Source organism: Trichosurus vulpecula, chromosome 8 (assembly GCF_011100635.1).
Source record: "Trichosurus vulpecula isolate mTriVul1 chromosome 8, mTriVul1.pri, whole genome shotgun sequence".
Classification (NCBI taxonomy): Eukaryota; Metazoa; Chordata; class Mammalia; order Diprotodontia; family Phalangeridae; genus Trichosurus; species Trichosurus vulpecula.
Genome location: NC_050580.1, coordinates 200119669 through 200263847, shown reverse-complemented (window position 1 = coordinate 200263847; position 144179 = coordinate 200119669). Strand labels below are relative to the sequence as shown.

General features: G+C 40.4%; 2 protein-coding genes across 2 annotated transcripts; both read left to right on the top strand.

Moving 5' to 3' along the window:
* The first annotated feature begins 40848 nt into the window (after positions 1–40848).
* Positions 40849–80693, top strand: SLC30A4 (solute carrier family 30 member 4). Its single transcript, XM_036734851.1, has 8 exons — positions 40849–41519; positions 42037–42556; positions 47550–47696; positions 61012–61165; positions 62225–62438; positions 64109–64214; positions 68688–68822; positions 75904–80693. Exons 2-8 carry the CDS (start codon positions 42169–42171, stop codon positions 76056–76058), a joined length of 1299 nt encoding a protein of 432 aa, XP_036590746.1. The 5' UTR covers positions 40849–41519; positions 42037–42168; the 3' UTR covers positions 76059–80693.
* Positions 80694–117518: 36825 nt separating this feature from the next.
* Positions 117519–118898, top strand: LOC118859163 (elongation factor 1-gamma-like). Its single transcript, XM_036769621.1, has one exon. It carries the CDS (start codon positions 117519–117521, stop codon positions 118833–118835), a length of 1317 nt encoding a protein of 438 aa, XP_036625516.1. The 3' UTR covers positions 118836–118898.
* Positions 118899–144179: the final 25281 nt, after the last annotated feature.

Here is a 144179-nt window from a genome sequence, read left to right as displayed (position 1 = left end):
TCTGGAAGCAAAAGTAACATATAATACCTTGCTTTCCTATGACCTCTGTCCTGTAACCCCTTGGATCAAAGGAAAATTTATAAAACACACCTCCCAAATTGGATCTTTCCTGTACAAAAAGGGGAAGCTAAGAAGCCATCTTTGTTGCTGGCCTCCCCTTCTTCACTGGCAATCCTGTGAGCTGATCTGCAAACCCAAGCAGTTACCCAGACAGCTAATGGATACCAGCCTTTGGACATAGACCTGAAAACTGGCAGCATCACCCATTTTCATTCCTCTTGATGTCTCAATTGACTGTAAAGAATATCCTTTCATAAATCTGACTTTGTTCGTAGACTTTACTTTTCCTTTCCTAGCATTGGCACTGATTTGTCACAAACCACTCATTTAAAAAGACATTCGCTGTTAACAGTAGGAAGTAAATGAGTAGGAAAACTTAATTCTCCTTTTCATTTTGAAAAAAATCCTAGAGACAGAGAAAACAGCACTAATTAATCATCTCTTTTTGAGGTCCTATTCTCTTTTGATGTAATATGAGGGCTTTGGATGAAGTGGTCTCTAAGGTCTCTTTCATCTCTAACATTTCATATTCTATTATTACATATTGGGCAGAAAAATTACAAAATTGAGTTGGATAAGCCAAGGGCTCGTGTTTCTATTTTGATGATCAATGCTACTCTGGAAATATTATCAAGGATCAGTAAATTTCACATTAATAGGTTCCCAAAATGAGGAGTTTCAAGAGCATGTTTATTTTTCCTTTCCATGGAGAAAGAGGAAGAGATTTAGGCCTGGAGACTGGAAATGAATAAGTGACTAATAACATAAATCAACAAAGTAGATTGAAGAAAGTATGGATTTTTGTTTGAAGGATTAAGGGACTGGGAGCTAACTGTCAAGTAATTTAATGATAATTTTACTCATGTTTCAATATACAGATCGGGTCTCCCTACTTGATATTTTGTAGTATAGCTGAAAAAGCAGTAATATATTGGAAGTCCTTGGTTTGAATACTACCTTTGCTATTTATTATTTATTGAACTTTCTAAATATCTCTGGGTCTCAGGTTCTTTATCTGTAAGATGAAATGATTGGACTAGATAATCTCGAAGGCCTCTTCCAACTCTAAATCCTATGAAAGCACTCCATTGGCAAAAACATCAAGATCAGAAACAGCAAATATTGGAGAACCTGTAGGAAGATAGAATCAGTAACATGCTGTTGGAAGAGCTGAGAATTGGTTCTGTCATCTTGGGGGGGGGGGTGCAGGGAGGGGGTAGAGATGGAGCATGTCCATCAATTAGGGAATGCCTGAATAAATTTTGGCATATGAATATAATATAATATTGGGCTATGAGAAATAACAAGGAATGGTTTCAGAGAAACCTGGGAAGACTTGTATGAACTAATGCAATGTGAAGTAAGCAGAACCAGGAGAATAATTTATACAATAACAATAACATAGGAACGACTTTGAAAGACTTGAGAATTCTGGTGAAACATGATTCCAAAGCAGCATGTTATCCACCTCCTAAGTGAGAGGTGATAGACTCAAAATGTAGAATAAAACACAGTTTTGGACATTGCCAGTGTTGGAATTTATTTTGCTTGACTACACATATTCATTAAAGTGGTTTTGTTTTTCTCTTTTCTTTTTCTGTATTAATTTTTAAAGGAAAATACTTAAAAAAAAAATTTGGAATTATACAAGAAAAGCCAGTAAACTATTCATACCCTTTGTTCTAAAAATTCAACTCTCAAAGACTAGAAAGGTCATACATATACATATATATATATCAAAATAGTCATAGTAGCACTTTTTGTGATGGCAAAATAAATAAAGTTATTGCACATCAGTTGTGGCATGGCTGAAAATATTGTGGATTTGTGAATGTAATGGGATAATATTTTACTCTTAAAGAATGATGAATTCCTTACAGTATTCAAAAAACAGAAATCAGAAAAAGATCAAAGGCTTATATGAATCCTAAAGAAGTCAGAACCAGGAAACAATATCACAGTGACTACAATAATATAAATGAAAATATCACTAAGAGATAACAGCTCAAATGCAATGACCGGTCTTAGTTCCAAAGGATAGCCAATAAAACACTTCCATGAGGGACTACAGCTACAGAATACTTAATTTATTCTCAGAGATTATTGCTGTGTTGGTGAATTTTGCTGAACTAGTTTTGTTTGTTATAAGTGAGCTCCTAGTTTGTTGTTTTGTTTTTTTGGGGGGGGAGGGTGTGGTGGTTGTAGGCAGGTGGGGAGGTGGGGAGGTGGTTGTTGTTTTTTATGTAACAGGGTGTTGGAGCTTGCCCAGATCACTTAAGGATGGAAGAACTAGCTTCTGAGAGAAGACATTCTTCATTCCTCTTACACTTGTGTGGGAGCCTCCTCTTTTGACTGGCTGTCTAGCCAGAACAGACTGTCTTTAAAACTGCCAGCCCGGGAAAGCCTCAGTCTTTCCCAGGCTCTCTTCCCTACGTGCTCTTTTGCAGCTGGGTGTCCAGAGAAGGTGAGGTTCTCCCACAGTGCAGGTGCCATGAACTGAACTGGTGTGGGGAGAAAAGCTACCTTCCCCTGCTCTCCTTTGTACCCTGTGCTCCCAAGAAATGGGCTTGGTTGTGATTGCCTTGTTCTGTTTCATTTTTCCTTCTCACTTCCAGGTGCAGAAGGTAGAATCCCCACTGGAGCTTGAATCATTGACTCATGGTGACCACAGAGACAGGATTCCAGGCTGGATTTTGCAGCCAGCCAACCTGGCAGGGAAGCCCTCAGAATTCAAAGTGCCTGGGACTCAAGCCCAAGGGGGACTTTGGACTTGGAACTTGGGACTATGCAATATAGGAACTGAGATAAGCTGTGAACCTCATCCTCCAAGCCTCCCCTTTCTAGAGTATGAAGCAGTGCTAATGGTAGAGGGCGGGGTTATGCCCTCTGTGTTGGCGAGTATGTTTGTATGTTTGTCACTATACCTTTGTTGGCTGTCAATAAATTGAATAGAATTGGAGTACAAAGAAACCCCCTCCTACAGTTGAGGGATCACCATCAGAAGGGGCTAAAGCCAATGGTAGAAAGCCTAGACTACCCCCCCAAAAAACTGTCTTAAGGGTACCCCGGAGAACATGGCATGGGGGTCATGAAATGTGACATACTTGGCCTTCAGGCAGTGAAGGAGAGAGTAATCATTGTTACATGTCTGGATTTGTCTGAGATAAAATTGGGTCCCTCACATTTTTGTAGACCTCTGAAAAGATTCTCTGCCCAGGACTTTTAATTTTAGATACCTTAAGACTTTTAGATCTTAAAGAAATTGGCATTTTTTTAGGCTATAAATCGACTGTTGATTTTTTTCCCCCAGAAAATAGATCTGTTTTCAGATCTATTGATTTAATTTTGTAAACTTTTGTTTGTTGATTACTTAATTGTCTAAATACTGATTGATAATTTCTGTATTATTGAATCACATATAAAGTATTGATATTAAGTTTAATGTGACAAATCTGGAATCACTAGATTGCTACTGTCTATTAGAAAAGTTCATATTTGTTTTTTACATTTAAACAGACCTAGACTGTTTGCCTTTCATGAGAGCAAAATGCCCTGCAACTTTTTAGGATAAGAGTGCCTGTAAAATCCACAAGTAGCTGACATTCTTAGTTTCTTCTCTAATTGAGCCCACTAGTCTTCCTGTCTATTTGAGTAAATGATTCCAGTTGGTTTACTCTTGTAGTATCAAGGATCTTTGAGGGAGTTTCATCTGCCCTTTAGAATAAGGACCCAAAATAAATTTGCCCAGACCCCCAAGGGGATCACATGGTATAATGGGATCCCTAGACAATTCTGATGTGCTGGGTGTAGAAAGGGACACTTTGCAGACCTCAATTGGATAGCCTTATGCTCTGAGGGAATCATGGAAGAGTTTCTGCCCAGAACTGTTTTCTCATGAGAAACAGAGATAACACTTAGTTGACCCCAGGTCCCAAATCCCTACGGTTAGAGCTCCATGTTTGGAAAGTTCAGCGTGGATGAAGTTTCTTCAAGATGGGTAGCCAGTTTTGTCTTTGTTCTTTCTTTCGATTATGGGTTTAGAAAAGCTCTGTAAGTCTAAAGCTGAGCAAACAGAAATATTTGGTAAGCTTTGTGAAATGTTCCTTATTTTGTTGAATCTGCAAAACTTTGTATATGAGTATAATTGTGATTTTCATCTTTACGCGTGGAATTGTATATAATCCTGCAACTTTGGCTGTTTTGAGACTTTACTATATGGCACTGAAGGAAGCAAACGAAAAGACGCTGCTTATGCCTCCCCAGAGAACTGTTCTGAACTGGGGACAAGGATCATGTTCAAAATGTACCTACCCCTGCTTATTTGCCAGGGATGTCAAATTTCAAAAAGGGTGTAACAAGTTGGAGCATACCCAAGTCACCTAAAATCGAGGCACCAGCTTCTGGGAGAAGATATTCTTCATTCTTCTATCACTTGTGTGGGAGCACCCTCCTTCAGTTGGCTGCATAATCAGAACAGGCTGTGTCTTTAAAACTGCCAGATTGCTCTTTCCTGTGTGTTCATTTCTTGCTAGGTGTTCAGAAAGGGTGAAGGTTTGCCTACGGTGAAGGTGCCATGAACTGAGCTGGTGAGGGGGGGAAGGGCTACCTTCCCCTACTCTTCCTTATACCCTGAGGCACCGAGAAATGAGCTTGGGGTATTTGCCGCCTTATGTTTTGTTTGTAGGTAGATTACCCACTGGAGCCTGAATCATTGGCTCATGGTGACCTCAGAGACAGGATTCCAGACTGGATTTTCCAGCCAGCCAGCCAGCCTAGCAGGGAAGCCCTGAGAACCCAAGGTGCCTGGGACTCAAGCCCAAGGGGGAACTTTGGACTTGAAACTTGGGACTGTGCTATACAGGAACTGAGAAAAGCCATGAACCTTATCCTCCAAGCCACCCCCATCAGACTATGAAGTGGTGCTACTGGTAGAGGAGGGGGATTATGCCCCACATATTGGGGAGTATCTTTGTATATGTTACTATGCCTTTGAAGTGAATGTTCCTTTGTAAAAGCTAATCTGGCTGTTAAATAGAACTGGGGAACAAGGGAACCCCCTCCTACAATTGAAGGGACTCCATCAGGGAGGCTAAAGCCAATGATAGAGAACCTAGACCTCCCCCCAGGTCTGACTCTGAGATGGGATAGGAAATGGGGTGGGGGGTGGGGAATGGCTTTTAGGCAATGGAGTCCATGGCAATTAATGTTACATTTTGTTTGTTTTTTGTTTTAGTGGGGGCACATAAATTGGTAAATGACTGATATTTTTAAAGGCAATAATAAAATCTTTTTTTTAAACAAATATTCTTAGCTCACACTGCTCCTTCTCTATTACACCTTATGTAAGTATTGTATTCTCTTATTTGATCATGTGCCATCTGGTCTTTAATCTGGGATGTGAGCTGTTCAACATCAAGGACTGTGTCATACTTCTGCATACTCTATTGTTAAAACACGTAGGGAGTTCTCAACAAATATGCTTTACATGCCAGGGACACTGGCCTCCGTGCTGTCCCTCACACAAGACGCACCATCTGAGTATCTTTGCTGGCTGTGTCTAATGTCTGGAACTCTCTTCTTCCTGATCTCTATTTCTTGGCTTCTCTGACTTCCTTCAAGTCCCAGCTAACATCCCACCTTCTACAAGAAGCCTTTGCTGATCACCTTCAATGCTGGTACCTTCCCTCCATGATTGGCACCAATTTATCTTGAGTTATCTCATTTGTACACAGTTGTTTGCAGTTGTCTCCCCCATTAGACTGTGAGCCCCTTGAGAGCCGGAAATTCCTTTTGCCTTTTGCCTTTCGCCTTTCTTTGTGTCCTTCGTGCTTAGTTAGCACAGTGCCTGGCACGTAGTAGACCTTTAATAAATGCTTATTGATTGACCTGTAGGTACTATTGAACTGCTGCTTCCCCCCATTCATAATTAGAACTAGTATCTAAAAATCACTGGGCCTGGAGTCAGGAAGACCCGAGATCAAATCTGGCCTCAGACCCTTACTGGCTGTGAGATCCTGGGAGAGTCACTTAACCTGTCTGCCTCAGTTTCTTCAGCTGTGAAAATGAGGACACTACTTCCCAGGGTTGTTGTGAAGAGCAAATGAGATGATATTTATAAAGCATTTAGCGCAGTGCCAAGCACATAGTAGGCACTATACAAATGTTTCTTCCCTTCCCAATACTGATAGGACTATTCATATGATCATGTATACAGATATATACACACATACACCTGTAAGGTCATGCACCAGACTTCTGGGTTTCTCCAGTAGTACTAGGATACATGACTAGCTGAAAGAGGGGATCAAAGGTCTGGCTTCTCAAATTCTCCCTCTGCTTCCTTGAAAGCAGCTCAAAAAAAAAAGATTCACATTGTAATTACCTTATAAAGCCTCTTTATACCTAGTCTAGATACATGGGACATTTTCTTTCCAATTGTTTTAAACTCCTCCCAGGGGAAAAAAAATAAAAGGTTTAAAGCAACATCCCAGATGTTCTCAGGGACTCTGGGAATACATCAGACAATCACATCAACTCTCAGTCTTCCTCCACAGCACAATTCAGTCAGTCAGTAAAGATCAAGTGTGTGCCAGGCACTGTGCCAAGAGATGGGGATACAAGAAGAGGCAAAAGACAGCCCCTACCTTCAAGGAGCTCACAAGCTAATGGGGGAGATAACAAGCAAATACGTACAAACAAGTTATATACAAGCTAAGAAGGAAATAATTAAGAGAGAAGGCAATAGAATTAAGAGGGATTGGGAAAAGTCAATTCCCCGGGAGTCTTCCTTCCCCACCGGAACTCCTCACTAGCATGAAACAACACTAGTTCCCAGGTCCAGGCTACTCTCTCCTTTCCAGAGCCAGATAAAAACTCTAAAAACCCTCCAGGCCTTACTGGGTTGAGGAGGGGTACCCCATTTTCTCTGGGGCCCCTCTTGGGTACACCCGACTTCAGCCAAGGATCCAATGGATGTAATCAACTTCCACAGAACAACCCTGTTTGCCCTTTATATTGTAAGTATGTCCTATCAATAGGGCTGGCTTATTTTACCACGTTTCCTTGTACTAGACTTTGGTATTCTAAACCTTCCTAAGTCTCCATTAAGAAAGTATTCGTGTAATTATTGTGGAAAATCCTTTGATCATCTAGTTGTTACGTAGTTGCTGCTTCTTTGGGCATATCCCTAGATCTACAGTAATTTTTTATACCGGTCTGTGGTCTTTTTGACATTTATTCATTTCTCCAACTTTACTTTCTGAATTGGGGCTTTGTGCCAGGGCTCCCTACTGCACTTTTGAATGGAGAGGTCAGCCCTGCTTGGTTTCAGTTTGGATCACCTGGGCTCCTGTATTGACCTCTACCTTTAGTGGTTCAGCCCTCTTGGTTCACTGAGGTTCAGAGTGCTGGATCTCCAAGGTCTGGTATCTCAGATATCTCTGGACAGAGACACAGGGACCTCAGTCCAAGTCTGAGCCCTGCAGCATGGAGCTGATCACTGGCCACTACCCATTACCACTTCATAGAGCTTCCACAGAATTCTTTCCCTACCCTGTGGTTTTCTGACCCCAGAAAGGGGAGAGGTTGTGAAGAGAGCCCCTTCTTTTCTCTGCTTCCAGCCCCAGAACCTTGTAGGCTACATAGATCCCTGACCTGTCTCTGGTCACATCGGGAGGCCACTATGCATGGGCACTGGCTTTGCTTGGCAACTCCCTCTCCTATTGCTCTAGGGTTTCTGGTTGACCTCTTGCACAGTTTTGGTATAAAAAAAATTTTACTTGTAATTTCTCATTTGATTTCTTGATCATTATTTAGTCTGTTGTGAACTTACGGATTTTGCTGGAGTAGGTGTGTGGAATCTGGCAAACTTACCTCCCTTTCAGGATGCCATATTAGCTTGAAGTATATGAGTATTCTCAGCATGGCAAATTAACAAGTAATGAATGTAATCTATTTAAAACTTTCAAAAAACATCTGATAAGGCTTCAAGCCATTTTTAAGAAAGCATTAATAAGACATTGGGCAGAGTGAGTTGTTTGTTTTATGTTTTTTAATCCTGTAAAGGGAACTAGCTTTGAGACAAGCATTAATAAGACATTGGGCAGAGTGAGTTGTTTGTTTTATGTTTTTTAATCCTGTAAAGGGAACTAGCTTTGAGACAGTAAACAAAGGGTATAAATAAAACAATGACTTATCTAGATAAAGAAATATAAAGAGCAGAATTTCCCTAGGATCTACACTAAGGCTACTATAACATATTCATAAGTGACCTGGAATTGAGAATGCAAATAGAAGTTTCCAATTTTGTAGATGACTCTCAATTCTTCTAAGAATGAAAAGCCAACCTAGCTTAGTAAACATGAAGGTCAGGAGCTGAGGGCAACACAGAAGTGTGCTGGTAAATGTTTAACAACCAACTCTCCAGGGGTAAAAAATGTACCCATAACACACTTTTAAGTTTAATCACTGTTAAAATTTTCTCCATCACTTACTTAAGTCTAGACAATCCACAAAACAATAAACCAAGCCCTGATGCATCGAATTTACCGATATCTGAGGTATAAATGCTCACACTGAAATTTTAACAATTAGCCTACCCCGTCTGGCTTAAGCACACCCCTGGAAAGGTAAGTGGTCGAGAGACAGAAAGAGGCACACTTCAGACAAGGTGGTACATACTGGTTAGTCAGAAGAGTCAGGAAGATCAAGTGAGGAAAAGCATCGGGGTCTTGGAGGTACTCAATTCAACAAACGCTAAACACCTGTTATGTGGTGGTGGTGATGATAATGACGACGATGATGACCATGACAACAACAACGATTTCAGATAAAACATGTTCCTTGAACTCCTGAGGAACAGAGAGAGTCTCATCCGGAACACCAATTTAAGCAGAGTCTATAATCTAGGAGGAGGAAATGGCAAACCATTCCAGTATCTTTGCCAAGAAAACCCGAAGTGAGATCACAAAGAGTCTGACACGACTGAAATGATTGACCAACGCAACAACAAAAAAAAAATCTAGAAAAAATAATAATAATCTAGAAGACACAATAAGTAGCAGAAATGGAGAGAATGTGGAGTAAGTGCTTTGTATATTCTCTTCATAGGGAAAACATGTGGAAGTGAAGTCACTGATGAGCACTTGGAATCAGGGAGGAAGAAAACAAAGGAAGGGGTATAATTTCTGAGCCAGAGGAAGTGAGCATTACTACTTAACCCTGCTCTGTTTACCCTTCACATAAGGCATATGTCACTGAACACTTAGTCCGTATGTGATTGATTTATCGATCTCCCCCATCTTCCAAACTGGAAAAAACATTGCTGGTGGAGAGGCTGTGTATGGTACGGTATGACTATTGAGTCATTTTCTCCGGTACAATTCAAAATATTTTACACTGATAATAAATCACAATGTTAGAGTGCTTTAGATTTGTGATGAACATTTATTACAATAGCCCTGTGAGGCAGACAGCATATTACTATCCTTTTTTTTAACATATTATAGCAAACATCTATATGGTGCTTCAAGTTTTACAAAGTGCTTTGTAAATATCTCATTTGATCCTCACCACCACCCCAGGAGAAAAGTACTATTATTATCTCCAATTTACAGATGAGGAAACTAAGGTAGATGGAGATTAAATGATTCGCCCAGGGTCCTACACTAGTGTCCACAGCTAGATTTGAACCCAGGTCTTCCTGACTCCACCTATGCCACCTAGCTGCTGCTTCAATGAAAAAAGACAGTTCATCTCAAGAAGAGTTAAGCGACTTGACAACAACTACAAGTAAATGTCAAGATCAGGATTTGAACCTAGCTCTTCTAACTCCAAATTCGTCGCTCTTTACCATATTTCTGGGATAATGACGCCATTTCTCAATTAACACTGGAACCACGCTATAGCACAGCTTGTTGTTATCTGTTTTTAGCTATACTTTAGACCAAATCATGTCCCCTAAAATACAGCTGTGCTATAAAAGCTTAGCATAGACCATGTGACACGGAACCTTGTCTTACTCTCTGGCACCAATGTTATATAAAGGGACAGCCTAATTATACAAAGGCATTTATGTCTGATTTTAAAAGCACATTTAATATCATCCAAGCTGAAAGGAATGATCAGATTTCTGGGTACCATCCAATTTACCTCCTTTTGCATGTTAAACTCCTTGAATATATATCCCTATAACAAATGCTACTACCCCTTGTGTACTTCTTCTTTTCTTAACCATAAAGTGTGATTTCTAGATCCCCCAAGCCCCGTTTTACATCTGGAGGTCTCAGCCTTGCCCAAGGTTTATAGGGCAAAGTCTCAGAGGGTTGGCATACCTAAGCTTTCTCAGGAAGACCTTATCATCATTACAAACTCACTTAGACCAGAATGCTGATTGGGACCTAGCCATCGGGGAAGTGTCTAACCGATGGGGTAGGCACCTGCAGCCTTGAGGCCACATGTGCCTTCTAGGTCCATAGGTGCGGCCTTTTGACTGTGTCTAAATTTTATAGAACAAATCCTTTTATTAAGGGGATTTGTTCTGTCAAGTTTGGATTCAGTCAAAGTGCCACACTTGAGGACCTAAAGGGCCACATATGGCCTTGAGGCCACAGGTTCCCCACCCCTGTTCTAACCTTGAGAGTATACAAAGTGACCTGGGGAGGGAAACACAGGCAAAACACACGGTTCTTCTGGCCACCTTCCCACGAGTGCCTATGACACACAAAGTCAGAGTCAGCTCACTGCTATCTCAAACAATGCAGTCATGCCTTTCTTTAACTGTAAACTTAACCAGATCTGACTCTCTCATCCCTTCAGCAAGCAAATAAATCAGTCCAAAGACTCCAAAGTTGTGATTGGTCTATTAACCACCAGCAAAGACTCCATTCCTCCCCTCTTAAGTCTTCTCAATTCGGCTGCGGCTATATACCCAACAGGGCAATACAATGCAGCTTAGTACTACTCTTCCTTCTCGTGGTACTGATCCAGTCAATCTTTCTTCATTTTGCTACCACCTCCAGCCAAAGTGATCATGTCACAACACTCCAGTGACATCCTTAAGATAACAATGATGTTATTCAGACATAAAGGATGGTATCATATGCAAATTGGTGGATACATGGAAGAAATTGCCTGTCATATCTATGGATAGAAGAGTTCATGACCAAACAAGAGATAGGTCCCCAAGAGGTAAAATGGATCATTTTGATGAAATAAAATTTTAAAATTTTTGCACAAACAAACCAATGCAGCTAAAATTTGAAGAAAAGCAAGAAAGTTGGGAAACCCTTGGCAGCAAATTCCTCTGTTAAAGGTCTAATTTTTAAAATATGCAGGGAACTGAGTCAAATTTACAAGAATAAGAGTCATTCCTCAATTGATCAATGGTCAAAGTATATGAATAGGTACTTTACAGAGGAAAAAAAAAATCAAAACTATCATGTCACATGAAAAAATACTGTAAATCACTAATAACTAGAGAAATGCAAATTAAAACAATCCTGAGGCACCACCTTACACCCATTAGATTGGCTAAGATGACAAAAAGGGAAAATGACAAATGCTTAAGGGGATACAAGAAAAAGAGGTACACTAATGCATTGCTGATGGAGTTGTATATTAGTCCGACTCTTATGGAGAGCAATTTGGAATTATGCTCCAAAAGCTATTAAACTATGCATACCCTTTGACCCAGAAACACCCCTACTAGGCATATGCCCCAAAGAGATCAATGAAAGAGGAAAAGGATCCATGTGTACAAAAATATTTATAGTGGCTTTTTGTGTAGTGGCAAAGAACTGGAAATTGAGGAGATACCTAACAAGGGGAATGGCTGAACAAGTGATGGTATATGAATATTATGGAATACTATGGAATACAAAATGATGGAAACGGTTTTAAGAAAACCTGGAAAGACCTGTATGAACAGATGCAAAATGGAGTGAGCAGAACCAGGAGAACAATCTACAGAGTAAGAACAATATTGTAAAGATAATCAGCTTTGAAAGAGTAACTGTGATCAACACAATGATCCACCACAATTTCAAAGGACCCATGATGAAACATGCTAAGCACACCCAGAGGGAGAACTGAGGGAGGAATGCAGATTGAAGCGCATTTTCTTTTTCCTGCTTTTTTTTTGGGGGGGGGGGGACATGGCTAATATGAAATTTTGCATGACTATACATATTTATAATGAGTTTCATTTTTCTTGCTTTCTAATGAGTGGGGGAAGGAGAGCTTTGGAACTTAAAAAGAATTTTTTAAAAGTCTCTGTACTTTAAAAATATTTTTAAAAAAGATTAACAATATCTTTAAGGCCAAATTTAATAGACATCTCTTAGTTTTTAACTCCATTGACTTCTCTGTGATAGTAGACACGATTGATGTCCTCCTCTTCAGTTCAATTCAACATTTATTAAGCACTTACCATATTCAAAGCATTGTACTAGGTTTAGAGGATAAAAAGAAAAAAAATTTAAATAGTCTTTGCTTTCAAGGTGCTTACATTTTACTGATTTTATATTTTCCTATGGCCTCTATGATTTCACCCCTCTAAGTGTGGGTGTATTCCCCAAGGCTGTATATTCAGCCCACAGTTCTGTTCTTTGTCTAACTCTATCAATAATCTAGAACATGGATATTGTTAATGTTTCTATAGTGATGACACCCAAATCTGTATCCTCAGAGGCACTTACTGCTCATCAATTCTATAGTCTGACATCTAGCTACCTTATATACACATGTGTGTGTGTATGTATGTGTATATATATATATAATATGTATATATTATATATATATAATATGTATATATTATATATATATACTCTCCTCTGACAACCAAACATCAAGCAAATATGTAGTTCCTACTATGTGCCAGACACTGTGCTAAGTGCTGGGGATACAAAGAAAAAAATATTCCCTGCCCTCAAGACCTTACATTCTAATAGAGCAGACAACATACATAAATGGGAACATATGAAAATGGGAGGGTTTGATTTACTATTTTGTTGGTTGTCTAGAGTCTAGACTTTAAAAAGTGATGGGGAAAGTGTTAATAATGCAGATTAAATGTAAAAGTATTTCATAGGTACTTTTTTTTTTCAGAGAACCTGTTGTTAAACATTTCACCCCCATACCCCTTGAAGAACAGCCAGGGCAAAGGCACAGTCACAGGAGGACAGTATGGCTGGATCATAGAATACATAGAGGAGAGGGGAATGCAAGATTTTAAAATGTAGAAAGGGAACAGGTTGTGAAGAGCCTTAAATGCTCAACAACAACAACAAAAACTTTAAATTTTATTCTAAAGGTAATAGGGAGCCACTAGAATTTATTTAGTGGTGGTGGGGTGGATGGATGAGACAATGATATGATCAGATGTATGTTTTAAGAAAATCACCTTTGGCCCTTTCCCCCAAGATGGCGCCGAAGGCGAAGAAGGAAGCCGTTGTCCCCCCCAAGACAGAGGCCAAGTCCAAGGCCTTGAAGGCCAAGAAGGCGGTGTTGAAGGGTGTCCACAGCCACAAAAAGAAGAAGATCCGAACATCCCCCACCTTTCGGCGACCCAAGACACTAAGAAGGCAGCCCAAATACCCTCGGAAAAGTGCCCCTCGGAGAAACAAGCTGGATCACTATGCCATCATTAAGTTCCCCTTGACCACTGAGTCTGCTATGAAGAAGATTGAGGACAACAACACCCTAGTCTTCATTGTGGACGTCAAAGCCAACAAGCATCAGATAAAGCAGGCGGTAAAGAAGCTGTATGACATCGATGTGGCCAAGGTCAACACACTGATCCGGCCTGATGGAGAGAAGAAGGCCTATGTCCGACTTGCTCCAGACTACGATGCTTTAGATGTTGCAAACAAAATTGGAATCATCTAAACTGTGTCCAGCTATCCCACTCCACCTACAATAAAAAGTTTTCCAGTATAAAAAAAAAAAAAAAAAAAAGAAAATCACCTTTGGCAGTTGAGTGCAAGATAGATTGAAGTGTAGATATATTTGAGGTAGGGAGATCAACCAAAAAGCTATTGCAGTAGTCCAGGTATGAAGAAACAAGGACCTTAGGGTGATGGCTATGTGAGAGGAAAGGAGACAGATTCTGGAGAGATGTTAAGAAAAAAATTTAAATTTAAAAATTTAGCAACTGATTGGATTTTGGGGGATGAAGGAAAAAGGAGCTGAGGATGTCACTAAGGTCACAAACTTAGGTGATAGGAAGATGGTGGTACCCTTGACAATAATAGAAAAATTCAGAAGAGGGGAAAATTTGGAGGGGAAGATAATGAGTTCTGTTTGGGACTTCATAAGTTTGAGATGCCTACAGAACATCCAGTTTGAAATGCCCAAAAGGCACTTGGTGACACAGGATTGGTACTCAGGAGAAAGGGAGACAGACTCTCTCAGGCTAGATAAATAAATGAGGGAATCTTTTGCACAGAGATGGTGACCGAACTCATGGTGATTGATGAGATTACCAAGTGAGTGAGTATAGAAGGAAAAGAGAAGAGAGCCCAGACTGGATATTTGAGGGCTACCCACAGTTAGTGAGCATGACATCTATGAAAATCCAGAACAAGAGACTGAGGAGCGGTCAGACACATAACAGGAGAACTCAGACAGCAATACAAAGCTATTTTTAAAATCTATTTTTTAAAAAAAACCCACAAATTTCCACCTTCTGCAAGAAGCCTTTCCTGATCACTGGCCCCCCCCATGCTAAGCCTTCCCTCTGAGTTATCTCCAATTTATCCTGTATATATCTTTTCTGTATATAGTTGTTTGCATTTTGTCTCCCCCAATTAGACTGTGAGCTTCTTGAGGGTGTTTTGCCTTTCTGTGTGTCCTCAATGCTTAGTGTAGTACCTGGCACATGATAGGTGCTTAATAAATGCTTCTTGACAATATTCCTTCTCACTATCTCAAGACTTAAAAGACCAGCAGGGTGTGCCAACTTCCACTAAGACCCACTACTCACTTTTCTCCACTCTACCATAAATCAAGATTTACCCCCAGGGACAAGCCTAACCCTCAGGAACCCACATAGGCAGAACCACAAAAATTCTGGGGTCCCCACTTGGACACACCTAAAAACCAACAAACTTCTGGAGATCTGAACCTAAACACACCCTCAAAAACATTGACTCAGATTCCACAAAGTTGCATCACTTTAATAACTCTCTCTCTTTGATTCACCACATTAGTCATTCAAAACATCACATTAACTATCTGTTCCCTGAACACTCCATACTCCATTCCTATGAGGGCTAGTTTCCTACCTTCTCCACCAGTTACCAGCTTCAGAAAAATATTCAGAATACACCTTTATAGCTCAGGATGGAGGAGATCTAATTAACAACCATAAAGTGTGGCTTTTCTTTGACTCAAGCACACCCCTATTCCTCTTCAGCATACTCCATTCTAGATTGTTGAATGAGCTGAAGCTAGTGTCTGTCTTTCACTACTAAGGCATTAGCCCTCCACTGTAAAATGGGCTAGGGGGTTATATTTGATGTTCTCCCGGACCCTTTTAGTTCTAAATGATGTATAGTCCAAAGCATTGGATTTGGTAGAGGGAGAGCGGGACCCCTAGGTTAGAGTCCTGTCTCTTCTACTTATTATTGTGACTGTCACTGAGCATCTCTGAGCTTTAATTTCATCTTTAAAATTGGGGGGGGGGGCGGGCATTGTACTAGAAGACCTCTTAAGTTTCTTTCCAGTTCTCCTAATCTATAACTCCAAAATCTTGATAACTATAATTTACAATATTACATGATAAATGCATTGGAGAGGTGAAAAACAAAACATTATGTGAGTTCTGAAGAGTGTCACTACTGTCAAAGGGAGTTAAAGACTTCGTGGAGTCGATAGCATTTGAGTTGAGCTTTGAAGAACTGGTAGAAATTCAGCAGCTTAGAAAGCCTCAGTATGAACAAGGGCATGGAAGCAAGTAAGAGCAGAGTATTTTTCAGGAGACAGAAAACAGTTGCCCTCATCAACAAACTAAGGACCCCAGTCTTTCGTGTTAGGCCATAATCTAGAGCCAGTGGAAGGGCATGATAGGAGATACAGCTGAAAAAGTATGCTAGTGCCAGATGGGGAGGGTCTTAAAAGACAGCCAAAATAGCGTGAACTCTGCTTGGCAGGCAAGAAGGTGGTAGTGAAGATTTTTGAGCAGTGGAGTGATATGAGCAGATCTATGCAGCAACAGCATCAAGTTTATATAGCATTATAAAGTCCATAAGGTACTTTACAAGCATTACCTAATTTTAACCTTATAACAACTGTGGGAGGTGAGTCCCCATTTTGTTATCCCTATTTTACAAAAGAGGAAATTGAGACAAAAGTTAAATAACTTGCCCAGGGTCACAGAGCTAGTATGTATCTAAAGTTGGATTTGAACTCAGATCTTCTTAACTCCAGGTCTAACAATGTACCACCTAGAAAGATTATTTGGGAAGTAGAATGAAGGATGGCCTGATAGAGGATGGGAAACCATCTACTTTGTTGGTAGTGGTGAGTCATTGCATGACTCCATTTGGGATTTTCTTGGCAAAGATAGCAGAGTGCAAATTGGATCATATAGCTAGTAAGTATCTTGTCTGAGGCTGGATTTGAACTCCTGAAGATAAGTCTTCCTGATTCCAGGTCCAGCGCTCTACCCACTTTCACTACCTGGCTGCCCAGTTTCCTACTTTACTTGGGGTAAATTCCTTCTTTTACTGTAACCTCTTATCTTGTTTCATAAACAGGTCATTATAAAAAAAAATAGGAACTATGCAATCACTATACTAAATGAGTCCAAGTCCCTACCCTGAGGATAAAGAGCAATGACAAACCCAGACATAGACAAAATAAAAAAGTGATAGAGGGAGCATTGTTCTGGGGTCGTCTCTGCTCTTCTTGGGGTTGGTTTCTGGGAATACAGTGAGTAAAGAAGCTGTTGAATTTGCTATTGGCTCAACATAAAGGAAGTTGTTGACTGCCTTTTATATATAAAGGTATTCTCTGAAAAGCTCAAAGTAGTTTTCAGATTTTTATCTAATTAATCCTCATGATAACGTTGTAAAGGAATTAGGATTCAAAAGGTTTCATTATCCAAGTCCATCAGGTTTTAGAAGCCACATAATAGTCACTTTGTTTGCCTATGGTTACTACCTATCTTGACTTAATTCATAAATTTATAAGTTCTTTGAAACACGTGGAGCAGAAGAGTTTAAACCCCAAATCTTGGCTTACTGGTAATCATCAATCATTCTCAGGTACAAATTCAGTTTTCCACTAGGAGATCAGTAGAGAAGATAAGATATTAGCATATAAAAAATGAAAGATACAAAAATGTCAGTGTTTGGGAGGGCAAAGTTGTAGTGAATTGCTATATAACTATTAAATGAACAGATATTCATCAATCGACAGCTATTGATTGAATGTATACCACGTGGAGAATTCTTAAGGGTCAGTAAGTGGTCAGGTACACACTTGCATTGGCTCAGCAAATAATGCCAATGTCAACAAATATTTATTAAATACCAGCCAGGTACAAGGCATTGCTGTAAATAACATTTGCATGCAAAATAAATAGTTGTAGAAGTGTTGAAAGTGTCATCCCAGGGAAATCAGGCTAGATGGTAGAGGAGGAGCAAACAGTACAGCCCCGTTCTCCTCCACAACTACTCCAACAAAGTGCCAGACCAAATATTAATCAGGAAATCCAAGGAAAAAACACATTGAGCCATTTTTATGTCCCAGGGAGGAGGAAGAGAAACCAGATTGCAGGTGTGTTGCCCTGACCTTAGAGCTGGATTACAAATCTAGCTTGGATTTAGGAAGGCAACTGGGACCAGGCTGGGGGCTGACTTGTGGCTACATTCCAGGGAAAGGAATGGTAATAAATCTATCAGGCACTAGGTTTGACTGTTTAGATTGCCAGGATAGGAGCTAACCTGCTGCAGCTCTGACTCCAGAGCTGTGCTGTGGACCCAGTGTGGACTTAGGAGGGGGCCTGCAGCTAGGGGTAGGGCTGACCTGCAGCTGGGTTCTAGGCAGGGCAAGGAGTAATCTTTACCTATTCAGCAAATCAGGCTCAAACCTAACCTGAGGCTGTGTACTGGGCAGGGAGCAGGTATAGAAGCAAGCAGTAGTAGTGTGACAGTGACTCAAGAGTGAGTCATGTATTCAGCTCCCAATATGATCTGAAGCCTTCAACTGAATGATGAGGGCAGGGAGCTCAGACCAAGTAGGAGCCTCCACCTAGCTGACAGGGGCTAGAGGCAGCAACAGGCTCCTAGACCTCTAACAGGAGGCAAGCCTACAGTTGTATCATCCAAACATGGGTCACAAACTTGCAAAGTTCTGACCAGGGTGGAAGTGATCATATTTCAGCCTAGACCACAGTGCTTAGGGTACACTGAAAGTTTTTTGGTCCCCAGCCTGACCAAAGTATTTCTGGCATGAGATACTTAAAAAGCACTCAATACTCAGAGAAAACTGCAGTAGGACTGCCTGAGAATACAAAACAGGACCAAACAATGCCCTGGCATTCTATCCAGAAGTGCTCAAAGCCTGGTTCTAACAAAATTCAAGTAAAGCAGGAATAATGAGTAAACAAGACTCCCACCATGAAGAACTAATATGATGCCAGGGATGCCCAAAACACAAGCCCAGAAGAAGAAAATAATTCCAAAACGGTTACAAGCAAAGCCTCAAAGAAAAACATAGCTTGGCCACTAGGTCAAGTAGAATTCCTGGAAGAAATGAAGTAAGTGGGGTTTTCTGTAAAGGTTTAAGATTATATTATAAATAAAATTCAAATGCTCAAGGAAAGAATTGGCAAAAAAACAAGAGCTTTGGAGAAAGCGCTTCAAATGGTATATTAATAGCTTAATATTAAGAGGTACAGGAGCAGCTAGGTGGCAGAGTGGATAGAGCACTGGCCCTGAAGTCAGGACGACCTGAGTTCAAATCTGTGTGTGATGTGTGTGTGTGTGTGTATGTATGTATGTATGTATGTATAAAACTTCACCCACATAATAGACTCCTTGAACATTAAATGGACCAAACAAATATTAATGACTCCATGAATAATAAATAATAAAGTCAAAGATGGAAAAAAATGGAAGATGTAAAATATCTCAAAAAAATAATTAACCTGAAAAACAGATCAAGGAAAGCTAATTTAAGAATCATTAGACTACATGAAAGCCATGACCAAAAATAGAACTTGGATATCACACTTTAAGAAATCATGAAAGAAAACTGCCCAGATCTCTTAGCATTAGAAAGCAGAGTAAAAATATAAAGAATCCACCAGTCACCTGTAGAAAGAATCCCCAAAATGAAAACACTCGGGCGCATCATAGTCAAAATCCAGGTCAAAGAAAAAATACTGCAGACATCGAGAAAGAAAGAGTTCAAGTGTTGTAGAATCAGTCAAGATTACACAAGATATGTCAACTACCACCAAAATGAAACAGAGAACTTGGAATACAGTATTCCCAAAGACAAAAGCTATAAGGTATAACCAAAAATAACTTGCCCAGAAAAACTGAATAAAAAACAGGGGAGAAATGGACTTTAATGAAGCAGAAGACTTCTAAGCAAGACTTCCACAAGACTTCCTGATGAAAAGGATAGAACTGAATAAAAACTTTTAAATACAAGCAGAGTAGTCAAAAGAAACATTAAATGATAAATATAAGCATTCAATTGGAAAGGATATACAAAGATGAGCATTTACATTCTATCATAGGGAGCTGATGAAAGTGCTCCTTCAGAATCCTAATGTCATCAGGGGTCATAAAAGGACTTAAATGAGATCCAGGGTCTGGAGATGGTTTTATAAAGATTTGATAAGCTTAAAAGAAGAAAAGGAAGGGAAAGGGAATCAATAAGGGAAGAACCTGGGGAGAAAGGTTGATGAACTTATCTCACAAAAGGTGGTTCTCTAAGTAGAAGATTATACAAACAAGGAGAAGGGAGGAAGAATGAGTGTTATCTGAACCTGTTTTTCACTAGAAACAGAGAATAGAACAAACACACACACAAAGTCTGGCATAGGAAGAAAGCATTCAACTCAATGGGGAAATGGGAGGAAATGGGGAGAGATGAAGGAAGGAAGAATATGGAATAAGAAGAGGATAGTTTAAAGGAAGTGTTTATCATTAGCAGGACAAAGTCTAACCTCAGAGGGCAGGGCATAAATAGAAGTTTAAAGAGAAATCAAGAGTAAAACCTGTGATTGCATTAAGTATAGAGCACTATGCTAAATGCACTCTCTCTCAGTGCCTCCTCCTCCTTTGTAAAGAGGGGCTAAGGAGCAAAGAGACAGAAAAAGTATAAAAGAAAATTATGGACATAATTGCTATCACTGAATGTAAATGGAATAAACTCACCCACTGCACTACAAAACAGCAATCATCAAAATGATCTGGTACTTATTTTAAAAGAGAGATTAATCAGTGAAACAAGAAAGTTGACGATATATTAAACTAACCTCATAGCCTAGTATTCAAGAAGCCCAGTGACTCCACATACAGGACTCACTATTCAACAAAAACCGCTGTGAAAACTGGAAAGCAATCTGGCAGAAATTAGGTTTAGTCTCAGACCTCAACACCAATGATTAGTTCCAAATGGCATACATGACTTGAAACATCCTGTGTTGTCTTCTTCTATTAGAATGTTAAGTCATTCACAAAAGGAAAATGAGCGACTATCTTACCTCTCCGTTTGTATCTCCAGCATTTGACATTGTTTTGCACACAGTGAGTGCTCGATAATTATTTTTCAATTCAATTTAATTTGTATTGACTCCCCAAACAGTGTCTAATACTAATGTCTGTACTTTATTCACAATAAGTGCTTTGGGACTCAGCCTTCACCCTGTCCATGTTCATTCTAACCCTGTATCTTTTTCCACTAGTGTCCTCAATTCGATCCCCTCCAACCTGTACCAGGTAGCTTCATTATTATCCTTTTCCCTTGCGCCTTCAAACTCGGCTCCCACTCTTCCAGCCACTTGTCTCTGCCTACAAGGATATTTCCCTACCCTAAAAAAATCTTCCTACAGATATTTCCAACTACTGTTCTATTTCTCCCTTCCCTTCACTACCAAGCTTCTTTAAAAAAGAGTCTCTACAGATTCCATTTTCTCACTCCTCACCTTTGCAGTCTGGTTTCCATCCTTACTATACTTCTAAAATTCATCTCTAAAGGTCACTGGTGACTTCACTGCCCCATCACAGGATTATAGTACTTCAGAGTGGGAAGGGTTGTCAGAAGCTATACAGGCCTCCCTGCACCTGAATAAGAATCTCCTCTCTATTGTTTCCAACCAATGATTATCCATCCTTTCCTTGAAGACTTCCAGTAAGTAGGAACCCATTACCTCTGGGGGAAGCCCGTTGGACTTTTGAATAGCTCTGTTAGCAAGGTTTTTTGATAGGAAAAACCAGAGGGCTTTTGCTCTCTCCTTATCTTCTTTGACTTCTCAGTGGCTTTTGACACTATCAAGCACCTTCTCTTCCCCAAAACCTCTTTCTGTCCTGGTTTCCACTGAAGTGCATAGAAGCATCTCAAAGCTATCATTTTGCTTACCAGCCAGCATTCCATACACATCCCTCCCCATTATATACACACACCACCAAGCTACCACTCATTGAACAGGGCAGAGCAAAACAGTACGCTGGTTACTGAAGAGGGCTCTGTTGTTATTGTTGTTGTTTTAGTTCTTGGAGAGTCATATGGAGGGGACACAAGTCTATGTATGGTAGGTGTGTTTATGCAAGTATGTGATCTCTGTATGTGTGTCTGTGTGTGACAGAGAGAGAGAGAGAGAGAGAGAGAGAGAGAGAGAGAGAGAGAATGTGCATGTGCACACTCTGGCTACTTCTATCTCCTTCAGTTACTTTTTCCTTCTCTCCCTTTTTGTTGGAAATCCTCCAGGCTTTGTTCTTGACCTTTTCTCTTTTTTTCTATACCATCCCTCTTGATAATCTCATTTGTTCTCTCATACCTTCAATGTTATGCAAAAGACTCCCAGATCTATATCCCCTTGTGCTGGTCTCATATCTCCCAGCTGCTTACTGGATACCTCCACCTAAATGTGTTGCCAGCATCTTAAACTTACATTATCCAAAACTGAATTCATCATCTTCCTGACCACTCTTCCTACTGATTTCTGGAACTGTTCCTATTCCTGACAGCACAATCCTCCTATCAATTAGCTTAGAAGACTCAGGATCAGTCATCTTTGACTCCTTTTTCTCCTCAGTTCACATATCCAAATCAGTTTCCAAGTCTTGAATTTACCTATGAAGTACCAAGGAGTTTGTGGAACATAATGTATCAGGGATATGGATTTTTACCAGAGGGCAAGGTTTCCTCTCCTACTTTGATGAAGTTACCAGTTCTCTGTCCCCCTCCCCCCATTATGTCTTTCATTCATTGACAAAAAGCCCAGGGAAATTTTCATAACTTGATCCAGTTGACTCTGAAGAAGGAAGGCAAATGAAAAGAGAGTAAAGGCTTTTCCAAACCTCAAAGACCTTAGAGAGGTGCTGAGTGATAGTCACATTACCTCAGCCCTGAAGGATGGAGGAAATAAACTAAATAAACTCACCCCAAGTTAGCCAAGAATAGAAAACAAAGACTTGGTTAAGTAGAACAAATATTCTTAATGCCATCTAAGAAAAATCTTGTGTGTGTAAGGTAGAGCTGGGACCCCCAAAGATATGTGTGTATGTAAATAATGGAGAGTTTCAAATAGCCTAGAAGAATTCTAGCCTCTTGAGGGTAAAAAAGCTAAAACACTGTCAACTGAGGAATTAGCATGAACATTCCACTGGACTACTGGTCAAGAAAAAGTGACCCTGGCAGTAAGTAGCATCAACTTTCATTGGCAGAGAATAGCATGGCAACAATGGCAAGGAGACCCCAGATGCCTATTGGGAATTGGGGAGTGTGGTTGGTAGTAGAGAGATGGATAACCAATGTGGAAGCAAACTTAAGCATTTAAAAGCTATTGTAATCTGAAGCTTTTGGATGAATTTGAAGGAGAACTCTTACCAGCCTTTATAAAATAATGAGCTCCAAAACAATGTTCTACTCCTCAGATCAGACCAATGAGGACGTGAGGCTCTCTTCCAATATTCATGGTCAACAAGCATTTACTGAGTGTCTACAAAGTTCCAGGCACTATGCTAAGTGCTAGGTATACAAATACAAGCAGAAAAGCGATGATCTCTGCCATTAAGGAACTTACTTATAAAAGGAAACTGAAAAGGAGGGAGAGGGGTCTCAACACTGGGGCATGATAGAGAAAGACCAGAATACAACCTGGAGAGAAATGAAGACACAGTTGGCTTGGACACCTTCCTTAAATGGAGGTTCTGGTAGGAACCATCCAATCAGAGGGAAGGGCTGCAGGTGAAGAGGTACTCCTGGTATGTAAATGCTAGGGCTGGAGTGAGCATCCAGGATCAAGAGGCTTCTGGGACATGGTAGAAAAAAGCCCAGAATACAAGGGGCAGAACTCGACGCAATGGGTCTAAGTCGCAGAGAGGCAGATTTAAATTTGATATGAGGAAAACCTTACTAAAAGTTAGAGTTGTCTAAAGGTGGAATGGTCTACCTTGGGAGATAGTTGTTGTCTGTCCTTCCTCCATGAAGCGGACCATGACATCAGGAAGATGATGCCATGGCTTGCAAGTGAATTGGATTTGAGTGAGGGAGGGCTGTGCAAAGTCACCAGCTTTACTTTCTTCTCTGGAGCCATCTGGGTCCAGTAGCAAGATATGAATCAGGACGATTGGGGGTGACTCTGCTGGGAGATAGGAGGTTCTCCATCAGTGGATGAATATAAGTGAAGGTTAAACAATCAGTTTTTAGAGGTGCCATAGAGGAAGTTCCAGTTAAGGTAGAAGCTCATTCATATGGCTTCCTTTAAACTTCTGACATTCTGTAATTCTGCAATTTGTGTCAATGCCTTCTTACTGGCCAGAAGGCTAATTATGTGTCCTTCTTAATTGGCATCTATTAATTTTAAAAGAGAGCTTCAGTATTTAGAAAAACTGCACAATTAGCTGTGATTTTTCCCCCAAAATAATTCTAGGCTAAAGGTCATAGATTTTGAACAAATAGGGAAATTAGAGGTTATCTAGTCCAATCCCTTGACTTTACAGATGACAAAAGTGAGGCACAGAGAAATTAAATGACTTGCCCTGGGTCACACAGCTGGAAAATATCTAAGGTGGGATTTGAACCTCCGTCTTCCTGATGACAAGTCCAATACCCTATCCACTACATCATGCTGTCTCTCACTGTGTCATAGATAGCAGCAGTGCCAAAAATTGAACTCAGCTCTTCTGAATCTAAGTTCCACACATTTTCTAGTGTCGCAGCACTACGTAGTAGAAAGAGCACTATACTTGAAGTCAGAAAGGCTTAACTCTATTACTCCTTGCTCTGCTGTACAAACTTGGGCAAGTTATTTCACTTTTTGTGGGCCCCATCTGTAAAAAGAAGAGTGTTACACTAAATGATCTCTAAGATGTTTTTCAGTTCCAAAATTTTCTAAATTTTCAGTATTATTTTTAAGACAGATGCAACAAAAAACATGCGTTTATACATTACTTAAATGTTACACTTAGTTATAACTAGAAATTTCTAGTATGGCTCTGGTTATATTGATAGGCTTTTAAGTAGATCAGCTGACTTATAACAACTGACTTCAAGATGATTGGAGATAGAGGAAAGAAGAGAGCATGTTAATAAAAGACAGTTCAGTCATTTAATTCAACAACAACAACAAAATAACACTCATATGGGAATTGGCCACAGCCACCAAGGCTGGTTCCAAGATTTCTTCCTTTGTCTGCCAGATCACCCAGGGATCTAGAACAAGGACACCACCAAACATGGCAACTAGGGGTGCAAGAATCACCTCTGAATTCTCAAGGACACATTCAGGGAACTAATTAGGTTTTTTCATTTTCAAAAAAATTTTAGAGTTTTTAAGGGAAAAAAAAACCCTAAGGAAGTAAAACAATAAAAACATAGGAATGGGGAATTCTTACAATTTTCTGATCTAAATTTAACTTTAACCACAGATTGACTGGTCTGACACAGTTTATGGGGCACCTTAGTTCCAGTTTTTTACCTTCATTTTAATCTTTACCAAGGAAAAACCCTTTTTTCCGCTCTTGAGAGCTTTTCCTTTCTTTAATAGCTTCACCTCTCCTATTTTTAAAGATCGAAAAGATACCAAATAGAGGACACAGGAGATCACAACTGTGAGGGTTTGTTGAAGGAACTTGGAGGAGCTTAGCCTGGAGAAGAGTAGGCTTGGGGGTGAAGGGTGGAGTAGAAGGCATTGGGAATAGACAGGATAGCTGCCTTCAGGCTTTGGAAGAAATCCATGTAGAATAAGGAATAAACTTGTTCTGCTTGGCCCCAAGAGGCAAGAACTATTGGTGGATTACTAAGAACAAAAATAATATTGTACTCTGCCTTGTGGCTAAGCCACAAGTTCACCAGAAACCATTTAAAGAATTTAGCATTAGAGAAACATAGAAAAAATATGTATCTGATCTACGGATGGGGGAAAATTCATGACCAAACAAAGAATAAAAGGAATCATAAAAGACAAAATGGATAATTTGATTACATAAAATTAAATAGGTTTTGCACAAATACATCTAAAAATAACTAAGATTAAGAGAGAAACACGTAACTGAGGGAAAAAAATCTTTGCAGCAAGTTTCTTTGATAAAGGTCTCATTTCCAAAATATATAAGGAACTGATTCAAATGTATAAGAAAAAAAGCCATTCCCCAATTGATAAATGGTCTAAGGACACAAGCAGGTAGTTTTCGGGGGGGGGGGGGCGGAACTTTAGGTTTTCAATAGCTACATATAAGGAAAAAATGTTCCAAATCACTAATAATTAGAGAAGTATAAATTAAGAAATTCTGACATTCTATCTCATAGCTATCAAGATTGGCAAAGAAGACAAAAAAAATTAAATAAAAACCGTTAGAGAGACTGTGGGAAAACAGGCACACTGATGCCCTCTTGGTGTGCCTATGAATGGGTACAATCATCCTGGGAAACAATTTGGAATTGTACCAAAAAAAATTATTAAGCAATACATGCCCTTTCACCCCGTTACACCACAGGTATGACTAGACCCGAAGGAGATTAGAGAAAGATGAAAAGGTCCCTTATTTACAAAAATATTTATAGCCATCTTTTTGTGATAGCAAAGAAAAAGAAAGAAAGAAATTAAGATGTCCAACAATTGAGGTATGGCTGAATAAGCCGTGGTACAAAAAAGAACAAGAAAACTGGAGGCATGGTGGAGAAATCAAAGAAGTCCAAAATGAGAGTAGCTGGAAGTCAAAGTCCAAAATGAGTACAATCAGGTGAGAAATGAGATGTCTGAGAAGATGTGGCTTGCAGGGAGGCAAGAATAGATATTTACGGCATCCCTTCTCCCTACCCTTCTCCAAGCAAGACTTTGATTTCTTCCAGGAGGGAAAGCAGAAGGTTGGGGCCATAGGCTGTCCACTCTGTTCTTAGAGAGGGTACTGGACTAAAATTATTATTTATCTGCTTTTATCCATTAGAGAGAAGTCATTCTTAGATTCAAGCTGCACTCTTAATTGTTATTCCTTAACAGGGAAGGAGTACATCAGGCTATACGCCCAAGGCTTGATTCTCTTCCAATCAAATGCCAGTTTTACAATGAACACACATAGCAAATAGCAAATAAACCCATTTATCCAAACAGATAACAAACAGAAATAAGAGAAAGTACACAAATGAGAATACATGCCAGACAAGACAGAGTGAATGAGGTCTCCCACTGGGAGTGAGATAATTCATACCAACCCAGAGAAAGAATCTCAGATCTCACCCAAAGGGTAATTTTCCAAAGTCTCAAGCTGGAATAAGGACTTGATAGACTGCTACCTTCTTCCCAGAGTCTTTCTTGCCTTTCAGCATCATGAAGAGAAGTTGAAATGTCACATCTTCCCTCTTGAAGCCAGAAGCCAGAAAAACCTGGATTTCTTTTCTCTCCAGCTCTAACTCTACTCGCCCTTCTCATAGGCATGGATATTGAGTAATCAATCTCCACCAATAAGGAGAGAATCCCATAAATTGACCCTTCGAGTCAAGGATTACAGTATACTGCCATTGAAGGATATGGTTTAGCTTGACCCCTTATTTGTTACAGGAAAATTGTTTTCTCCTTTTCCTTTTTTTTTTTTTCCAGTGTGGTAGGGAGCAAGGAGAGAGAGAATACACATTTCTGTTCATTTAAAAAAATGTTTTTCACAAATGTGAAATATGGTATGGACTTTCAGATGAGGTCACTATATAACTAGTTTTACCTCATTCTACCTGGTTACAAGACACTTCTCCTGAAGTGGGTGTAATCTGCAAGTGTATGTGATGTAAAAACAAAACATAAAAAAGCTGAAAGTGAAAAAGCAATTTAACATTCAAATTCAAATAATTCTAGCTTAGAGGAATATCAGAACTGAATCAGTCTCTCTGCCCTCCCCACATTCTCCCTCAGGCCCTTGGACATCTCTCTACCCTGAGACAATTTATTTAGAGGAATCTTAAACAAGGAAAAGGTCACAATATATTAAAGTGTGAGATGGAAGCCAACATTCTAGAACAGTCACTACTTGATTTTTATTCTCTCCTCAAGGACTGAAAGGGCTTCATGGTTATGGTTGTTGTTGTTGAGTCGTGTCTATGACCCCATGGGCCGTAGCGCAACAATGTTGTCCGTGGGGTTTTCTTGGCAAAAATACTGCAGCACTTTTTTCATTTCCTTCTCCAGTGATTTAAGGTGAATAGAAATTAAGTGACTTGGCCAGGGACACACAGCTGGCAAATGTCTGAGGCTGGATTTGAACTCAGGTCTTCCTGATTCCAGGCCAGTATGCCATCAGCCAAGCCACCTGGCTGCCTGCTTTTTATCTAGATGGCCTTTGTGAATCCTTTGTGAATGGGGAAGGGGGAAGACGACACAGCTCTTAGGAGGGTCCAGTCACTTAGAGGTCCCAAACACTAAGAGGTATTTTTGTTTTGTTTTAAGTTTGGTTACCACCCTTATTCCATTATTTTTGATCTTCTAAAGTACTTTTCCTAAAAGGAAATGGTTTTAGGCTAGAGAATACTATTTCTTAATATTTTCAGATGAATTTAAAAGGAGATTTTAATATGCTCCCTGTCCTTCCTAAAAATTCTACCTGTCCAGAAGTAAAATAGACTTGTCAACCTATTGACCACTTATCAACATTCAAGGATATTATAGAGGATATGTCTGTTCAAGTATGCAGTTGAAAAGAAGGGGGTAGAAGGCTTGGGACTCTGCAGGAGTTGGAATAACAAGTTGGTCAAGAAAGAATAAAAGGATATCTTAGTACTTGTGAGGGCCCAGTTGAAACATAATTTAATTTAACATAAATTTGTAGTGATGTCTCTGAGTTTCATTGCTTCTGTTTTCTCTCAGTTTCTTAATTTTCCTTTAGTTTCTTTAAAAAATAATTTTAAAATTCAATCTTCCTCTAAAACTGAAGGATGAATTTGTTTCCTCTATAACTCCTGGATGACTATTGGGGTCCCAAACCAGAGAATTTCTGATTGTCCTGCTTCATGGAATAATAGATGCCTAAAGCCTCTTGCAGGAAGAAACATTTATTTCAGATTTACACATTTATTTGAGATTTCATTCCTGATTTTGTGTTCGTTGACATTGAGTCAAACAGTTAGAAATCATTAACATTTTTATATTAATAGCTAGCATCGATATAATGCTTTAAGGTTTGCAAAGCCCTTTACATAGTTAACTCATTTGATCCTCACAACAACACTTGTGAGATAGGGGATGCTGTTATCCCCGTTTTACAGGTGAGGAAACTGAAGCACAGACAGGTTAAGTGACTCACTCAGGGTCACACAGCTTGGGAGTGTCAGAAGCAAGTTTCAAATTCAGGTCTTCCTAACTAACTTCCTGACTTAAAGGCCTGCCTTCTACCCACTGCTTCACCACCTAGTCGCCTCATCCTTCAGTGAACCTGTGATCTCACTCCAGTGGATGTTCCATCTTATATTTCTCATCCTTTTCCATACTTATCTTTGTCTGCCAGATGAATTCCTCTGGTTCTTCTCCTATCACCATGGTACCAACACACTGAGCTTTCCATCTGTCATCTGATTCTCAATATGCGACTAGAGCACCTCCTTTCCTGGTCAGACATGTCCTAGATGATGCCTCTCATGGCACTTTTTTGAGCAAGTTATTAGTAACATTCACAGTCAACTTCACATCTACCAGGCATCTTTCCATTGCCCTTTGGAGTATGTGTCATTTTAATTTCTCTAAGATTATGATGCTCTATGATTTGTCGACATATAGCACTACATGGAGAATAATGGTGTTAAAAATAAAGTGCTTAACATGCACTAAAATGTTCAATTCCATGTTAGAAGGAATAGTTCTCTAAGAAGAAGGAGGGAAGAACATGGAGGGGGGGAGTAGGCAATGTAAAACTAGCATAATAATAATGAGATTTTATGTGGCACTCTTAAGATTTGCAAAGCAATTTTACGTGTATTAGCCAATCTGATCCTTACCACAACCCTGGGAGATGGGAGTTATTATTTTCCACATTTTACAGTTGAGAAAATTGAGCCTAAACAAAAGGCTAAGTGACTTCCCTAGTGTTAGCTAAGGAAGTATCATAGGAAGGATTTGAATCTAGGTCTTCCCAACTCTAAGTTCAGCATTCCATCCACTGTACGACCTAGCTGCCAAAAGATAACAATACAAATCTATTTTTAAAAGCTAAAATTCTAATTTTTTAAGAAGCCTTTCCTGATCCCTCCTAATGCCAGGCCTCCCTCTGAGATCATCTTCAATTTATCCTGTATGTGTCTTGTTTATACATATTCTCTATGTAATCCCCTCTATTAGACTGTGAGCTCCTTGAAAGCAGAAACTGTTTTTTGCCTTTCTTTGTATCCCTGAGGCTTAGCACAGTGCCTGGCACACAAATGCTTACTGACTTGACCTCGTTGTAAATTGTTTAACTAGTGTCAAAAACTGTTCAAAAGAAATAATTATACTTAGAAAACTTTGTCTTGGGGGAACTAGGTGACACAGTGAATAGAGCTCCAGGCCTGGAGTCAGGAGGACCTAAGTTCAAATCTGGCCTCAGACATTTACTAGCTGTGTGACCCTGGGCACATCACTTAACCCAATTTGCCTCAGTTTCCTCAATTGTAAAATGAGTTGGAAAAGGAAATGGCAAACCACTCCAGTGTCTCTGCCAAGAAAATACCAAATGGGGTCATGAAGACACAACTGAAAAATGAATGAATGAAACATTATCTTATCACCTTAGAACTGGAACCAGACTTAGTATTCTACCTTGTCTGTCTTGAGAAGGCCAAGGACATCATTGTCCCATAGAATCTTTTGAAAGTATTTTCCAATGGAGTAGGATTTCTTAGAATTGGGAAGGTATACCCCTTTTGCTGAAGAGGAAAATGAGATAAGGTATCTAAAACTATCCCTCTCTTTTAGTGAAATTGCCTAAAAGAACTGTCTATCAAAAAAGCATCCTACTTCCTTATTCCATCTAAAATTATAACATAAACCTTCCCACTTCTTGTTTTTTTTTTAAATGATACCAGTTTCCCAGGGTAGTTAGTATTTGGCCCTAGGATGAGGATGTATCAAGGTATGGGCATGTTCTAGACGAGGGTACTTGAAACAGGTACTCTTTGGGCATACTCTTGGGAGGTGGTAGAAGCATTTGAGGGGTATGTTTTGCTTTTTTTTTCCATAGTATGATAGAGAAACTAAAGGAAGGTTCCAAGGATTCCAGAGAACTTGTCTTAGCTTGGAATGTTTTGTACATATGGGAGTTAAGTATCCCAGGGCATTTGTACAAGGAGGCTTTCTGATGTAACTGCTTAGATGATTTACATGTTACAATGCTTTCTAATTGAGCCAAACTGTAGAGAATCGTAGGAGGAGAGATGTAGAACTTGAAAGGACCTGAGAGATCCTCTGGTCCAAACCACTTTTTTTGCAGATGAGGAAGCTGATGCTTCTTCAGAAGTTGTGACTTTACTCACCAGGGCGGTGAATTGATCTTCTGGCCCAAGAAAATGTGGGAAACTGAATTTCTCAAAATCACCCACTAGACCAGCCTTAGTCACATTATCCTTGTAGAAAAACCAGTTGGTCAGTCAAAATAATTTATTAAGCACTTTCCACCTGCCTGGCACTGTGCTGAGTGCTAGGGAGGCAAAGAAAGTCAAAAACAGTTCCCTGCCCTAGAAGAAATCACAGTCTAAGGAAGGAAACAACTATGTAAATACAAGTTATATACAGGATAAATTGTGGGTAATTTAAGAGGGAAGGTGAAAGTGACTTGAAGGAAGCCAAAAAAGCCAGGAGGCAGAGATAAGAAGGAAGAGCATTCCAGGAATGGGAGACAGCCAATGAAAATGCCAGAGAGAGAGTACATGATGTTCAAAGAACAGTCAGGAAGCCAGTGTCTCTAGATCATGGAGTATGTAGGGGGAAGTTAAGTTTTAAGAAGTCTGGAATGGTAGGAAGGGCTTTAGGCTATTAAAGGTTAACAAACAGTGGATTTTATATCTGATCCTGAAGGCAATAGGGATGCAGTAAGGTTTATCAAACAGAGACAGAGACATGGTCCGATCTTTCCTTTAGGAAGATCACTTTGATAAGGCTAAGTGGAGGTCAGAGTATAGTGGGGAGAGGCCTTAGGCAGGGAGACCAAACAGACGGTTATTGTAATAGTTCAGGTATGAAGTGATGAGGGCCTACACCTGGCCTCTATATAAATGTCATTTTTTATCTCAAATTGAGCAGCTAGGTGGCATGGTGGAGAGAGTGCTGGCCTGGTGTCAGCAAGATTCATTTTAATGAGTTGAAAACAAGCTTCAGACACTTACTATCTGTGTGCTCCTTGGCAAATCACTTAACTCTATTTACCTTAGTTTTCTCATCTGTAAAATGAGCTAGAGAAGGAAAGGACAAACCACTCCACTATCTTTGCCAAGAAAACTCCAAATGGAGTCACAAAGAGTCAGATATGACTGAAACACCTCAACAACAGCAAAAATTATTTCCAATTAGGAACTACCTCCATTATATGGTCAATCATGCTTATCCTGATAATCATAGATTTACAGTCTCAGAGTGAGATGGGACCTGGGATACCATCTGATCCAAAGTGAACAAGAATCCTGTCTACATACCCTTCAAGTCCTAGCTTGAAGACACCCAGCCAAAGGAGCCTCCAGAGGCAACACATACCACTTCAAATAGTACTAATCGTTACATTTGCCTTTTTAAAACTTTACTCCTAGTTCTGCCCTTTAGGGACAAGCAAAACAAGTTTATTTCCTCTTCATGAACGTCTTTCAGATAATTGCTGACAGCTGTCATGTTCCTGCAAGTTGTCTTTTCGTTTTTTGTCTTATTGTCTTTTGTTTTCTTCGACAAACACCCCATATTTCTTCACCTGATCTTTCTAGAGCATGAACTTGGGGCCCTTCACCATCCTCACTGCCTTCCTCCACACATCCCCCAGCTTATCAGTTTTGTTGTTCAGTTGTTTCAGGCGTGTCTGACTCTGAATGACCCCATTTTGGGGTTTTCTGAGCAAAGATACTGGAGTGGTTCACCATTTCCTTCTCTGGCTCATTTTACAAATGAAGAAACTGAAGCAAATGGTTAAGTGACTTGCAGAGTTAAATGACTACACAACTAGTAAGCATCTGAGGCCAGATTTGAACTCAAGGAGATGAGTCTTCCTGACTTCAGGGCCAGCGAGCTATCCACTATGTCACTTAGCAGCAATACTTCTTCGGACTTATGCTGTCATCAGTCAGTGGTCCTTCCAGTGATCCAGATGGAAACTCATGCATGCCTATCCATCCTATGTCCTGTAAATTCTCCATGGGGGGCAGTCCAGCCAACATTCTGGAAGCCTTCCTCTTAATGATATGATGGCCAGCAATGAACCTTCAAGGCCTTCTATCAGTTAATCCTTACTCTCTCTGTGTTACTAGCTCATCCTTTTTTCTCTTGCACAATTCTTGGTTAGTTAATATGTTGTAATCTTAACATAGCCACTATATGCCACTATGTATAATTTTTTCCTGTCTCCTCAGTAGTCCTCAAAACTATGCCTCCCAATGTAGCCTAATAGCGTGTTAGCTTTCTTGGCAATCCTATGCCATTGTGGACTCATATTGATCTTGTGGTCTGCTGAAATCCCCCAATTTTTCTTGAACTGCTACATAACCATATCTCCCCCACCTTGTACTAATGAAGTTGATTTTTTTAACCCTTGCTCAAGATTTTATATTTATCCCCACTAAATTTCATCTTATTTGATTCAACCCAATATTCTAGTCTGTCCTGGTATCTTTTTCATCCTGACTCTGAAGTTAAGTATGCTAACTATCCCTCTAAGCTTAAGGTCCTGTGTAAATACAATAAGCCTGCCATTCACATCTTTGACCAAGTCACTGATAAAAATGTTAAACATCACAGTGCCAAGCAGAGATCTCTGGAGTGCTCCACTGAAGTCATTCATCCTTTCAAGCTGACTTTAATGACTCCTTTTTTGATCCAGCTATTGAAGAGTTTTCCATGTTTTCCACAAGAATAACATGAGAGAAATGAGAACCGATATTTGCTCAAATCTAGGTAAATTAGGTCTAAAGCATTTCTCCTCATATACCAAATCTTGTTAATTGAGTGTTTATTGATTGAATTTCAAAAAAAGATATAAGGCTAATCTATCATGACCTGTTCTTCGACCTGTTGGGTCTTTGTGCTCACTGCTTCCTTTTTTTAGATGCTTACTAATCATCACTTTAATAATATAATCTAGACAAAGTTGTCCGAAAATGACAAACATTTGAAGGGTTGCAGGAAAACCAGCATACTAATGCACTGTTGGTGAAGCTGTGAATTGGTTCAGACCTTCTAGAAAGCAACATGAAACTATGCTGTACCCCAAAAGTTGTGCATACTTTTTGACCCAGAAATACTACTAGGCCTATGCTCCAAAAAGAACAAAGACAGAGGAAGAGGCTCCATATGTACAAAAAAATATTTATAGCAGCTCTTTTTGTGGTAGCAAAGAAATGAAAATTGAGGAGGTGCCCATTAGTTGGGGAATGGCTGAACTGGGTATATGAACATAATTGAATGCTATTATGCAGTAAGAAATGACAAAAGGGACTATTTCAGAAAAACACGGGAAGACTTGTATAAACTGATGCAGAATGAAGTAAGCAGAACCAGGAGGAAAATTTATACTACAACATTGTAAATACAAACAACTTTAAAAGATTTAAAGACTTTGATCACTGCAATGATTCCAGAGGAAATATGATGGAGCATGCTACTCAGCTCCTGACCAAAAAGTGATGGATTCAAAGTGGTGAAGAACTGGACATGTACCATGGGGGAATTCATTTTGCTTGACTATGCAAGGGTTTCAAGAGTTTTGTTTTTCTTTCTGGGAGTGGGAGAGATGAGACAGAGTGAAAATACATTTTTGTTCATGGAAAAAATTAAAATAAACTTTAAAAAATAATGATGCATTCCAGAATCTTTTTTTCTTTTTTTACTTTTTTAGGACTGGACCTGTGATTGCCTTGATATAGGGAACTTACAGTAAGGAATCTTCCACAACCAATACAGATCAGCACCTGCTCTATTGCTTGTATAGCCTTTTGGAGGGTTTCCTGGGAGTGATGAGGTTGAGTGACTTGCCTATAGTCACATGGCCAGTAAGTGTTGCTAGAAAGCTGGTTCTTTATCAATATACCATGAGGACTCTCTAGAATTTGCCCATTTATCCAGGTCAAGATGTAGCCCTGTGGCATAAAGATTACATTCTACTCACTTTTTGAAAACCAGAACATCTAATCCCTTGGTACTTTTACTATTTTCCACAATCTTGCAAAGATCACTCATAGTGGTTCAGTATCCATACCTAGTGATTCTTTCACTAGTCTAGGATGTAATCCATCTGGGCTAGATAACTAAGGTATTCCTGAGGCATTGCAACATCCCAAGTTGCCTTCTAAATAAAGTGCTTCTTAAGCTTTTTCCATTCACAACCCCTTTTCACAGGACAAATTTTACATGATCCCAGTTATATAGGTATATAAAATAGATATACAAATCAAACATTTACTGATAATAAATCATAAAGAAACTTATTTTAAAACAATTCTTTGATGTACATATTATTTTACCATTTATTAAAGACAGAAGCAAATTTGCATACTAATGAAATGATGTACTTATTTGTTTTACATAAAGAATTAGCTCTTGGCAAAATATTTGATACTGGATAAGGTAGAGCCATCTTCAACATTTTTCAGCGTTGATTGATATTTTGATTTTATAATCATCAATGCCGAGAATGCTGCTTCGCATAAATACCTAGTACAAAATGGCAGAAGTATCTTTGGGGCCATTTCAGAAATTGTTGGAAATTCTGTCCTAATCCCAAGCCAAAATTCATTTAACAATTTTTGGATACTTGATACTTCAGCAAATTTTTCTTGAATTTTTAATGGCAGATGACTGACTTTTTTTTATTTCAATTGAGTGTGGTTTATGAACCCAGCTTGGTTTTTTAGAATCAAAATTTGAAGGCAAGTATCTCTGAAACTATGTCTCCAGGCCCTTCAGATGATCAATTATAACTCTTACAATGAAATCTTTGGGGAGATTATTTTCAATTATAAAATCATCTTTAGTTGTAAACATTTCTAAAGAACCATTTTCCACCCTACTCTACCATATATTAGCATTTTTAGTAAAATTTTCAATTTTATCTTTTAACATAAATATGTTACAATTTTTTCCTTGAAGCAACACATTTAAATCAGAGTTTTTTGAAAATATCCGACAATACAGTTTGGAATTAACAAAATCAGACTTCTGCTCAGTCAAAAATATAACAATTTCATATTTTAATTTCAATAATCTGTTTAAACTTTTCCCTCTTGAGAGTCAAATCATTCAACATATTTTCTTTTTGTCGCCAATTTAGATATACTATAACCTGGTAGCAAAGACTCTGCCACATTGTCATCAGTATTTTTACCTGTTTGGTCTAAATTTAGCCACTTATCCATAACCAAAAAATATTTTTGCCCTAAAATGTAAATAAATACTAGCTTTAGTTTATGAAATTACATTTGTGCTTAACTTAAAAAACTGATGTTCACACTTAGATACACATGCATTGGTGATGGTGGAGAAATGTTAAAAGGTTTTTGTCTTACTTCAATTAAACACATGTTTCGGTAAAAGGGGATAGCAGCAATTTTTAAAATCAAACATTTTAACACAATACAATCCAAAGATATACTAATTTGATACTATATTTGAAAATATTAGAAGTCTTTATTTTCCATAATTAAACTATTGCATAAGTGCAGAAAACTTTGTATGTATAGTAAAAACACTGCAATTCATAACATACAATAGTCTCAAATCTAAGCTGAGGTGTTTCTGGCAGTTTGTGGGTTTCTTTCTCTGGAGCTCATAGATTGGACGATAGGTCCCTGCCCTCCTAGCACAGAGTGAATGTAAATACTAAATAGTAACTGTTTCTCTTTTGGTCAGCAACCCTGAGGGTCTCCCCTCCCAGTTAGATTTTTTTTTTTTTTTTAGTTTTTGATTAAAGGGGCCATCCCTTGATTAACTTCTTTAAAGAGGCCTGTTCACTGAATGGGTGTTACCTCACTCTAAGTGAGTACATGAAAAGACAGCAGCCTAAAAAGGTCGGTCTCCCAGTGCATCCTGGGCCATCTCCAGTCATCCTGATGAATATGAGGCCACTGGACCCAGATGGCTGTGGAGGAAAAACTGAGGCTGGTGACCTGGCACAGCCCTCCCTCACTCAAATCAAAGTCAAGCGCAAGTCATGTCATCATTTCCCTGATGTCATGGTCCTCTTTGAGAACGAAGGAAAAAACAACAACCTGTGAGCGTTGTGTGGTGTGACATCATGCGCAGTGCAAAGTGTGCATGTTTTGTGTTCAGAACCAAGGCTGAAGTGGAGTCCCTCAGTGCAACATGGACAAGCACTGCCAGGAATACCTTGGATTCATTGTGCATTTGATTTTGAATTAACTTTTAGTTGTGCATTCAGAAATCTTTTACCGTTGCCAAATTTTTCACAACCCCCCAATATTCAGTTATATGACCTCATATGGCAAGCCTGCACAACATATAGCCCACTTGTGGCCTGCCAAAGTATTTCACGTGGCCAGCAAAAAATGTAGGTTTGCCACTGTGCACTCTCTACTTTTTGGCACGTAAGCTGTGGCAACCAACCATCGTCATTCTGTCTCTAACCTGTCTGCAGCCTGAAGAAGTTTACAAGTTGTAAGTCGGCCATATGGAGTCAGGACTGACAGTTTAAGAAGTTCTGATCCTAAATGATCAGAGAGAGAGCAAACTAACTTCAAGAAGAGCTGTGTGCCTTCCTGCTTCCAACACACATTACTTGTGTGATGTTTAGCATTTCAGTTTCAGCAACTCTCTAAGACTATATAGTTGCTGATATGCATTGCTGGAAGGATTTGTCACACCTGGAGTCCACCATGCTGATGAATTCACAAATCCATTCTGTACCACCACTACCGCCTCTCTCTGTCTGTCTGTCTGTCTGTCTCTCTCTCTCTCTCATACACACACACACACACACACACACACACAGAGTTTTCTAGATAAATTAGTTTAATTAGTTTTGACTGAATAAAGAATTTATCAAGCACTTACTATGTGCAAAGCATAGTGCTAAGAGCTGAAAATAGAATAGAAAAGTCAGCTAGTCCCTGCTAGTCTCAAGGAGCTCATGCTTTAATGGGGAAGACAACACATATAGGTGGTTTAATCTGCAAGTCAAATAGAAAAGTCCCATGGTCTAACTTAGGATCCAGCAGCAAAGCAGATGTTTATGTCTCTTCCTTAATGTCATTATTTAAGCACTTTGAATACTGGTTAAACCACGTGCATCAGATATGGTAAAGTTCAGTTACTCAAAATGTTCAGTTAAACACCCCATTCACCAGCACTGTGAATTCTATTAATTCTAATTAATTAATTAAATTAATTAATAGAGTTTGCCTGCAAAATTAGAGATTAAATGCTTGGGCTGTCTAGAGAGTAAAGGAATTTGGGTTGCTAGGGAAAAATAAGGCATAGCTTGCCAGCTTCACCTGACCCCTTTTCAATCTTGCTGCTGAATTGATCTGTGTATCAAACAGGAACATTTTGGGGGAGTGAAAAAAATCTCACACGCCCAGCTATTTTTGCAGTTCAGGATGATATGAAGGGGAAACACGGACAAGATAGAAACTAAAAGGAATTTCAGATCATAATTCATATAAGATTTTAGGCTGAGGGGCCCTGAGCGACCTTCAGAAAAACCAAAAATGCTGATTTAATCTCAGTTTGAGGGCTTCTTCAGGCTGTCAGTATGGGATTAACTCTTGGGGCTACTTCTACAAGAGCTAAACCTTCTCTTTGCCATTTAAATAAACATTTATTAAGTGTTATGTGCCAGCCACTGTGCTCACAGACGGTGTAATATAACCTGTGAGACTCTCTACACTTTTATAGATGGAGATTCTTTCTTGTCATTTATTTTGCAATGCTGGTTGATTAAAAGTCTTTTGCTTTAGCTGATGTACCCTCTGGTTGGTCTAGTAAAGGAAATAAGTCATTGTGGGCTGATGAACTATAGTTTTAAGAGGATGTTGACTCACAAAGTTCCTCTAATCTGAGGTGGTTTTCTGGAAGGTCAGGTGTGTTCCTGTGGTGCTACATCTACAATCAGGAAAAGTTTCTAACTCCTTAATATGAGCATTGGTTTTCTTAGGAGCTCACTTACCTTTATTACATTCCAAGGGAGTGGGAGTGGGGGTGAACAGGGGAGTCCATATGCAATTTAATGAGTTTTCCCAATCAACATCAGAAAGGCAACTCCCACGTAGGTAGGCATGAACCCCTGAACCTTACTGAAAGGACAGGGGATACTCCTCTGAATGTTTCCCAGTGACTTGTGCTACCTGCAAGATATGAATGGTTGTGAGGAATGATCTCTTACTAGAAAAGTCACTTCCTCACCCTGGTCTATAAAGCAAATCCATCTCACTTCCCTTTCTAGCCCTTAGACTTTCAGATCCTAATACAGCAGAGCAGAGCTTCATTCTAAAGGGAAGGAAAGTGCCTGCCTGAGATCCCTGTACTTCAAGTTACAGGCTCCTTCTGCCTTTATGTAGATCAGACACCAGTTTCTGAGACTCAATTTTACAGTGCTTAAGATATTGGCAGCAGCCAAAGTATTGATAGAGTTCCTAGAGAAGCACATGGCAGTGGCTATCCCATGCTTGCCTGAGAGGAGAGATCTTGAGCTTTAACTTTTCCAACTTTTGAGGGGCTAATCACCTGGAAATGTCATGTTCAAGAGCTCCCAAGTTTGAGAGTTAAGGCACTTAGAGGGAAATTATTCTCTGCAGCTGGAGAATAAAAACCAAGTCATGGCAGAGTGATTGGCAGGGTGGGGTAGTTAAGAGATCTGGACCTTGCCAGTCCTACGTGAATGGGAGTGATCGTTCATTAGCTCCCAAAATGTGTTTACCTACCTGAGGGAGCCTAATAAGATATCTGAATATTTTGCATGTTTCTGTATCTGTTCATAGGTTCCCGTAAGCCCTTGGTATCTCGAGCATTTTAGGGGGTTGAGGATGAGGCAATGGGGATGAAATGATGGTTATCCCATATCTACATTGTACATTTGAGTGCCTGTGCAGATGTAGGGTCCCTGATTCCTACATTTGTGTATTTATAAATTTTGTCAGCAAGGAGTCAGAAGGAAAATGAAAGGATCTATTTGAACCTTCCCTGTGTGACCTCAGAGCCTTTGGAAAACGACACTTTTATCTCCTGTCAAAATAAAATGGATGTATATAAGTCCGAACGTACTTCTGGTGGCAGTTCTGAGTGTTCGGTCTAAACTCCAAGATGTAAATATTTTATAGGCAATGACAAGAATTTCTGTAGCACTCCTAGGTTTATAAAAAGTTTTCTTCACTAGGTGGTTGGTGCAAGTATTGTCTGGAGTCATTTTTTACCGTCGGAGGAATCAGGGTGTGAGGAGCTTAAGTGACTTGCCCAGGGTCATACATTTGGTGAACAGAAAGGCTGCGGTCGAAGTCCGCGGTTGCCTCCGGCTTTAATTTTTTAAATCCTTAATTAAAGAGTATTCTCGGGCACTGTGTAAAGGACGACAAAACTAAAGCGGGACACAAGCACTGCTGACTCCCCCAAAGGCAGGCCCCCTCTCCCTTATCTTGCCTGTGCAACAGATTTTGCCAACTGGCCGGGCCTGTTCTGCTACAGGCCTGCAGTGAGAGAGATCTGATTTAAGACTCCTGCTTATCCGGGCTCATCGGGTCTGGCGTTGCACGGGAATCCGAACCAAGACCGCCTCGCGGCTCGGGGGCGGGACTGGACGTAGCACGAGGGGATGCCGCACGAGAGGCCGCTCGCTTTGGCTGCCACGGAATTGGCCGCGAGGAGCCAGCAGACAGCGACCCTCCCCGCCCCGCCTGGAGCGGGCGTCCCGGCTGGTCGGCCGGGTTGGCGAAAGCGGAGGCCTCGCCTACAGTGGGCGCAGGAGCCTGGGGAAGGCCTCGCTCCGCGGCCGCAGCGATCGACTGCCAGGGCACAGAGACGTACAGCTTAGGACTCCGGAGCTCGGCGAGCTAGAGACCCCTCGGGCGAGTGTGCGGAGCGGGAAGGCACTCGGGGGTGCGCGCTCGGCCCCGCCGTGAGCGCGCGTGTGCCTCGGGTACTGCAGGGAGGGGGCCCTCGCTCGCTCTGCCTCCCTCGGCCTCCGCCCCGCCGTCCCCGGCCTGTTCTCGTGCAGACCCCTCCCTTTCTCGTGCGGCTCTCGCTCGGTGACTCCGGCGCACGCGCGCTGCCCCTCGCCGAGGCGGAGGGGGTGGACCGCCCGGGAGCGCAGGGGCACGGGAGCGCGGGAGGCGCCCTCGGTCCCGGAGGCTGCGCTAGCGCAAAAACTGTCCGACTCTGGCGGAGCCGGCTCCCGGAGCGGCGCGGCGCTGACCGACGTGCATTGGCCGCACCGCCCCTTCCTCCGCTCTCCTCTCCCGTCCCCTCTGCGCTTCTACATCCCAGAGCTGGATAAAGGAGCGGGGGAACGCCAGGCTGACCTTGCTGCAGAGGGGCGGAGCGGGCCGAGGCGGGCCGGGGAGATGACTTCTCTCCTGCGCGGAGGCTCCCCAGCAGGCGTCGGGCAGGAGGGCTCGCCGCGCCAGCGCCCCAGGTATCTGGCATCGACTTCGCTAGTAATGGGACGCGGCACTCCCCGGGGAGGGAGGACCCTCCGGGGTGGCGGGGGGTCGAGCAGTGAGGGGAGTCCCCGGGCTCGGCCCCCTGAGCTGTGGTGAGGGAGAAGCTCCAGCCAGGGCGCTCTGGGTTCCCTCTCGGAGAGCGAGCGGGCGACCGTGGTGCCGGTGCGTGGATGGCACCGGCTTCCTAGTGCGCCCATGGGGAGGACCTCCCTCGGGGCTCCGCTTCGGCTGCCTGCCTGGCTTTTGTCCCGTCTGGGAGCCCGTGCCCTACGCCTGCTGTCCGGACTCTGTCCCATCTCCACCAATCTTTTCCCCCGCCCCCCGCGGGCGCCCTAACTTTGTGGGGGTTCCCCAACCCCAAGCGCAGCGGAGCAGAGAGCTGGGCAGGCGTAGGCTCAGGTGAATTTAGATGTAGTGTTCCAGCTGGGGCATTTAAACCAGAGCTAAAGGTAGCAGACGCTTAGTTTCTATTTTACTCCCTTTTCCTAGGATGGGAAGAAACAGACGGATGTGCCCTACCTAGAATTCCATTTCCAGTGAAGAGAAGTTGGTGACTGGTAGTCTCCAGGCAGTGCGTGGTCTAGAGCAGACAGATCCCCGATCCCAGCCATCGCTTCGGCCATGGCCCGAGCCAATGTATGGAACCGTCTTAGATCTTGGTGGAAAAAAGATGATACGCCTCCATTTCTAAATGACACTAGCGCCTTTGACTTCTCGGACGAAGTAGGGGATGAGGATTTCCCCAGGTTTAATAAACTTCGAGTTGTAGTTGCTGATGACGGCCTGGAGACCCCAGAAACTATCAATGGGACCCACCTGGCCTTCCAGACGGATGATGATTCCTTACTGGATCAGGACGTCCCTTTGCCCAACAGCCAGCTGGGTTTCAAAGTAGACCCCTGTGACAATTGCCGGAAACAGAGAGAGTTACTGAAACTGAGGAAGGTGAAAACCAGGCTCACCATAGCCGGTGTTCTTTATCTGCTCTTCATGATTGGTGAACTTGTGGGTGAGTGTGTTACCGGCTTTTTCCCCTTGTGCCTAGCCAGGAAAGACAATATAAAATTGTTAAATACTCGTGACTTGAGCTGAGGATAGTTCACGTTTAATTATCAAAGATACTGTCAGCGTGTCCTGATGTGCAAACCAACTTAAGGGCCTAAAGAATGAGGAACATATATTTCGAGAGGACATTTTTCTTAGAACACATCTACCATCAGATGAAAAAGATTGAGATTTTTTTACTGAGTTGTATTATTCACTTCTTTTTTTTTTTCTGTTTAAAGATGAAGTTAAAAGTTAATTTCTACATCCTGACCCATTTTTAGATTCATAAATGATTCTCAGACCTTCATCTCTGTGACTAAATTGTAAGATCCCTGTCAGATGAAAAAAAAAATCTCTGCAGAAGAATTAGTGTCGCAGGAAGTCATTTGATTTTTCACAGTTTGACTTAATCATGGCAGAATTCAAGACTAGAGCTGGAAGGAACCTTAGAAATCTTCTAATCCAGTCCCACAGCTAAGGAAGTAGCAGGGCCAGGATTGGAAATCCTATTTCTACCACACCCTGAATTATGGTAGTATCTTCAAATTCCTACCCTTTGAGTCCAGGGGAACACCAAAACCCCTTAAAGTAATACTAGCTTGCATGGACTGATTAATTCATCCAAGAGATTGATCCTCAGAATAATAACAGCTAATTATTATTATTATTAATTATTAATATCATTAACAATAGCTAGCTCTGTATTATTTATATAGCTCTTTTTACAAATACTGTCTCCATTTATCCTCACAAGAACCCTGGGGAAGGTACATACTACCATCATATCATCTCCATTTCACTGATGAAGGAACTAAGGCAGACGGAGTTGACTTGCCTAGGGTCACACGCACATGGAGTGTCTGAGGCTGCATTTGTGAGCTCAGGTTTTCTTGGCTCCTGGTCCACTAAACCACCTACCCACCTCCTGGGAAATAATTTAAACATTAAAGACCTGAGATTTTTTTTTTTTGGAAAATTACTATTTTGAAGACTTCATATATCTTATTCTCTTTTAGGAGGAAGATAGAGAGGATAGCAGTAGACATCCTAGTGTTTTGTGCATTCTGTTCATTTTTTTTGCTTTTTGTTCAGCTGTTTTATACAGCCACTCAGTGTAGCTGCTGCCTGTCCAATCTATTTATTAAAGGTACTCTGCTAAGTGCTGTCCCTCAAAGATAGTTTTTGCTAAGTGGTATTAGTGGAGGAAAGATGCTTCATTTTCACACATGAAAGAGATTTCATTTTCACATGGTATGAACCATGATGTGTATGATAAATGCCAAATGATGCTGAAATTTTTTTTTGCCAGCAGGGTTGATTCTCATGACTCCACTTCTGAAACACTTGACTCTAAGTCAATTAGTTGGAAGCTTGGGAGTCAAGTGTTATACATAGTGCAAGGGATGGCTGGTGGCTCCCTTTTACAACTTTATTTTTTTTACAAGGCACTACTTTAGGGAAAGAGGTCATAGAATTTTGACATATGAGAAGGGCTTTCTAAGAGGGTCTTAGCATCTTCCTGATCTGAGAAAAGATACGGACTTAGATGACTATTCAGCTACCTAATACCCCTATGAGGCAACTCTGTTTCAGAAGAATTGAGAGTTGAGAAATAGTTTACTATTGAAAATTCCCAAATACACATTGATAGCTCCCAGATTGTCTTTATGAGAATTACCCTATACAGTATGTCACACCCGTAGTCTCCCATCTACTGTGAATAGGAGATGCATTTTCTCAATCCTTCTCTGAGGCCAAGCTTGGTCTTCCAGTGTTCATTGCTCTTTCCCTTTACTTCGGACTCGTGTATAGTTCCTGGTTCTGGTAACTTCCTCCTGCACCACTTCATATCAGTCTAACTATATTTCTCTAAATTCATCTTATCCCCGTTAATTATGTATCAAATCATATGTCTTCCCGTAGTTAGGATTGAACTCAGAAGGCAGTGTGTATTTGAATCCTCCTCCTCTCACCAATTTTCTATGTTATGAAGAAATAGAAATGAATTTTATACTCTTATTTTCTTAGTTTTTTTCTCCATTATCAGGGATAATTTTTCTTAATTCATCCCATCTGTGTTTCTTATTGCACAGTAATATCTCATTATATTCAAGTAGCCATTTGTCAATCAAAGGACACCTACTGTATTTCTAGTTCTTTGCTACCACAAAAGTGCTACAGTGATTACCTTGTAACACACGGGACCTTTCATTGTGATTTTAATCTCCTTGAAATGTGTATAGGCATAGCAGTGGAAACTCTGGGTCAAAGACACTTTAGTCAGTTGTGTTTTTTTTTTTCAAAGCACAATCCTAAATTACTTCCCTGGACGTTAGATCCGTATATAGCCCTACCAGTAATGTATCAGTGTGCCTTTCTTTCCCTGTCCCTCTAGCACTATTCCCGTGTGCTATGATATTTGCCAGTTTACTAAAAGCTTAGATTTTTAAATTTGTATTTCTCTTTATTATTATTATAGATTTAGAACAGTCTTTCTCATGGTTGTTGTTCACAGTTCTTTTGAAAATTATTTGTTCATTTCCTTTGACCTTTGGGAAATGGCTGTTGATCTATTTTTTGTTAATTCCCTATACATTTTGCATATCAGACCTTCATAAGCAATACCTAATACAGACATTTTTCAGTAGAAATAGGACTTTACAAGGCAAACTGTTTTTGAAACTCCAGATTTGAATGTGAGAAGTTGTTAGTCTACCCCCAAAAAAATAACAGCCTAGGCCCCTGACCGTAGAGTTAAACTGATCCATTGGTACCGAACTCGAAAGGAAGTATCTCTTCGGATATTTCTCTCACCAGTTTTCTACGCATATTCAAATTATGAGAGCAAATAGAAATTTTTTTTATGCTGTCTTTTGTATTCCCTGAGTTTCTCCGTTATCCTGGATAATTGAATTTACAACACAGTTTGCATGTGTGTGTACTTAGCACTGTGCCTGAGACATAGAAAGCTCTTAACAAATGCTTGTTGACTGACCGACTATACTTGAGCATCTCCAAATGGACTTGAAGAGGGAAGGACCTGAATTCCAGTTTTGCCTCAGATACTCTAGCTATGGGCCCCTGTTACTCAGTCTCTCAGCCTTTCATCTGATAACATCTGCCTCAAGGGTTTGGGAGGATCAAGTGAGATACATAGTGCTACATAAATGTTAGCTATTGTAGCTTTCAAAATGGACCATTCTGAAAAATACCCCCCTTTTCTCACCTTCTACTTCTCCAACTGGTATTAACTCTGCTTTTTTTCTTCCATTTTCCTCTAAACCCCCATAAGTATGTTCCCAGCTGGTTTTCTATAAACCAGATTTCTGAATACATGTAAAACCTATTTTCCTATTGACCTTTGTTATTAGTGTCATAGATATATTTCTCTGGTATTTTTTTGGGGGGACCCTGATTTATGATAAGATCAAACTTAAGAATGGTTCTACTTCTTTTCCTAAAAAGCTTTTCTGATAAAAGAATCAACTATAGGACTGTTTGGTACACTAACTTAGTAATGGCCTAAAGGAAAAACAGTCACTGAAAAGCTTCGCTATGTCCCTCTTCAGTTGCTCAAACTCTGCATCCTATAGAAGTGAGCTTTTACAAGTGAACATGTGCATCTAAGTTGGGGGTTAGAGCAGGTGAACAAAGGCAAAGGCAGCGATTCAAATTACAGTTCTGAAAAAGGGACACAGTTGGTGAGGGAATCTTTGCATTAGTTGTCTTTGGTAAGGATCTGATATCAAAGTGTGCTGCATTCTTACTTTTTGTTTAGTTATATGATAGGGCCAAATAAAAAATTACCGCAAAAATAAGACCAAGAACAATTCCCCAATGGATAAGTGATCTGAGGATGAGAAGAAACAGTTCTCAGACTTATGAACTCAACGTTTATATGAAAGACTGCTCCAAATCACTAATAAGATAAATGCAAATAAAAACAACTGAGAGTTAGCATAGGGGAACCCTCTCCCTCCTCACCTTGGGTCAAACCATTATGAGGGTGCAGTGGACAGAGTGCCTAGAACCGAAGTCAGAAAGAACTGAGTTTAAATCTGGCCTCAAAACACTAGCTGTGTGACTCAAGGCATGTCATGTAACCCTGTTTGCCTCAGTTTCCTCATCTGTCAAATGAGCTGGAGAAGGAAATGCCAAACCACTCCAGTGTCAATCAGTCAAACATTTATTAATGCTTACTGTGTGCAAGTTTCCCTCTTTATTCCCAGTGCCTTTATTACAGAGGTGAGAGATAATAGGTGTACAGATCAAATATTTTGCTGAACTGTTTAATCTTTGTTCCCGAATTTGCTAGTTTGGACAAAGGGATGCATTCTCAAATGAAAATGAAGAAAACAAGGCATCAATTAAAATATTAAAAACCAAAATCCAGCTTTAACTAAAATGAAGGGGCCTGAAAATTCTGTAAAGTGAGTCACTGGATACTATCCATGGAATTAGTCTTCCTAGTTAGGCTTTTTTTTTTTAAGAGTAAATTTCAAAATATCCTGTGTACCAGTTGTCAGGATAATATAGTATTAAATAGTTTATAAAATTCATTTTCCCTATGTTGAGAGGTATTGCTGTAGTCTATTAAAAGATGTCGTGTGTCTGTAGGCAAAACAGTTCACTTGAACTTTGTGGTTTAAGTAATTTGCATTTTGTAGATGAGAAAGAGGAATGGACAGAATCCCACCTGAAATGAACATTTCTTTGCAGTGGAGCCCTATAGCTGAACAAGCATTTATAAATGCCTCCTGTACATAAGGCACCATGTTAGAAGTGGGGCTACAAAGACAAAAGCCAGTCCTTGCCTTAAAGAAGCATATCTCTATATTCAGAACTTTAATTAGAATCTTATTAGAACCTTGCAAAGTTTAATCTTTCTAGTTTGCTAATCTTTGTTATTGGTTATTGACTTACTCATTCTTATTTTTTTCTTACTTCATCTTAAGGTGGATATATCGCAAATAGTCTAGCAATCATGACGGACGCGCTTCATATGTTAACTGACCTCAGTGCCATCATACTTACCTTGTTTGCTTTGTGGCTCTCGGCAAAATCACCAACCAAAAGATTCACCTTTGGATTTCATCGTTTAGGTAGGTGAATTGGGGTTGCTATCAGTTTATAAGCGTCTTTAGCATAACTTGATTAACTGTAGCCCAACTAACCCAAACTCTCAAATGAAATTTTAAGGAAATTTTCTTACGAGAGGCACGTGCAGACTGATAAAAGGTATTTTTGTTGTTGTTCTAACAAGAGCAGCTTTGTGGGTATGTCATGAAGTTTGTAAATCCACCTAGATCTTTTATATCTTCTCCATCTATAATACTAAAGAGATTGGTATTTTTTGTAGTGATCCTGGAACATGACAGAATCTTTGATTATCAAAGGAAGTTTTGGTTATGTTCAGCATACCCTGCTGCTTACTAAGGCAAGAAAAGTTTACTCATGCATTTTAAAATTTCAGGATGGGGTCAGACAGATTTTCATTTAAAACCTCAGCACATCAAAACACTCTGTTTCCTACCATTCTGGTTAGACACTTTTCTTTTTTTGCTATAATGTGATACAAATGGGTTTCTGATGAGTCATTAAAACCTTAGAAGATTTTGAACTCTAACCATCTCTGTACAGGAAGCATTTTGTAAACCTTAAAGAAATGTATAATGTCAGTATAAAAGTATCTCCTGCAAGCACATACTACAAGTATGGCACTTTTGGCTCCTAACTTCTTCTAAAAATGAAAATTGTACTTTTATTTTGTACTATAGACTTCCCTTCTGAAAGATGAAGTTTGCTTACAGTGAAACTGATGCATACTTGTGATCCTTTCTTATTCCCTTTATTATTTAATTACTGTGTGTTACAGTTTATAATTGCTTATAAAATAATAAAATTAAAATCAATAGATTCTAATTACACAGGAGAACCAGCATGAACAAATGCTGTGGATGCAGGACTAGGAAGGGAGGAGTTGCCAATTAAATTAAATTAATACCTTCCGTGGCTGCATTAAGAGCTGTAGTTACCCTCTTCTAGTTCAGTTTGGTAGAAACATTGCTTTGTGGAGCTAATATGACAGTCCCCCTTTTCTTTGGGCTCATCTTTTCTGGCCACCTGGATCCCCACAGGCTTTATCATGTAGTATTCCAGAGTGTGACTTGAAACTTTACCTGGCTGACTGATAGCATTTGAAGGTTAGGTAGAAGTCTGCCTTCCTTATCCCCTTGCATGCTCAGTCAGCACACTTGGGTAATTGAGATCTGAAGATTTCAGCCTTTTATGTGGCTTTATTAAGCCACTGCCTTATTGAAGTCGGACATACACATTACTGACAGGAACCTCAGCACTCACCAAGGTGTAATATATGCCTGTTCAATCAAGGTGGATCTAAAAAAGTTCTTTTTTTAATTTTTTTAATGTAGTAGAAAAAAGAAAACATGAGAAACTTAAGGTGATAAATTGCATGGAATAATGATATGTAATTTTATACTGTCATACTTCTTACCAGCTGGAATGGTCTGAGCAGTGTGGTCATTCAGATCTTTATGTAATCTAAGATTAAACAATCAGCAAGCAAAGTCCAAGAGGGCTTTGGGACTCAGGGGGCTACTCCCACCTGCTGAGGAGGTAGGCCAGGGGCATTAGAGGATGTAGCAGGAAAGTTTCACAATCTTACCTGCAGCCTCGGAGCCCTCTGTGGTAGGAAAGGCTGATGGGTGATGTTTGAACCTCCTGTGCTCTTTGGGGGAGGATTAGTGGAGAAAGTCTAGCACTCCTGTGAGAGCAGATTATCTTAAAATAGATCTGGGAAGGAGGTGAGGTAGGGACCCTTCCCCTAGTGTACGTAACATCCCAGAGCTAACATCCAGAAGGCCAGGGGCGGAAGATGTATAGAATATATCCTCTGGGACTTCTGAATATTCTTTCTGTTGGCCTGTTACAACTTCACGTTTTCTTCAGGGGGAAAGGGAGGGAGGGAGGAAGGAAGGAATTGGCTAGTCTATATAGCTAGCTATATAGTCTTGGCAAATCACTTTTTAAATGTTTCTCCATTTGAAAAAGAAGGTTGGCTTAGACAGTGGGTCCGAATCATCTCATGTGGCCTTCAGAAAGACCCGGGTTCAAGCCCTGTCTGTGATACTCTAGCTTTGTGTCACATAACCTCTCGGTGACCCGGGAAACTCTCCAAGGCTTACATGAGTTGCTCATCGTCCAGCAGCATTGGGAGAGAATTTTTGCATCAGGCGTTCCCTGAACCAATGTTCCTCGTAGGCTGGGATTCTTCCAATAAATTCTTGGCTCCTCTGACAGTCTTACAAGCCACAGTCGACTATGGATTCCATAAGGAAGGTTCTCAATCTCAAATGGCTTCTCTAGGCTTCTGCATAAATTTGAAAAGGTCATAGATGCCCACTTCTCATTCAGAAGCAGTAACAAATCACCACCCTAGAACATTCCGGTTTTAAGCACTTCAAAGAAATGCTTGGTTTGTTCCTGCATGGTAGATTTATCTTTATAGATAGCATTTAGTGCCAGTATATATGTGAAGGTGAGAGATCACAAACCTGACCAGTCCTGTTATTTGTTTGCAAGTTTCTCTCTAGAGTCAAGTGCTTCTTTTTCTTTAAAAGTGCAGAGTTAAAAAATTGGGGCAGCTAGGTGGCTCAGTGAGTAGAGCTCTGGTCCTGGAGTGAGGAGGACCTGAGTTCAAATTTGGCCTCAGACACTTGATGCATGTACTAGCTGTGTGACCTTCGGCAAGTCACTTAACCCCAACTGCCCTGCCAAAAAACAAAAACAAAAACAAAAAAAAAAGTGCAAAGTTAAGAAGGTAAATGAATGGAAAATTGTCGGGGGTGGAGTAGATAGGAGCAAAGGAAGAAGAGTCTGAAAATAAAGGCCGAGAGGAACAGTAAAAAAAATAGCCATTTAAACAGAAAATTCCGAATCTATATTGAGGGGTAAGTTTCAGGGTGTAATCTCCATAGATTTGTCATCTCTTTTGAGAAAATGGTGTAAAAGAAAGGAAATAGATTGAGGTAAAAACACCACGTAGATTGGCAGGATGGGTAAATTAAACTAGGAACAAAAGTAGAGATTTTTCTTTTTTTTTTTTTTTTTAACAAAATGCCAGGGTTCAATTAGCTTCTCCTAGGGATTCCTTCCTTGAGAGGTGAGAAGAATGTGAACTTATTCGTTACCTGCTTTGTGATTGCTAACATTTAGGTCATGCAAAATTATGTTTTCCAAAAAAGTTTCTAAAAGCTAAGCCCTATAAATTAAAGTATTCAGAGTTTATAAAAGGGGGACAAGTAGATTAAGGGACAACATAGTACATAAGGTTAAAATAGGACTCCTTTATGTTGGAATCTGGTGCAGTGCGGAGATACTGTCAGGTCTAAAGTCAAGAAGACAGTTCAGATCTCACCACAGACTCTTACGTGTAACATTTCCAAGCCTTAATTTCCTCGTCTGTCAAGTGGGGCTAGTAGCACCTCCCTCTCAGATTATTGTGAGGATCAGATGAGACTTTGGAGAGGAGGGATAGCCCATATAGAGAAGCAGGAGATGGTAACATCAGTCGTGTGGTGGGTAGAGGCAGCTTAGCTTGTTCGTGGGGAGGATGCTTAAGATGCTATCTAATAAAACGTAAATGGTTGTTAGCAGCATGGCATGATAGGTGAAGAGCTGGTCCTGAAGCCAAGAAGATGGGGGCTCAAGCCTCACCCCTGAAATTGGCTGTGACTCTGTATCTTGACTAGCCTAAGCTCATCCTGAGCTTTTATGCTTTTGATAGTATTCAGTAGAGGAACATGCCAAGATTTTGTGTTCAACCTCCTTTACCTGCCTTTGCTTCCACCCTTAGTATGTGTCTTTCCTTTTTAATCTCTAAATTGTTTGGTAAGTTCCTTGGATGTCTACATTAGCCTCTTTAGTCCAGTGGTCTCCATAGTGGGATCTGTGACCTTTATCCCAAGGGGGATATGGCCTGACCTCAAGTGGTATGAGATCTTTCAGAGAATGAGGAGATGTAATAATCATGGGATTTGTCTCTGACATAGCCTGTCTTTATCTTCAGATACTGCTCCTCTTCTGTTTGTCTTCCCAGATTGCCATCCCATATGATAAATAGTATTTTTTTGGGAGGGAAAAAACCTAGCACAACTGTTCCATACATGGAAGAAAATCTATGTGCAGTGTGTGACACTTGTGGATCTCCCGCCTCCATAAAGAGGATAGGTTTGGGGGTGTCTTCTCATATGTCTTCATTCAAGTCTTGCTGGATCTTCATTTATAATTTCCTTACGTTTGCTTCTATCCCACTTTACCCATATCCTCTCCACTGTTTCCTTCCTCTTTTTTTTTTTCATTTCCTCATATGAGTATATCTTTTTTTTTTTTTAGTATAGGGTATGAGCATCAAGAACGTAAAACTGCACTAAAACCTTTAGAATACCCTATATTCAACCTTTCTGTAAATTCCTAAATAATTTTGTCTATTGATCTTGGCATGTGGGTGATAAGTTGGTTTTGGTGTTTTGTGTTTTTTTGAAGTAAGTTTTTCCCTAATGATGTTTGATATAGTTGTAGTGGAAATAAAGGAGAGAAAGTAAAGAGTAACCACTGTTTGAGGAAAATACAGTGATTACAGAGGTGTAGATTTCCAAAATATGGGAATTTTATGTCCCTTAAAAGAGTTTGCTCAGCAGTCAGGGGCAGCAGGTGCTATCCCCTATTTTCTCTTTAATATATTTTTATTTCTTTAAGTATTTCCCAATTACATGTAAAAAAATTTTTAACAGTTATTTTTTTAAATTTTGAGTTTCAAATTCTCTCCTTCTCTGCCACTCCACCCCTTGAGAAGGAAAGCAACATAACATATATAAGGAATACACGTGAAATCGTGCAAAACATTAGCGGATCAGTCATGTTGCAAAAGAAACACACAGGACAAGAAAAATAGAGTAAGTTACAAAGTATGCTTCAGCCTGCACTCAGAGTTCATCATTTCTCTCTCTGGAGATGGATAGCATTTTTCATCATGAGTCCTTTGGAATTGTCTTCGATCATTGTATTGACAAGAGTAGCTAGGTCTTTCACATTTGATCATTATTACTGTTCTCCTGGTTCTACTCACTTCACTTTGCATCAGTTCATAGAAGTCTTCCCAGGTTTTTCTGAAAACATCCTGCATGTCATTACTTATGGCATAATAGTATTCCATCATAATTATATACCACATCTTGTTCAGCGTTTCCCCAGTTGATGAGCATCCCCTCAATTTCCAGTTCTTTGCCAACACAAAAAGAGCTACTATAAATATTTTTGTACACATAGGTCCTTTTCCCTTTTCTTTGATCTCTTTAGGATATAGACCTAGTAAGTATTGCTGGGTCAAAACGATGTACACAGTTTTATAATAGCCCTTTGAACATAGTTCCAAGTTGTTCTCTAGAATGAGTGGACTAGTTCACAACTCTACCAACAGTGCATCAGTGTACCTATTTTTTCATATCCCCTCCAGCATTTTTTGGACATGATATTTTCTGTCATATTAACCAATCTGATAGATGTGAAGTGATAATTCAAAGTTGTTTTAATTTGCCTTTCTATAATGAATTATTTAGAGCACTTTTCCATGTAACTTTTGAAAGCTTTGATTTCTTCTGAAAACTGCCTTTTCATATCCTTTGTCAATTGAGGAATGGATCATATTTTTATAAATTTGGCTCAGTACCCTATGTATTTGAAAAATGAAGCCTTTATCAGATAAAGTTGTTAAAAAAATTTTTTTCCCAGTTTCCTATTTTCTTTCTAATTTTAGCTGCATTAGTTTTGTTTGTGCAAAAACTTTAAATTTCGTGTAATCAAAATTATCCATTTTACTTCCTGTGATACTCTCTATCTCTTATTTGGTCATAAACTCTTCCCTTATCCATAAAACTGACAGGTAAAATATTCCATGCTCCCCTAATTTGCTTATGATATCATCCTTTGTATCTAAACCATTTATCCATTTTGACCTTATCTTAGTATATGAGATGAGATGTTGGTCTTTACCTAGTTTCCTACAAACTGCTTTCCATTTTCCTCAGAAGTTTTTTTTTTTTTTTAACAGTGAGTTCTTGCCCTAAAAGCTTGGATTTAGGGGTTTATCAAACACGATAGTACTGTTGTCATTTATTTCTGTATATTGTGTGCCTAATCTATTCCACTGATCCATCACTCTATTCCTTAGTACCAGATTGTTTTGATGATTACTGCTTTGCAATATAATTTGAAATCTGACACTGTTTATCTCCTATTTTATATAATAATCAACAAGCAGTTTTTAAGTACCTACTATATATTTGGAACTGTGCCAAGCATTAAGGCTGCAAAGGAAAACAAACAAAATGGGGGAAAAAAATCTTGGTTCCCAATTAGCTTACAGTCTAAGGGAATACAAGCACTATTTCTTTCCTCACAATAACCCTAAGAGGTAGATGGTTTTATCCTTGTTTTTACAGATGAGAAAATTGAGGCACTGAAAAGTTAAGCGATTTGCCCAGGATCACACAACTAGTAAGCATCTGAGGCAAATTTGAACTCAAGTCTTTCTGACTCCCAAGGCTAAAAGAAAGAGAAGAAAGATAACAGCTTAGCCTTGAAGGACACCCAGGCCAATGGGTTGACATGGATTCAGCTGAGGAGATGGTGAGCCTGAATATAGGAGAGAAGAGTGGCCAGGAGCTGCAGGGTGTTCAGATAAATAATGAAGACTAAGGAGAGATCATCAGGGTTAGCAGTTACCGCCAGACTGAACAATTTCAGTCAAGTCAGAAGCTAAAGTCAAGGGGTGGACAACTGAATGGAGGAAGGGAGTATGGACATTTCTTTCTGGGAGTTTTTCTAGGAGAGGGAGAAGCATTTAGGTTGAGGGTATCATGAAGGTTTCTTAAGGATGAGGGACTCATTAATCATGTTTGTGGGATGGCAAAGATTGAAAGTGAAAGCAAGGTAGCAGAGGGGAGCTCCTGAGAGGAAGGATCTGGGCAAATTCCCAGAGGAAATAGGCACAAGGGCACAGGAAGATGGGTTTGCCTTGTCAAGGAGCATCACTTCTTCCTCAGCCAACGTAAAGAAGGAACACGGGAGACGAAAGAAATTAGTAGAGATGCCTTTGATTTTCTCCCTTAAGTCTTAAATCTGAGAGACAGCTGTTAGGTGCTTGAGGTAAGAAAGAATTTAGAGAATTGACTGTGGAATGGGATGATCAGACATCAGTTGAGATTAGATAACAGGAATTTCTAGTGGCCCATGGGACTTCATCCTATGTTGCTGGGCAACATGGGAGTAGGAGCCAAGAAGGCTGATGATGGTACAGATAATTCTTCAGACCACACAATTAAAAAGCCCTCATTGGAGTGAATACATGGGAAAACAATTCCCAAATTAGTCTATTCACAGAGTTCCGTTTGGCAAATATGCACCTGATGCTTGTTGTGTGGGGTACAAAGTTGAGTAAGAATTCTTCCTCAGGGAGCTTACAGTCCTGTAGGAAAGAGAAAACTTGTGTGATAAACACTATAATACACTTCAGAAACTGTCGATGTCCTTGAGAGGTATGGATTCAGAGGAAGGTCTCATAATAGATTGGGGCCAATGGTGGTGAGCCTCAAAGGACCTGCTGAGGCCCAGACTTCCAGCATGCAGTCCATAGGCTAATTGTTGCCCACCTGAATCTAAGGTGAGACTTGGTCCCAGAGATTTTTAGCAAAAACTACCCACCAGTTTGCCAGTACTCATCTCTGTTGTGGTTGCAGCTTCTTAGAGCAGTTAATAATTGTAATTAGTCACATAATTCAGTTTGGCAAGAATTGTGAGATTTCTCATCATATGGCCACTACTTGAAAACCTTTTGGTTTCTCTTCACAAAGGAGTTTAAACTTTATTTGGTAGGCAGGCCGGGGTAAGCCATGAAGGCTTTTGTTCTGGGGAGTGATAAAATCAGAGCCTTAAGTCACTCTCTCCTATTTCTGGTTGGGATTCAACAGGCCAGGTGAAGTAACCATGCCTGCATATACACAGTACATTATCAGTGGTTGTCTGGTAGGCACTCTTTCTCAGCCTTTCCATGATGTCTCTCATTCTGACGAGGGATAGGGAATAAGCATTTATTAAGCACCTGCCATGTGCCAAGCACTGTGCTAAGCCCTGTACAGATTTTATCTCAGTCAGTCCTCATAGCAGCCCATAGACAGGTACTATTATATCCTATTTTACAGGTGAGGCAGGCAGAGGTTAAGTGACTCGCCCAGGGTCACACAGCTAGTAAGTGTCTAAGGATGGATTTGAACTCGGCTCGACCTGACTCCGGGCCCAGCGCTCTACCCAACGTACCTGCTAACTGCACCAAACAGAGGACCCGCACATCTGCTACCACTCCTCAGCAAGCCCTCCTCACCTGATTACATAATTGTGTGTAATGTTATATTTCATAATTATGTATAAATTAGTGCCCAGGGTTGCCTAGAACCTATTACTATGTGAGTTGGCTAGCATCTGAAAGTACTTTGAGCTAACAGAAAAGTACTGTATGATTGAGGTGGAGTCAGTTAGTACCTCCCTGCCAGTAGGAGCATTTGTGAAGTTGGAGTGGAGGTCTCATTGTAACATCATAGTATAGGCAAGCCTCCACCCCCCAAGAGTCAGGAGGCCTTGGTTCACTGTGGTTTGTTTTCCAATTGTATTCTCATGAACCAAAACTATCTAATTCCATATGACCTTATTTGTGTGTCTGTGAGAATTAGACTTTTTCAAATGGCAGCTGGGTGTTTGTATCTTTTTTAACATGCATAAAAGGCAGTTTAGCCCTGGATTCTGTGAATGTCTACTATTCTTCCAGATCTATATCCCTTGCTGAGTGTTTTGTTGTTATTTTGAAGGGGGGTGGGTAGGGGAGTTGTTCAGTGTTTGGTTTGTGTGCAGATCACAGCATGCACCTTAGCTGCATCTCTTGTACAAAGATCTGTTTTATATTTCAATTATTTGTGTGTGAAAACACCCTGGATTCATTCACCTTAATCACTCCCCCAGCCCTGTAGTTTTGTCATGGATAAGTAATTTAATGACTACCAAATAATGTATAGAGTGCAGTAGCAAAGCTTTTTAGGATTACTATGATAAGAGGCTTACCAACATTTCCATTAAAAACATCTCTTTCAGGACTTTTTAATTATGTAGTAAAATTTCCCTTCAGAATGAAACATGACCTTTCAGGCTTATTTAAGAACTAATGGGGGTAATATTAAACTCAGCAGATCTCTCCTGAGTTTTACATTATGAAACTCACTTGGGTCCCCTCTAGAAAATGAAAAATGTTACTCTTCAGGCCGGCTTTACGTGTTCCTTTTATCTTAGTAATCCTAATTGTAGATTATGTGACCTGGGGCCGACCCAGAGCTGGAATGAAGGTTCTGAGCAGGTCATAATTTGACTGTTGATTGAAAACATTTTTCTTCTTAAAACTTAAAAAAATCCACGCGTTTTCACTGTGATTTATCTACTCTGAATAGATAAATTCAACCGCCTTAATATATTTACGGTACTTTCATGTTAAGCTTAGTATTAAAATATAAAGAAACAGTCATCGGTTTTGGCAAAGCTGAATTTCTTTTTACACCTTTAAAAAAATCTTCACTTATGTAGCGAGTATCTAAGCTTGAATATGAGTCTTGGTTTCTAGAATATATTATTCATATTATCTTTTAAAGCATTTCTTTTGAATCTGTCAGTACAGTGTTTGGGGGTTTCAACAGATGATTTATTTTAGAATAAAAACTCCAGGGCAACAGTATCTCTCCATTCTTATTCCAGGAAATAAGACTGTGGGACATACATGATTTCCTTAATAATTCATGAAAAAGAAACATGGCAGCATCTCCTGAGTTACAATATAATAAAACTAGGAATCCTTAGCAATCAGAGTCATCCTAAATCTTTACCTCAGAAATACATTGTGATGTGGTTAAAAGAGCCCAGGACTCGTGACCGCCTCCAGCATTTGCTGTATAACCATGTCATCAAGTCACTTTACCTCGTCTGTAAAATGGGGACAGTACTTTCCTCTGGACCTGCTTCAAAGGGTTATTGTGAGGAAAGCACTTGGTAAATCTCAAAGCACCGTATGAGCAACAGCCTTTGTGCTACTTAGTTCTGTTGTTCAGAGCTACAGTGGGAGGATGGCTTTTAGCCTGAGACAGTGGATTTTAGTGAGCGGGCTCTCCTAGGAGAAGAGGATGGTGTTCTCCCATTGACATGGAGTCCATATACTATTGAGGACTTTGCCAAGGCTAATTTAGGATCAGGAGCCAAGATTTCCCAGTTTTAGAGAGTGTGTGTGTGGGGAGGGTCCCTTTGTTATTTTTATTTGATCTTCTTTTCCTTTATTATTTTTCTGTTTAGTTTGATTTTGTTGTTGTTCAGTCCATTTGAAACCCCTTTAGGGGTTTGGATTAGTTTTCTAAAAATTCACAATACAGTAAATGTTGTAAGGCATTTTGCATAACTGAATTTGAATTTCCAGAATTTGATTACCACAAGTATGAAATAATGTTTATGTCCATGAAGCTCCATACACTTAAACATTTGTTAATTGTCGTAGCAAATATTTTCATTAAAGACATTTCAGAAAAGAGCACTGACCTTTGGCTTGGTAGCAGACCTGGCATGAAATTCCATTTTTGACACTTGACAAATAATGTTCGGCTTTCTCATCTATTTTTTTTCATTTCATAGGAGGTGAAAACATCTCTTATGTTTTCTGATTTGTAAAATGGGTGTGTTAAAATAATGTTAATCACACACGTACACTCTCTTTCTCCCTCTCTTTTTCATTCACTCACTCACTATGTGCCAGGCACTGTGCTAAAGCACTTTGCAGTTATCTCATTTGATCCTCACAGTAACCCTGGGAAGTGGGTGTTGTAATGAACCCCACTTTACAAATGGAGAAACTGAGACAATCAGAAGTTGAGTGACTTGACTGGTAAGTCACATGACTGGTAAGTGTCAGAGACTGGATTTGAACCCAGGTCTTTCTCACTCCAGGTTCAGCACTCCATGCATTGTGCCTCCTAGTTACCCCCACCAGAATCACAGAATTTTAAGAGTTGGAAAACTTAGGAATCATCAGCTGTGCAAGGTGAGACTGTTCATGTGGAAAGGCAGTAATAACGTTTGTCAGGCCTGTCAACTTGAGAACAGTGAGAAAGGAATAGTAACTAGGGAGCTTATGTATTTTGGGGGAACACACCCGCACTGGTGAGGAGTGAATACATTGAAAACAACCTGTAGACCAAATACTGTGCTGGGTCAAACCCGGGATGCATCCCCACTCCAGCCAGTGCCAAACAGTGGTTTCTAGGACGTGGCTACCTCCATGGCGCTGTAGTGGTTGTAGTTCCTGCTGTTTTAAAGCATGAAGGACCCATATAGACTCACTAGGCTAGCTTAGTGGAGATTAGAATTCCGGGGTCTTTCCATTTCATTCCAATCTTGGCCATACCACGAACGCTGGAAAGGTTCGAACCCTCGATAGTCCTAATGCAGCTTTGTTGCTCTGCGTGTTTGTTTTGTACGTCGTCATGTAATTAGACCACAGATCTGTATTGATAACCACAGTGGCTAGCATTTTTATAACTCTTTACAAAGACGTTCTCATTTAATCCTAGCAACAAACCTGGGAGATGGGGGCTGTTATTCTCATTTTACAGATAAGGAAACTGAGGCAGAGAGCTTAAATGACCTGTGGAGGGTCACATAGCGAGTCAGTGTCTGCACTTAGGTCTTCCTGACTCTAGGTTGGCCGCTCTTCCCACCGGACCACCATAACTAGCCACCTGGATGTAATGCAGTCCTCAGAGGCCGGAGCTGGTTTGTTGTTTTGTTTTGGGCTTTCTGTATCTAGTGCTTAGTGCAGTACCTGGCACATAATGCGAATAGGAAAGAAGATTGATCACAGTGCCCTGGGAGTGTCTTTGATGGCAAAGCAGCATTTCTTGAGTCCCCAACAGGAAGAGAGTGGACTTCTGTCCAAAGCTTCAGGGACGTTTTGAGCTGCGTGACATTCCCAGAGCCGCTGTTCCAAAAGGCTGAAGCTTAACCACAATGAGAAACACCGGTGGCTGGAGAAGTCAAGTTGGAGAAGGGTCTTTCAGGAATGAGAACAATTTGTTACAGTAGAACCTTAGAGGTGATCTAGGTCATTGGTGTCAAACCCAGGGAGAGGTAGGGGCCACTAATCCCTGCCTGAGGACTCCTGTGGGCTGCATATTGACTTAGGGTTTTTTTAAAATTATTGTTATTTAGTATTTTATTCTCCCCCAGTTACATGTAAAAACAATTTTTAACATTCGTTTTTAAAATTTCCTCCATTCCTCCCTCCCCGCTTTGAGAAGGCAAGCAATTCGATATAGGTTATACGTGTACTCATGCAAAACATATATGTTATAGTCATGTCATGAAAGAGAACATAGACCAAAAAAAAACACTTAAGAAAAATAAAGTTAAAATCTGTATTCAGACACCATCAGGAATCTCTAGGAATGGATAGCATTTTTCATCATAAGCCCTTCAGAGTTGTCTTGGATCATTGTATTGCAGAGAAGAGCTAAATCATTCCCTTGACTTAGTTTTAAAGTGAAATACCGTCTGTGCTTTATGATATTTTTATTTATTTTGTTAAATATTTCCCAGTTACATTTTAATCTGGTTTAGGCCGCATGTTTGACATTTCTGATATAGACCAACCTCTTCATTTAAAGATGAGGATTCTGAGACACTGGTAGTAAGAGGCAAAGCTGGTTAGAATGATGAAACTTGGCTCAAGGGAGAGACATGAAGGGCACTTCTCCCCCATGTCTTTGCAGAGGTGGGGACTGTGATTATGGAACATTGCACTTTGTGTGTGTGTGTGTGTGTGTGTTTGGCTAGACTGTTCTGCTGTTGTTTTGTTCATTGTTATAAGGGATGGCTTTCTGGGAGGGGGTAGGGAGGAGGATACTTTGGAAAATGAAGTCACATAAAAACAAAATATATCAAAAAAAATTGGGGCAGGGCAATTGGAGTTAAGTGACTTGCCCAAGGTCACACAGCTAGTACATGTGTCACGTGTCTGAGGCTGGATTTGAACTCAGGTCCTCCTGACTCCAGGGCCGGTGCTCTATTCATGGCGCCACCAAAAATTTATTTTTTTAAAAGGAAAAAAGTCAAGATTCTAGCAGCCCAAACTAATGCCTTCCCTATGGTAACATGTTATAGTATCTCTTTGAGGCAAGAGACTAAATAAAATTTGTGTAATATTTTTATAAAATTTTGCTTAGCTACAAATATTCCTATGTAACTTTTGTGTTTTTTTTTTTACAGAGGTCTTGTCAGCTATTATTAGTGTTCTGTTGGTTTATATACTTATGGGATTCCTCTTGTATGAAGCCGTGCAAAGAACCATCCATATGAACTATGAAATTAACGGAGATATAATGCTCATAACTGCAGCCATTGGAGTTGCAGTTAATATAATGTAAGCTCTGTTTGCTGTTTTTCCCTGCTAAATATTACTATATGTCTTAAAATTTAGAAATGCACAGTAGCTGTTTGAATTTTTAATTTTTCAAAATTGCTCATCTCATTAAGTGCTAATTTTTCTAAAAAATGCTAATAAAATCACTGCAGAATCTCAGTTCCTCTGTAGTGTTGATTCAAGCGTAAACATGTTTGACTAAAACAAAATATCAGGAGAATGGCCTTGGAGATGGTAATGAGACTAAAGTTTTCACACTGAAAGTACAATAAACTATAAAGTCAGAGCAAAAGTGGTATATGTGCGAAAACTTAATTTTGAATAAATTTCACCCTCCGAAAGCTGTTTTTAACCAGCTGCTCTCACTATATATTTTTTTCAACCAAACATGGAACACCTACATATTTGTTTTAGCCAGAAATAAGCTATGGGTGTTTGTAAATCCCAGCATGCCTAATAGGTTCATAGATGCATGTTTAAACAAAAGATTAAATTTGCAGAATTGTTTGCTGTCACCCTATGTCCTTCTACTGTTTCTCCTCCTCACGTTTCTCCTATATCTATCTTGTTGCTACCCCTTTCCCTTCTATCCCACCCTTTTCATTTGTCTTCTACCTCCCTACCTGTTTTCCTATTTTTCCTCTTCTGTAATCAAATCACCTGTTGGGTGTACCTTGGTGGCCTCATGCCTATCCACATGTTTTGCAGAATGTCTTGGCACCATTCTTTTAAGGTGGCTGCCAGCACGGAGCGGGGCAGGAGTGATGGTAGATGTCCTCCTCCCTTAACTCCCATCCCTAAATACAATACAAGGGAGCTGGCTTTGAGCGCCTGAGGTCGGGTGACACGTAGAAGGCTGATGTCAGAAAAAGAATTCTTAGTTGAAATATGTAAACTCAACTTTTTGGGGGGGAGGGGAGGGTCGTTGTCTAAAGGTACTATAGGCATTAATGTTACGTTGTTGTTTTTTGTGTCCCCTCAACAGGAGACTAGTAACAAAAGTTTGCCTCTTTTTTTCTCTGGAAAAAATAATAATATTTTCTTTTTTTAAAAAAACAGAATGGGATTTCTGTTGAATCAGTCTGGTCACCATCACTCCCATTCCCACTCCCCTCCGCCAAACTCTCCTACCACAGGTCCTGGGCATGGGCACGGGCATGGACATAGCCAAGGAAGCGACAGCCTTGCAGTGAGGGCGGCATTTGTTCATGCCCTGGGAGACCTGGTGCAAAGTATCGGGGTGCTGGTAGCCGCCTACATCATTCGATTCAAGGTAACTCAGGAGCTTATTTTTACATTTAGAAATTGAATTTTCATATCAGTGTTAAAATATGTGCTCTTTTGCCATTGGGTATAGTATTAAAAGTTCTGCAAATTTGAATAAAGATAATACATTTTCCACCCCACAGGAGTGCACATTTTTCATTGATGCCAAATGAGATTTGGAAAATTACATTTAAATTGTTAAAGGACTTTTGAGCTTAGAAAAAAGTATGTATGTGAACAGGATAATTCACTTGTAAAGGAAAAGCAATGTGGGTGACTGTGGCACCAAAGCCAGTTATGTCCATCAAGTGAGATATAGAACACTTGAGATCTGATACTCGGATTTAATCATATCACCCCATGCCCTTCAGTGGCTTCCCCCACTGCTACCATCTGAAACACAAATTCCTTAGCCCAGCATTTAAGATTTTTACTATTTGCTCCAACTACATTTTTTGTCCTTTTTTCTTAGTGTAGGCATACTCTACATAAGGTTTTCTCAAGCAATGCAATTCCTTAAAAATGCTGTCATTGTATTATTACCAAACCCTCAATGTAAAGTTGTTAAACCCTTATGTCCTATTGTTTGGCCAACTGTCCCTTAAAATACTGTTTTTATGGAATTAACTGTCTCTTGTAATACTATTTTGCCTAACGTCATTTTCTAGGAACTGATAAACACTGGTAAATGGATTATACTTATATTCCCCTTCACACACTCTGTATTCCAGATGGCCTGGTCTATTTGCCATTTTTCCAGTCTCTATAGATACTTCCTCTTACACCTCCATGTTTTTGCCCATAAGGCAAAGGCAAAGAACTTGGATTTAGTTAATGTCAATTCCTCTGATGCTTGGGAGATAGTGAAGAAAATATTACAGAATTTGAGTTGATTTGGGGGAAGAGAGATGGAGGTCGGGTGGTGAGATAAGTGATGTCATGGGAATTGTTGGCTCCTAGTGAAAAAATTATTTCTACTAATACAGATTGACAACTATAATTTATAATCTTAGAAAAATTGCCTCAAGCATGGAGTCATTAAGTGAGTTGCCCAAGATCGTATGGTATCTGTTAAAGACAAGCCTTTAATTCAGGGCTGTTCTCTCTCTCAATATTTAAGTTGGTAAAGGTGAAATATATAGTTTGGTTTTTTTTTTTTTAGGCAGTCAGGGTTAAGTGCCTTGTCCAGGGTCACACAGTAAGTATCTGAGGCTGAATCTGAACTCAAGTCCTCCTGACTCCAGGGCCAGTGCTCTATCCACTCCGCCACCTAGCTGCCCAGTATGTGGCTTGTGGTGAACAGCTCTTTTTTGATACTATTATAGGAAGTCAAAGATAATGAATTTAAATTTCATCAGAGAAGCTTTTGATTTTACCATTATTGTGAGATTCTGAGACATGTTACCAAGGGAAGAACAGATGATCTCCTTATTTGGAGATCTATCTTGAGTAAATTTTGTTACTACCATGTAAGGATCTGATTTTTTTCTGGAGTAGTTTGAATGCTGCATTGCTCAAGATATCGGCGCTGAGTGACCTTGAATTCCTTTCGATTTTGTGTATTTTTATATTTTCTCATAGCATCATGTTCATTTACAGAGAAAAGTAGAAAAGTATTTTTTTTTCTTTAAGAAAAGATGTCTACATTTTTTACTAAACCTTGATGTTCCCTTTCAGCCAGAATACAAGATTGCCGATCCCATCTGTACTTACATATTCTCATTACTTGTGGCTTTTACAACATTTCGAATCATTTGGGACACAATAGTTATTATATTGGAAGGTAAGATCAGTGTTAAACTCCCACTTAAGTGTTTTGTCATCCGAACCTTACTGGGGTACTGCTCAAGGCCAGGGACTCTGCCAACCTTTCTTTGAGAAGGATTAGGGTATTGTCATTTCAGAAGAGGTGATTCAGAACCTTTTGAACATCTGGGGAGAAAGGTACTGTGCAAATACCAATACAGCCAAATCTTAAGTTACCCATAGTTGGAAAATCTTGGTAAAATCCTGACACTGTTCCCAAAATCTATATTTTGGTTAGCATCTTCACTGATCTTTTCTATCCTTTGTCCCTCACTGTGAGACATAAGCCAGTATCAGAGAGCCTGTATTTTCATAGTCCACTGTGTATGATGTCTTCCACTAAAACCCCCTTCTGATGCCTTATCCTGGCAAGGATGTGTTCCTGGATTTTCAAAGGACATGACAGGAGGGAAGAACTCCTGTTGGAGTCCTTCTAACTGGAGAGCTTTCAGTGACAGGCCCGTTGATGGACTATCTCCTTAGTACCAACATAGCTAAATCTGGAGCACCTTTTTCACCAAGCTGTCTGTAGGTGATGAACTTACCAGCTATTGTGATTCTCAAAGACCTGCCGTTAAGCCATAGAGGGCAGGCAGTATGATACAACAACGTTCAGTTGTTTTTCAATCATGTCCAACTCTTCGTGACCCCATTTGGGGTTTTCTCGGCAGAGATCCTGGAGTGGTTTGCCATTTCCTTCTCCAGTTCCTTTTACAGAGGAGGAAACTTAAGGCAAACAGGACTAAGTGGTTTTCCCAGAGTCACACAGCTAGTAAGTTGCCACATTGGAACTTGGGAAGATGAGTCTTCCTGACTTCTAGTCCAGCGCTCTATCCACTGAGCCACCTAGCTGCCCCTGATCAAACAGAGACCACAGGCTTTGAAGACAAATCCTCTGACAAACTGTTGGTATCTGTGTGATCTCAGGCAAGTCATTTAATCTCCATAGTGCTCAAGTTTTCCCATCTGTAAATCAAGGGATAGCTTCAGAGGTCACTTTGAACTCTAGACCCAGGATCTGATAAGTTTGTCCCTCTGGGTCAGGGAGGCACTACACACACCAGGGAAATCCCAGATTATTACATTGTTGGTCATGGTGACTTCATTCCAAGAGGCCTACAATGTAAGAAGGTACCCATTCTGATGACTCCAAGACACTAATTAATATTATGAAAGACTAATGGTGACATCCATGTTTTACGTACAGCGTAAATATTGTGTCTTTGAATCCAGAAATTTTGCCAAAGGATCTTCATATCATTTCTGAATGAAATAATTGTGCATATAACATAAGCCAGAGAAATATAGATAAGAATCTCTTAATGAATTTATTTTGCTTCTCAAAAGTTTTGAGAATATGGCAGGTGCCAAGATTTATCCAACCCACTCATAACACTTCAAGGTTAAAAAGAAAAAGTTAAAGGAATTTATTTAGAGATAATTTAGGAACCTCCTCTGGCAAGTGAGGGGGAGAAAGATTATAGAGCTACATTTATTAAAGCTTGAGCAGAAGCCAGAAGTCTGAGATTGCCACTGGAGAAAGATAATACACCCAGAGCAGAGCTTGGTTGTGACAGATCTGCTCTAATGTACTAACCCGATGAAAATGGAAGATGATGATAAATGATAACCAGCATTTACATAACACTTCAGGTTTGTGAAGTACTCATAACAGCCCTGGGAGGTAGGAGGGAGGTCCATTATCATCCCCATTTTACAGTTCAGAAAACTGAGGCTGAGAAAGGTGAAGTGACTTTCCCAGGGTCACACAGCTCGAAGTGTCCAAGATGGGATTTGAACTTGGGTCTCTCTGACTCCCACGTCCAACACTTACTGTTCCATCAGATTCTGCAAATTCCCCATTGCCTATTGTTGAAAGCCCAAACTCTTCTCTGTGGCATCAGACAACAAGCACACCGTATGGGCCAAGACCTGTACAAGGCTTTGGTAAAACAATACCTGCCCTGAAGGCGTTCACATTCTAATTATGGAGACGGCATACCCATTTTGGGGCGTGTCCAGAACACATGGAAAGGAGGTACAAAGTAACCCTGCAAGGGACCTTGAGGGAGGAACAGGAGGCAGCTTGTGTTGGCATGTCGGACCACCTCCACCACCATCTCTCTTCAGACCCTGATGATGGGGGACAGCCCAGAACCCTGAACCAAAGAGCCCTGGGAATAGTGACCTTCAGAAGAGGCATTTCTGTCTGCTTTGTCGCTATACCCCAAGAACCATGGGGCTTTTCATCTGACTTGCAGCTGAAACCTCCCATGTATGTTGTCTCCCCCATTAGAATGAGCTCCTTGAGCACAGGGACTTTTTTCTCTTTGTATTCCCAGCACTTTAGCACAGTGCTTTGAATGTCAGTAAGTGCTTAGTAAAGGCTTCATGCCTTCATACATTCAATCTGGGAGGCCCTAGCAGCTGGAAGAACGCAGAAAGGCCTCCTGGAGGGTGGTACATGATTCTGGTTTCGAAGAAAATCAGGGATTCCAAGAAGAGAGCAGGGAAGGAGAACATCTAAGGCATTGGGACGGCCAGTTGCAAAGGCATAAAGATGAGAGATTGAGTGTCATGTGAGGAACAGCCAGGTAGCTAGAATGCATAGAAGAGCTTCATGTGCCCGACGGAGGGGTTTATATGGAATAAACTGACAGGTAATAGGTTGTTGCTGGGTCTTAGTAAGAGGGATGCCATGATCAGGTCTGCACTTTGGGAAAATCACTTCGATAGCTGCATGGAGGGTAGATTGGAGTTGGGAGAGATGACGGGAGGTGATGAGGACTTAGAGGAGGGCAGTTACTCTGTGAGAAGAGAAAAGATGGTGTATCCAAGAAACACTGTGGAGACAGACAGACATGATTTGGCAGCTGTGATTGGATCTGTGGGTTTAGTAAGGAATTGCAGATGACACGAAGCTTGCAAACCTGAGTGACTGGAAAGATGGTGGCATATTTGATAGCAATTGAGAAATTCAGGAGAGGGGAAGGACCTGTTTGGGGAAGAAAGAAGGAGTTCTGTTTGGGACGTGTTGAGTTTGAGAGGCTGATAGGACATCCTGGTGGGCAGTTGGCAATGTGAGCCTGGAGCTAAGGAGGCTCTAGGGCTAGATGTACGGGTATGGGGGTCACGTATATAGAGATGGTCTTCAAACCCATGGGAGCCGATGAGGTCACTAAGATAGAGGTGATGGAGAAAGAAAATAAGAGGGCCCAGAACTGAGCCTTCAGGCATACCCAGTTAATGAGCATGACGTGGATAATGATCCAGCAAAGGAGACTTAAGGTGGAACACTCAGATGGGTAGAAGGAAAGCCAAGAGAACAGTGTCGTGAAAACCCAGAGTAGAGAGAGAATATCCAGGAGAGGACGGTCACTATTGCCAGATGCTCCAGGGACGTCCAGAAGGGTGAAGATTGAGAAAAGGCCATTGGTGTCGGTAATTGAGATCATTGGCAGCCTTGGAGAAGGCAGTTTTAGCTGAGTGATGGAGTCTGAAGCCATATTGCAGAGGGTTTAGCCAAGAGGAAGAGCCAGGAAGTAGAGGTAGTAATGAGTATGGATGACATTCAAAAATCTTCCATGATCTAGCAACACTAATGCCACATCATCTCATATTGCTCCATACAGCCCCATCCACCAAGGGTTCTCACTCAAATGTCATCTCCTCCATGAAGTCTTCCTTGATTTCTCCACCCCAACCCCCAGTTGGGGATGACTTTTCCTACTTGGACCTCACATAGCACTTCATTTGCATCTTTCTCACACACTTACTGTATTGTTTTGTATGATAGTGATTTATGTCCCATCTCCCCCTGCTAGACCATAGGACACAAGAACAGAAACTGCACCTTATCCAAACTTTGAATGCTCCTAGCACTTAGCAGAGTGTCAGGCACACAGGCACTTAATAAAACTATTTGAATCACCATGTGTTAGGTTTGGTGGTAAATTGTATGTTTAAATGTAAGCTTATAGTTTATAAAACCTAGGACATTTTGTAAAGCATCAGCTTGTCTTGGAGCCTTCTTTGTGATTTGTCCCGTTGCTGCCTCTAAGATTTCTTTCAGACCAAGCTTGGCTGTACTCATTTTTACCTCTGTTACTTTAGGTGACTCTCAAATGCTGTCCGTGTTTTATCAAAGCCAGTGTCACTGTCAATTTTAATTCTTGCATAATATCTTTGTATTTTCTTCCTAATAATCTTTCTTGGTCTTTTAGTCATTTTCTGTGGCTGGGAACTTTTTATTTGAAGACAGATTTGTAGTTTCATTTTATTTATCACATCCTTGCTTCACTGCTAGAAAAATAAATTTAAGCATTCTTGTAACTTTGGAGCGTGTGCGTGCGTGTGTGTGAGTGAGAGATCTAGCGTTGCTAGGGCTGTTTTTGTTTTTTTTTTTTTACCCCCACAAGCTAACGGCTTATAAAACATTCTGAACTTGTAGGGGTGCCGAGTCATTTGAATATAGATTATATCAAAGAAGCTTTGCTGAAAATAGAAGATGTTCATTCAGTAGAAGATATGAATCTTTGGTCTCTCACTTCAGGAAAAACAATCGCCGTCGTCCACCTACAGCTAGGTAAGTTGCTCCCGTGACACTCAGCAGGTGGGATTTGTGATCCTTTATGTCACTGTAGTTGGATAGCAGGTGAATCTGTCAGTCAGCTAGCCTTTATTAAGCGCCTACTATGGACTGTACTAAGTACTGGGGAGAAAAAGGCAAAAGACAGGCCCAGCTCTTAAAGAGCTCGTGGACTAACAGGGGAGGTGAGAGGCAGCAATGGACAGATTTGAGGAAGTGGAATCGGGGAGCAGGGCTTCTGGCAGATGGGTTGAATCAGTGTTTAGTTTGTAATAGAACACTTTTGGTGCAGGCCAGCATACCAAGAAATGTTACTGTTTTAAATCTGAAGATGAAAATAAACACATTTTAGACATGTTTGCCCTGATTTTCTGTATCATCAAAGCTAATGTTCTCAGTTTTAAGTTTTCAGATAATGGCTTATAGATTGAAACGAGATATAGATTGGAGAAGAAGGGGGAGACAGTGAGGAAACGTGCTGCTGACCTTCTGACAGTGAGATAATGAAGTCAAGACTGAGATATTTTCAGATATAATTATTATTTCTCTTTCTTTCATTTTCTCTTTTTCTTTCTCTCTTTCTTCTTTCCTTTCTTCCTTCCTTCCTTTTCTGTATTTCTTCCCTTTTTTTGTTTATATTTGATTCAAGGGTTTTGTTTTTCTTTTAATCTGAGGATGGGGATAGTGATATGGATTACCAAAATGGGGAAGGGGGCGGTTAAAAAAAAAAAAGAGGGTCACGGAAGTATTTATTTAAATGCACAAAAAAGAACAGAAGGAATATCATTAAGAAACAGGACAGTTTTCAAAGTATTGTTAAAACATACTAAATTTGTTGTATATTTGAAGGAGAGAAGCCAGCTTTAGGTGGGACAGATGTGCAACTGCATACCAGGGGTGGGGAGCCTGCAGCCTCCAGGCCACATGTGGCCTTTTGAGTCCAAGTCTTACAGAACAAATCCTTTTATTAAGGGGATTTATTATGTGAACTTTGGATTCAGCCAGAACGCTGCACTTGAGGACCTAGAGGGCCACGTGTGGCTTCGAGGCTGCAGGGTCGCCACCCCTGGCATATGCCATCCTTTTTCTGACCTTTGCATGTAGGAATGCTTATCTTACTTAGCATTAGGTTCAAAATTAAAAAAAAATTATTGGGGGAGGGGAGCCCCTAGGTCTTCAAATTGAGATTTTGGGGGGGTAGAATTTTGCCATTTCAGTACATTATACACTGTCAGAAAGAGTACTCATCCCAGTGAGATCTGAGATCTAATTTACAGGGTGTCCCTAAAGTCTGGACACAGGAAAATTGACGACAGTGTGGAGTTATTGTATCAAGTTCATGTGAATCTTGCAAAGCACATCTACCTTTGCATCACAAATGATGGAAGTCGTATTGAAGATGTTATTTGTTAATATTCCAATTAAATAAAATGTGGCTGAAAATTTCATTCATTTCATTTCTTGAAAATATGCATTTTTGCCTACGTGTCCAGACTTTAGGAACACCCTGTAGTATGAGATGCAGTTGTAATGATAGGGTGATGCTAGATTTCTATTTGAATACAGTCTCCTGTCTAGCTTTATTGAAAAACCAGATGTAATCTACATTTTTTAAAAAATCTAGATAATTCAGTTTGATTGGTAGAGCGTGAAATATTCTCGGGGATGTGGATTCATGCCCTACACTGAGCTTGACTGTGCTTGAGAGGTAGTGAGGCATAGTGGATGAAAATGCTGGATGCAGAATCAGAAACACCTGGATTCAAATCCTTCAAAGAAGAAGGTTGGATTCAGTAATTCAGGCCCCTTCCTGTTCTCCAATCCTTTTAATGTGATTCAAGCATGAAAGGGGTCGTTGGTCAAAGTGGTTAAATGTTCCAGTTTTGTAAACTGACATTTCCTCCCTTCCTTCCCTCCTTCCTTCCTTCCTTCCTTCTTCCGTTAACACATTAGTAAGTGTCTGAGGCTGGATTTGAATTCAGGTCCTCCTAACTATATGGCTAGAACCCTCTCTACTCCGCCACCTAGTTGCCCCAGTAAACTAACATATTTTTAAAATTGTTTTTATTTCAAATTCATTTCCAAATACGTTCCCATTTTCTTCCCTTACAAGAAGGATTTTAAAAAGAAAAAGGGATGAAAAGGTTTATCAAAACCAAACAATACATTGGCATTATCTGAGAGTATGTGTGATATTCCATCCCCATAATTCCCTCCATCTCTACCATAAAGGCTGATGCTTTTTCTGCACCATGGGGGTGGGGGAAGGGGATGAGGACAAGCTTAGTCATTATAATTACATCGTTCGATTTGCTTTTACCCTCCCATTTATGTTAAAGTTGTGCCTGGTTGTTGGGTTTGTTGGGGTTTTGGGGGGTTTTTTGGTTCTTCTTACTTGAAAGATAATAACAATGGTTATCGTTTGTATAGTGCCTTAAGGTTTGAAAAGCCCTTTCTTTACCTCATCTCGTTTGATCCTCACAACAACCCCGAGAGATAGGAAACCAAGGCAGACACACAGATGAAGTGACCTGCCCAGGGTTACACAGCTAGTAAGTGTCAGAGGCAGCATTTGAACTTGGGCCTCTCTGCAAGTACAGTCCCTCTTGTCCACTGCGACGCCTCGCTGCACGTACACAAGTCTAAGTTATAAGCAGTCTGCCCAAATCATGAGGGTGGAAAATAAATAACAGATAAGTCAGAGGTCTTTATAGACGTGGCCCAGAGTAGGAGTAATAACAGTATAAGTGTGTGTCTGTGTATAAAACAATGTGTGTGTGTGTGTGTGTGTGTGTGTGTGTGTGTGTGTGTGTAGGTAAGTGTAGTGCACATGTGGCCCTGTAGGTCCTCAAGTGTGGCCCTTTGACTGAGTCCAAACCTCACAGAACAAATCCTCTTAAAAAAAAGATTTATTCTGTAAAACGTGGACTCAGTTAAAAGGCCACAGCCAAGGACCTAGAAGGCCACATGTAGCCTTGAGCCCACAGGTTCCCCACCCTTTGATATATGCTGGTATACATATGTATATATTATATATGTGTATGAGGTATTGTATCAGGAGGGCCGAGTTTATAATCTCAAAGAAGATCATAAACATGTCTGAAAGGTTCGGAATCGCCGGATATAAGAAACTCTCAAAGTAGAAGGCAGAAGAATCAAAACATTTATTTAGGCTCCACAGTAACCAACCCATGAACCAGCAACCCCATTTTGATATGTTGGTCATAATCTTCCAGGCCCAATAAGTACGCCTTGAAAGAGTAACCAGGAGGCTACAGAGAAACATGATTGCGTAAAGCAAAATCATGTTTCCCCCTTGATGGTAATAAGATTACCCACTGGACTGAAGTCTTTGTTCAGCTTCCTCCCGTAGATCAGCTCTGCTGCTGGCAGCTCCTGCCTCAGCTGTGTCTGTTTCTGAAACTGAAGCTGCAACTGAAACTGACGATGTAACGGTCGTAACTGCCTCTGTAACGGTCGTTGTAACTGCCTCTGGCTCCAACCGGAAAAGGAAAGAGAGGAAGAATCTTCAAGCTGTCCTCTCCCCTCTTATAGGGTTTTTGACATCATCAAGCTCCGCCCAAATGACCAGGGCCGATTGGTTCCTGAGTTGGCTCCTCCCCCTAGGGTAGACCAGGTTCTGGAGCTAACACCTCCCCTCAGCCAGCCCCATGACTCCCCACACAGGAAGCCGTCTGCCTCCCGGCATGCTCCCCGGGCCTCCTGCCCCGGAAGAGCAAGCCACAGTGTCCAGGGAAGCTCAATGAGGTAAGCTGAGTCATTCAAAGAAAACAAAGGCCATTCTGGTTACACTCCACCCCTATGTTATAGGATACATAATCTAATCAGCCATGTATCCTAGAACATACATTGTGATCCAATTACAAAGGAAACTAAAACATATCATTCATTATAAAGCAAAACATATCATTTGGTGACATTCCTAAATATTGGTTTACGATTCAAATGTGATCCACCCCTAGATCCCAGCAAAATAATCTCTTCAATCAATCATCCCCAAAATAATTATTAATAATTCAAATGTCCACCCCTAAATCCTTGTATCCATTACATAGGATCAATAATATCATAACAATAAAACAACACAGCAAGGATAACACAAAATAAGTAAACAGAACACTATCATCATTTCCACCCCCCTTGAACGATTGGGGCTCAAAATCTTGGGGTGAGGGGTGAAGGTCTCATTTTCCATAGCTTCTTCATGCTGAAATTGGATGTAGAGATGGCCCTGCCCCCAAAAAGTCCCATTCCAGAGGTCATTTATTTAACAAGCTGGCAGGAATTCCAAGAATGCTACATGCTTAGGCAGTCACCGGAAAGTGCAGGGTGCTTAAGCCTGAAGGAAACAAAACTAGCAACAAGGTTAGCCAAAACAAAGGACAAAAAGAATAGACAAGTATGGACTATAATTCTTCAAATAAAATCATCTCAAGTTTGGTTGAGATTTCAGTTATGCAAAGATCCAACATCAGAGCCAAACTCAGGTGGGAAATGTTTCTTTTCAAAAGGAACATAATGAGGAAGCCAAGAGGATCCCACCCTAGATATAGACTAAGATCGTCCTCCCAGCCTTTCCCCAGATGTACAAGTTTTCATCCGTTGATCACACAAGGTCACCTTCACTCTGAGTGGCTTGTGGGCTTGCAGGAGCAGTTCTTATTTCCCTATTTCTCGTGTTATCAAGTCCTCTATACATTCTGTATAATTCATTGGTTGGAATTCCATCTATCATTTCAAAACCTACCCCTGCTCTCAATAAAGTAGTAAACATTTCTTTCCTTGTTACTCTCCTTTGGCGCCAAGTTTGCTGGTTATACACTCTTCTCTCTCGAGGAGATCTATCCCTTCCCCAGTCACCTAAGTCATATAACTGTAAAATCTTATTTATCACTGTTGTAAGACGGCTCCCTACTTCTCCAAGTAATAAATTCAAAATTAGTTGTTTATAAGCAGGGGGAGCTGTCCTAATTATTAAATTCCTATGAGACAGTCCCATTGGATCATTGTAATATTTGTCTGCAGTTCCTGTCATAATGGCAGTCTTCATTACCTCCTCCTTTAGTCTCATGATACAATCTCTAAGTGAATACCAGGGTCTGTGCTCAGTGGGCCACATAGAATCAGTATCATATCTCTTATTGCATCCCACAGCGGCTAATGCCAACAGAGTAGTCCTGCTATCACCATCTCCTTGCTGATGATGTTCCCTAAAAGCTTGTTGAACTAGAGGATCATGGCTGATACCTATGAATCTCATGCAGTCTGTCCCATCTACTGATATTCCACCGGCCCCTTGATCACTGAGTCTTACCATCCAAGATATCAATGGTTCTCCTATTCTTTGGCTGAATCTACTCAAAATATCTGTGACCTCTTGCGGTGAGAAATCTTCCTGAATTTCCCTTGTAACTGAATCTTCACCTCGGGTTTCTGTCTTCCTCCTTTGTATGGGTCGAGCCCTTGTCTGATCATTTAACCATCTCCTATTCTCTGTGTGAGGCACATCCTGAACCCCAGTAGTGTTTTGTGCCTCAGCCGGCTCTTTCTGGGCTGGGTTGAAATGCACTCTGGGCTTTTTTGGTCTCCTGTTGCTCTTAGCCACATTAATAGAAAAGTTCTCATTTGAGTCAGTTTGGTCTTCTGCTATCTGAGATTTCCCTTCTTCCTGTGGGGTAGGAGTGCCCCCATGTCTTTCACTTAATCTCAATCTTTCGTATACTAGCCGGTAGGCTGATAACACTATCCAGCTTTGCCTAGATAGTGATGCCCCTGACTGAATCCCAACTTCTCGTAAACACTTTTCTAAATCCCTAGGATCTCCTCTCCGTAGCCTTGGTTCCCAGTTTTCACAGGGTCCAGCTTTTTTAGCCAATTCTTTTGCTAGGGAGGAATAAAATGGATCCTCCCATCCTGGGATATTTATCTCTTCCTCTGGAATTGTTCTGCTTCTAAATAGAGATCTTATACCTAGCGATCCTGTTCGTGACGCCAAATGTATCAGGAGGGCCGAGTTTATAATCTCAAAGAAGATCATAAACATGTCTGAAAGGTTCGGAATCGCCGGATATAAGAAACTCTCAAAGTAGAAGGCAGAAGAATCAAAACATTTATTTAGGCTCCACAGTAACCAACCCATGAACCAGCAACCCCATTTTGATATGTTGGTCATAATCTTCCAGGCCCAATAAGTACGCCTTGAAAGAGTAACCAGGAGGCTACAGAGAAACATGATTGCGTAAAGCAAAATCATGTTTCCCCCTTGATGGTAATAAGATTACCCACTGGACTGAAGTCTTTGTTCAGCTTCCTCCCGTAGATCAGCTCTGCTGCTGGCAGCTCCTGCCTCAGCTGTGTCTGTTTCTGAAACTGAAGCTGCAACTGAAACTGACGATGTAACGGTCGTAACTGCCTCTGTAACGGTCGTTGTAACTGCCTCTGGCTCCAACCGGAAAAGGAAAGAGAGGAAGAATCTTCAAGCTGTCCTCTCCCCTCTTATAGGGTTTTTGACATCATCAAGCTCCGCCCAAATGACCAGGGCCGATTGGTTCCTGAGTTGGCTCCTCCCCCTAGGGTAGACCAGGTTCTGGAGCTAACACCTCCCCTCAGCCAGCCCCATGACTCCCCACACAGGAAGCCGTCTGCCTCCCGGCATGCTCCCCGGGCCTCCTGCCCCGGAAGAGCAAGCCACAGTGTCCAGGGAAGCTCAATGAGGTAAGCTGAGTCATTCAAAGAAAACAAAGGCCATTCTGGTTACAGGTATACACACACACACACACTGAAAATAGTAAGCCATCACTAAATACATAGCATTCAATGTTAAAACTACATATTTCAATGTATTTAATGAATATATAATATATAATAAATATATATACTGTGACTATTTTTACTTCTACTGTTATAGTACTTTCCTGTTAACAAACTACCCTTCTTCCCAGAAAACAAAGTGGTGCCACCTTTGACTCTTGTCTCCCCTATGTGTTCATTTATTAACGTGTAACAACTCATCATTATCAAGCAATATTAACCAAGTTTTCCCTTCTTTCTGTCGTAGCCCCTGGCAGTTCATCGGAATGGGAGGAAGTGCAGTCCAAGGCCAGGCACCTGCTGATAAACACTTTTGGGGTCTATAAGTGCTCCATCCAGCTTCAGAGTTACAGGCGAGAAGTGAGCAAAACCTGTGGAGCTTGCCGTGGTGCCAGTGCCTAATGCCACGCTTTGGGAACTACAGCCTTATTTATCGTGCAAACACTAGCGAGCAGCAATAAGTGACCATATGAATGAGCGACTGGGATCCCTGACAGCTCAGCCCGAGTCAAGAAGGATCACGGTCCACGAGGACCCTTAGAAGAGCCTTGACAGCATGTAGCCTGGGAGAGGTCAACATTAAATGATCATTTAACTATGATTTTCAGACAGGGATGTTACCAAAATATTGTTTACAGAATGAGACGTGACTCTGCAGATACCTCGTAGGCAAAGCGTAAAGATGCCCTTTGTTAATAGGATCACGTAATGTCACACAACGGCTTTCAAGGAAGAACCCAGAATTCAGTACTTGCTTTTTTTTTTTTTTAAAGAAACATTTAAAAGCCAAATTACTTTGAACATCAAAAAAGTTTAAAGCGCTGAATTTTTAAAACTATGTTGGCTCAGTGGGATGAGCTGGGGTCACTTTAAAAAAAATCCTCAAGGTTTTAGGGAGCTCTGGAAAATATCAAGAAATAGAAGCAAATACGTATTCCCAAGTGTTCCATAAATGTTTTCCTTTATAAATAATTCAGAATGTCATTGGTCTGTTTCTGCCTTACAACTTTTATTTTTTCCAGATGTTAGAAACAGGGCTTTGAATCTCAAGGCATGATACGTTTTAATTGTTATCTTCTAAGGCAGAGCCAAACACACTTTAACGTGATTTGTTGGTCATCGTCATTAAAATCATTTAGGAAATATTTCCAGTGTTATTCTGCATTAGGGAAATTATAGTTTTAAATTGTGATCATTTAATTTGAAATAAGGGACAGAAGGATGGTGTTGAAAGTTTCCAGAACCTATACTAACTAAACTATTTTGTTATTAAGTGAATTAAATTTGACTGAAGCTAAAAACCGAACCAGTAATTCACTGCCCTTTTTAGACCCTTTCATTCTATATATCCCATTGGTTTGGCTCCTACCTACTTAAACATGAGGTAAATATATAACCTGTCCAATGGCCCTTCCAACATAAAACTCTATGAGGCTCAGCTTTGCACACCCACCCCTCCTACCTACACAGATTAATAACCACATTCTCCCAGAATTTGGGCCTACCTTTGTGATGTGGGCCAGTATATTAAGAGTCAGGGATTCTCCGTAGTAGATAGATGCCTTGAAGCTGTGTTTTGGTGTAGCCACAGCAAAAATGCCAAAATGAGCGCTATGGAAAAAATACTTTGTGAAGATTGCCGCCAAGTCTCATGTTTTTGGAAGTACCCTGGTGATAGTTGTTAGCCTTGAATCAGCCAAAAAGGAAGCGTTGAAAAGTATGAAACTGAAGACAAGTCTGACTATGAGTTGAGGACTGCACAGTTTAAGCAAAATTGAGGGCAAGAGTTGTTATTTGCTCAAAATTCACAAGAAGTGTTGGCTCATTTGTGAAATATGTTGAGAATCAAGTCAGGGAGGTAATGACAGATGACCAGGCTTCCAGCTACTGGAAGGAAATAAGAAAGGAAATCAGTATTTCTCCAGCACCTACTATGTGCCAGGTTCTGTTCTGAACAACTGGCATTATCAGAATCTACGTTAGAAATCCAGCTTCATTTGGGAGAAGTACCAGGTTCTAAGGTAATCAGCTCCTAGTGAGGTTAGGTCTCAAATCCTGGCCAATAGAGATTCCCTCTGGGAACAAAAATTAGAAAATTCATTGTATCTTAACTAGAACATCCAAATTCCAAAATATGGTTTAGGGGCAGAAGATTTCAGAATATGAGGCCTATCTATATAAATTAACTAAACTGTGCAAACTGGGGGTAATCCTGCACCTGGAAGGCAGATAGTGGTAACCAGAGAGTGTTTGAGTGAACATTTGTACACTTGGGGGCTATGTGTACCATACTGCATGGCATTTCCACCTGCCTCAAGTGGCTTTTTTTTTTTTTGGGTAAAATGTGGTGGCATCCTTTGTCCCACCAATGTCACTTGTACCGCTTAATCTTAGTCTTCCTCTTAACCTCCTTAGGAGTATCTGGCTTTTCACAGTAGATTTGCTCTTGAACGAGGTATATAAAGGTGTATAAAGACTTACAAAATACATTGAGGGGTCTTGCTATGTAAAAGAATCCTATTATGAATTTTTTTGTAAAATTGGAAATCACCTACTTTGTTCTGTAAATCCGAATCTTGGTACTGCCTAAATCAGAGCACACTTAAATTCTTCTGTAACCCTTCTTTGCATACAAGGACAATGCATTTTATTATTAATTTATATCATAGGATGGTGACTTTTTGTAACATAGTAAAGCTTGCTTTAAGAAAGTAAATTAATGATTTTATGTGAGGTATGCAACTCCAAATGACATCAGATAGAATACTGGGGAATTTATTTGAATAGGGCAATGTATGGATATAAACCCCCAAGCCAGATAATGTGCAGTTCAGACTGGCCTTAAAATACAGTGGCTAAGTTGGTTCCACACAGTGTGGAGAAGATTGCCTTAGATGTAACTTTTATTTGATCTAATTTATTGCATATCCTAGGATTTGGAACTGTCTTTGAACATAATTTTTATAGTTTAGAGTAGGCCAAGGGTCTTAAGCAAGGTATTTCTTGTTTCACTGATGATGCTTTTTACTTGGACGTAAGATGGAGGTATATCTGAAGTATAGTGGGGCATGTTTATGAGGGCTTTGAAGGACAGGGCTGCTGTTATTTCTGAAAGTGTTCCTCTGACTATCATGCTACAGTCATTTTCATGTAAAACTACATGTTTTTGAAGAACTGCATATCGTATTGTTTCTTTGCCACATGACCAAATTGATCTTTCCATTCTTCTTCCTTTTCTTTGGATCTTTGGACCTTCTGAAGGCCACTATCTTCAAGGACAGTTTTCTAGGCTCACTTTTATGTTCTTCAACATCTCCTTTACTGCTGGGCTCTTGCCTGGCCCCTTCAAGCCCCCCAGGTCTAAAGTCTTTGGGTTTTTTCATAGGATAGACTTGGATGAGGTCTAAGCCCCTTCTGAGACACTGGAGAGTGGGAGAAGAGATTTCCTTACCGTTAATGTCTTTCACAGCCTTAACACCATTATTAGAAATGTATTTCCAGGTTAGGTGGAATTCTTTCCCAATATTCCCAACCCACACCGCCTGCGAAATAGTGCGCTTCCTCAGTAGTCTAGGTGTAGTTGGGATTGACAGATTGTGAAGAGTTTCCTTCAGCGTTAAACAAGACAGTCAGTTATTTTTAGGAAACAAACAACCAACATATATCTATTTGGAAGACAAAAGTGGTTCACAATTAAATTGAGTTGAATATACATATATATATATATATATATAATGGATTTATTGGTTCTTCTTAATTAGTGAGAGGCAACATGGTTCTAAGGCCAGAAGGCTGGCCTTAGAACCTGGAAAAGTCCTCATTCTGATATATTCTAGTTACATGACTATGGGCAAATGGCTTAAACTTTCACTAACCCCAGGCAGCTCTCTAAAACTATAAACTACCACTGAGTTGCACGAATGGAGGGAGTTTTCCATGACAGGAGCTCTCTAGTCTGATGAAATAATAGGTATGGATCAAAAAATCATTGTGGCGAAAGTCCTTCCTAAAAAGCTCAAACGCTTGATGTGTTCTAGACAAAGTTTTGAACTCAGGCTTATGTCTGACATGCAAGACAATCAGACCAAGGGATGAATGCCAGTTATTTAATTGCACTTCACCAGAAGATCCAAATAAGTGTCAGTTGTAAAATGGACAGAGGCACCTCCTCAGATGCTGCATGGATAGCTGTGGGCTTTATCATGGGGCCTTGTTTTTTGATTAATTTGTTCACACAGTTGTAGAAAGGAGTGAAGTCTGTGGTTTTCAAATTATGTATTCAACCCACTGTATCTAGACAAAATACACCTCATTCCTATTGCAGGCCTGCCTCGTGACTCCAGCTGGCCACTACTTCCAGTCTCTTACAGATCCCATTCTGTAAATATTTGTTGGTCTTTTCAAGCACTTGATATGGGAGCTAGAGAAAGGGTTATGGGGATCTCTTTGTTCGAGGTCCTGCATCTCAGGTACATGCAGGCCTTCAACTTAGCCAGCCTGAATTCGATGGCTTTATCAAGCCAAGTTTTCCTGCATACTGTTGCAGATGTACAATAAGACCAATAAATCTGAGTTTGTCTAATTTTGATAAGATTGGTAATTATTGGAGAGAATTTCTCAGTTTCCGTGATAGTGTTAAGTTAGAATATTTTAGTACATTTTGAATTTATTGTAACACTAAATTAGAATGTTCATATGAGGACCTTTGCAGGCAAAAAAGGTCTAGTGGCTTTGGGAAGCTTATGCTTCGTTTTAAAAGTATATCATTAAATAAGCCATATCACAGTTTGATGGAACTGTGTTTATACTTTTCCATAGACCCTTTCAGAAACTGGGTATTTTGCACATGTTCGGTTATAGAAGGATTTATTTGAAACAGGGGTTTGTCCATGTAATTGGAGATCAAAGTATGGTATATATTTACTGTATCTGAAATTTTTAAACTGTAATTTCCTAAACATTTATTAAAATAAAACACATGGGAAAACAACTTTTCCTTTATTAAACAGAGTCTACAATCTCTTTTAAAAACTAGAATTCTCTTGTCTTTATTCATTACACATTCACTTTAGACTCATTTATTGGCAATCTTAAGGCACACTCTTTTTTTCTTTTTTTTAAAAATCTGTCAACAGAATAACATCAACTTAAGTAACCGCTATATTTCAGTGCCTTTGTTAGGCATTTAGGAAGTATGATGTATGAAGCCGGCCCAGTTTACTTCTAATTCCAAGTGGCCACTGATAATGGATTTTAAAGCATAGGAATTGTTTATTCCTCTGTGGATCCAGGGTAAAGTGGGATGTTCCCTTCCTGGAAGGTGGTGCTAACCATTTCCAGCATGTGTATGAAGCAAGTGCCAAAGAGTATTTTTAAGTATTTGAGGGTTTGTTTGTTTTTTTTAACACATATAAACATTGAGACTTCCTAAGTCTGAGGAAGAACTCTATCCCCTTCCCTGAATTCGCAATGAGATAGAAATCTGATTTGAAACTTTGTTAACCAGTGTTGTCTTATTGGTTATCAAAGGTCTTTTGGCTAAGGGGTTATGCTGAATATTCATCATCAATAGCTTGATTATTTCAAAATAATTGTGAGCCTTATATGCATTTTTCTAAAGGCATAATGTTTCTGTTTTATGGCTTTTTGAGGAGGAAAACTTCCTTTGGTGATTAGTAAATGTTGCTTTCCTTCTCTGACTTTTTAAATACGGCAAAAAAATTGTAAGTGAGTCCTTCAAATAGGCTAAACCACAACAAAGTGACTCTTTGGAGCAAATTCAGTGCTAATAAACAGGGAATCATGTTGGTTTTTTTTTAAGGCCGTGAGCCTGTTTTTCATTTCGGATAACGTGATTTTTGTTATTTCCATGGATACCGAAGATAAGCATCTTTCCTTTGATACTATCTGTGTGAAGACTTCTCCCCATGTGTCTACTTAACACATTCTTAACCAAGACATAGTGCCTTTGATTCTGGGTCTCTACAGCTCATCTGTATGCACTTTCAAACATTAACACCAGATTCCAATTTGGGGCTTTATTCTTATGTTACTGCTTTTTTCTAAAGTTCAGCTAGAGTTTAATAAGCCCGTATGGTTTCCAAGTGTTTCCTTTCCACTGTCCTATAACTGGAATTACCACAGCTGTTTATTATACCTTTTAATTGCCTAGTTCAGTAATAAAAATATGAATTAAAACAGAAGTGGGAGACCTGAATTTTTCAATTTTGTTACACTCTTCCCCTATCTATAAAGGGGTTGGGCAAGGTAATAAGGTTGTCCAGTCACTACATTTATAATTTTGACATTTCAATAAGGTTGTCAACCCTAGAGTTCATCCATTTGCTAACTGGATTTCTTTTTTGTCATGTTATCCTTTTCCAGCTAAGTTAATTCCTTTTTAGGGAAAAAAGGCGTTGTCCCATAACATTAGGGCTGAGTCACTTCAATAAATAATATTCTTGAGTATTAGGGCTGGAAAGGGACCTTGTGCAACCATCAAATTATTGGGGCATGAGGTCAGTTTAAGGTACTACCTTTTGCCCAGGAAATCACAGCATCTCAGTTGGTAGAGACCTTCCCAACTATATTTCACCAGCCAAGGCCCAAGTAAGCCTTGGGTAGTGACAGATAGCCCCAATTGCCAATGTTATCACCTTTACCCAGCTGTTAGTGTCACTATCTGTAAGGGCAGGCAAAATGGGACTTTTTACTGGTTTTTTTCTTTTGGAGTGCTTCTCAGTGCTAAGGCAAACAGGTGCCTTTGATAGAGTCTTCCCTTTGTTTGTAGGAAGGCCCACACCCTTTTGCTAGCTAGGTCACGAGAGGTGTCAAACCCTTGAGAGGCATCAAGTCACAGGGCCCTAAACGATATATATGCTCTGAGGTTAGCATTTTGTTTGGAGCTCACTCATTGGAAGAGTGTTGGTGTGGAGACTATGGGTAGTCATTAAGGAGCCCTTGCTTTGAAAAACCCAGATGTTGGTGCTTCTGTCTCTGGTAACTATGTATGTAATGTCTTGGTCAGACAACTAGAAGCCCTGTCTGTTGATCTGTGTTTATTTGCTGTTTATATTATTTCTGCTTGTAGTTACTGCTTGTATTTGCTCTGAAGTTCAAGGTGCTGACTTTTTCCCCTGAGCTAAGTGAATGATACATGTATGTTTAATTAAAGTGAGATTGTAAACCCCTTAAAGTTGCTTTCCTTAGAAAAGCAGATCAAAGAACCTGTGCTAGCAGCCCTCCTGTGTGCTGGTGTTATTGGCCTTACACCTCCACAGCAGCTGCAAGCAACATTGTTGTTATACTATCTGAGACTGTGATGGAGAGTGACAGCCACATCTTTCCTAAGACTAGAAGTCTTTACAACACAATTCTCATTACCCATCTTGACTGTTATATTCAACAATCAACTGGTCCTTCTGCCCTAAGGCTAGCAAATTCCTATCACCTGCTGCCCAAATCTCTGTGATTGAGAGTCATCAAAAAGGGAAAATAATCCCTCTTTTCCAAGTTTTCTTCTCCCTGACCTATTCCCTCACCCATTATCACCCCTATCTTCCTGTCCTTCTCTTCCACTGTTCCCTCAATCCCTGAGTTATCATTAATCAATTCCCCTTTATCCTAGCTATCTTCCTCTTATCTTTTCATCTTCTTTCACTCAAGGGGAAATCCAGATTTTTGAGCAAGACATGCTAACTTCAGCCAGTCTTTCTGGGCCTCTCATGTCTTCTCTCTCCTTGCCTCTGCACACCAAGGGCACGCGGGGTCTGCCTGTTCCTTGCTTCTCATTACCACTTAAGATCTTAAATCTAGAGCTGAAAGAAAGCTCAAGACCATGTAACTCTCTCATTTTACAATGTCAAATGAAGCCCAGGAAGTTTGTGACTTGCCCAAGGTCTTAAAGGTAGAGCTGGGATTTGAACTCAGTTCCTTTGATTCTAGAGTCAGGATTCTTTCCATTGCCCCTTGCTAGTTGCAAGAATGGCCTTCTGCCGCCATCACCCAGCAGCCTCTTCTGTGAGTTTTGCTGCATCCTGTGCAGGGCCTTGGAGCTGGCATCCACCAGTCTCCAGATCTCTCAGCCTCCTTTCTCAAGACGTTCAATACCTTCTTTACAGTCTTCTCCATCCCAGCTCCTGCTATCCCCCATGGAGGCTTCAATATCAGTGTTGGTGTCCCTCAGATACCCTGGCCTCTCAGTAGACTGATCCCTCAACATCTGTGACGTAGCTCCATTCCACCTCCCATAGAGGTGGTTACACAGAACTCATCATAACTTCCGCCTTTGTGACCTTAAATTGATATTCACAACTGCCTACAATGTCCGTTTATTTCTGCATCCTTATTGTAACCTCCTGTTTCGCCATCCCTCCCTATTCTTCCAATCTATCACCCCTGATCTGACCTGGCTTTCCCCCATAGTCTTGACTCTATAATTAATCAGTTCAACTATGTACCGTCTTTCATCCTCTGCTTATCTTGGCCTATCACCATCCTTGCCCTGCCAGCCTTCAAACGTTGGGTCAGTCTCACCTTTCACCTTTTCTGGTCTGGCTGCACAGTTACTGGAGGAAATTATTAAAACCATGCTGACAAGGTCCTCTCCAAATTCACATCATCTGCTGTAGCAATCCTTTTATTCTTCCCTATTTGATTCTTATGCTCCCCACATCAGTGGGGCTGAACCTCCCTTCTCAACCCACCAATGACAATCTTACATCTCAGCAGATGACCTTGCCTCTTACTTCACTGAGAACATAAACCCTCCATTGTGCTAGCTCATCTTCCTCATTTCACATTTCATTATCCCTCTATATCTTCATCTGTCCTCTCCTTTGCTGTAGTCTCTGGGGTCTCTTTGCCAAAGTGAAGTCCTTTTTCTTGTGTCTTCGATACCTGTGCCACCCATCCCTTTTGGAAGTTTGCCCTGTCAAACATTCCTCATCTTCCATTTCTTCCTGTTACAGCACAACATAAATGCTGGAAGCTCTCCCTTAAAATAATTTTTTTACTTGATTCTGACATCCCTTTAAGCCATTGTCCTAGATTTCCTCTTTCCTTTCGTTGTCAAACCTCTAAAAAGAAGTGTCTACACCCACTCACTTGAATCCTTGAAATCTGGGTGCTGAGATCACCACTCTACTGAAACTGTTCCTTCAAAAGTTATCATCGATTCTTTAAGTAGGAACCATACATCCCAATACTCCTTGCGTCTTTTGACACTGTTGACCTCTCTCCTCTTTTCCTGGATACTCTTTTTCCCCCATTGGCTTCTAGATTTCTCCTAGTGTTCTTCCTACCTCTCTGACCATTCCTTCTCAGTCTACTTTGCTGGATCATCATTTATCTCCTAACCCTAATAAATTTGTTCTACAGTTATCCCTTCCACATCATGACTTTCCTCATTGCAGTTTGATATATCATGGGTCAACATAAGAAATTAAATGGGAATGTTTTGGGAGTTTTGCAGAAGCCACAGATGACATATGAAGGCCAGCAGACAACAGAGAAAAAATTTAGAAACTCAGAAATACATAAAATATACGTATATTATTGTATAATGTTAACATATTTTATCTTTTTTAATTAAGATTTTTTATTTTTAGTTTACAACACTCAGTTATGCATGATTTTGAGTTGTATTTTATCTTTTAATACAGTTATAATTCACTTCTTCTCTGGTATGAAGGGAGGGCCAAAAAATTTTACGCAGATTTTCCAGATTACGGGGTCGCCATGCCCCAGCCCCCCAATGTGGAAGGGATAACTACATTCCCAAAGTCTCTGCCCTGAGTCCTCTTCTCTCCCCACACTTGCTAAGCTTATCTGCTCCCATAGGTTCCATGGTCAACTCTATGTAAATGATAGGGGAAACTAGGTGGCTCAGTGGATAGAGCACTGGGCCTGGAGTCAGGAAGATTCATCCTCCAGAGTTCAAATCCAGCCTCAGACCCTGGCCGTATGACCCTGGCCAAGTCATTTAACCCTGTTTGCCTCAGCTTCTTTATCTGTAAAATGAGCTGGAGAAGGAAACCACAAACCATTCCAGTATCTCTGCCAAAAAGAGTCAGACACAACTGAACAACAAATGTAAATGACTCATCTGGATTTCCAGCCCTAACTCTTCTCCTAAACTTCGCTGTCCTTTCCAGCTGACTACTGTCCTGTTGACACCTCACATTCAACTCATTATGTTGAGTGAGAAACTTATTCTCTTCCTCACCCAATCTACCCATTCTGCCAGTCACCCTTGCCTGACCTTAATTCTTCCCTCTCCCTCATCCTGTGTCCGGTCTATCAATTCTACCTTCATGCCATCTCTTGCATCTCTTTGTTTCCTTAAGTCTTCCCTAATTTTTGGTATCCCTAGCATCTGGCATAGTATGTTGGGTAGTAATCCTCTTAGTTCAGGTCCTGGACTCCTGTAATAGCCACTTGATTGTCCTCCCTGCTTCCAGGCTCTACATCTCCAAATGATCTTTATTTTGCACAGAAAATACACACCTGATGCTTGTTGTGTGGAGTACAAAGTTGAATACGACAGAATTCTTCCTCAGGGAGCTTACAGTCCTGTAGGAAAGAGAAAACTTGTATGATAAACACTATAATACATTTCAGAAACTGTTGATGTCCTTGAGAGGTATGGACTCACAGAGGAAGGTCTCATAGTAGATTGGGGCCAATGGTGGTGAGTCTCAAAGGACCTGCTGAAGCCCAGACTTCCAGCATGCAGTCCATAGGCTAATTGTTGCCCACCTGAATCTAAGGTGAGACTTGGTCCCAGAGATCTTTAGCAAAAACACCCTAATTAGCTAACACACATGGACTCCTAGATCAATAGTACCTAACTACCCACCAGTTTGCCAGTACTCATCTCTGTTGTGGTTGCAGCTTCTTAGAGCAGTTAATAGTTGTGATTAGTCACATAATTCAATTTGGCAAGAATTGTGGGATTTCTCATCATGTGGCCACTACTTGAAACCTTTTGGTTTCTCTTCACAAAGGAGTTTAAACTTTATTTGGTAGGCAGGCCGGGGGAAGCCATGAAGGCTTTTGATCTGGGGAGTGATAAAATCAGAGCCTCTCCCAGGTAGGTCACCCTTTTTGCTATTTCTGGTTGGGATTCAACAGGCCAGGTGAAGTAATCATGCCCGCATATACACAGTACATTATCAGTGGTTGTCTGGTAGGCCCTCTTTCTCAGCCTTTCCATTCTGATGTCTGCTCTCCTCCCAGAAGGAGAAAGGGAGGGAATAAGCATTTATTAAGCACCCTGAGGGTCATCTCCAGTCATCCTGATGAATATCTGGTCACTGGACCCAGATGGCTCTGTAGGAGAAAGTAAGGCTGGTGACTTTGCACAGCCCTCCCTCACTCAGATCCAAGTCAACTGCAAGCCATGTCATCACCTCCCTGATGTCATGGTCCTCTTTGAAAACAAAAGACAAACACAACAATTTTGCACAGATCTGACCGTGTCACTCCACTGCTCGATAATCACATGACTCCCTAGTTGGTCTAGGATAAAATCTAAGCAACCTGGCATTTGAGGTCTCCCACTATCTGGCCGTACCCTTATGGACTTATTTCATGTTATTCTCCTTGAGGTGCTTTAGGCTACAGCCAGACTGAACTATTTTCTGTTCCCTGAACTCAGTCTTCCATTTCCTACCTCCAAGCAGCTGCACATGCTGCCCCCTGTGCCCACTTTTGTGGGTTTTTCAGACAGGTAAGGTTCAGTTCAGCTGTCACCTCTTTCCTTAAGTCTTCCCTAATCCCCTCTCCCCCACATATATTAGTGTTTATCCCTTCGTTAAATTACTCTACTACTCTGTATTACACATATGAGAATCCCTACATAAAGGCAATGATTATTCCATCTTTGGTATCCCTAGCATCTGGCATAGTACCTTGTGTAGTAAATATTTAATAAATGTTTATAGCTTTGACCTAATTTCACAGATGATCTAGTGGGGAACCTGCAGCGAGGTCACATGTGGCCCTCTAGGTCCTCAAGTGTGGCCCTTTGACTGAATCCAAACCGCACAGAACAAATCCTCTTAATAAAAGGATTTGTTCTGTAAAACTTGGACTCAGTCAAAAGGCCACACACCAAGGACCTGGAAGGCTGCAGGTTCTCTACCCCTGATTAGTGATTCTAATCTAACCCCTAACTAAAGAGAAATCCCTTCTATCACAAATTTTTTTTGGTGAGGGTTAAGTGACTTGCCCAAAGTCACACATCTAGTGTCAAATGCCTGAGGTCAGATTTGAACTCAGGTCCTCCTGACTCCAAAGCTAGTGTTCTATCCTCTGGGGCACCTAACTGCCTCTATCACACTTCTTTGCAAGTGGTCCATCAGTTTCCCAGATGTAAGAAATCCAGTGAAGGAAAAACCCCACTACCCCCTAAAGCTTCCTGTTTTTAAGTACTATTGTTTTTAAACACCCCATAGATGCACCTAAGAAGACAAACCGTTTTTAAGTATTTGGGAATCATCCGGTTTCATATAAGCATCATTTAGCAACACAGAGTCCTAAAGAATACTTTGACCTCCTTCCTGCAGCCTTGACTGAAAGCCCTGTAAGAAAGAGACATCCATTTCTTTCAGTGTCCTGTGCCCAGACTGGACTTCTGCCCACTTAGAATGGGTGAGGTGTTAATAGTATTTGGCGTGTCTCCATGTGCGCTGTATTTGCCTTATCTGTATTGCTTAGCTATTCGTTCTGCCAAGATTAAACTTTAATGGAGCTGGATTAAATTAATACAACTTTAGATTCAAGGAGGACAGCTAGATTTCCTTGAGCACCCAGCCAAGCTTCAGGAAGATTCATCTTCCTGAGTTCAAATCCTTCCTCAGACACTTCCTAGCTGTGTGACCCTGGGCAAGTCACTTAACCCTGTCTGCCTCAGTTTCCTCATCTGTAAAATGAGCTGGAGAAGGAAATGGCAAACCAAGATACTCCAGTATCTTTGCCAAGAAAACCCCAAATGGGGGTCACGAAGAGTCACACACAACTGATCAAGAACCAAGGAACTCAGAGCCAAATAGCAGGTATCCTGTCACAAGTTTAACAAAGGAACACCTCTTTGCCTCTGTCCCAATCAGGTAGGAGTCCAAATTACGTATTCGAAGCCACAGGGAAGAAGAATCAACATCACAAAAGTCCTGTAATATACAAAGTTGAAATTTATGCTGACATTGACAAGTTTCTCTCAGACCATGAAAATAAGACTGTGTTTTGTCTTTATGAATTTTAACAGTGGTGAGAGCATGGTTGGTAGCACGGTGTGGCAGAAAGGGAGCTGGATTTGGAGTCAGAAGACCTGGGTTCAAATCCTGACTCTGCTACTTACGACCTATGTGACCTTAAGCAAACCACTAAACCTCTCTGGGCCTCAGGTTCTAATCTATAAAGTGAGTTGGTTGGAGTAGATGACCTCTAATGTCTCTTCCAGTTCTTTACCTATAACTGCATAATCCACCCAAACCATTTGAGCGTAGAAAAGTACTACTTAGAAACTCCTGAGGAATATGACCTTTTAATTTTGGATAACTTTATTTTTCAGGTGGAAGAGCATTAATTAAGTACCTACTATGTGCGAACATTAATTAAGCACCTACTCTGTGCAAGACACTGTGCTATTTCCTGGGAATACAAGAAGAAATGGTCCTAACATTCAAGGACTATACCCACTGACACTTATGTAAAAATGACTTTAAGGTTTGTAAATAATTTTATATACATTATTTCATGTGAGCCTTACCACAACTGCAGGAGGTAGAAGTAAATAAATTAGGGGCAACTAGGTGGCACAGTGCATAGATAACCAGCCCTGGAGTCAGGAGGACCTGAATTCAAATCCAGCCTCAAACTCTTACTAGCTGTGTGACCCTGGGTAAGTCATTTAACTCCAATTGCCTAAAAAAAAAGGCAATAAATTAATTACTAGTATTTATATAATACTTTAAGGTTTGTAAAGCACTTTATAAATATTACCTTATTTTATCCTTACAACAACCCTGGAAGGCATTTGCTATTCTTCACCCCCATTTTATATGATGAGGAAACTGAGTCAGAGGTTAAATGATTTGCCCAGGGTCACAATAGCTAGTAAGTATCTGAGGTCAAAGTTGAACTCAAGTCTTCCTGACTCCAAGCTGTGGCTCCTAGCCACTCTGTGGACCTCAGAGGTCATCTATTCTGAATACTCCATTTTATAGTTGTGACCCCTGAGACTCCGAGAGAATAAGTGATTGCTCAAGATCACATGGATAATTTAATCCGTCAGAGAAAGGATGTGACCCCACCCAGGTCAGATCCAGCACTCTATGCACTACACACCTTGTTCTTCTCGGCCTAGGTTAGAAATAAACTACATTTGGATTAAGGGTTTCCTATTTCTTATGGAAAGAAAACTGACTTGTATTTTAAATATTTATCCTCTATAATAATAGTCTCCAAAATGAGGGTCAAGGCCCCCTGAAGTGAGTGACTATCTCCTGACCCCAAGGGGTCTATAACCAGCCAACCTTAGGTTGGGGAGGTAGGTCTCCATCACATCCTCTCCTAAGATAGCCAATTGTAGGGTTTATCTCCAACACAACCACACCTACCTTTGTTCTTTTACACTTCCTCGGTCTCCTTCAGTCGGGAAAGCTACAAACCTCCCTCTTGAAAGCCATGAACCAGTCCCTCAGGGCAGTTATAACCCCTACCAAGTACCCCCCAGCCGTATCTGTGGAGGAACAGTCCACATCATGTAACCAGGAAGATAGAGGACCAGACGTTTTCTCCAGTCCCTTCTAACTGTCATAAAATCCCAAAAGAACAATTATAGCAGATTTCATAGGAAACCAAGAAGCTTAACAGCCTTAAGAATTAACAGTGGAGATCTTAATCCCTTTCACACTCACTCAGCACCCCACCCTCACCAGCCTCTGTGCTCTAATACGGGACACAGATTGATCCACAGATTTGTGCTCTGGGCCCTACTCAGGAATTTGCCTGCTGCTCTAATCTCTTCTAGCCCTCACTCCAACATTCCATTGCAATAACCAGCATACCTCCATTCTGCCAAGCTGCAGTAAGAAGAGGGGGCGGCCTTTCTGCCAGTTCCACCTTCTTCCAGTGAGTTGCCAAAATAACAGAACACAAAAGGAAAGAGGAAAGGGACACAATACATGTTTTCTAGGTCCTTTCAGAAATATGGTATTTTCCCTCAGCTGTTGTTCTTGCTCTGTCATATCCGAATCTTCTTGACCCCCGTGGCCTTAGCATGCCATGCGGTTTTCTTGGCAAAGATACTGGAGTGGTTTGCTGTTTCTTTCTCTAGTGGATTAAGGGAAACAGAGGTTAAGTGATTTGCTCAGGGTCACATGACTAGTAAATGTTGAGGCTAGATTTGACCTCAAGTCTTCCTGATTCCAGGCCTAGTGCTGTTTCCACTGAGCCAGCTAGCTGCCTCCTGCCCCTTTGGCTATGTATAGGCAGATATACAAGAAGGACATAGATATCGAGGGTATAGCACAGTTCAGCAAGGAATGTTACCACAGCAAGACTGGACAGGTCTATAATGTTACTCAACATACCATAGGCCTGGTTGTAAACAGATAGGCTAAGGGCAAGATTCTGGTCAAGAGAATTAATGTGTCTATAGAGCATATTAGATGGCCCAGTGGATAAAGCACTGGCCTTGACATCAGAAAGACTCATCTTCATGAGTTCGAAACCGCCTCTGTTTCCTCATCTGTAAAAAGAGCTAGAGACCCCATCGTGAAGAGTCAGATATAACTGAAAAAGGACTCCACCACAACAAATTAAGCATACTAAGTGCTCTAAGAGCAGATATAGCTTCCTGAAACATGTAAAGGAAAATGATCAGAAGAAAAAGGAAGGGGAGACAGAACCAAGATGGCAGAGAAAGAACAGGGAGTTGCCTGAGCTCTCCCCAACTTCCCTCAAAACAGCTTTAAATCACACCTCAAAATGAACTCTGGAATGACAGAATTCACAAAAAGACAGGGTGAAAGAATTTTCCAGCCCAAGATAGTGCAGAAGGACTTCGGGAAAGGTCTGTCTCATTTGAGTGAAAGGGGACCTCAGCCCAGTGCAGGTGGTGTCTGGGCAAGGCAGCAGGAGGCCCCTAACCCCAGCACAGATCAACAACCAAGGCCCCAGCCAGGCACAGCTGGCCAGCTGTGAGGCCTTGAGCCCCAAGGTAGCAGGCCTAGAGGCCCCATGGCAGCTGAGACTAGGCTGGGTGACCCCAGCTCAACTGTAAACCATCAGTCCTAGAGGCCCCAGTGCAGAGAGCCAGTGGCCTGCCCCCTGCCTCTGGCTCAGTAACCTTGAGACAGTGCCCCCTGTACCCCAGGAGCAGAACTCAACTTTAAAAGTCCTGAAATAGGCTGAAAAACGAGCAAAAACAAAACAAAAAAAAAGAAAAGCTCTGACCATAGAAAGCTACTGTGGAGACAGGGAGGATCAAAACACAAATTCAGAATAGAACAATGTCAAAATGCCTATGTGCGAAGCCTCAAAGACAAATATGAATTGGTCAAGTCCCAAAAAGTCCTCCTGAAGAGCTCAAAATTAAAAAAAAAAATCAAATAAGAGAGATAGAAGAAAAATTGGGAAAAGAAATGAGTTATGCAAGAGAATCATGAAAAAAGAGCCAATAGCTTGGAAAAAGAAAACAACTTCTTAAAAAGTAGAATTGGCTAAATAGAAAAGAAGGTACAAAAAAATCCACTGAAGAAAATACCTCCTTAAAAGCAAAATTAGGCAAATGGAAAAGGAAGCACAGAAGTGAATTGAAGAAAATAGTTCCTTAAAAATCAGAATTGGGCAAGTGGAACACCAACTAACTAAAAACAATGGACCTTTTTTTTTTAAAAAAAAAAAAGAAATTTAAGTGCTGCCAATAGTAATTATAAATTAATAATTGATTGAGTTGAAAATTTTGTTATAGTAAATTAAAAGAATTTAATCAGTACAAGGGTATAATAAACATTTACACCTATCTTTCAGGGTTATCGGGAGAAATACATAATTGTAAAGGGCTTAACACAGTATAAGGCTTGCGTAAAGGATGAGCATTGTAGCATTCAGGCCATGTAGGAATACAGTTGAACAACTACTATCACATTATAGGTGCCTTTTCTAATTGACATAGAATGTTAACAAAATTGAGAAATTATAGACTAAACATTTTAAAGTATTACTAAAAACAGACACCTTTCAAGAAATAGGAAAAGCCTGGCACACGGTAGGCACTACACAAAGCTACTATGATTAGCATGAAAATGCCAGGGGTTATAAGATAAATGACTTTCTATGAAGTGATAAGTTTGAAAGGTATTTAACTAAATTATTATCACATGATTGGTGATGTTTTAAATACAAAAAGGCCAAGAGAAGCTGTTAAAGCAAGTTTCTTCCCCTTTTCAATCTGAATACTGTTACATTATAAACATATCTCTTATATGATTATTAGAATTTATTTTGTTTTTTTAAAAAACTAGAAAATAATAATAATAGTAATACCAGTAAATGACTTAACTGTTGGGAGAAAAATATGGTAAAATTGTCTTAGGAGATCTTTGTGTGTGAGGTTGCTTGGGGTGAGCCCTGCTGACAGGGTACTGTGAAACTCGGCAGCCCTGCTGTTTGAGGAACTGAGACCTCTCCTACCTAAAGTGGAGAAACGAAACTTTGGGGTGTCATTTGGGATCATTTGGAAACTCGTGTAATTGTATCTTTTAACGCTATTATTTTGAACCAACTATTCGCTATGCATGAGCTTTTGGTGAAAAAGTAGAAATAGCAGTACAATGCTAAATAGGTCTCTTGGGTCTAGGCGACTAAGGAAGGTAAGCCACTCCTCCCCTGGTATACTTATTTAGTTCATAATTTATGGCACACAGGGGATAATAGATTCAATTAAGCGAGACTGGGTTACTCCAGACACCACTCCAATGGCAACTTGCATAACAACCATTTGTTCAACTTGTGTAGCTTTTTAATCACCTTACACGTTTCAAGTCATATCCATTGGTGGCCATTTGCTACCTTGCACCCCTCTTTGAGCACTTACAGAAAAAGATTATTATTGTGCCCAGGTTAGTCGTTGTCCAAGGTTGAACTATTCCCACATCTAAAGCCATGGTCCCTCTGATCACCAAGGAAGTTGTGCCCCGATATGACCCACTTGCCTACATGGACTCTGATGGGGGATCTCATATCACTGTATTCTAGAAATGTTCTGGTATACTCTCTTTAGTTTTATCTACAAACCAAGGCAGGAAATGATAGTTGTGAAGAGATGAAATTTGTGAATGAAAGTTGTGAATAAATGAAATTTGTGAATAGTTGAAAAAATTCTAGATGACATTTTTAACAGAGAAGGGGATATCTGCAATTGATCTGAACTGGAGAAGCAAATCTATTAGAAGCTACTCTGAAGCCCCATCCATTCCAGTATGCTTAAGAGGAGAGATCTCCAGAAGACCATAGGATTGCATCTGAGGATGTTTCAGACTGGACAAATATGACGTGGGACGTTTCAACCTTAAGATATGATGGACTAAGTAAATGGACAGGGGAGAATGGGTTAATGGCATCCAGCTGGGGCTCTTCCTGTTCTCCCCCCACACTCCCCCAAAAAGTTACCTGGGGCAGAGACCTGAGGCTAGTGAAAAGTGAGTTTCCTAATATGGTAGGAGTCCTGGACATCTTTGAGGTCCAGCCTCAGGGGCAAACCTCTATCAAAGTGAATGAGAGAACTATAAGAAAAAAGTCTAAAAGCACCAATAATCTCAAGAGGAAGAAAACTCAGTTAAAAATGCAGGTCTGATCATGACACCTCATCCCCCTTCTCTCTGACTCAATAAACTCCAGGGGCTCCCTATTGCCTCCAGGAGCAAATACAAAATGCTCTGTTTGGTATTCAAAAACCCTTATAACTTAGCATCCTCCTACCTTCTTATTCTTAGACATGTATTCTTCCATCCAATGATACTGACCTTCTGGCTCTTCCATGAAAAAGACAGTCCATCCCCCAGGTCCAAGCATTTTCTCCCTCTATCTCCAGAGCCTGGAATGCTCTCCCTCCTCCACTGTGACCATTGACCTCCCTGGCTCCCTTTAAGCCCTTTATTCAGAGTAAATATTTTCTTGAAAGTGTTTTTTTTATATATACACACACATATAGACACACATATATATGTATGCATATATGTATATACACATATGTATGCGTGTATATGTTTTATATATTTCTATGTTTTTATATGAGTTACATATGTTATACGTAAACAATATCACTTTGAAATTGAAGTATATATAGATGTACTTTTTAAAAAATTAAGACAATTAATGTAGAACCCTTGAAAACCTAACTCTGTCCAAGGAGCTGAACCTCTAACTCTCTCCCAAGACCAGAAAAAAAGAGTTGGGATAAGGCTTATTCTCTGAGCTAATAAAGAACTGAGTACTGATCATTTCATGCCATCTTCTTCATGTTAAAAAAGGAACTATAACATGCAAGACAATGAGGGGGAAAAGATGAAAAGCAGCGCAGTACAGTTCCTGCCTTCAAGGAGCTCACGGTCTATTGGATGGGGGTTGGGGGAGAGAAGGAAGACCCATGTATGCAAAAATGGTCATGTAACTTGTAAAGATTATTTTGTACATAGGAGAATCATAAAGAGCAGTGGGAGCCATTAGAGGAATTAAAATGTAAGCTCCTTGAGGGCAGGGATTGTTTAAATTTTCTCATCTTGTCACCTCTCCTGGTGCCTATTAGGTGCTTATAAGATACTTAATGATTAATTGATTTTCAGTTGGATGGGATCAGGAAAGTTTTCATGGGAGGAGAGAGCACCTGAACTGATACTCTATGCACTAGGCCACCTGACCGCCCTACAGGCTTTGAATAAAGGGAAGGATTTCAATAGATGGACATGGGAGTTAAACCAATTGGTACTAGACGTTGGAGATGGTTTTCCCAATAGAAAGAGATGGGAAAAGCCAAGACAGGGCCAGAGAAAAGTCAAAAACACAATTTGCCTAGAATGTAGAGTACATAAAGGGAGTGTTTTGAGATAAGTTTGGAGACAGTATAGTAGAAAAGTTATTATTGCCATTGTTAATAATCAATCACCAAGCCTTTATTATGCAATTACTACATGCCTGTCACTTTACTTGGCAATGGAGGAGCCAAGAAAAGCCAAAACAGCCCTTGCCTTCAAGCGGTTAACATACTACAAGTCATAGGTTAATAGATTTAGAGTTGTAAGGGAGCCCAGAGGCCATACAATCTGACTCCATCCTTTTACATAAGAGGAAATTGGGACCTGGGAAAATTAAATGACTTAACTTGTTATCTATCACAAGGATAGGGCAGCTATGTGATGTGGTGGAGAGAGCTTGTGACTTAGAGTCAGAAAGAGTCATCTTCCTGAGTTCAAACCCAGGCTCAAACACTGCCTAGCTGTGTGACCTCGGAAAAGTCACTTAACCCTGTTTGCCTCAGTTTCCTTATCTGTAAAATAAGCTGGAGAAGGAAATGGCAAACCCCTAACCGAAAATGGGGTCAAAGAGAGTTAGATACAACTAAAAAAAACGACTCAACAACAACAACAACAACATTTAGGATAAGGAATTTGTTATCTACAATACAGTGGAAGAGCACAGGATATAGGTTCAAATTCTACCTCTAATGTTTACTACCTGTGTGATGTTGGTCAGCACTTCAAGGAGGAAATCACTCTAAGGAAGACAAATTTTAACTAAGGATGTGAAAAAATATTTATAATTCTATTTGTGGTGGAAAAGATTGCAAATCTGAGGGAGTTCAAAAGGTTGAAAAAGTTATATAGAATACTACTATGCTCTAAGAAGTGATGATGGAGATGGTTTCAGAGAAACCTAGGAAGACTTGTATAAACTGACGCATGTTAAAGTGAACAGAACCAGGAGAAGAATTTATACAATAACAACAATGTTGAAAAGAGAAACAACTTTGAAAGACTTAGGAACGCTGATCAAAGTAGTGACCAACCATGATTCCAGAGGACTCACAATAAAACATACTACCCCTCTTCTGACGCACAGGTGAAGGACTCGGAGAATAAAATAAGGTTTCTGGGTTTTTTTGTTTGTTTCTGGATCTGGAAAATGCAGGTTTCTTTTTTTGATTAACTATACATGTTTGCAGTAGGGGATTTGTTTTTCTTTCTCAATTAGGGGTGAGGGATGAAAGGGACAGGAAGGTGATTAAAAACATTTTAAAAATTAATTAATTGTACTTACATTTCTGATTTATGAGAGTTCATCCTTCTAGGGGTTCTTCTGGCAATGGATTAACCTTTTAAGGTAGAGGAAGAATACATATGTGTATATACATACATACATACACACATATGAAATTACTAGAATGAGATGTGACTCCAGATTGTTGGAGAGAATGTTAGAGCAGTGCTAAACAGCATAAGGGATGGACTTGGGACCAGAGCTTCTTGGCAGAGAGACATGTGGTTCCAAAGACTCTTCTAAAGAGAGACGCATATACAGAGGACACTCTCAAGAAAAGAGAGGAAGAGACTGGAAATTGCCTGTGTACAAGAGTAGTCAGTTCCTCAGCACATCCCTAATTTTCAGCTTGCCTCCTTACAGACTTCAAAGGGAAATCTCCTGAGTGAGATTGGATTCTCTCTTTTGATTTCAGTTGAGCTCTTATCTTGTTCCCTTCTAAAGGCCTCATTCACTCTTGTGTGTTTTCTTGTATATTTTAGTCTGTTTTTTTTTTTGGAGAGGGGAAGTCAGGGCAATTGGGGTGGTTAAGTGACTTGCCCAAGGTCACATAGCTAGTAAGTGTCTGAGACCAGATTTGAACTCAGGTCCTCCTGACTCCAGGGCCGATGCTCTACCTACTGCACCACCTAGCTGCCCTTCTTGTATATTTTAATCTGTGTAACTTCTATTTCCATTTGTGTGTTGTTGTTGTTGTTCGCTTGGATATATGGGTTTACTTTCTATTTACTATTTACAATGGTCTTTTGTGCAACCGATGTTTGATGGGAAAGAGCTAGGCTGTCAAGTATAAGCTAATAGCTATCCTTCCCTTTAAGAACAATCTTTTCCCCTCCCTGAATCTATCATTTTTCTACACCATCAGTCTTTGAAGGGATACTGAGATAGATTTCTAACCTGATGTCACTTGGAGATAGGCTAGGGAAGGAGCAAGTACCCAGCTTCATTCATCCTTTCTCCTGCTTCCCTCAAGGCAGAAACCAATCTGCTGTGCCACGAGTCACATCTGTACATTTTGACAATCCATGAGGGTGAGAGAAATAATTATTAATAACCAATGATTTGGGGAGATCCAGAGTTCCCCCCTTTTTCTAAAATCTTAATTTTTAAAAAGTTCAGTCTCTTGAAGGACATTGCTGATAATGAGTTTGGACTAACTTTCTTGTTCAAGACCCCACCCAGGGAGAGTAGACATTGTATTCTGCTCAGGCTTGGGTGGGGCATAATAGAAATAGTCTCTCTGTCCAAGGGTAACACAATGTCACTCTCTACCCCTCATTGTAATATTCTTTCTCTCATTAATTTTTTTTAATCCTAATTATTTTTTATTATAAACATATATTAAAACCTAAATATAAAATAAGAAAATAAAAATGTCATGTGCACAGCAGAATTTAAGAGAGGGTTCAAAATATATAGCAATAAATTTCCATTTCAAGAAAGCCTATATATTAAATCCTACAGGTTGTGTTGAGAGCTGTCCATCTTTTCTTTTCTTCCTTGTAGATTTTCTTTTGTTCTCTGCTGTACACTTTTTACTCTGTTCTTTTTTCCCATTCCTATCCCCTTCCCCACCCCCCCGCTACAATTAAGCATAGTTATATTTATATAGAGATATAGATATATACATACATGTATACATATATACTCTCTCATTAACTGTTAGTCAGAGTTGATTGCCACTCCTCTTCCAAGAGAACATATAAACTGTGAACCCACCACCTGTAAGGGCAAGCAAAGTGGAATTTTTTGTTGTCGTTTCTTTTGGAATGCTTCTCAGGCTAAGGCAATCAAGTGCCTCTTGTGAGTCCTGCCTTTGTTTGTAGGAAGGCCCACACCCTTTTGCTAGTTAGGTCATAAGAGGTGTGAAACCCTCGAGTGGTGTGAAGCACTCAGGCCCTGAAAAAGGGTGTATATACATATATATGTGTGTGTGTGTGTATATATATATATATATATATGTATATATATATATATATACACCCAGAGGACAGCCACTGAACTCAGAATTGAGATTTGAGAATCCAGAACTCTGGAACTGAGGGAGGAGAGGCTTTGCTTTGGGGCTCACTCATTGGAAGAGTGTTGGTGTGGAGACTCTCAGCAGCCATTAAGGAACCCCCCCTCCCTGGCTTTGAAAACCCAGATGTTGGTGCTTCTCTCTCTGGTAACTTTCAAAGTGCTGACTTTTTCCCCTGAACTAAGTGAATGATATATGTATGTTTAATTAAAGTGAGATTGTAAAGTTGCTATGCTAGTAGCCCTCCTGTGTGCTGGAGTTGGCTTTACACAGCCACAGTAGTGGCAAGTAGCATTGTTGTTATACCGCCATAAGCGGTCTTTGATCTAAGAGAGACAGCTAAATGACCATGCTTTCATTAATGTGTGCTAGCCTTATTAATAAAATGATTAAATTATGTCTTGAAATCTATGTCTCGAACCTTTTAATCACCACAAGAGTATATTTATCTTACATAGACTCATATATCTCTTACATATAAAACTAATACAAAGTAATTTCAAAAGGGAATTTCTAGCAACTGGACAGATCAAAGTATGTGCCTGAGCTGTGTTTGGAAGGAAGCTAGGGATTCTAAGAGAGACAGAGGAGAAGAGAATTCATTCTAGCTATGAGGTACCACTCATGCAAAAACACACAAGTAAGGGATGGATGTCATGTACAGGGAAGAGATAGTGGGGCCAGTTTGACTGCAAGAAAATTTGTAAATGGGGGTAATATGAAATGTCCTGAGAAGGTCAGCGGAAGGCAGATGGTAGAGATCAAAGGCAGAGACCTTTAAATGCTCCCAGAGGACTTTAGAATCCTAGAGGTACCTGAGCTGAGCCTTGATGATATCTTAGAGATAAAGATGAGAACAAAGTACATTCCAGGCATGGTCGGGGTGGGGAACTTGTGTGAATATATGGAGGTAAAAAGCAGAATGTTTAATTAAGGTACTGGTTATAATTTGACTGGAATGTAGAATGCAGGGGATGGATGTAGGGTTATAGAATGCATGTGAAATAAGTAAGATAGACTGGAGCCAATTGTGGATGGTTTGAAATGCCATATGGAGGAATTTGCATTTTGACCTAGAGGAAATAGGGAGCCACTGCAGAGTTTTGAGTAGGGGAATGGCATGCTCTGACTTGTGTCTTAGGAAGATTATTTTGTAAGTTATGTGAAGGAAAGATCAGAAAAGAGAGAGAGAGAGAGAGACTGAAAACAGGGAGATTAATTAAGAAACTGCTCCAATAGGCTAGGAAATTGGTGTTGAGAGTTAGAAGTAGGATGCTGGATGGATGAATGAGATTAAATTTAGGGGGTGAGGGAGAAAAAAAAGAGACCATGATGACTCTGAGATATTGAACTTGGATGACTAGGAGAATAAAGTCAACAAACATTTATTAAGCCCAGGCACCACTAAGCAGGTGGGATACAAAAAGAGGAAAAAACAACCCCTGCTTTAAAGGAGCCCACATTATAACAGTAGAGACAATGTGGTTTGGCCAGGGTGTGGCCACTATGGTACCATGGCTTCCTGGAGCCGAAGGTGAGAGTTGGGTGAATCAGGTGGACATCAAAGGTGGGTAAGCACCTCTGAAAAGGGCTTGGCAAGAGGTGCCAGTCCTCCCTGAACGCCCCATATGTGTCCTGACTTTGGTCTTGCCACTGGACTGGGGTGACTCCGGAAGAGACAGAAAGGCTGACGACTTTGTGCAACCCTGTCTCACTTAAATCCAATTCAAATACAAGTCAAGACATCACCCCATGATGTCATTGGTCCTCTTAGAAAACGAAGGATGAACAACATGGTTGAATGGCCAGATGGAAATGGAATGCCATGAGCAAGGAAAAGCAAGAAGACCAGTGTTCCTGGATCATGGGGTACACAGAAGGGAGTAAAGTATAAGAAAACTGGAAAGATGGGAAGGAGCCAGATTTGTGAAGGGCTTTAAAAGCCAAACAGGATCTTATATTTGATCCTGAAGGTAATAGGGAGCTACTGAAGTTTACTGAGTAGGAGAGTAGCATGGTCAGATGTGTTTGAGTAACATGGTTGGACATTTTAGGAAGATCACTTTGGAAGTTGAGTGAAGGATGGACTAGAGTGGGGAAAAGATAGTGATATATAGAAGGTATATGTAGAGCCTATATGAGATTGCATGACATCTTGGGGAGGGGGGAGGGGGAGAAGGGGGAGAAAATTTAGAACTCATGCTTATGGAAGTGAATGTTGAAAACAAGAAAGGAAGGAAGGAAGGAAGGAAAGGAGGGAGGGAGGGAGGGATGAAGGAAGAAGGAAGGAAGAAAATGTGGAAAAGGTAGTGATATATCCTCAGTAGAGACAGAGAAATTTAGATGATGACTAGGTTGGGGGTAGGGGATGGGAGGGAAGGGAATAATTTCCTTTTAGGGTATGTTAAGTATAAGGAAAGTTAGCATAGTATTGTGGACAGAGAGCTAGCCAGAGGAAAGCCAGGGTTCAAGTCCTGCCTCTGACACATAATGGCTGCATGAGCCTGGGCAAGTTGTTTATCTCTCAGTGTCCTCAGGAAACTCTCCAAGACTATACGTTGCAGAATGGTGGTGTGGTACAGCGGATAGAGTTCCACACCTGGAGTCAGGAAGACTCATCTTCCTGAGTTCAAATCTGGCCTCAGTCACTTACTAGCTGTGTGACCCTGGGCAAGTCACTTAACACTGTTTGCTCAGTTTTCTCATCTGTGAAATGAACTGGAGAAGAAAATGGCAAACCACTTCAGTATCTTTGCTGAGAAAACCCCAAATGGGGTCAGGAAGAGTTGAGCCCAGCTGAAAGAACTGAACAACAATAACAGGGAGTTTTCTCACTGAATACTCTTTTCACTGATAAGAACCAAAGAAACTACATTTGGCTGTGCTGAATGGGATGGAGCCTTCTGGCAGACAAGTAGTGATGTGAGTCTAAAGTCAATAAGAGAGATTAGAGCTGGATAGGAAGTCATCTGCATAAAGGTGATCATTGAACAGAGAGTTAATGAGACAGCCAAGAGAGAGTAAAGAGTAAGCAGGGAAAGTGACAAGTTCCTTCTTGGCCTTGCTGAGAGTGTGGTGACGGGAGGACATGATCCCGCTAGTTCCTATCATTAGGAATTGATGTGTCAGTCAGTTACCCCTTGGGTTTTGTGATCTTCCAAGGCCTGTTTCCAACCAAAGCCTTTACCGAAGGAGCCTCAAGTTCTCCCAGTTTAAAACAATAAACTGGGCAGGGTCAAAGATCAGTTGCTTTTGGTGGGGTCCTAGGGACCTGAGCAGGGTGTGCCTTTTGCTCCAAAAGTGAACTATTACACAACCATGGCCGGCATGGGGTCAGCAGCCAGTTCAAAGTGTGCTGTTTGTTATGGATTCTTTCAACCGCTCAGTCCTCAGTTCCCACATCAGATCAGAGGAGGTCAGATTCCCAGGGTGATGAGGATCTCCCTCTCCCTCTGGCTCTCTTTCTCTGTCTCTATGTCTGTGTGTGTGTCTGTCTCATCTCTCTGTTTCTCTTTCTCTGTCTCTCTCTGTGTCTGTCTCTCTGCCTCTTTCTGTGTGTCCCTCTGTGTTTCTCTTTCTCTCTCTCTGTCTCTTTTTCTGTCTCTCTCTCTCTCTGTGACTCTCTATATCTCTCTGTCTCTCTCTCCTCCCACCTCTCTTGTCTCTCTCCCTCTCCTCTGTTCTCCTCTTTCCCATTTATCTATTCTTCCCCTCCTTTTCCTCCCTCTCCCATACACCCCCTTCTCTCCTCTCTCTTGCTCAGGTGTGAGTACTGATGAGTCAGATGAGTCAAATGAGAACACCCCATACTATAAATTCTCAGCAGTCTTCACGATTCAGGAAACCCACACCCTCCTGCAAAGCCCCTAAAAATACTGACAGGAATATGTAACCAAAGAGGGGAGTTTATGTCTCTATAGCAAGACTTCATTGTGACTACAGGCTCCCATGAAGGGGTGTGTGTGTGTGTGTGTGTGTGCATCTACTTTCCTGTGAGCTATCTACACTGCCCTGTGGGCTACAGGCAGAGCTGATTCTGGGACAGCTCAACTCAGTCAACTCCTCCTTTCCTCATCATCCCACTTTCTCTCCTCTGCACCCCACCCCACCCCAGCCAGGCATCTGCTCCTACCCAGTTACTTAAAGCAGCAGGGTGGGAAAGATGCCTTTTTTAAAAAAAATCTGTTTTAAATTGATCTATTTTGTTGGTAAATTACCTTTATTAAGATAGAACATTTATTAAGCATTTACCATTGTTGCCAGACACTGTATTAAACTCTGGGGATACAAATACAAGCAAATGACAGTTCCTGGCCCACAATTCTAAAAATCTTCCCTAATGCAGAAGAGCAGAGCCCTCCAAGCCCAAGTGAGACAGCAGCCACCTTTAATTCACATCCAAATTCAGCAAACATATATAACTTATATCAAATTGCTTACCATCTCAGAGAGGGGGGAGGTGAAAGGGAGGGAGAAAATTTGGAAATAAAAAAAATTTTAAATGAATGTTAATGATTAAACATGTATAACCTATATCAGATTGCTTACTGTCTTGGAAAAGGGGGAGAGGAGGGAGGGAGAAAAATTTGGAACTCAAAATCTTATAAAAAATGAATGTTAAAAATTGTCTTTACATGTAATTGGGAAAAAATAAGATATTATTTTAAAAATATAAATCTATTTTAAAAATCTAAAAAAAGTCCAGCAAATATTTGTTAAATATCTATTATAAGCAGGGCAGTGGGCTGGATACAAGAGATTGAGATATATACAAAACATGGTCCATATGTCCTCAATAAGCTAACTATCCACTAAGAAAGATAAAATGTACACAAATGTCTAGAACAAGGGTAGGGAACCTGTGGCCCTGAGGCCACATGTGGCTCTCTTGGTCCTCAAGTGTGGCCCTTTGACTGAATCCAAACTTCACAGAACAAATCACATATGGCCCCCTAGGTCAGAAAAACCTGGAAAGACTTACATGAACCGATGCAAAGTGAAGTGAGCAGAACCAGGAGAACATTGTATACAGTAACAGCAACATTGTGCAATGATCAGCTAAGACTGACTTAACTCTTCTCAGCGCTACAATGATCCAAGACAATTCTCTGGCTTCCTCATGATGGAAAATGCTATCCACATCCAGAGGAAGAATTATGGTGTCTGAATGAAAATCAAAGCATATTATTTTCATTTTATTTTTTTAATGGTTTCTTCCTTTTGCAAACTGTAATTTTTTCACAAACCTTTTCTTCTTTCACAACATGACTAATATGGAAATATGTTTTACATAATTGTACAGATATAACCTATATTAAATTGCTTACCATTTTAGGAAGGAGAGAGGGAAGGGAGGAAGGGAGAAAATTTGGAACTCAAAGTTTAATAAAAAATGTGTGTTCAAAATTGTCTTTATACGTAATTGGAAAAAATATAATACTATTCAAAAAAAATTATTCCATTCAACATGATGTTATTAAACATTTACTGTGTAGAAGGCACTATGCTGGGTACTGGTACAAAGAAAACAATACCTGCCTTCTGGGAGCTTACCTTCTTTTTTAAATTTTTATTTATTTTATTCTGAACTTAAGAAATAAAACAAGCATTTCCATAACATAGGAGCATAGAAAAAAACGATGATTGTACATGAAACTGTAAATCTATCATGTACAATTTGCTATTCCTTTTAAACATACAATAAAGTTATGTAACTTTCTTTTTTTTTCCTTTTTTTCTCCCTGGGTGCCCCCCCCCATTTAAAAAAAAAAAACAAACATTTTATTTTGCCTTCAATGAAAAACAAAACAAAAAATCTTCTCTCCTAAGGGTGTGCTGGACCAGTTCAGATGAACTCAGACCAGAGAGCCCATTGCTCAATTTTCAGTATGAGCATTTGCACCTCAGAAATACCACAGGTCAGGACTTTAATGATTATGTTGTTGATTATCTAGATTTAAAGAGGTGTTAATAAGGTAGATTAAACTTTAAAGTGTTTATATGCTTTTTTTTTTCCTGGAGAACTAGTTGTTAAATATTTACCTTCACACTCCTATAATATAAACATTGCTTGAGTTCAGCAGGAAAGCCTAGTAGGCTCAGGGAAGCCATCACCAGACTGGAGGCCAGGTGACTATAGGCTAATAATCACAATCATAATCATAGGCATCTAGATGTCACAGTGTTGAGCCAGGAGTTAGATAGACCTGAACTCAAATCTATCCTTTCTACACTTACTACACTTATTACACTGAGTACCACACTTACTAGCTGTGTGACCCTGGGCAAGTCACTTAACTTGATCTGTACAATGGAGATACAAAGGAAATAGCACCTACTTCCCAGGGTTGTTGTGAAGATCAAATGAAATAATTTTAGAACTATTACTCACTTACTATGTTCACAGAGCCTGATACATAGTAAGTGCTATAGAATTGTAAGCTGTTCTGTTATTATTTTTAGCTATTATCATAACTGGGCAGCTGGGTGGTGCAGTGGATAGAATTCCAGGCCTCTAGTCAGGAAGACTTCCTGAGTTCAATTCCAGCCTCAGACACTTACTAGTTGTGTGACCCTGGGTAAGTCACATAACCCTGTTTGCCTCAGTTTCCTCATCTGTAAAATAAGCTACAGAAGGAAATGGCAAACCATTCTAGTATCTCTACTAAGAAATCCCCAAATAGGGTCACAAAAAGTCAGACATCACTGAAAACTATTGGGAAAAAAAAACCTCTCCTGGTGGATGGGGGTAAATTCCTCCTGGTTCAGCTTTCTGAGGCAAGCTTGTACAATCCCTCTTCCTTGTGGCCCTTCAGACAGTTGAGCACAGCTTTTGTATGCCCCTGAGTCTTCTCTCAGTCAGAAAAACTTGAGTTCCTCCTACTGATCCCCACATGATAAGGATCCTCCTTTAGAAGCTCTCCAGGTTCTCTCTGTCCTTCCTTCCTGAACTGAACACAGTATTCCAAATGTGACTATTCTACTTCCTTCTCCTGGAAGCTCTGCTTCTCTCTTTTTTTTTTTGAGGGGGGAAGGCAAGGCGATTGGGGTTGAGTGACTTGCCCAAGGTCACACAACTAGTAAGTGTGTCAAGTGTCTGAGGTCAAATTTGAACTCAGGTCCTCCTGACTCCAGAGTCGGTTGCTCTACTCACTGCACCACCTAGCTGCCCCAAGCTCTGCTTCTCTTAAAGTGGCCAAAGGTCAGATGACCATTCTGGGCTGCCACGTCACACCCCCTCATGGCTTCTCTGGCTTCCTCCTAATCCCAGCTAAAATTCCACTTCCTACAGGAAGCTTTTCCTGATCCCCCTTAATTCTTATCCCTTCGCTCTGTTGATTATTTCCAGTTTATCCTGTATATAGCTAGTTTGTTCGTAGTTGTTTGCCTGTTGTCTCCACCATTAGATTGTCAGTTCTTCAAGGGCAGGCATTTTGCCTTTCTTTGCATTCCAAGCTCTTAGCATAGTACTTGGCACATACACAGTAGATGCTTAATAAATGTTATTGACTGATTCATATTAACTTCACAGTACACTAAATATCACCACCTAGGTGGCTGAAGTGCATAGACTACTGCCCTGGAGTCAGGAAGACTTCTCTTCCTGAGTCCAAACCTGGCCTCAGACACTTCCTAGCTGTGTGACCCTGGGCAAGTCACTTAACCCTGTTTGCCTCAGTTTCTCACTTGTAAAATGAGCTGAAGAAGGAAATGGCAAACCACTCCAGCGTCTCTTCCAAGAAAACCACAGAAGGGATCACAGAGAGTTGGACATGACTGAACAACCACAACAAAGCAGGTGCTTAATCAATGTTTATTGACAGACTGACTCATATTGACTTTACAGCAAGTATTGCCAGATGTTTTTCAGTCAGTCAAATGGCTATCTTCCAAAGCCTTCTCTATCTTGCACTTAATAAGCTGATTTTTTTAAAATGCAAGTCTAAGACTTGACCTTTATTCCTTTTAAATTTCACCTGATTAGATTCAGCCCAATGTTCTAGCCTACAAAGATACTCCTGGATTTTAACTCCATTATTCAGAGTTTTTGCTATCCCTCCCAGCTGTGTATCATCTGCAAATCTGATAAGTACATCACCTATGCCTTCATCCAAGTCATTGATAAGGATATCAAACAGCACAGGACCCCAGGCAAGCAGAACCCTGCGGCACTCCCCGTGAGACAACATGCCAAGAAGATACAGAACCACTAGCAGTTACTCTTTGACTGGTCTTCAACCAATTTCAGATCCATCCAGTCCATACCTTACCACCTTTTTGGAGCTACTTTATCAACTGCTTTGGTAAAATCTGGGTAAGTAATAACAACAGCATCCCCCATGTCCTGGAAAGAAAGAAAAAGAAAGAAAGAAAGAAAAAGAGAGAGAGAGAGAGAGGGAGAGAGAGAGAGAGGAAGGAAGGAAGGAAGGAAGGAAGGCAGGAAGGAAGGAAGGAAGGAAGGAAGGAAGGAAGGAAAAAAGGAAGGAAGGAAGGAAGAAAGGAAAAAGAAAGAAAGAAAGAAAGAAAGAAAGAAAGAAAGAGAAAGAAAGAAACAGAGAGAGAAAGAGAGTGAGAGAAAGAAAGAAAGAAAAGATGGGAGGGAGGAAGAGAGAAAGAGGAAAGAAGGAAGGAAGGAAGAGAAAGAAAGGAAGGAAGGAAGAAAAAGAAAGAGAAAGAAAGGAAGGAAGGAAATAAAAAAAGAAATAAGGTTAGTCTGGCAAGATCTATTCCTGATGAAATCAAATTAACTCTTTAATCACCATTAACTTTGCTAGATATTCACCAACCATCTCTTCAATGATGTCTTCCACAATTGAGACAGCTAGGAGGAGGATAGAATATTGATCCTGGAGCCAGGAAGACTGGAGTTCAAATCCATCCTAAGATGTAGCTGTATTGAAGGAGGGAGAGAGAAAATTTGGAACTCAAAAATTTTTGTAAATGAATGTTAAAAATTGTCTTTACATTAACTGGGGAAAAATAATATATTATTTTTTAAAATACAAAAACGAGCCAATAAAATAAAAGATATCAATATAACTATGAAGGAAAAGGGGAGAATACATGAGAGCCTGGAGTCTGTTGATTACAATAGGAATAGAAAGGAGAGAGGCCTACACGAGAGATATTGTAAAAGAATTGACCAGAATTAGCAATTGATTGGATTCAAGAGGTAAAGGAAATAGTCAAAGATAGCGTCGAGATTTCAAGCATCAGTAACCGAGAGAAAATTTATCCCACAAGACAGAGCCATTTCCTTTGAGGTATGGATCTGTTTTCCATAGAGAAAAAAGGAACACCTTAGGTTTTTAGTGGTTTCAGTCCTTTTCAGTTTTCTTGGCAAAGATACATGAGTGGTTTCCCATTTCCTTCTCTAATTCATTTTACAGATGAGGAAACTGAGGCAAACAGGGCTAAGTGACTTTCCCAGAGTCACACAGCTAGTAAATGTCTGGAAGGAAGGAATCTTCTTGACTCCAGGCCCGGCACTCTATCCGCCACACCACCTAGCTGCCCCTTTTAGTGTTTAGTAGCCCCCATTACATACGACTGTGACTGCCCTCCAATCCCTTCTTCTTTCTCGTTCCTCTCAGATATTGTGGGCCCCTTCTTCCATTTGTGAGTTCCTCTCAGAACCTCTATTTTATGGAAGAGCTGAGACCATCTATCCTCCTATCCTTCCTTCTCTGGACTTTCCCTTGCAAGCACCTTCCTCACTCTCTACTCCCTCTGCTTTTCAACTCCCTTTTACGTGTTCTCTTCTGCCATCAAAATATGAACTCCCTGAGGTCAGGGACTGTCTTTCTTTTTGCTTGTATTTGTATCTCCAGTGTGTCATCTCAGTTCCGGGCACATAGTAAGCAGAACTTAACATGACAACAAGCATTTTGTTTTCAAAAGGACGTCGGAGGGCTAACTTGTTCCTTAAACCAGTACAAAACACAAGGGGCAATTCATACATGTGCCTGTCAGGAGAAAGGACATAGAGGCTGTATGTCTTCATTAGCCCATATAAATGCCAGACATTCATGCCCTTCAGCTGAACCTTTGGCAATAGCACATATCTGTAAATCAGGCCAAGAGACAAACTGGACTGAGGACAATACAGATGTCCCCTGAATGAAATAACTGTGCAAATATCTTGAAGATTAAGAACTGAAATGGGGTGGGGATGCTTAGAGAGTAGACGGGCAACAGTGGGTTTTCTCAATATTTCCTGTTTGGTGTCACAGGTGTTCTGGCCATCTCTCACCTGGACTTCTCTTGACTTCCTCACTATGTCCCTTATTATTGGGAAAGCTTCAACATCCTGCAAGATCCCATCAGCCTTGGTACCACACATCATCATTATGTTCCATCTCTCTGACTGAATTCCAAAACCTCCATTTAAGGAAGGAGCTTAGCCCACAAAGAGGTTTCAAAATGATTGCAACAACAAATCAGCTCAGAAATCTCTTAACTTATTACCTGGATACCATTCTGGGACTTCTTCACCCTGTCCCAACTTCGGATGTTTCTCCTCCTCCCTTCAACTTCCTTTGGCGTATTATCTCCTTTATTAGAGCGCAAACTCCTCGAAGGCAGGTATTGTCTTTCTCTTTACTATTTGTATTCCTGACACTTAGTACAGTTGTCAGGTTTTTTCCCAGTCCTGTCTGATTCTTCATGACCCCATTTGGGGTTTTCTTGGCAAAGATATTAGAATGGTTTGTGATTTCCTTCTCCAGGTCACTTTACAGATGAGGAAATTAAGGTGAACAGGGTTAAGTGACTTGCCCAGGGTCCCACAGCTAGTCTAAGATCAGATGTGAAGTCAGGGAGATCAGTCTTCCTGACTCTAGGCCCAGAACTCTATCCACTGTGCCCCTAGCTGTCCCTTAGTATGCTGTTTGTGTGTTTAATAAGTGTTTATTGACTTCAACTACTGACTGGCCCCTGCCCCAGGCACCTACCCTTCACCATAGTAGTTCTGTTATTCACATAGTCGTTCTCACCCTGATCTTTATGACCTATTCTCTGGACTAGCTACAGGTACTTGTCTATCTTACAGAGGTTTGGGGCCTTAACTCAGCCCACAAGATCTGAGTATTGGCCAGTATGGGTTGTGAGGGACAGAGAGCCAGAGAGATAAACTACATATATCAGCCTGCATGGCCCAACTGGTTACCTGCTTATTACTCTTGCCTTATGACATACTCTGTATCTCAGTCACCAAAAATAAGCAGACTTCTGGTGATGACTGTATCTGAATCTGGTAACCATTTCCTTCTTTTCTCTTTAGTTACTAAGAGGGCTGCGCAGTGATGGGTCAGGAGGACGTGAGAGTATCCCGAGGCTGGATTGTGTATGACAGCTAGAATTATAGCTTGTAGGAGGTATTCAGTGGGAAGAGTTGTAATTTTCAAACATTCTGTGCTGGAGGGGGATTTCTTCATATCAACCAGTCCATCTGTCTGCCTCTAGGGGGAAAAAAATCATTCTTTTAAGAAAATGTGAAAAGACAAATGAAAATTTCCCAGTCAAGAAGATATGGCCAACATGCTGGATTTTGCTTAATATTCTGATACAAGAAATGGAAATAAAGCAAGTACCCATGGATTAGGGAAAGGCCAAACAAATTGAGGTATATGAAGGTAATGCAATATTGTTCCACCATAAAAAATAGTGAAAGGGATAAGACATTTATGAATTGATAAAATACAGTGAGCAAAACCAGGAGAACAATTTATATAATGTTTACACTAATTTATATGATATTTACAACTTTGAAAGACTTAAGGACACTGAACAATGCCATGAATGAATGGGTGAGTGAAACATTTATTAATTGCTTACTATGTGCAAAGAACTAGGTATACAAATAGAAAAGTCAGACCGTTGCTGCTTTTGAAGACCTCTCATTCTAATGGGGAAAACAACACACAAATGAGTTTTCAACTGGAAAAGTGCCGTAGTTCTTGGGGTACAGTGGGCAAAGTAGATGCTATTGAATCCCCTTTTCATGCCTTTAATGCCATATGACCCAACCATGACTCCCAAAGCCTGATGATAAACAGGTCTCCTATCTTTTGAAAGAAAGAGGCGATAGACTTCAAGACCATAAAGAGACCTACATTTTTTTTCCAGAAATAACCAATACATAAACTTGTTTTGCTTAATTATATTTATTTGGTAGAAATGAGGGCTTTTACTTGGTGTGGGGGCACTGGGTGGGTAGTCATAGTAACTAATACAAAAGAAGAAAGCAAAGGGGAAAAGCATCAATAAAAAACTTTTAGGGGCAGGTAGGTGGTACAGTAGATAGAACGCTAACTCTAGAGTTAGGAGGACCTGAGTTCGAATCCAGCCTTGGACACTGGCCAGCTTTGTGATCCTGGGAAAGTCACTTAACCCCATTTTCCTCAAAAAAAAAATTTTAAATACAAAGAAAAAAGTAGAAGGAAGTTCAGAAGAGGGCAGACCACAGACAAACAGGCAGCTTTGTTACTGTCATGTTAAATATTTTGTGTGTATATATATATATATATATATATATATATGTGTGTGTGTGTGTGTGTGTGTATGTGTGTATAAAACTAAAATAGAAGTTCATCATTTCATATACAATTCTCTTTTTCTCTTCTTTACATATTAAAATGTTGCTGTTCATAAACTTATGGATTTAGAAATGGAAGGGAACTTAGAGGTCATTGAGTCCAACTGCCTCACTTACAGATGAGGAAATTGAGGCCGGGAGAAGTTAAATGACTTGCTCAGTCATAGAGCTGGTAGTACCTGAAAGAAGATTCGAACGCAGGTCCTCTTCACTCTTCAAATACAATGCTAGGTGCTGGAGATACAAACACAAAAACAAAATAGTCCCTGCCCTCCTTATATTCTATTGGTTTGTTTTTATCACGTCTTTGTTCTTATACCCCTGTATACTAAAGATGAAGTGTATGTATGGTATTAAATATAATATATTTTTTTTACTTGTTATAGTACTGAATTTTGCAAAACTTCTCTCATTGTATAAAGCTCTCCTATACTCTAGAGTTATATTTAAAAAGGGGGCCTGCAAAGCATGTAATGTAGGTAGCTCTCCAAGGCCAATTACAGGCTACCAAGGGTTGGGAACCTGTCACCTCGAGGCCACACGTGACCCTCTAGATCCTTGAGTGCAGCCTTTTGACTGAGCCCAAGTTTTACAGAACAAATCTTTTTATTAAAGGAATTTGTTCTGTGAAGTTTAGATTCAGTCAAAGGGCCACACTTGAGGACCTAGAGGGCCACATGTGGCTTCACTGCAGGTTCCCTACCCCTGCTCTAGGTCATTCTCCAACCAGTCTTCCTCTCCTCTCTAACTGGGGGATTTAAGCATACATATTGATGTTTACTCAACCTCCCATTCTGTAATCTTCTTAAATCCCGTGTCCTACTCCATTCTACCTCAGTTACACATACAGTCACTCCCTGGATTTCTCATTACTCACAACTATACCACTTAATATTTAAAATTCTGTTGTTTCTACCTGACCATAACTCCAATTATTTCTTCTCTCTATGCCTCTAACCCTAAATATTTGCCTTCATTATGACCCGTAAACCTTCTGCCTTGAGTACTTTCTCAGGCCATTGTCATGGCTCTCCCTTCACTTTCCTCTCCTCCCAATCCCAACCCTGTAGTTAACCAGTTCTCATCTACACTGTCATCAACTTTTTGCTGTTCATCTCTCACCCAAAGACAGTTCTGGATTCTTCCTCCTACCCACATGCTGTTGGAGGGGAACTGGAGGAAGTCACATAACATGATGACCGGCTACACCACAAATTCATGTTTTCCAACTCCGACTTGAGCCTCACTGCAAGAAAACAGTCCTTTTATTCCTTCCTAATTTCCTCTTTCATTCCCCTGGTACACAATAAGTTGTTACAAGAATTTTCTGGGTCTTTGCTAGCCACTGCATGAATGAACCAGCACAGGCAGACAGGCAAATAGCAATTTATTGAACCACTCAAGAGTGTGACACATTTTGTCAAAAGGTGATGGATATGTATTCCTCACAAGGTGACAAATACATGTAGGTAAATATATATTTGTATAATACATACATATACATATGTATGTATTGTGTGTACATATGTGTATATGCATACACATATTTTGTTGTTAGGTCCTTTCGTAGTCTTCGTGACCCCATTCGGGGTTGTCCTGGCAAAGAAACTGTATTGGCTCACCATTTCCTTCTCCAGTTCATTTTACAGATGAGGAAACTGAGGCAAACAAGGTTAAATGACTTGCCCAGGGTCATATAACTAGCAAATGTCTGAGGCCAAATTTTAACTCAGGAAGATGAATCTTCCTAACTGCAGGCCAGGCACTCTATCCACGGCACCACCTAGCTAGCTGCCCATAAATGCGTGTATGTTTAATATACATATGTATTGTGTGTACATACATATACACACATACATAGATATAAAATATGCACAAAACTTTGGATCAGTTAGCTTAGAAGATACTATATATGCACACATATACATAAGAGTATATCTATAGATATAGATGGGGTGTGGGTGGCGTTGTAGTCTCTCTTCCTGAGCTACTTAATCCAGTTTTGGGTGTGATCAGATAGGGCATGTAGACAGAAAGGCACAACAGGAAGATATTTTTAGCCAAAGAAAAGAGATGTTTAAACTACTACAAAAGCCCATCTTCTTTACCACCTCTCTGGTAAGAAATATATAGCATATTTTATAATCCACCTTCTGAAATCTTGATTTATCACTGTACTCACCATAGTTTTAAAGTTTTTCCCAATTATTTTCTTTTGCCATATTGTAGTCATTGAGGCAGTTAAATGACATAGTGGATAGGGTGCTGGGCTCAGAGTCAAGAAGATCTATGTTCAAATCCAGCCTCAGAAACTTCCTAGCTATGTGACCTTGGACAAGTCACTTAACCTCAGTTTGCCTATGGATTGGTGATACACTGGAGAAGGAAATGACAAACCAGTCATACTCTACAGTATCTTTGCCAAGAAAACCCCATGGACAGTATGGTCCATGGGATCGCAAAGAGTTGGATATGACTGAACAGTCATTGTATAAATTGTTTTTCTGGTTCTAAACAACTTCACTTTCTATCATGCAAGACCTCCCAGGTTTCATCCCTTTCATTACTTCATGCAATATATTAATATTCCATTGCATACACATACCATAAATTGTTCATTCATTTGCCAATGGATGGATTCTGACTTTGTTTCTAGTTCTGTGCTACAACCAAAAGCAATGCTGTAAATATTTTTCTGCATATGAATCCTTTCCCTCTGTCTTTGACCTCTTTGAGGCATATTCCTAATAATGATCTCTGTCTGGATCAAAGGTTTACTGATTTATTAATTAGAGAAACACAAATCAAAACAACTCTTAGGTACCGCATCTCTCCTGTCAGATTGGCTAACATGACAAAATAGGAAAATGATAAATGCTGGAGAGGATGTGGGAAAATTGGAACATTAATACTTTGTTGGTGGAGTTGTGAACAGATCCAGCCATTTTGGAGAGCAATTTGGAACTATGCCCAAAAGGCTATAAAAATGTGCATAGCCTTTGACCCAGCAATATCTCCTAGGGCTATATCCCAAAGAGATCACACAAGTGGGAAAGGGCCCTGTATGTACAAAAATATTGATAGCATCTCTTTTTGTGGTGGCAAAGAACTGGAAATCAAGGGGATGCCCATCAATTGGGGAATGGCTGAACAAGTTGTGGTCTATGAATGTAATGGAATATTATTGTGCTATAAGAAATGGGGGGGGGGAGCTAGGTGGTGCAGTGAGTAGAGCACCAGCCCTGGAGTCAGGAGGACCTGAGCTCAAATCTGACATCAGACCCTTGACACACTTCCTAGCTGTGTGACCTTAGGCAAGTCACTTAACCCCAATTGCCTTGCCCTTCCCCCTCCAAAAAAAAAAAAAAAAGAAGAAGAAGAAATGGGGAAGATATGGACTTCAAAATAACCTGGAAAGACCTACATGATATGATGCTGAGTAAGAGGAGCAGAACCAGGAGAACATTGTATTGTACACAACCACAGACATATTGATTCTGTGATAATTAGCTTTGATAGACTTGGCTCTCCTCAGCAATACAAGGCTCAAAGACAGCTCCCGAGGACTCGTGATGGAAAAAGCTAGCTACATCCAGAGAAGGAATTGTGGAGTCTGAATGCAGATTGAGGCAAACTATTTGCTTCCTTTTTTTCTCTTCTTTTTTGGCTTTGTTTCTTCTCTCTCATGATTTGTCCCATTGGTCGTAATTCTTCTTTGCAATTTGACTATTGTGTAAATAAGTTTAATGCGAAGGTTTATGTAGAATCTATATCAGACTGCATGCTGTCTTGGGGGGGGAAGGAATGGAAGAAAATTTGAAACTCAAGAACATGTAGAACTAAGTGTTGTAAACGAAAAATAAAAAATCTAATTAATAAAAAAAAAAGGTTTACTGATTTTTTTTTCTTTTGTCCTTATTCTGTTTTCAGAACTTGCCTGTTGGTGCCCCCTTCTGGCCTCTGGCTGCCACTACCTCTTGTAGTCTTGTGAAAAAGGTTCTTTTCACCTGGGCCTTTTCTATCTTGCCTTATTCCCTAAAAAAAAGCACACAACCCCATCTAGATACATTCCATCAGCCTTGTAAGGGACTTACAAGCACTATAGGGAAATGGCATAGGGATAGGAGCTGGACCAGTGATTTTCTTGGTAGACCAAGTAACTATTAAATACAGACTTGTGATTTCATCAGTGAAGGGACCTTTTGGTATGGAAACTTCCCCCACGAATGCTGATCTTTCTTTTGTTATCCTTACTATTGTTTGCAGGGGTGTGCTGGAACTGACTTGTGCTAGCTCAGGACTGTTAATTCTTTGGTGGGAACATCTGCTTCTCAGAAATGAGCAAAGGCTACAAATTAGGGCTGGCTTTATTGTTTTGCTGATCGTCTAGACTTAAGAAAGTGATGGAGAAATTGTTAATAATTCAGATTAAATATATGTCTTGCATACATTTATTTTCCCAAAGACCCAGATATTTATCAACACACCCCTGTTTATTTGCCTCCCTGATGTCACAGAGAAACATACAAAGATGAAAATAACAACATTTGGGGAGGAGTCACAAAGTTTATAGAGGTCTTAACAGTTAGTATTCGTCCTAAATAAGCCTTATTCTTAGTTCCTTTTTCTTTGTACTTTCAGATAGTGTTCTCAGAGTAAACCCTGCCCAAGAATCGTAGTCTCTTATTTTCCATCCAGTTATATTCTCTTAGAAGCTTCCCCTTTCCAGAGGAAGCAAGTGTTCATTTGAAAACTAAGTTTACAAAGTTAATTATCAGGATGACAGTCACAGTTCACTCATTTTATTGGCAGCACAATATTTTTCTAGGCATGACTGGTAACAACATAAAATGAACTAGCACTAACTGGGTGTGCCTATGTGTTTCCTTAGTTATAAATAAGTTACTTTGTAACCATTACAAAGTATGTCCTATATTTGGATTTTAAAATGAAAATGCAGAAATTTATAGCCACCTTGTTTCAGTTAATGAAAAGAATGTTTCTATCCTTTCGTTGTTGTTCAGTCGTTTTTCAGGTGTGTTTAACTCTTCATGACCCCAATGTGGTTGTTTTTTGTTTTGTTTTGTTTTGTTTTTGTAAAGATACTAGAGTGGTTTGTGATTTCCTTCTCCAGCTTATTTTATAGATGAGGAACTGAGTCAAACAGGGTTAAGTGACTTGCCCAGGGTCACGCAGCTAGTAAGTATCTGAGGCCAGATTTGAACTCAAGGAGATAAGTCTTCCTGACTCTAGACCCAGGATGCTATCCACTGTACCACCTAGCTGCCCCATATTTCCAACCTACAAAGTATATAAAAGTCTGGTGTAATGTTTCAAGAAGAGGACCAAGGACCTTATATAAAGTAGAAGACCAATATATACAAATTAAGGACCCTATATTGTAACCAGTCTCTACTCCAAATAAGAATTTTAATTTCTTAGGGTATTGAGAAGGATGGAAATAGACTACTGTTAGGAATATTCTGGAGTCAACTCTTACTAGAGCTGATTGTTAAAATTTCAGTGTAAGCATTTGTACCTCAAAAATGCATTCACTAGGGGCAGCTAGGTGATGCAGTAAGTAGAGCACGGCCCTGAAGTCAGGAGGACCTGAGTTCAAATCCAGCCTCAGACACTTGGCATGACACACTTACTAGCTGTGTGACCTTGGGCAAGTCACTTAACCCCAATTGCCCTGCCTTCCCCCCAGCAAAAAAAAAAAAAAAACAACCTAAAAATGCTTTCACTACAAATGAGGGCTTGATATATTGTTTTGTTGATTTGTAGACTTAAGAAAGTGATAGATAGACCCGCCCGTCCCTCCCTCCCTCCCTCCCTCCCTCTTCCTCCTCCCCTCCCCGCCCCCCGGCCGGACTCACTTTGCGGCAGCGCCGACGTCCCCACCCCCTTTCTCTGCGGAATCACCATGGCGGCTGGGACCCTGTACACATACCCTGAAAACTGGCGGGCCTTCAAGGCCCTCATTGCTGCACAGTACAGTGGGGCCCAGATCCGCGTGCTGTCCGCACCTCCCCACTTCCACTTTGGTCAGACCAACCGCACCCCCGAACTCCTCCGAAAATTTCCTGCAGGCAAGGTTCCAGCGTTTGAGGGTGACGATGGGTTCTGTGTGTTTAAAAGCAACGCCATTGCCCACTATGTGAGCAACGATGACCTTCGAGGCTGTACTCCGGAGGCGGCTGCCCAGGTGATCCAGTGGGTGAGCTTTGCTGACAGCGACATCGTTCCTCCAGCCAGTACCTGGGTGTTTCCCACCCTTGGCATCATGCACCACAACAAACAGGCTACAGAGAACGCAAAAGAGGAGGTGAGGCGGGTTCTGGGGCTGCTTGACGCCCACCTGAAGACTCGGACTTTCCTGGTGGGGGAGCGTGTGACTCTGGCTGACATCACAGTTGTGTGTACCCTCTTGTGGCTCTACAAGCAGGTTCTAGAGCCGTCTTTCAGGCAGGCCTTTCCCAACACCAACCGCTGGTTCCTCACCTGCATCCACCAACCCCAGTTCCGGGCGGTGTTGGGAGAGGTGAAGCTCTGTGAGAAGATGGCACAGTTTGATGCTAAAAAGTTTGCTGAAAGTCAGCCTAAGAAGGAGGCCCCAAGAAAGGAGAAGGGACAGCGAGAAGAGAAACAGAAGGCCCAGGCTGAGCGGAAGGAAGAGAAGAAGGAGGCCACAGCCCCTGGCCCCGAGGAGGAGATGGACGAGTGTGACCAGGCTCTGGCTGCAGAGCCCAAGGCCAAGGATCCCTTTGCCCACCTGCCCAAGAGTACGTTTGTGTTGGATGAGTTTAAGCGAAAGTACTCCAACGAGGACACACTGACAGTGGCCCTGCCGTACTTCTGGGAGCACTTTGACCGTGACGGCTGGTCCCTGTGGTATGCCGAGTACCGCTTCCCCCAGGAGCTCAGCCAGACCTTCATGAGCTGCAACCTCATCACTGGAATGTTCCAGCGCCTGGACAAGCTGAGGAAGAACGCGTTTGCCAGTGTCATTCTTTTTGGCATCAACAATAGCAGCGCCATTTCTGGAGTCTGGGTTTTCCGGGGCCAGGAACTTGCCTTCCCGCTGAGTCCAGACTGGCAGGTAGATTATGAATCCTACACGTGGCGTAAGCTGGATCCTGGCAGTGAGGAGACCCAGACCATGGTCCGAGAGTACTTCTCCTGGGAGGGGGCCTTCCAGCATGTGGGCAAGCCCTTCAATCAGGGCAAGATCTTCAAGTGAACGTCCTCTCTGCTACCACCTAGTTGCCCGCTTCCTCCTCTGCAGGGAGGTGCCAGTCATTAAACGAAACTGAACACAGAAAAAAAAAAAAAAAGAAAGTGATAGATAAAATGTTAATAATGCAGACTAATATAGATCTATATACATAAAGGAAATAAGAAATGTACATACTACTCAGATGTATATGGCACTTCTACCAAAATTGACCATACATTGGGACAGAAAGACCTCATTTTAAAATGTAGAAAAGCAAAAGTATTAAATTCATCATTTAGTAATCTCAATGCAATAAAATTGTATTCGATAAAGGAGCCTTAAGGAAAGAATTAAGAAAGTAATTGGAAACCAAATAACATAATTCTAACAAAACAAAGATATTGCTGAAACAATAGAAATTACACAAAAGAAAGTGACAGTTAAGAGACATCATACCAAAACTTAAGTTATGCAGCTAAAGTGGTTCTTAAGAAAAATTGTATGTGTCTAATCACTTTCATAAACAAAAGAGTGAAAGAATAATTCAATGAATTGAACCTGCAACTAAAAAACCTTGAAAAATGAAAGGTGGCACAGTGAGTAGAGCACTGGCCCTGAAGTCAGGAGGACCTGAGTTCAAATCCGGCCTCAGACACTTGACACACTTACTTAGCTGTGTGACCTTGGGTAAGTCACTTAACCCCAATTGCCCTGCTTTCCCTCCTCCAAAAAAAAAAGAAAAAGAAAAATGAAATCAAAGTCCCCAAATAAGCAACAAAGTAAAAATTCTGAAAATCAAAGAAGAGAGTAATGAAATTTATAGGGATCAAAATTTGAACAAATAAATCTAGGCGCCATTTTTAAAAACTAAAAAAGCAGATATATAATCTGACTTTTCAAAAGAGAGGTGATGCAAATTGTTTTTATTAAAAATGAAAAAATAATTCATAACAATTAAATAAGAATTAAAGGAAATTATCAGAAACCATTTTTGCCCAATTAAATTTTTTTTAAAAAAAAACCTGATGATTTGGAGGAAATGGATGAATACTTATAAAAATAACTATAGCTAGCTTTTATACAGCACTTTCAGGTTTACAAAGCGCTTTATAAGTATTGTCTCATTTTTTTCCTCACAAGAGTCCTGCTTTTCTTACTCCCATTTTACAGATAAGGAAACTGAGGCAGACAGAGTTTAAGTGACTTGCCCAGGGTCACATAGCTAAAAAACATATGAGACCACATTTGTCCTCAGATCTCTCTCATTGCATATTGAGTGTTTTGTCCACTGTACTACCTAGGTGCCTCTAAACACAAAATATATAGCTTAACAAGAGGAGAAATGGACTAGTTAAATCACTATTTAAGCATTTAACCCACTATCAGAAATTAATTGAAATAATTGAACAAGCCATAAAAATGAACTCCCAAAGGACCAGATAGATTTACAGGTAAATTCTATCAAATCTTCAAATAACAATTCCAATATTAGACATGCTATTTGAAATAATAGGAAAAGAAGGCACCCTTTAAATATCTTCCATGACGCAAATATGATCTTGATACCTACACCATGGAGAGCCAAAGCAGAGAAGGAAAAGTATAGACCAATTTCACTAATAAATGTTGATGCAAAAATTTGAAATAAAATATTATCAAATAAGCTGCAACCACTCTTAGAAAGATTATATCCTATGACCAGGTTAAACTTATGCCAGTTCAGTGTTGGTTCAACATAAGACCATAAATACAATAAATCATATTAATGACAAAAATAATAAAAACTACATGATTCTATCAGTAGATGCTGGAAAGGCCTTTGACAAAATCCAACTGTTTCTATTAAAAACTTCGGAAATCATAGAAATAAATGGTCCCTTACTATGTTCACTTAACATAGCAAATAGGTGAGGAAAAGAACCCATGTGCAAAAAATGTTTATAATTGTTCTTTTTGTAATATCCCCAAACTGGAAATTCAGAGGGTGCCTACCTACCAGGAATGGCTAAACAAATTATAATATATGAATGTTTTTAAATTAAAATTTATTTTTTAATCAACAGAAATCTATTTTCTTTCCCACCTATTCCTACTCCATTAAAAATGGGGAAAAATGCTTGTAACAAATTTGCATAGTCAAGCAAAATAAATTCCATCATTGGCAACATGCCAAAAAATAAATGTCTCATCCTGCATCCTGAAATCATCTATCGCCTCTCTGTCAGGAAGTAAGAGCATGTTTTATCATCAGACCTCTAGAATCATGGATGGTTGGTCATTGTGTGGATCAGAATTTTTAGAGCTTTGAAAGCCGATTGTTTTAATAGTGTTGTTATTATATAAATTATTCTTTGCTTCTACTCACTTTATTCTTCATATTATAAACATGTCTAATTTTTTGTCCCCCAAATTATCCATTTTTATGATACCAATGTTATAGTATAAAATCTTGTTGTGGTTCTACTCACTTCACTCCATATCAGTCTTTCCATGTCTCTTTGAAACCATCTTTTTCTTCATTTCTTACAACACAAAGCATTCCATTGCATTTATTTATCATATATATTATATATGATATATTTATTATGTATTATTTATTATATATATTTATATCATAATTTGTTCAGTCATTTCCCAACTGATGGATATCCCCGAAATTTCCAGATTCTTTTTTTTTTCTTTGAGGCAACTGGGGTTAAGTGACTTGACAGGGTCACATAGCTAAGTGTCTGAGATCAGATTTGAACTCAGATCCTCCTGACTCCAGAGCTAGCGCTCTATCACTGAGCCATCTCACTACTACTGATTTCCAGTTTCTTGCCACCACAAAAGAGCTGTCATAAATATTTTTGTATATATAGGACCTTTTCCTCTTTCTTTGATTTCTTTAGGATATAGACTTAGCAGTGGAATAGCTGGGTCAAAGTTCGTGCCTTGTTTAGTAACTTTTTGTATGTAATTTCAAATTGCTTTCCAGAATTGTCAAACCCATTCACAGCTCCACCAATAAGTACACCTGTTTTTTCCTACCTGACTTCCAATATTTGTCATGTTTTTGTTATCTTTGCCAATCTAAGGAGTATACAATGAAACCCTGGAATTGCTTCAATTTTTATTTCTCTGATTATTAGAGACTAGGAGCATTTTTTTATATGTCTAAAGAAAGCCTTGGTTTCTTTCCGTGAGAACATATCTTAAGAACATTTGTCAGTTAGGGGATGACTCTGAGTCTTATAAATTTGAATCAGTTCCTCATATATCTTCGGAAATGAGAAACTTATGATTCTCTTTATCAGAGAAACTTACAACAAAGATTTTTTCTTAGTTGTTTCCTTCTTAATCTTAGCTTTATTGGATTTGTTCCTGCAAAACCTTTTAATTTTATGCAAATAAAATCATTCATATATTTTCTGTGATCCCTTCTGTCCCTTGTTTGATCATGAACCTTTCCTCTTTCCATAGATCTGGCAGGAAATTTTTTTCCATGTTTCTCTAATTTGTTCATGATATAAACTTCTGTATCTAGGTCATGTATCCATTTGCAGTTTTTCTTGGCGTAAGGTATGAGGTGTTAGTCTAAATCTAGTTTATTCCATAATGCTGTCAAATTTTCCCAGCTGTTTATATCAAAAATAAGTCATTCAAATTGCTAGAGTTTTTGTGCTTATCAATCACTAGGTTATTAGGTTCATTTACTTCAGCATGTTTTGTACCTAATCTGTTCCACTGATTGAGCTCTATTTTTAAACTAGTACCAAATTGTTTTCAGAATTGTTTTATAGTATAGTTAGAGATCTGGTACTGAGAGACCCTGTTTGTTCCCACTTGTTTTTCTTATTTCCCTTGAGAGTCTTGACCTATTTTTTGCCTACATATGAATTTTGTTATTATTTTCCTAGTTTTACAAAGTAAACCTTTGGCAGCTTTATTATTATGGCATTGAATAAGTAAATTAATTTAGGTAGTATTGTCATTTTTATTATATTGATTCATACTACCCATGAATAATTAATATCTCTCCAATTATTTGTCTTATTTTATTTCTATAAATAGTTATATTTATATAGTTCTTGTGAATATCTTGGAAAGGAGACCCAAATATTTCACATATTCTATAGTTATCTTAAATGGAATTTCTCCTTCTGTCTCTTCCTATTAGATGTTATTGGTATTATAAAGAAATGGAGCAGCTAGGTGTCACAGTGGACACTTATTAGCTGTGTGACCCTGGGCAAGTCACTTGACCCTGATTGCCTAAAAAAAGCTATTATATAGAAATGCTGATGATTTGTGCGGACTTATTTTGCATCCTACAGCTTTGCCAAAGTTCTTAATTGTTTCAATTACTTTTTTAGTTGATTCTCTAAGGTTCTTTAAATACACCAACATATCATTTGCAAAAACATATCATAAGTTTCTTATTTGCAAAGATATATATGAGGAACTGATTCAAATTTATAAGACTCAGATTCATCTCCTAACTGATAAATGTTCTTAAGATATGAACAGGTAGCTCTCAAGGAAAGAAACCCAGGCTTTGCTTCTTTTTCACCTATATTTATTCCCTCAATTTCTTTTTATATGAATACAATATTAGTGTGCCATAAGAAATGACAAAATGGACAGCTTTGGAAGAAACGGAGAAGACCTCTATGAGCCCATGTGCAATGAAATGAGCAGAACTAGGAAAACATTTTACACAGTGACAACAACATTATAGAGAGAAAGAACTTTGAAAGACTTTAAAACTCTGATTAATGCAATGATAAACCACAAGTCTAGAGGACTGAAGATGAACCATGCCACTCACCTCCTGCCAAAATGCAGAATGAGAATATTTAAGCATGGCTAATGTGAGAATTTCTTTGTTGGACTTTTTTTGTGAAGTTTTTTTTTTTTATTATTGTGCTTTTTAATTGTTCAATTGGGGGAGGAGAAGCTAGTGGAAGGAAGAGATAATAAAAAAAAACAACCAAGAAGCATTAGACTCCCTAAAAGTCATATTTTGAAACAACAACAGCAAAGCCTAAGACTCTATTTCAAGAAATCATACATGAAAATTGCCCAGATCTGTTAGAATCAGAGGGCAAAGTTAAAAATAGAAAGAATCCACCAAAAGCCTTCTGAAAAGAATCCCAAAAGGAAAACTTCCAGGAAAGTCAGAGCCCAAATCCAGAACTTCCAGGTCAAAGAAAAAATATTACAAGGAGCCAAAAAGAAAGAGTTTAAGTATCAAGGAACTATACAGTCTTATGTGAAATAGACAACAGAGGGTTGTACACATTTTGGTGTATAAACAGCAAACAACACGGAAACAAGCAGATAGGGAGAGAGTTAGGATAATACCAGGGAGAAAATAGTGACTAGTAAAACAAACTTCTTGACAGGCAAGGGAAGTAGAAGGGAAGAGAAGGGAAGTAGAGGAGAAGGGAAGTAGAAGGGAAGGGAAGTAGAAGGGAAGGGAACTGGAAGGGAAGGGAAATAGAAGGGAAGGGAAATAGAAGGGAAGGGAAGAGAAGTAGAAGGGAAGAGAAGGGAAGTAGAGGAGAAGGGAAATAGAAGGGAAGGGAAGTAGAAGGGAAGGGAAGGGAAGAGGAGAGGAAGGAAAAGGAGGGGAGGAAAAGGAAAAAGAACTAGCCTTTAAAGGGGTGTCCATCAATTGTGGAATGACTGAGCAAATTGTGATACACTAATGTAGTGGAGTGTTATTGTACTTTAAGAAATGACAAAAAGAGATTATATCAGAGAATCCTAGGTAGTATGAATTGATAGAATAAACTGGAAAGAACCATGACAACAATTTACCCAAGCAGCAACACCATAAAGAAAAACAACTTTGAAAGACTTAACTCTGATCAATGCAATAACTGTTGTCTCCAGAGGATCTGCTATGAAACACTTGGCCTCCTCCTAACCGAGAAGTGATGGACTCAGGTGCAAAAAGAGACATACATTTTTAAAGATGGCCGTTGTACGGATTCATTTTGCTTGGCTATGCTTATTTCTTAGAAAACTTTCTTTTTTTTCTTTCCCTCTCATTTAATCCTTATGACAACCCTTGGAGGTATGTGCAATTCTTATCCCCATTTCAAAATTAAGGAAATTGAGATGGACACAGGTATGAGGCAGGATTTGAACTCACATCTTCCTGATTCCAGGTCCAGCACTTTATCAACTGTACCACCTACCTATCTCACTTAACTGACCTATGCATCTTTCTTCCTCCCTCCCTTTCTTTTCGTTTCTTTCTTTTTCCTTCTTTCTTTCCTTCTTGGCTTCCTGCTTTTGTTCCTTCCATCCTTTCTTTCTTTTTGGTTCAATGGGGAAAGTAGCAGGAGGAACAGATTATAAATGCATGTAAAAATGAATGCATACATTTTTAAATTGAAAAGCATTGTGTTAAATTTAAAATTTTTAAAAACGAGCCATATGAAATGGAGATTCATGGTTTCATATACAATTCTCTTTTTCTGCTCTATCGTATACATGGAAATGCTCTTTTTTTTTTTTTTTTGGTGTTAAGTTAAAAATAAAAGTTTACAAAGGTTTTGGGTTTGTTTTTTTAAAGAGTTAGGACCTTTGGTACAAACTCAAGTGTCCAGGAAACCTGATGGCTTTTATAGACCTTCAGATCCCTTCTCTGACTTCCTGTGTTCCTTGTCTAGGCTTCTGTGTACCTCATTTTGCTTCTTGTTTGCACAATCTGCTTCACCCCAGATCCTGACGTCTATGTTTCCAGGCCCAACCTGGCAACCTGGCAATGAGGTGTACCCCTGACTCAATGACCGTTCATTTTCTAACACAGCAACAGAAGCAGCAGAAGAACGCTTTGGTAGGTCAGGTCCTGACTATTCATTCTCACTTCCAAGTTACCTGGATTATTAACACTGATATTAACCATTAACTCCCACCAGAATCCTACTCTGGAACTTCTTCTTAGGGTCAAGATGACTCTTAGTTTTCACTGGGTAAGTATGCCAACAGGAAAAGGGCCTGCCAAGACAGAAAGGATTCCAAGCGTAGGCCCAATGGCCAGAGGTATGCCTGCCCTCTGAGGACCAGTCCAGTCACCTTCAAAGATGCTCATTAGGGGGTCTGGCTGCATGTGTAATTAAATTTTTCAACCAAGGAATCTCACAGGAGACTGTCTCCCAAAGTACAAAAGGGATTGTCATCCACTCTAGCAGAGACAGTACCTACCCATGCTGAGTGATTTTCCTAAAGAATAGATCTGACCACATTACCTCCTCTCCTTTCCTTTACCTTCCTTTCCTTCTAAATAAACTTCCTCCACGATCAAATAAATATTAATTAATATATAAATATAATATAAATAATAATAAAAATAAATATGTAAATATAAAGCCTTCTGCTTAACATTTAAGGCTCATCACATCTAGAGGTCTTCCTATCTTTCCAGTCTCCTAACATTCCCCTCCTCATACTCTATACTGGTTTTCTTGATGTTCCCTGTTCATGACCCTTCATCTCTCATCCCCATTCCCTTACCATGACTATCTCCCACACCTGGAAAGTACGCCCTTCTCACCTCCATCTCTTGGAATCCTCGGTTATCTCCAAGACTCAGTGGCTCAAGCATCACCTTCTAGATGGAGTCTTTTGTGATCTTCCCCCAACACTAGATGTTAATAATATTCTCCCTCCCAGAACCATCTCTTACCCTCCCTACTTCAAGTGTGTCCCACTCCCGTCCATCCTCCACCCAGTGTTAAAACTAATCTTCCTAAAACATGTCACACACACACACATGCATGTATGCACACAAACATGCACACCCATTCAATAAACTCAAGTGGCTCCCTATTATGTCTAGAATCAATTATAAAAAATCCTCTGTCTCTTAAAATCCTTTGTAACCTTGACCCATCCTCTTATACCCTACCTTACTCTCCTCCATTTACTGCTATTTGTCCTTCATTTTTGAAGAGGACCAATGACATCATGGGGTGATGTCTTAACTTGTGCATAAAGCGGATTTAAGGGAGCAAAACTGCATAAAGTCATCAGCCTCACTCTCTCTTCCAGAGTCAGGACAAAAGTCAAGATGACTGACTGGTGATGGCGAAGGATGCAGTGAATGACCTTGGCATTTTCAATGTCTGACCAAGCTCTAAGCACTCCATTCTAAGCACCTGCTGCAGCCGCCTTCACGGCACAGAATGTTGTCTTCTGCCCATTCTGCCAGAGGAAGTCTTTGTGTGCTTGGGGTAGATACCCCCTAACTCACCAAAGGGTGTGAGGCCCGTTGCGTACCCTCAACCTGGTTTAGCTCCTTTACTGAGACTGTTTTACCGGGGTGTGGCCGCTGTGAATGCTACAGCTTCTTGGGGCCAGAGGTGAGAGATGGGTGGCAGATGGACACCAAAGGTAGATGAGCAGCCCTGCCAAGGGCTCAGCACAGCTCACACCAGAGGTGCTAGTCCTCCCTGAGCACCTCACACACCCCACAAACTCTGTGACCAAGTGACACCATCCTCCTTGCTGTTCTTTGTAGAATACCCTCCACCTCCCCACTTGGGGCATATCTATTGGCTGTTCCTCATGCTATACTTCTCTCCTTTTTCATCTCCATCTCCTGGCTTCCTTCAGGTCTCAGCTGAAGTTCTGCCTCAGCAAGAAGCCTTTCCTTAGTGCCTTCTTTTTGAGACTATTTCCAGTTTAGACATAGACAATTTGTACAAAGCTCTTTGCATGCTGTTTCCCTCTTTAGTCTGTGAGCTCAAGGACAGGGACTGTCTTTTGTCCTTTTTCCCCCTAGCACTTTGTGCAGTACCAGGCACATAGTAGGTGCTTAATAGATGCTTGTTGACTTGGTTTCTATTCATTTTGCATATTTTTTTTGTGTATATATATATATATATTATTTCTTTTGTTGGAATGTAAGATCCTTGAGGGCAGGGCTCTGTATCTCCAGAGCTTAGTACAATTCCTTGAATATAGTAGGAACTTTTTTGTGGGGGAGGCAATAGGGGTTAAGTGACTTGTCCAGGATCACACAGCTAGTAAGTGCCTAAGGCCAGATTGAACTGAGGTTCTCCTGACTCCAGGGCTGATGCTCTATCCACTGCACCACCTAGCTGCCCCCATATAGTAGAAACTTATTAAGTTCTTTTTGATCAATTCATTAATCCACAAAGAGCAAAGATAATTGTGTATGACCCTGGACAAGTCATTTAATTTCAATTTCTTCTATAAAGTGGGATCGTAATAGCATGTACCTTACAAGGTTGTTGTGAGATCAGATGAGATCATATTTGTAAAGCACCTAGTGCAGGGCTAAGTGGGAAGATCCAAGTAATAGATAAGTAATACAACCTAGAGTGAGGAAAACTTGATTTCAAATCTGACCTCAAATACTTACTAGCTATGTGACCGTGGGCAAGTCACCTAACTTCTGACTCAATTTCTTCATCTGTAAAGTAGGTTTAATAACAGCACCTACCACATGAGGTTGTAAGGATTTAATGAAATAATATTTGCAAAGTGCATTGCAAACCTTAAAGATCTATATTAATGCTTACTACCACTACTACTACTACTACTACTACTACTACTACTACTACTACCACCACTACTATTACTACTGCTATTATTATTTTTAGGCTGGCCTCCACTTCCTGGACAACATCAGTGTAAGGGTTATAGGAAAGCTTCCTGAGGATATAGATTTCTTTACTCAAGCCGCTGGGTTCCAACCTTGGACTGGCATTTCTATCACAGAAGCCATCGGCTTCTTACTGATGATTTGTGACATAGCCATTTTTATTTTGGGTTCTGTTAAATATTTTTGGTCCTGGTACATTTTTCCTATATTCCACAGGTTTTCTAAGATCATAGTCAACAGCTCAGAAATCACTTTTGCAAAAATTTTTTTCAATGTTGTGGCTATAGATCCTTGGTCTCTGGTTATTAGAACTCACTGAGAACAGCCAGGTACTTTTTTTTAACGGCATTCCATTCACCTATCAACTGTTTTAAATCATCATCATCATCACCACCGTACTGTCACCGTCGTCATCATCGTCATCATCATCATCATTGTTGTTGTTATTATTATCATTATTAGGCAAGGAAGGAAGAGAAAGAACAATGACTTGGGGGTCAGAGGACCTGGGCTCAAATCCTCCCTCGGATGTGTACTAATTGTATGACCTTGGGCAAGTCACCTAGGCCTCAGTTTCTCCATCTGTAAAGTGAAAGGGTTGGACAAAATCACTTCTGAGGTCCTTCCTAGATCTGAATCTATGACCTTGAGTTTCAATTCTCTGATAATTATTTTGTTTTATACATTTTGGTCTGAAGATTATTTTTCCTACTTGAACTCAGGCTATATCTGTGTGATGTGAGAGGAGACAGTACCTGAATAGATAAGCATCTGGATGTTTATTACAGTTCTTGTTCTGGGCCAGATATACCAGGGAAAACCTGGGGTTTAAAGTACAGCACCACCCAAGGCTCAGAGGGCATTAGACTACCCAAACCGATCCATAGTCAATGGTCAACTTATCTTCTGTTGTTCTGTACCAAAGGGCAGGTATGGAAAAAGAAATGGGTTTGGAGCTATTTGAACTGATGACTGAGGTCATGGATGGATGTTCCTATCCAGATAACCAGAGGGGCAGCTAGCTGGCACGGTGGATAGAGTGCCAGGCCTGGAGTCAGAAAGACTCATTTTCATGAGTTCAAATCTGGTCTAAGACACTTCCTAGCTGTGTGACCTGGGCAAGTCACTGGTTTCCTCAGTTTCCTCATGTGTCAAATGAGTTGGAGAAGGAAATGGGAAACTACTCCAGTGTCTTTGCCAAGAAAACCCCAAATGGGGTTACAAAGAGTTGGACATGACTGAAAAATGACTGAATAACAACAAAAAGGTGAGTGGAATGTATTTGTATTGTCCTTCTATTGGGAGAGGGTGGTTATAGGGAAAGGAAGTGCTTTTAGTTGATGCCCCCTTGTGGTGCTGAGACGGGTAAGGATTTTCTGTTGCTGTTTATGTCTATGTGGTTGTATCTAGTCAGGAGCACCATTGTTATGGATGTCCTTTCTGAGTTGTCTCCAAGCTCCTCAGAAGACTGAGAGCTGAAAGGAAGATAACTTTTCTGAATGTCCCCAGGTACATGTGCAGAGTGGAATTCTAAGGGTGCTGTAATTTTTTTTTGAGGAGAAGTGTTCCCATACATTTTGAGGAAAAGGATCTGTCTTAAAACCATTGTTGCAATCATTACCACAGTCACCTAAACTGGTCAATCAACAAGCATTTATTAAATGTCTATGTTCCAGGCACTGTACTTGGTGCTGGGGAAAGAAATTTTAAGAGAGAGAGAGAGAGAGAGAGAGAGAAGAAGAAGAAGAAGAAGAAGAAGAAGAAGAAGAAGAAGAAGAAGAAGAAGAGAAGAAAAGAAAAGAAAAGAAAAGAAAAGAAAAGAAAAGAAAAGAAAAGAAAAGAAAAGAAAAGAAAAGAAAAGAAAGAAAAGAAATAGTCTCTATAAATAAATAGCTCTCTATTTGGAAAGAGAGAGAGAGAAAGAGAGAGAGAGAGAGAAGAGAAGAAAAGAAGAGAAGAGAAGAGAAAAGAAAGAAAAAGAAAATACACAGTGTCTATAAATAGCCCTCTGTTTGGAGAGAGAGAGAGAGAGAGAGAGAAGAAAAGAAAAGAAAGAAAAGAAACAGTCTCTATAAATAAATAGCTCTCTCTATTTGGAAAGAGAGAGAGAAAGAGAGAGGGGGGGAGAGAGAGAGAGAGAGAGAGAGAGAGAGAGAGAGAGAGAGAGAGAGAGAGAGAGAGAGAGAGAGAGAGAAGAGAAGAGAAGAGAAGAGAAGAGAAAAGAAAGAAAAAGAAAATACACAGTCTCTATAAATAAACAGCTCTCTATTTGGAAAGCCCTCATCAGGGTAGATGAAAATATTATAATCAAGGGGCAGCTAGGTAGCTAAGTGGATAGAGCACAGATCCTGGAGTCAGGAGGTCTTGAGTTTAAATCCAGCCTCAGACATTTACTTAGCTGTATGACCCCGGACGAGCCACTTAACCCTGATTGCCTAAAAAAAGAGAGAGAGAGAAAGAGATGAGAAAGAGACTTATTTTAGACAGTTAATATCTTTTTGAACGTTCACCTAGTTCTGGCTCATCAGTCAAAAGTCTGTCTCCTCACTGTTGTTAGTGAACTAGAAGAAGCTATGCAATATCTCTACCTATGCAAGTATGAATGAAGATTGTGTCTGCAGAGCATGCTGTACATGCTCATAAGGACTGGGCTTGTTGGCCAGTCTCCTTGTCCTGAATAGAGGGCTTAACTTAAATTCTTAGCTAAATTCTAGAGCGTATTTTTTAATTCGTTTTTATATCACCTACATGTCCCAATGTGCCCCCACTCCCTCTACTTCCCAGAGATCTTCCTTATATTGAAGAATTTTTAAGAAGGAAATTTTTTTTTAACAAAACTAATCAACCTATCAAAAAGTGTGCCATTACATCTAATATTCCACACTTAATGTGAGGTGCCTTCTCCTATTTCTTTTGGGAGGGGGGTCAAGCTTGGTTATTGTAATCCTGAATCATTTGGTTTCAATTATTTTGTTTTTATTGTTCCCTCTATTTACATCATTGTGGTCAGTATGTATAACTTTATGTTTTCTTGAATCTGCTCACTTCACTTTGCATCTGTTCATGTCAAGAACATATTATTAAAAGGACCTATAACTTCAGTGTTGTAAGTAGAGAACCCCCAGTGAAGTAATGTCCTGCGGCAATGCTTGGCAACTTAGAATCCTAGAGAATAGTCAGGTCACAAGTCTGGACCAAAAATTATTAAAGGGACAGCTTCTGAGCAACGATGACTAAAAACAAGTATAGGTTCATAAAAAAAAAAAAACAACCCAACAGATTATGACCTTCTTAGTGCTGTATTCTTAACACTGGAAATTCTGAATTCTAGGATATGGATATGGATATGAATATGGATATGGATATGGATATGGATATGGATATGGATAGTTTGGTCATTTCTTCATTTAATTCCAAATCACTTTCCAAAATGGTTTGACCAATTGTATCAGGAGGGCAGAGTTTATAATCTCAAAGAGGATCATAAACATGTCTGAAAGGTTCGGAATCGCCGGATAGAAGAAACTCTCAAAGTAGAAGGCAGAAGAATCAAAACATTTATTTAGGCTCCACAGTAACCAACCCATGAACCAGAAGCCCCATTTTGATATGTTGGTCATAATCTTCCAGGCCCAATAGGTACGCCTTGAAAGAGTAACCAGGAGGCTACAGAGAAACATGATTGCGTAAAGCAAAATCATGTTTCCCCCTTTATGGTAATAAGATTACCCACTGGACTGAAGTCTTTGTTCAGCTTCCTCCCGTAGATCAGCTCTGCTGCTGGCAGCTCCTGCCTCAGCTGTGTCTGTTTCTGAAACTGAAGCTGCAACTGTAACTGACGATGTAACTGTCGTAACTGCCTCTGGCTCCAACCGGAAAAGGAAAGAGAGGAGAGAATCTTCAAGCTGTCCTCTCCCCTCTTATAGGGTTTCTGACATCATCAAGCTCCGCCCAAATGACCAGGGCCGATTGGTTCCTGAGTTGGCTCCTCCCCCTAGGGTAGACCAGGTTCTGGAGCTAACACCTCCCCTCAGCCAGCCCCATGACTCCCCACACAGGAAGCCGTCTGCCTCCCGGCATGCTCCCCGGGCCTCCTGCCCCGGAAGAGCAAGCCACAGTGTCCAGAGGCTCAATGAGGCAAGCTGAGCCATTCAAAGAAAACAAAAGCCATTATGGCTACATTCCACCCCTTGTTATAGGATACATAATCTAATCAGCCATGTATCCTAGAACATACATTGTGATCCAATTACAAAGGAAACTAAAACATATCATTCATTATAAAGCAAAACATATCATCTGGTGACATTCCTAAACATTGGTTAACGATTCAAATGTGATCCACCCCTAGGTCCCAGCAAGATAATCTCTTCAATCAATCATCCCCAAAACAATTATTAATAATTCAAATGTCCACCCCTAAATCCTTGTATCCATTACATAGGATCAATAATATCATAACAATAAAACAACACAGCAAGGATAACACAAAATAAGTAAACAGAACACTATCATCATTTCCACCCCCCTTGAACGATTGGGGCTCAAAATCTTGGGGTGAGGGGTGAAGGTCTCATTTTCCATAGCTTCTTCATGCTGAAATTGGATGTAGAGATGGCCCTGCCCCCAAAAAGTCCCATTCCAGAGGTCATTTCTTTAACGAGCTGGCAGGAATTCCAAGAATGCTACATGCTTAGGCAGTCACCGGAAAGTGCAGGGTGCTTAAGCCTGAAGGAAACAAAACTAGCAACAAGGTTAGCCAAAACAAAGGACAAAAAGAATAGACAAGTATGGACTATAATTCTTCAAATAAAATCATCTCAAGTTTGGTTGAGATTTCAGTTATGCAAAGATCCAACATCAGAGCCAAACTCAGGTGGGAAATGTTTCTTTTCAAAAGGAACATAATGAGGAAGCCAAGAGGATCCCACCCTAGATATAGACTAAGATTGTCCTCCCAGCCTTTCCCCAAATGTACAAGTTTTCATCCGTTAATCACACAAGGTCACCTTCAGTCTGAGTGGCTTGTAGGCTTGCAGGAGCAGTTCTTATTTCCCTATTTCTCGTGTTATCAAGTCCTCTATACATTCTGTATAATTCATTGGTTGGAATTCCATCTATCATTTCAAAACCTACCCCTGCTCTCAATAAAGTAGTAAACATTTCTTTCCTTGTTACTCTCCTTTGGCGCCAAGTTTGCTGGTTATTCACCCTTCTCTCTCGAGGAGATCTATCCCTTCCCCAGTCACCTAAGTCATGTAACTGTAAAATCTTATTTATCACTGTTGTAAGACGGCTCCCTACTTCTCCAAGCAATAAATTCAAAATTAGTTGTTTATAAGCAGGGGGAGCTGTCCTAATTATTAAATTCCTATGAGACAGTCCCATTGGATCATTGTAATATTTGTCTGCAGTTCCTATCATAATGGCAGTCTTCATTACCTCCTCCTTTAGTCTCATGATACAATCTCTAAGTGAATACCAGGGTCTGTGCTCAGTGGGCCACATAGAATCCGTAGCATATCTCTTATTGCATCCCACAGCGGCTAATGCCAACAGAGTAGTCCTGCTATCACCATTTCCTTGCTGATGATGTTCCCTAAAAGCTTGTTGAACTAGAGGATCATGGCTGATACCTATGAATCTCATGCAGTCTGTCCCATCTACTGATATTCCACCGGCCCCTTGATCACTGAGTCTTACCATCCAAGATATCAATGGTTCTCCTATTCTTTGGCTGAATCTACTCAAAATATCTGTGACCTCTTGCGGTGAGAAATCTTCCTGAATTTCCCTTGTAACTGAATCTTCACCTCGGGTTTCTGTCTTCCTCCTTTGTATGGGTCGAGCCCTTGTCTGATCATTTAACCATCTCCTATTCTCTGTGTGAGGCACATCCTGAACCCCAGTAGTGTTTTGTGCCTCAGCCGGCTCTTTCTGGGCTGGGTTGAAATGCACTCTGGGCTTTTTTGGTCTCCTGTTGCTCTTAGCCACATTAATAGAAAAGTTCTCATTTGAGTCAGTTTGGTCTTCTGCTATCTGAGATTTCCCTTCTTCCTGTGGGGTAGGAGTGCCCCCATGTCTTTCACTTAATCTCAATCTTTCGTATACTAGCCGGTAGGCTGATAACACTATCCAGCTTTGCCTAGATAGTGATGCCCCTGACTGAATCCCAACTTCTCGTAAACACTTTTCTAAATCCCTAGGATCTCCTCTCCGTAGCCTTGGTTCCCAGTTTTCACAGGGTCCAGCTTTTTAGCCAATTCTTTTGCTAGGGAGGAATAAAATGGATCCTCCCATCCTGGGATATTTATCTCTTCCTCTGGAATTGTTCTGCTTCTAAATAGAGATCTTATACCTAGCGATCCTGTTCGTGACGCCAATGTATCAGGAGGGCAGAGTTTATAATCTCAAAGAGGATCATAAACATGTCTGAAAGGTTCGGAATCGCCGGATAGAAGAAACTCTCAAAGTAGAAGGCAGAAGAATCAAAACATTTATTTAGGCTCCACAGTAACCAACCCATGAACCAGAAGCCCCATTTTGATATGTTGGTCATAATCTTCCAGGCCCAATAGGTACGCCTTGAAAGAGTAACCAGGAGGCTACAGAGAAACATGATTGCGTAAAGCAAAATCATGTTTCCCCCTTTATGGTAATAAGATTACCCACTGGACTGAAGTCTTTGTTCAGCTTCCTCCCGTAGATCAGCTCTGCTGCTGGCAGCTCCTGCCTCAGCTGTGTCTGTTTCTGAAACTGAAGCTGCAACTGTAACTGACGATGTAACTGTCGTAACTGCCTCTGGCTCCAACCGGAAAAGGAAAGAGAGGAGAGAATCTTCAAGCTGTCCTCTCCCCTCTTATAGGGTTTCTGACATCATCAAGCTCCGCCCAAATGACCAGGGCCGATTGGTTCCTGAGTTGGCTCCTCCCCCTAGGGTAGACCAGGTTCTGGAGCTAACACCTCCCCTCAGCCAGCCCCATGACTCCCCACACAGGAAGCCGTCTGCCTCCCGGCATGCTCCCCGGGCCTCCTGCCCCGGAAGAGCAAGCCACAGTGTCCAGAGGCTCAATGAGGCAAGCTGAGCCATTCAAAGAAAACAAAAGCCATTATGGCTACACCAATTCACACCTCCACTCACAACATGCTATCAGTGTGCTCCATCTAACATTGACTATTTCCACCTTCTGTCTTCTTTGACAATGTTCTGGACATGCGATAAAACCTTGAAGTTGCTTTGATTTGCATTTCTCTTAATAGTTATTTGGAGTATTCTTTTATATGGTTGTTAATAGTTTACAATTTCTCTTTTGAGAACCATTTATTCTTAACTATCCTTTTGCCTGCTTATTTATTAAGAAATATGAAAGGCTACCTCGCTACAAACTATATGGAACAGCTCTTTTTGTAGTAGCAAAGGAGAGATGCCTGTTGATTGAGGGAATAGCTAAGCAATTCATGTTAAAATATTACTGTGCTATATAAGAAATGATGAAATAATAACTCCAAGGAGCATGGGAAGAATTTTGCCTTTTTTTTTTTTTGGCAGGGCAATTGGGGTTAAGTGACTTGCCCAAGGTCACACAGCTAGTGCATGTGTCAAGTGTCTGAGGCCGGATTTGAACTCAGGTCCTCCTGACTCCAGGGCCGGTGCTCTACTCACTTCGTCACCTAGCTGCCCCTAAGCATGGGAAGAATTTTATGAAGTAATGTAAGGTAAATTAAATAGAACCAAAGAAATCATATTAACGATGACTTTTGTTATTTGTTGTTTAGTCATTTCTGTTGTGTACGTACAACTCTTGGTAACCCCATTTGGAAAACCATTTGGTCACGGAACATTTGGACACAACTGAACATAGTAGGCACTTCATAAATGCATCACAAAGCTAAAATATCAGTGAGCAACTTTGCTCAAGTGAGAAAACATCAGTAGATGGCGCCATCACCTTGCATACAACAGAGTGGCCCTTTCAGATCTGCTGGTTTTTCCATCAATAAACCTCTAAGTAAAGTGGAGCATGTGTTTATTTCCAGTTTCACCTGGATTTCAATTTAATATCAAATTTTTGCGACTCACAATAATTGAAAATAGTGAATGATTCATCTTTAAATTATAACTGGACCTGTGATTTCATTGGTATATAAGGAACTCCTGGAAAAAGAAACTCTCTCTACAGATTGCTGCCTTCTCAGTAACGCATAACCTTTAGAGCTTTGGAAGATTAATTGGCCTGCCCAGAGTTACACAGTTACTATGTCAGGAGTGGCATGTGAACCTCGATTTTCCTAGCTTCAAGGACAGCTCCCTTTCACCTACGCCAATCAGACTATGTTGCACATGTCGCAGTGACTACTGAGAAAATACAACTTTTCAAAACATGTAGGAGTAAAAGTATTTTCCCATTGGAACATCAGAAGTACTTCTATCAAAGGGCAGGCTGAGTACCAACTAGAAATTAACTGAAATGGAATACAAAGGAGAGAGGCTAATAGTATTAGGGAAGGGGCATTGCCTTAGACCACAAGCTTCCTAGAGCAGTGAAAAAGAAGGGGTTTCCATCCCAATGCTATCCAAAGAGGCACCTTGTAAATTGAAAATCCTTGTCCCATTTTCGTCTTAACTCATCGTCTTCCTTCAAAAAGACCAGGCTGGCCTTCTAACTTCTTTGTTTTTATCGATGTTCGGCTCTTTCTTCTTCCTCAGCACTTATATGCAGTGTGAAATCATATTTAAAAGTCTCCCCTTTGGTTTTTCTAAAAAATATTAAGAAATACTATTTTCTTTCAAATCCCATTCCTCTCTAGGCTACACTGCCGTGTCTCATCTCCATGGGACCTTCTCCATGATGTAATTAAAAAACCTCTTCATCCTAGAAGCTTGATTCACTCTGGGACCACTTGCTTCCCTTCCAGATCCTGGAATTATTCACATTGGGAGTACTCTCCATCCCATTGTCCTCTTCCTCCAACTGTTTGACTCCTTTCAGAAGCTCCAGTGAAAGCAGAAGGCCCAGGCCAACCATGACTTCATTCCTGTCCAGACTATGCTACTGACTCATCTTCATGGGACTTTCTCCACCATGTTCCTTTTGGGTATCTTCACCACTTCCCTCCTGAGTCTCTGCTTTTTGCTCCCTTCTAGGTATCTTTCCCCCTTCAAATAAAAATCCTTTGAGGGTAGGAAGCATCTTTCTTTCTGCTTGTATTTGTATTGCCTTCACTTAGTACAAGGCCTGGAAGATTGTAAGAACTTAATAAATACTTGCTAACTTTCCAACCTCCTTGGAAAAGCCCCTAGGAAAGGTGAGTGGTAGGTTGAGGACAAAAAAAAAAAAGGCTTTTCTTACCTAAGAACGTATCTAAAGAAGTTCCCATCTGTTGCCTTCCCATCGACCTGAAGTAATTAGAAATAAGACCTATCATTCTGATGGGGTGCTGGGGTGCTTGTGATTGGACCCCCAATTCTAAGATCATATTTCTCCCTAGCCTCCAAACACTAGCCCTGACAGTTTTCTCCCCACCCCAAGGACACTATGCCTGGCAGTGACTCATGAGTGGGCTCCAGTAAGACAGACTACCTTTCCCCACAATTACTCATAAGTGGGCTCCAGTAAAATAAACTATCTTTCCCCATTACAAGAACAAGCTGACCTCTGAAGAAATTCTCTTGCAAAAACAGGACTTTCTTGTAACCATAGAATTATCATGTATTGATTCCCAAAGTTAGCAAGTTCAATCCAGAGGTCAAGCTTCTTAAAAACATTCACGGGCTCACCATTTTCTACCTACCCAATAAAGCCCAACCTTATTATTCTGACATTAAAGGGCCCCCCCCACCCCCAATCTAGCACTGCCCTGTCCTTCTGGTATTATTTTACAGATAAGGTGTTATTTTTTTCCACCAATTAAAATATAAATTTGTTTGAAAAATTCAGACCCTATTCTTCACCCTATTTTCTCAGAAAAGTATTGCCTCTTTTTTGTTTTAAAGAGGAAATACATTACTAATTCTCCTAACCCCTCTCTCCCCTACCAAAATCAGTCAAGACCGCACCAAAAAAGTTTGTGGTCTGAAGAACTATCCACTAACAAAAGACCCAGGTGTTGCAAAACAATCACAAATTGTTTCTAAGCTCCTAGATAGGTTTTATTCTTGGATTTGGAACTCTACCCAGTTAAAAGAAACAATACGACATACTGAATAATTCATGTCCAACCTTAGCTAGGCTTTTCGAACACAGTCTCTTGAGAGAAAGGGAAGAAATAGTCTGCCACAGGTATCCAGCAGGGAGATGATGGGACATGCTTGGAGCAGAGGATGTGGAAGGAAAGTGGTGTTGAGATGAGACTGGCCTGCCCTGCTCCATCTCCAACAATTTGAAATCTTATTCATCCTTCAGTGCTTCACTCAGTGCCACCTGCATGAAGGCTTCCTGGAATCTCCTCAGTGGCAGGACCTCTCTCCTTCCTCTGAACTCTGGTTGTGCTGTTTATAGTGAAAGCTAGGTGGCACAATGGATAGAGCACTGGGCCTGGAGTCAGGAAGACCTGAATTCAAATCCAGTCTCAGACACTTACTAGCTGCGTAACCCTGCGTAAGTCACATAACCCTGTGCCTCAGTTTCCTCATCTGCAAAATGAACTTAAGAAGGAAATGGCAAACTACTTTGCCAAGAAAACCCCATTTGGGATCACAAAGAGTCAGACAATTAAACAAGTGTTGTTTATGCTGCTCATGAGTCCTTTATCCTGTATTTTGATCATTTCTTTACATGCCTTCTACTATCTATGAGCAACTGAGGCCAGGGAATGGGTCTTATTACTCAATCAATCAGTGCAGATTTATTCAATATGTGCCAGGTACTATGCTAAGTGTTGGGGATATAAAAAGAGGCAAAAGACAGTCCCTGCCTCCCAGGAGCTTACGATCAAATGGGGGAGAGAACATTCAAACAAATATATACAAAGCAAGCTATATGCAGTATAAATAGGAAATAACAGAAGGAAGGCAGTCGTATTAAGAGGGTTTGGGTAAGTCTGTTATGAAGGACTCTGAATGCCAAACAGCATTTTGCATTTGTTCCTGGAGGCAATAGGGAGCCACTGGAGTTTATGGAGGAGGGGAATGACATGATTAGACCTGTGTTTTAGGAAAATCATTTTGGTGGCTGAATAGAGGATAGATCAGAGTGAAGAGAGACTTGAGACATGAAGTGATGAGGGTCTGCATGCAAAGGTGAAATCAGCAGGCCTTGCTTGGCAACATGGGGGGTGAAAAGTATGAATGGCTCACCTTTGTACCTTTAAAAATGTCCAGGGAATGACTGGGTCTGAGCTCAGCTTTGAAGAACAGGTAGGACTTCAGCAGACAGTTAAGATGGAAGTTAAGATATTTCATGTAGACAGAAGAAGGCGTGTTTAGGGTAAATCAAGCAGACCCTGCCCTTTTGGGCCTCTCCTTTCTTTGTTGTCCTTAATCTGAAGATTTTTACATCCACACACCCATGTCAACTGGCAGATTTTAGTTCAGCAACTACAAGTATGTGGCCTATTTATCTATAGAAGTGAAATATACCCCTAACTAAGCACTCTGACATTTCCTAGTATGTTTTCACCATTAGTTCATAGACCCTTAGAATGGTAGAGCCTCCCACCCCCACCCCACCCCACCCCACCCTTTTCAGCTTCTTTTTTCTTTTATCTTCCCACCTTCCATTATAAACTCCTTGAAGTCAGAGACAGTTTTTCTTTTTCCTTTTTATATTTGTTTTCCCAGTGGTAGCACAGTGCCTGACACATAGTAGGTGCTTAACAAATTTTTATTGACTGATTGGGGCCTTTTGCCTCTCTAAACTGAACTGGAGAAATATTTCTTTTTTTCTTTTATCTGTTCATTTGGGCTTGACCCTCAGTTCTTTGGATACAGAGCAGGGGTGAAGAACCTGCGGCATTTGGATTCAGTCAAAGAGCCATACTTGAGGACCTAGAGGGCCACCTGTGGCCTCTAGGCTGCAGGTTCCCTCCCTCCTCCCCGCTTCCCCTCTACCCCATACACAGCTGATGTAAATAAGAGCAGAGTTTGAAAGAGACGTCAAACCTCAATTTCCTTCCCACTAAATCTACCTACAAAATTTCTTAATTTAGGGTGTTTCAGCAAAACTGAGCAGTGTGGAAGTTCCAGCTTCTGCAACATGCAGTTCTTACACCCCACTCAGACAAATGAAATTGCAGCATCTTAAACCCCAACTTCCTGACCCTTGGGGACTGAAGAAGGACCCTGTCCTCATCATGGCCTTTACGTGGTCCTGGTTGTCGTAATATGTTGTGCATTAGAAAAGCCCTCAAAGTTTGGCCCCAGAGAAGAATTTTTAAAAAATGCATCTCCCTCCTTTCTTTGCAAAGGTCATGCAGATCATGGGTGCAGAATATTGCATAGAATGTCAGACTCACTGTGGATCCCTTTATGATTCTAGAACTGAAGTGTGGTACAATGGAAAGAACATGGGATCTGGTACTGGGGTTGTTGCTCATCATTCATTCATGTCCAACTCTTTGTGACTCCATGGACAGCTCATTTTACAGATGAGAAAACTGAGGCAAACAAGGTTAAGTGACTTGCCCAAGGTCGCACAGCTAGTAATTATCTGAGACTAGATTTGAACCCAGGTCTTCCTGACTCTGTCCACTGTCACCTAGTTGCCCTAAATAACCAGTCCCTGGTGAGAATTGAAGGAAGAAGGACTAAGGCCTGGGATGAGAAAGGTCTTTTATCTTCTTAGGTAGAAGATAATGAGTTAAAATGAAAAGGGAGATAAAGATTCTCATTACTCAATGACTTAAGTGATCTCTACAATCAGCTCCTCAGACATTCTTGGGCGGGTGGAAAGGGAGCATAATTTAGAGGAAAGTATACTGGACTTGGAGTCAAGAGAAACCTGAATTACTCTCTGAGGCATATCTAGTTGAGCCTCAATTTCATTTTCTGTAAAATTGAGATGATTATCATTAGATTGGAAGCTCCTTGAGGGTAGGGACTATCTTTTGCCTCTTTTTGTATCTGCTGTTCTTAGCATGATGCCAGCCACATAGTAGCCACTTAATAAATGTTTATCGATTGGTTGAATGATTGAATGATGATAATGCATCATTGTTGCAGGGTTGTTGGGAGAATCAAATAACATCATCGATTTAGAGCTGGAAGGCATCTTAGAGGGCATCTAGCTCAATTCCCTCCTTTTACAGATTAAAAAAAAAATGAGACTCAGAGAGGATGTGTCATATATCTGTGTGGGTCTGAGACCACTACTCACATTAAAAATAGACAGAGACCGTTCTTGAGAGAAGGCAAAAAGGAATTTTATTGCTTTTTCATGAGAAAGGACACCACCCAAGCAGGTACGCTTTAATTATGTTTTACATTTATTCGGTCTGAATAAATGGGCACTTCCCCTGAACAGAGTACAGGAGAATACAAAGGAGTCAGATGGACACCAGTCCTTTTATCGACTCCCCCTTTGAATCTCCCGACAGGCTCTTCATTGGCCAGATACAACACTGACTCCCTACATCATGCCCTCTTCAAATGGCTCATTTAAGCATGCCTACAAGCCTCTAACCTTTCACCCCAGAGCTTTGATTAGAACTAGTTCTAACCAGTCACCTGACTTACATTCTGCTGAAGCTGGGAGTAGGGGTGGTGGGGGAGAAAGAAGAAGAAAGCTTTCAACTCTGTGGAAGCAAAACTGCTCCCCCACTCCCACCCCGTTCTTACATATCCAAGGTCACACATGATGGTACCTGAAAGAACCAGGAGTCAAACCCAGGTTTTCTGACTCTAAATTCAATACTCCTTCCAGAGCACCATGCTATTTCTTCTCTCATGAGCAGATGCGTTTGCAGTCATCCTTTCCACGTCACAAATTTCTCCATTGTGGTTTCAATATATCACATGTCAGCGTAACAAATTAAATGGGAATTTTTGGAGACTTTTGTGGAAGCTGTAGACAACATGCGAAGGCCAGCAGATGACACTGAAAAGGTTTAGAAACTCAGAAATACGTAAAATATATACATAGTATTGTATAATAATCAAAATAGTTTATCTTTCAATACCATAATAATTTAGACTTCTTCTCTGTTATGAAGGGAAAACCAAGAAATTGTACGCAGATTTTCCAGATTGCAGGGGCACTTCTTCTCTAACCCCCATGCTGTGGGAGGGATAATTGTAGTTATACCATGTAGTTATAGTATGAAAAAGCACTCTGGCTTTATATAGCAGCAGGGGAGCTGGTTGAAGAGTCTAGTCTGAGTACCAACTGTCAGGAAGGACTCAGAATAGATGCCTTGAAGAAGTGGAGGGGCCACTTACATCTATGGAATCCTAGAGCTTAGAAGGTTCATCAGAGATCACCCAGTCCTATTCTCTGCCTGATACATGAACCACTTAATCAACATTCTAGAGAAGTGTTCATCTACATGGGTCCAATGATTAGGAAATGGCTGAACAAATTGTGATATGAATATAACAGAATAATGCTATGCCCTCATCTAGCCCCTGCATAAGATTCGACCACCTCCTTTCCCTTTGGGCTGGCTTGCTCACTTCAACCTGTTCTCACAGCAGTAAGTCTAGGGTATTCACTGATGGACCATAACTGTTTCATGGCTACAACTCAAACTTTCTCAGGGTCCTAAGGGTAACTCTGTTGTTGGGGGAAGGATAATACTTCTTTCTACTACTCACTACTGTGGCTCCTGAGCACCAACAGGTGTACTTTCCATTTACACAAAGTCGGTAACCATGACCATTAGTTCTTAAACATGAAATATTTACTTAATGATAAGGCAAAAGCAAGAATAATTATAACATCATGGTTATTCAGTATAAGACAAACGAAAAAATAATCAAAACATCATAGTCCTGGGTTCACATTCTCCCACCAATATATTCAGTGTTCATCTGAAAGAGTGGGCACCTGCCTACAAAAACCTAGCAGGAAACCCTATGAATAAGGAAAACCCATATGCTCAAATAGCCATTTATGACTCTGGACTGCAGGATCTGATTTCCTTGGTCGCTTCAGGAACAATCTGTACCTCATAAACCTCTTTTCTGCTAGACGCTCACCTTCTGCTCCTCACTACTCTTGTACTAAGCAAATCCGTTCCACTTCTGCTCTTGAATTGATGAGAGTTACAAGTTTTTTTGATTCATAATCATCTTTTAGAGGGCATTGAGAAAATATCTTTCCTTTCTTGTTTTTAATTTAAATTTTTTTACTCTAAATTTAAAAAACACTAAATAAAATGAGCATTTCCATATACAAACTAAAATAGATTGTATAGGCCACTATGAATCTGCATTATATACAGCTTCCTTTACCTTTCAAGTATGTAACTTAAACGTGTAACTTTCAAAGCTATCCTATTTGTGTTTCCCTGTTCTGTGAATTTAAAAAATGCTTCAATGACTCTCTTTTCCTTTTCATTCAACAACACTATTGCAAGTTCTCTTCTCTCTCCCATCTTCTCCCCCAATTTTTTAAAAAAGAAAAGCAAAATATTTATAGCAAATATGCATAGTGAAGCAAAATAAATTCCCCCATTGACTAAGTTTGAAAATATCTCATTGGATGCACCTTGCATCCATCACCTCTCCATCAGAAGATGGCCAGCATGTTTCCTCATCAGTCCTTTAGAATCTTGCAAATGATCAGAATTTTAAGATTTTTAAGATT

What these genes read in the sequence shown, in the direction of transcription:
- SLC30A4 (XM_036734851.1), top strand. Translation starts at nt 42,169, where the DNA reads ATGGCCCGAGCCAATGTATGGAACCGTCTTAGATCTTGGTGGAAAAAA. An exon ending in GGAGTTGCAGTTAATATAAT is followed by an intron (nt 61,166 to 62,224) that starts GTAAGCTCTGTT and finishes TTAAAAAAACAG; the next exon opens with AATGGGATTTCTGTTGAATC. An exon ending in CCTACATCATTCGATTCAAG is followed by an intron (nt 62,439 to 64,108) that starts GTAACTCAGGAG and finishes GTTCCCTTTCAG; the next exon opens with CCAGAATACAAGATTGCCGA.
- LOC118859163 (XM_036769621.1), top strand. Translation starts at nt 117,519, where the DNA reads ATGGCGGCTGGGACCCTGTACACATACCCTGAAAACTGGCGGGCCTTC.